Raw genomic sequence first — 144179 nt, forward strand, 5'->3', positions numbered from 1 at the left:
GGATATATGTTCTCATAAGAATGGAAAAAAAGGAAAATATTAATTATTTTATTTTTGTACTTTTTGTTTTTTAGGTTGTAAGTTCTAGTTTTTAAAACTCAATGGAACAGTTTGGGTTTATGGTGTATATTTTTTAATTGTCGATCTGTGGTTCTTTTGGATCTTGCCATCATTGTAAATTTTATGTTAGTATGTTTTGTGCTACTTGAATTTAATTGTTCTATTAGTGGCAACATTTGGATTTGTATGAGGTTTTTCTCCCTGCTATTTTGTGTAAAGAGCTTCAGGCCCCCTTCAAAACATGTTTCCATAATTCAAAAATATGGTATTTTGTTTTATTGATATTCATTATATTGTGTTGTTGTCTTTAGCTCCATGATTTTGTAAGGGTCCATTACCCTTCTATCACTTGTTATCAATCAAATTCATTTAAAAAATAAATAAATATTACAATTTTTTTCTAAAATTACATCTTAAAGTTAAAAAAATTGAATTCCATTTCTACTTTTATCATAAATGAATACTAGAAAATGCACTTGGTGTGCAATGGATATGTTGAAATGGGGCAGAAGATCAATTATGAAAAAATTTGGTGTGTTTTTTTTGTATAAGTTAATGTAATACATGAGTTTAATTGGTATATCATTAAGAATATGATGGTATTTGTATAAAGATGCAATAATTTCAAGTCAAATATACATCCACTTACCAAATTCTAATAAAGACTATTAAAAAGCTTTTAATTGGGTAGATTATAAAGTTTATTACCAACAAGGTCATGCGATATTTCTAATAATGTGAGAGGGAGAAAGAACCTACAAGTAGAGGCATAAAGAGAGGGGGATTGGGAGAGGGTTGGAGATGAAAAAGAGAGGATAAAATATTGAGATGGAGATGGAGAAAGTGAATAGAAAGATAGAGAGGAGAGAAATGATATAAATAAAGAGATGATAGAGAAATAGATAGAGATGGAAAGAAAATATAAATAGATGGAGGGGTGAACCTACAATAATGGGTTACACTTTTTTGAAGGGATAAATTCCTCCAAAAAAGTGAACCTACTTATTTTTAGATGTGGGATTTTGATAGAGACTCCCTGAATACTTTTGATAGAAAGTATATAACTTTCTATTGGAAGTCCTTATTTGCCTACTTTTGATCAAAATTAAGCAAACTAGGTACTTTTGATCAAAAGTACCTAGTTACTTTTGATTGAATGTAGCCAAGTGCTTGTGATTAAAAGTACCTGGGGTTAAAATCCAAGATTTTAACCTCACAACCCATCATTTTCACTACCTACATTGGTAGTTTTAATTGTAAGCACAATGGAGAGGCATACAAATCATAGACCATCCTTCCAAATTGGTTTTTAAAATTTTTTTTGGTTTTGTAAAGTTTTTTATTAGGAAAATAAGTTTTTAAGGGACCCTGAAACCCTTTACATCCTAATTTTGAGAGGGATCTTTAACTTGAAAAAGATGAAACTCCACAAAGAGATATTCAAAATATATCAATAGGAAAAAGCTAGCCAAGGGCCAACAAAGAGAAAAAATCTATAAGATGGGAAATACGCAACATTGGTTCAATATAGTAGCCCAAAAGGGTAGACTAGATCCCCATTAGACCCACCAAAGCATGGATAAAGGAGGGACTACCCCTTAATCCCCCAACATCACAAGAATCATTAAGCATGGAATGATCATCCTCTTGAGAGTTCAAATGCTTGGACCAACTGATACCACGAGAAAGAAAAATATTTTCCACACCCATCCAAATTCTAGAACCAAATAAGTCCAAATGGGAGAAATCATCTCTCCCCACCCAACCATCCAACATCATATCCTTCCACCACAACCAACTCAGATAGATGATGGGGATGAACTGAATATGAGGATATATCCACTTTTGAACCTTCTCACCTTCCTAATAAGGAACAATTAGAGGAAATGTCTAACCACTAATAGCTTCAACCACACAAAAAAAACCACCTAAATGTTATAAATAATAATCCACCAAGATAACTAAGAGGCAAGGTGGGGGGGGGGGGGGTGGTGAATCAGTTATCCAATTAAAACATTTATCAACCTTAATTAACCTTAACCATGTAACCAAAATAAATAACAACCACAACAAGATACACATACACAGTTATACTAGATTTGTTAACTAGAGAAACCCTTGATCAGAGGGAAAACCTTGGTGGGAATGATGCCCACAAATATATATTGATATATATTCCTTGTTGGAGGATAGACCCTATTAGGAGTCTATAAACACATTCAGTATGTAAGAGTCCCTATTAGGAGACTTTGAATCCCTACTAGGAGACTCCAACCCTGTTAGGAGTTGTCCCAACCCTATAGTTGTAGAAGGTAGGAGGACCCACTATCTAAACAACTTCTAGGGCAAGACCACTGAACTTCATTGTCCAACTGATCTCTCAATTATTCCTTACAAAATAATTGTTCGTACTATGATTTAACCTCTTTTCTCTATCTTGTCAACTGGACCAATCACTATCAAAGCTTGTAGACTAGGTTAGGAACCTTTGATCTAAATATCAAACCTCAGATCTTAGAATAAAACCTCGGCAAAGAAGTTCTCTTCAACTTTGGTCTGCTCTACATATCCTTGCATATCAACTTGTTTCTCTTCTATTTCGCTATTTGTGCTTCGTGCAATAATTCATACAGAACAAAGGAAAATGTCCTTCCTTTATACTAAATCCATAAAATAATTCTTTGAGTTAGCTATTACACCTTCTCAATTAATTATTATAAGACCTCATTAAGAACACGTTATACTTAGTGATGACATTAATTTTTTTCCTTGTAACTTAAATAAATTTATGTACGTGTAATATTATGATGATAAAGCTTAGCCACATCATCTCCAAAATGTCTTCTACACATCTTTAACCTTACTTCTCAAAATAAGAACTGTGCTAAGAGATATAACAAGTTTACCAGAACTTTCTTCTGTAAACTCTATCTCAGAATAGTCTTCACCAAAACTTGCATAACTTCTTCCAAACTTTATATTTTATGCTTTTGAGGTTAGCTACATATATTAGAAACTTATTATTATCTCCCTTTAACCTTGCTAGTGAAAAAACTCAATCATCTATCTATGCCAACTTGATCTTTACTATTGTTCTTCTATCAGATATCCCAGAAAACTGCTACATTGACATCAATGAAAAACATAGTTAGGAATGTAACATATCATCATAGTAGTACTCCCTCATAGTAATATCATCAAAATTCATACTTCCAACCAATATTCCAACATGTGTACATGAAAATTATCCTTTGAGGGAGAGAGCAATACATGAAAAACATTGATTGATGTCAATGGGGCAAGATTTGGGAGAGAATATAGATGCTTATGTATGGGGGAGATTAACACACTCCTTATGAATGTTGATTACTATATGGTTGTGATTTTAACATGAAAATATCTATACATGTTTGAGACTAAGATCTATGATTACATTCTTGAGCAACATTAATGGGGAGTAAATTAAGATGAGGAGATATATTTGGTATTCATGAAACTTCAATGTTTTTCATCTATATTTTCATCTCTCTTCATATGACCAACTTCATTACATATGAAACATCTACCTTTCAATTCATGTCTAACTTCCTTAGGTGATTCAACTTGCTTAGGTTCACCAACTTGCTCTATTTTCTTTGGTTCATCAAGTTTCTCAAACAAATCAACTAGTTCAACTTCTTTAGATATGCTTGATATGATCTTAATTTGATTAGTTTATTAAGGATTAGGGGTTTCAACAAATAGATCTAGTTCTTTTCTAACTTCATTTTTCTTGTCATATTTCTCAATTGGATATCCAAGGCTTGTCTTATCATAATAGGGTCTCTGATAAAATATCTTCTCACCAATTTTCTCACTACTAGAATGAAGCTTCTCTAAATGTTGTTTAGCTTGTGTCAATTATCCTTTCAAAATAGTATTGTACTTTTCTAACTAGTCATGTTCTAACTTAATAGAGTTTAATTCAGATTTTACTTGAGTCAACTAAAATGTAAGGTCTACATTCTAAGTTTTCAAATTTGGTTAATTCCTACTGTCATCTTGCTTAAGACTTAAGTTCAACAATTTTTAACTCATCTTTCAAGATCTCATTTTATTTCTTGAGGATTTATACTTCATCATTTCTATTAATATGCTCAATTAATTCCTTTGTAGATTTTAGATCATCAATCTTGTCTTTTAGTTTGCCAATGTAGACTTTTGCATCTTCATACTTATATTTTAGGTTATCTCTTTCTTTTGTAAGAAGATCAATTTTCTCAAGAGCTTCTTCAATATTTTATTTTGAATTTTTCATATTCATAGGGATCTTACTCAAGTTGTCAAGCCTCTTCTGAGTAACTATACTCTAATACCAATTTTTATAAATAGATAATACTGAGAGGGGGGTGAATCAATATTCTACAAACTTTTTCACACAACTAAATATTTTTAATTACATTATAACTTGCATATGAAAGTAAACCAATAATTTTGAAAAGTAAATATAAACATACATAGAGAGAACTCATAACACCATTATTTGTTAACTAGGGAAACCTTGGCCAAGGGAAAACCCTGGTAGGGATGATACCCACAAGATGATGCACTAAAAAAAAGAATCTTATTAAGGATATTGAACTTTCAAGGAGTCTATCAAATACATATAGTTTCTCGAGTCTTTGTTAGAGGACTAGGCTTTGTTAAAAGCCTCAACCCTATTAGGAGTTGGTAGATCAAATACAACATATGGAAGAAGAGCCCACTTTTCTAACATGCAATATACAATTAAAGTTCTTCACAAGAATAGATATACATACAATACTATCTCACTATTGACTTTGCACTTGTTCTAATCATACATCAGACCACACATCATATAAAGCTTGCATTTACTTCCTTCACAATAGTTCACATGTATCACATTTTCTTGATTACATCATATCAATTTCCTTCACATCACATATATCTTTAGTTGCACAAGATATGATCTATGCTTATACCTTGCAAATTACTAAAACTCTTGATCAGTCAGCCTTGATTTTTTCACACGCTTGACTGATTATAAAATAAATTTGGGGTTAACATCTAGGATATCAACCCATCATGGTTAAGTAATTATTTTATTACAAAAATAATTTCTTAGGTCATACACTTCAATTTAGTATCATTCTCTATTTTTTTCTATTAATTACATGTACTATTAATCCTTTTATAGCTTATGCCATACTTCCCACATCATCATGATACTATCAACTATCAATCCTCAACTACACATAAGATAACTCAAAGTATGTCATTTGTACATACCATATTTGTCTCTATACTACTACAAACTTTCTAACACTTAGATAATTTTCTAACTCTAATTACATGAAATACCAAAATGGATATGTTGCCATAAATGACAACACTCATACATCTACCTATCCATATTGCCAATAGATCTCTGATAGAATAGTTCATCAATTTTCTCACTACTATAATAAAGCTTCTCTAACTATTTCTTAGCTTGAGTTAACTCTCCTTTCACAATGGTATTTTACTTCTCTAATTTTGCATGCTCTATTTTGATAAATTCTAATTTAGATGTCACTTTTGTTAGATGAGATATTAGATCTGCATTCTCAAATTTTAGATTTGAATCAAACTTTCCACCATCCTTCTTTAGACTCAACTTTAATACAACAATCTTTAATTCATGTTTTAAAATATCATTTTCTTTCTTAAGGGTTTCTTCATCACCACTATCTCTAGTCTGATCTTTTGATTCTTTTCTAGATTTTAGATAATCAATCTTATCTTTTAGTTTGCCAATGTAATCCTTTTCATCTTCATACCTTTCTTTCAGGTTGTCTCTTTCTTCTGTAAGTAGATAATTTTTTTTGAAGGGCTTCTTCAATATTCCTCTTCAACTATTCCATATCCATATGGATCTTACATGAGTTGTTAAGCCTCTTGTGGGTAACTATAATACCATTTGTTAGAAATAGATAATACTAAGCAGGTTGGGGTGAATCAATATTCTAAAAATGTTTTCCTACAACTAGATATTATTAACTACTTTGCAATATGCACATGAAAGTAAAACATGACATTGAATAGTAAATAAATAAAAACACAAAGAGAACTAATAACATTGGATAATTTGTTAACCAGGGAAACCATATCCAAGTGAAAACCCCGTTGGGAATGGTATCCACAAGATAATCCACTAAAAAAAGAATCATGTGAAGGATATTGATCCTATTAGGAATCTATGAATTACATACAATATTTTGGTCCTTGTTAGAGGACTAGGCCCTATTAAAATCCTCAACCCTATGAGGAGTTTCTTTAACCCTGTTAGGAGTTGGTAGTACAATTACAACTATATGACAGAAGAGCCCACTGCCCAAACATGCAATATGCAATACAATGCTTTAAAAAAAACAAGATAGATACAATAACATCTTTTTGTTGACTGTTGTACTTTATGTATCTCTAATCTTACATTAGAAATGACATCATAGATCTCTTACATAAGTTTTCATGTCACATACTAAGTTTTCGTATACACCATAAACTTTGCATTCACATTACATACTTTTCAAGTAGTTATTTTTTTACTTATACTCTTTTCTTTTACAAAACTCTATTCAGATGGCTTGATGCTTTCACACATTTGGCTATATACAAAATTAGCCCATTATAACTTAGGGTAAACATCTATGATGTTGTTGATAAATAAATAAATAAATATTTTGTGGTGGAAATAATTCCTTAACTTTTTATTAACCCTTTTCTAATATACTTTGTTCTACTCTTTCTCTTCCTTTACTAGCATTTTACTTGTAACTTCATTTGTATTAACCATACCAATCTATACACTTAGGTATGTCATCATGGAAATCTAGTCTACTTATCCTTAACTGTACATATGCTAGTTATCACTATATACATCACAATACTAAAGTTAACTTTAAATTGATATCAAATCTATCTAACAGTTAGACAATTTTCTATCTCTAATCATGGATTTCTAGCTATAAGTTTTTCTTTCTATTCTAGAATAGTATGTTTCCATAAATTAAAACTTAGATATTTTTTTGTCTTTGATCATGGATTTCTAGTTGTAAATTTTTCTTCGTATTCTAGAATACCATGTTTCCATAAATGATAACTCTTACTCATCTTACTTATCCATATTGCCAATAGAAGACACTAAAGGACTGCTTAACAATGGAAATTCTAGTGAAAGTGATGCATCCATAGCAGACATATTAGATAAGAACAACATTTTGAGTGAATAAGATAGGGGATTAAAGAGACAACATAAAATCCAATCAGCAAGACTATATGAAGTAACTGAATAGAAAAAAAAATTGAAGAAGTTAAAATCATGGTAGAGGAAGACAAGAGACAAATGACTACCAAACTTGATGAAATAACATCTAACATGCAAAAAATCACAAACAATTAGCTAGACATGATGAATAAACTGGTACTTACAAATCAACAACTAAATAGGAAGGGCATGGAGATTGCAAATTTGAGATCACAAAATGATCAACTAAGGAATGAGTTAAGATCTAAAAAGGAACTCATTTAAAGGATTAACAAACCCAATGAAGCTATAAGGTACTTTGAAGAACTAATGAGATCACCAAGAACACCTATTAATACCTCTAGAATAGGATATACCAAGCACTGGTCATCTACTAAAGAAGGAGAATCATCAAAGAGTACAGACCAAAGAAATGCAAAGCCAAAGAGAAAAATTACATGATATCATTGTGGCAGGTTGGGACACACCACAAACATTTTCTAAAGTAAGATTAGTAAGAAAAACCCTAAACCAAAATTTAATGGATATTGTTTTAATTGCAAGAAGCAAGGATACCAATTAAATGAATGTAGGTCAAATGTTGGCAATACACCAGTTGCACCTAGATTTGAAGTATAATTTTACAACTGTCAAAAATATGGTCATAGAGATCAAAGAATCAAATCCAAGACAAAATCCAACTAGACATCCAAGAAGCAAGGGCATGCACCTGAAAAAGGTAACTCTAATATTTGGGATTATAATACATATTACAATTATCATTATTGTGTTGAATATGGGCACATTGCAAAAAATTGTATTAGGACATATTTTAGAGGAAAATATAAGAGTTGGATTAATGGAAGCTTAGTTTTCTATAGTTGTCACAAGATTGGGCATGCAAGAAAGAACTGTAGAACCTAAACATGAGCACTAAGAAATGAACAGAGCAAAGGAAAAGACAAAGTTGATGTAGAAAAAACAAGGAATGAGATGAATCAAACCTAGAGAAAGAAGATAAAAGTTGGAAGCAGTGGAACCAGTGAAGTTGAAATCACCCAATCCAATGGATTAGGTGATCACACAACCTCAAACTAAGATAAGAAGGTATGTAAGGAACTATATATTTGAACTCCATATCATACACTAATTTCTAACCTAAGATGTGCTAAATTCCATATCAGCATAAGATAGGATGCATTAGGACAAGTATTAAGGAAATAATGGAGCAAAAATCTTATTACACCACTAATGTTGAACATTAGTATTGATGTCTAGAGTGACCAATTATTTCAGCATAGGCCAAAAAATATGTGTTGACCGAGTAGTGGTTTCAATTGAGTTCATATAAAACAATTAAGCCAATTGCAATGCACCTTCCCAGGTACAAAATATTTATTGAACAACTATTTTGACCATTTAAAGGTATATAGAAAATTTTATAGCTTATTTTTTCTCACTCAATGATGAGAGAACTTACCCAAAAAATAGGTGATTAACTAGAGTGATTTGTGCAAAGAAGTGTGAATATCTACTAGCATGCCATTGCCTAATTTAGTGAAGGATGAGAACAAAATTGTCACTAACAAAGGGTTAGTCTATGACCTAAATTTTCTTCATGATTTGAAAATTGAATAGATAAAGATAGTTTTGAGCCAAATTCATGAAACATTATTATGGTTGGAGAATGGATCCATAAATATTACAAAGGAGATCATCCATCAAGTCACATGGTATCCTACCCTAGTACGATGATGTTTATTTTCTTGTTGAAATTGATTTTACCTATGTGCAAGCTATAATATCAAGGGTAGAATAGTTAGGGACATTTCCCTATGAAGTAAACATTGATGAAGCATCTACAATCATCATAACATTGCTAGCAGAAGAGGTAGATGTGAAAGCCAAAACATTTGGTAACTATGAAGAATCCAAGGCAAATATTACTATTGGTTTGAAGACTGCCACCTTAGAAAGGGACAAAAAGAAAATGATGGAGGATATTGAGAATAATTTTGTTCAAGGCAAGGAGAAGAATTCACCACTTTATATAATAGAAGGTCAAGGTGAGGACCAATTCTGTGATGAAGAAGAAAGTGAGGGTGGTGAAGAAGTTGCAAAAAAGAAGGGAAAGGATATAGTAGTGGCCGAGAAAAAGGAAAAGAAACAAAACCGTATTACTATTTTCAAGCCAACTGTAAATGAGATCTTGAAGAAGCCTACTCCTCCTAACACTATACTAAGGACAAGAGCCACTATGACTATAGCTTTGGTTGAGCCACCTAGGAAGAAAGAATAAGTAAACATGGAAAGATCAAGAAAAAGAAAGAAGATACAATCAAGGATTGAACTGAGTCAATCCAATAAGAAGCCAAAGAGGAGGATAGTATTGTAGGAGGAAGAATATGAAGAAAATATTGATTATAATGATGTCAAACAATTCAAGTTGGTTGTACATAAGAATCCAACCAATGTGGATAGAATTTTCCAGAATATCAAATGCAGTGTAGGTTTGTCAGGGTTCAAATTTATTATGATAAATTGACTAAAAATAATAAAGAAAAAATAGAAGAAGCCATATTATAAATGATGGTAAATTTCATGATGACCCTAATAGAAATTGGAAATCTCATACCTGAGGAACTATATAATAAAGTCAATGAATGATGGCAATCTATGATAATTACACAAAGAAAAATAAGAGAATGGACTCTAGCCAAAGTAATGCTTAAACTGATATAGGAACATATTTTTTCACAAATATAGGAAATTCTCTATATTGAAAGATAAAATTGAAGACATTTTTCAATAGAGCACTTTAATTTGGAGAGTGATTTTTGGATTGTTGTCGGATAAAGACTCAAAAAAGGATGAAGGGACATTAGGCCAGATAGAGCTTGATAATGAAAAATATTTTGATGAGCCTAATAGCTTGCAATAGGAAATAAGGAAGAATGTTAAGGAGAGTGAACAATGGGATGTTGTCATTGTTGAGTACATACCAAAAGATAATCAACAAAATGTTAATGTTTTGATAGAAGAAGAGCTTAGAATTGAAGCATTTACAAAGGTAACCTCTTATTCACATCTCTCATGCATCCATCCTATTCTTATTCAAATTCAAGATTATCCAAAGGGAGATGGTATGTTAACTATGATTATTATATCAGATAGTTTCATAATGCCTACTTTCACAATTGAAATGAAGTCAAAGGAAGGCACTCCAATAATTACTATTCAAAATCCTCAATCCAAGGCCACAATAGTTATTGATGAAGAAAGAGGAAAATATAGCATGCAAGTACAAGAAGATCAGCCTTTTTTTATTACCTTAAGACCTCATAATGTGGGGATAGAGGAGGTTGAGTAAACAAGGACCGAGAAAAAAAATGAACCTAAAGAACAAGAGATCATTCAAGAATTGGTACAATTTTCAAGCATAGATAAACCTATAAAATTTGGAGAAAAATAGGATGATACACCTAGACATCAAGTAATTGTTACCCAATTTGAGAAAGTTTCATTAAATATTTCCAACAACCATATTCAGGATGAACATAGATTGAGCATTGATGTCTCTACATTGCAACTAGCATTTCTGAGTTGCAACACTCCTAAGAAGAGGTCATTGAAGAAGAAAAAATCTCCTAGTAAACCTATTACATTGGATGAAGTGATAATTCTTCCTAAATATGATCCTAAAAACATTGCATTTGAGAAAATATAAATCTTGCAAGATCTATTGACAGGGAATTCCAAGCAGGGAGAGATAAGAAGGGAACATAAACAAGATAGATACTACATGAAATTAAGGATTATTTTTTATGCCTTTGATATTGAAGATATTCAAGAGGATGTGCCAATAACAAATTAGTTAATTCATATTGTTGAAAAAGGTCAAAAGTGATGATATAAAGACTAATGAAAAATTGATGAAATGGTCTAAAAAGATGTTTGAAAGAAAAGTTTTGGAGAAAGTTTCAATAGAGATAGAAATAAAATAAGTTGAACTTTCTACTCTTGTAAATAACTTAGAAAGATTTTTACAAAATTTTAATTCTTTATATAAGAAGCTATGTGATGTAGAATTCTTTACACAAGACAATCAACAATTGATTGATAAACTTCAAGAAGAGTATAATTTATCAGGACATTCATTGAGAAAAGATGCAAGTTCCACCTCTACTCAATTTCAAAAATTAAATTATACTCAAGGGATATTAGCCAAATTGATGGATAAATATGGTTAGATAAGATAAAATTTGATCTCTATTCAATCAATTCTCATACCTCATGTGGAGGTCATGCAAAGTGAACTATAGACTACAAAAGATTTAGTGTAGAGAGATCCTCATCTTTCCATTGGAGACAGTTTGATTTATCTAGCTGTTGAGCTAGAAATAAAAATTCATGTTTTAGAATCTATCAGATCTAGCTATGACAATGTTCTATCCATGATCCTCCAATTTCATAAACCCTTTTTTGATAAGTATAATTTGACCCCAACACCCCAGTAGATATAAGTGCTAAAACAAGGGGGAAATGTCATGGATTAATGAAGAGGGAAATTGATTGAATTCAAAACTAATGAACTCATACAAAAGCCATCCAAAGCAAGGTATGACATCAAAATTTTGATATAATGTGATATATTTATTTTCATGTACATAGGTTTATAAAGTTAAGTCTTTTTGAAGACTGAGTCATAGCCATAGGAGGAGTACTTATTTTGTAATTTTGGATGTATTGCTAAGTCATGACAAAGTATTTTTTCCACTAAGGGGGAGATTTTTGATCTATAAGCCATGTTGTCTATTAGTATCAAACACTTAGTCATTTCCTAGGTAGTGTTGGTTAGTCATCACTACAGTCGAGCCATACACTAAAGGTTGAGTGTTGTAAAATAGACTTGTTCATATTTTAGTTCGATTCAAGAAAGTATTTGGTTGTTGAGTACTCTAGTATGAATCGAGTGAAAACCTAGATCGAGTAATACAAAAGTTAGTGGATGTCAAGCTAATAAGATATAGTTCATGTTGGGCTACATAGTATGTGCCAACAATTCACAAATTAAGGGATAGCATGAGTTTTAGTTATGATCAAGCACAAAGGTATATAAGTGTTGAGAAAACAATATTTGTTTATATATGTTTGGAATGGAAAAAACAACAAGGTAAACCATTTTGGCCAACTTCTACACATGTTTACATGACCAAGGAGTAACTTGAGGAGTCAATTACATGTTTTTTCAAAAATCATTGATTCCTATGCTAGGTGATTAGCCAATCAAAAAAATGGAAGGACTAAGTAGAAAAAGGGATGAATCAAATCATTTATCTTGATGTAGAAGGGTTTTCAATTAGTTTTCTAAGGAGGACCTAAACCCTAGATCATATTATGCAAGGAGAGAAGAAGAGAGTGAAGGAGGTTATGTTTGTTTGTTAAAAGCAAAGAGACTAGATAGAGTAGCTAATTAGAGGAGTAAAGGATAGAACAAAGTATATTTGATAAGGATATCAAACCATAATTTGAAAGAGGAGGTATGTTATCTAGCATCAGAGTGCTAAATGAAGGTTCAAGTATTGATACATTCTAGCAAGTGAATCAAGGTAATTTTTTTAATAAAGTGGTCTTAATAGACCTATTAAAACCTCCTAATAGAGTGCTTACTTAATTGTAGGTTTTAAATAGTTTAATGAAGGTAGACTGAATAAATCTTGTAAGCTCTTAGCAGGTTAGACCCTGTTGGTGTTTTAAAAAGTACTAAAACTACTAAGCGACAAAAAGCTTAATACCAGAATGACAGTACATACACAATCTAAAGACTAGCCTATTCTTATCACCAATTGCATATGTAAGGTATTTGGACCCAACTTCAACAAAACCACAAATGCTTTTCTACTCTTTTGGCTCTGCAAAACCAGGTGGGTATACCCAGGGATGGTTCAAATATGAAACGACTATATGAGGATTATTCTTAGTTTCATTCTAATTCTCATTTCAAAATCCTCAAATATATATAATTCTTACTAATCTTTCCAAACACATCCCATAAACAGATATGGCCAAGAAGTCTTCTATAGATCTGCAGATGTTTTCAACAACAATGGCTAACTGAAGCTAAAAAGATTTCATGCAGACAAGTGCTAGCCAACTTTGAAGATCTACAGAAAATAAAAGTAAAATTTGATTTGATGATGTATTTGAACAACCATTTTTAAGATACTTCTCTTTTAGCTGAAATAACTTGATCAGTGCCTAATCCATTGGGGTTTCAGAGTCTATAGCAAAATTTAAGATCTAATTTGTTGCCTTACAACAAATTGTATCAGCAGTTCTTATCAAAATTTATCATTCAAAATCATTTTCAATACTTAAGAAATCTTATCACATTCATCAAAGCTTTTACTTAATCCATTGAATTAACAACAATGATAGATGGATTTACAACCTAACTAGATTGCCTTCAATTGCACAAGCTTTTACTCATACAACATCAAGATAGCTAAGTGTTGAGCAGGAGACAAAATTTAGAAAGAATTAATATGGGGATAGTTCATAGTTTGTATTCATTTCCTTTAAAAATGGTACATCTTTTACAATAAACTCAGAATAGCCTTTAGAAATAAACACAATTCATTCTATCTTCATGTATTCTCAGAAAAAACTTGACAGAGAAACACATTACAAACTTGTCTTCAAAATTTGGACCAAAAACTAGACTAAGCACAATATTTAGAAGAAAAGAATTCGGACCCTTCTTTAGCCTTGGGATCTCACTTAAATAGTGTGAGATGCAACAAGCTTCAGGCTAAACAAATGACAGGTGTCCTTCTAAAGACAAGAACAAAATAACAGAAAGGTTAATTACAACAAACAATTCTTGGTGGGTCCCTTTCTGTTATGCTTCTTATTTGTTGAGATACAAATAAAAACAATCTGATCTTACAATCAATCTTCATCCTCGGAGTAAGTAGCCATGAGGTTTGAAAGTGATGTGTTATCTTCATTTATCTGTAAATTTACTTCAGCCTGGGGAGTTTTTGTGTCCTCAGTATTAACTTCGGGGGTGATTGTTACTTTTTCACCTTCTTCCTCATCATCTTCTGAGATTTGTTCTAGAAACTAACTTTTCCATTTACTAAAAACATCATCCTCTGGCCAATCAAAACTTAGAGCTTCTCTTTGTATCTTTATTAAAGAATTTGCACTTTCTTCTAAATCATCAAATTCTTTCTTCATAGCAGTATAAAAAAACTGTATTTTTACTAGCTCTTCACTTGTATTTGCCCAGAACCAGTGGCCAGCCTCACTCATAATGTTTATTATTCTTTCATTGAATAACTCATCTATCTCCCTATTCCATTTTTCCTTTACCTTTAATGTATCAACAGATTCTAAAGCACAAGAAAATAGGATGAATTTTTCAGCAATATATTTAGAAAAACAGAGTGTTAATCTTCTTTGTAAAGAATCTCTTTTATCACCAAAATTCTCTAGCTTATTTAACAAATCAAAAATCTTCTCAACTTGGTGATAGGCATTTGGACTGCAGATATACATATGATTGTAATATCATTATTTCTCTCCCTCCATTTCTATGCCAGGGAAGTCGGTCTATCCTTTTCTTTATTCAACTCATCCAAAAAGGTTATAATTCTTGTCAACTGATCATAAAAAGTTGACCATTGTATTTTATCCCTCAAATATATTACACCCTGCTTTAACTTTTCTTCATATTGATTTCTCAATTTTATCTGCAACTCATGCAACTTTATTTTTTCTTCTTCAAATTCCTCTACAGTATAGAATTGTGGCCTTTTAGGGGTGTCAGGTATTTCAATGATAGGGGTTGATCCAACAAATGACTGTGGAGGGTACATAATTCTAGGCACACTAGATTCTCCCACCTTTCTTTTCCCAAGTATCTTCTCCAATTGAGATACCCTGTTTTCTAGCTCAATTCTCTTTTTTACTTCTTGATTGTAGGCATCCACCACTATTTCATACTTATTCTGCAAATCAGTCATTTCCTTTTCTTCTCTCTCTGTAGTGGCCAAGGCAAATTTAGAATAGTCTACATTCATGTAGGCTGCCTGTACATTTGAAGTATCAGTGATCCTCCTCACAATGATATTCCCTGTTAGTCCTGAATCATCAGGCTGTAATGGAGTAGTCCTGGATCCTCTTCTTAATGACCACATAACAAGGGCAGCTTGATCATTACTGAATGCTATCCCTAAGAATTCCTTTTTATCTAGATCCTGCAATCCTTAATTATTTGATACAGAATTAAAAATTAATGCATCAGCAATATCCCAATTGGGAAATAATAAAATATTTGCATTCTTCACCATCTGTCTACCCTCGTCAGGGGTTATATTTTGGAATTCTTGTATCATCTATTCTTTTATTTGATTTTGAATGGAGGCTTCATCCATTTCTGGATGTTTTTCTTTCATATCCCTACACCTTTGTTCAAAAATGTGCATGTTTGCCCTCCATGCAAACTGATGAAAAGCCCTAGATTTAACAAAACTGTTATCAGACAAAAATTATTGACTGGCCTACTCCAAAACAGGGTCTAATTCCCTTCCTCTGAAATCTGCTACAGTCAATTCAAAACTTGGCACAGGAGGCTCCTGGGGGTTCCCTTCATCAATTTTTGCTTGAGTGACAAAAACTCCTCCTTGCGACCCCATTTGTTCGATTTGCTCATTGGTGAGCTGCTCTTCCTCAATTCTCATTGGAGTTTGGGAAGGTGAGTAACCTTCATCATGGGATTCTTCTTCCCTTATTATTTTTCTTCTTTTGGGAGAAAGTTCAGGGGGTCTTTCTTCAAGGACAGTACTAGTAGATTCAATTACCTATTTTTCTTTGTTTACCATGGGCATCTGCTCTCAAATAACAGTATATCCTGTCCTCTTTTGGACAACCAGTGGACCTACTCCTATGTTAGGGGTGAAACCCAATTTCCTCATAACTTCTCTGGCTTTATCTGGAAAAGAATCAATAAAATGTTGTTTCTTTTCATTCATTACCTCCATTATTTCTGAAAATGTACTCATGAGTTTATTTATCCTATCCACATTATTTGCAGCATTATTAAGAGGACTGTAATCTTTGTCAAAACAATTAATGAATTCTAAAAATTTTGAATAGACTCTCCATTTTTCTTTCTTTGTTTCCTGTTCTTGGATAGAATATTCATTCCTTATTATATCTTCAGGGAAATAAAATTCATGCTAACTTGGACGAAGCTTGATTATATGTCTAAGAGCAGAATTAAAGAAGTCTTCTGTGTCACAAAAACAAGCATGAGATACTGCCATCTTATACCGATCCAAAAATTTGTAGAGGAAGATCCACCCTTCTTTAGTGATTACAAACTGATGAGCTATAGTGCAAGTAGGAAAAATTGATCCTGTTCCTCTTTTGTGCAAAAAGGTTTCCTCCACTCCTCCCAACTGCCATAAAAATTCAGCTACCCCTACCTTTAAAGGTACCTGATAGGGTAGTACATGGGGTGTCCCTTTGAAACCATAGACCCTAATGACAGTTGAGACTGGATATGGGATGATATCTCCCCAATTATGTGACACTTTTAAACTGTGGGGTCTGTCCATAGGCCTAACAAGATGCATTAGTGCTTTAGGAATTTTGGGATTATCACTCAATATGAGGCATCTTAGTTTAGAAGCAAAATGCCTATCAAATCTGACAAAACTAGAATTTTTTGCCTCCCAAGTCATGTTTGCACTCCACAATTGAACTGGTAGTGCCTCCCCCTCTTGTTCCCTATTTAAAACCATTTCTTTAGCGAAAAATGTAGCCCCCTTAAAAAGAAACATATGCATCAATAGGGAATACTGACCCCAAACCTTTTCCACCTTTCCCTTTGCAATCCCCACCAATCCATTGTGAATCTCATTAGCTAGGTAAGATGCAAAATCAAAAATTATTTCTACACCGAAAGAAGAGATTTGGGTGATCATATACATGAAGCTCACTGGAATAAAATCTTCTTCGCCCTCTTCGAAGACTCTGCACAAGGTCATGTATATTTCTACTGCCCTGGCATTAAAGCATGATTTCTTGAAAGGTTCTTTAGAAGATGATGTTATTGCTGGTAGATTTCCAATCTTACCTATGTGGGCTTTCAATGCACCTTGTCTAACTATATCCCTTTTGGACATATATTATTTTTCTAACTCTATCAAATTAATGGGCACATGATACATGGTGAGAGGTCCCAGACTAAAAACCTTCCTAATTTCTTTTGGACTGATGGTAATTAAAACCTCACCATCCATTCTTCTCACTACCTTAGTGGCTGGATCATAGCTTTTCGCTACAATTTCAAGCAGGTCATAATCCATAAATACACTGGGAACAACAAGCTTTCCAAGGTCAAAATTCCATATATTGGCATGAGGGGCATATAATTTCCTCTCTGCAAACCATTTTTTGAACAGACTCAAACTAGTTTGAGAAGTCTGAGCATCCTAAACCCAATTACCCTTATCATAAATTCCATCAGCTACCCTTAGCCTAGGGTTCAATGAGGTTAACCTCTTAACTTGTGATGTCTCTACAGTAGACTCAGGAAGCAACTCAAGCAAATCATCATGCACATTCCTATCCAAATAATTTACTGCACCTAAAAATCCCTTCTTTGGAGGCATCTTGGACTTATTTTTCACAGAACTGGAAATCCTACGAGGATTATGGTAGTATTACTTACTTGAATTTTGTCTTTGTTTTCCTCTGTATTTTCACAAACTTTTCGTGAACAGACAACTTCAGAATTTCTACCAGGCTTTGGCACACTTTCCTTCAGTAATTGCTTCTGCACAAGGATGGCTTCAAATCTTTGCTCGCGTGAGATGAAACTGATGAAAACTCTCTGTATTATACTCTATTTTTTCTCACGGATGATGCTTTCATGTCTAATTAATACAAGGAGTGACACTACATTTTGTGTTTAAAACTGCGCCGTCGATCTTTAAGGATCCTACGATCATGTGATACGAAAAGAACAACTAGGAGTTGCATTTGACATGTCAGTCACTTTACCCAATGAAAAATTACCATGTATATCATTCTTTCCTTGATGGTGCTTGTATCTAGACCCATTGACATTTGAGGACACATGTCAGCATGTCGCTACTTCGTTATGCATAAAAAACAAGCATCTTGCCATAGCGAAGCAGCGACAACCGTCGATCTTATTCGGAATCAATCAAATGATATGCCACTAGGTTTGCTCAGAAAGAAGGCAGTGGGCCCTATTTGCTATGTCTCTATAATTATCTCCCTTGCAACTCTTCATAGCGAGAAAGCGATAGCCGTTGATCACATACTCAATCAAGGGTGAGGAAATTGTGCAAGGTCTTCTAATTCATACTCACTATGTCACATGGCTTAAAGAATGTGCAATTTTGCATAGCGAGGTAGTGAGGACCGTTGATTCCATTCCAAGCTGACGTTCAGGATCTCTTTGCTTATTCGAACAGAAAGGCATTAATGAAAACAAAGATCTCTGCATAGCTGGCGCCTATCAAAAATTTATTGTAGTCCTAAGTATCATTCCACGTCACCAAAGGTTGCCGCCGAACTTTCTTTTTTACGGGGCCTCGCTACTTTGCTAACGGTGAAGTATCTAATTTTTTCGATAGCGAGGTAGCGAGCTCCGGTGTTTTGAAGAATTTCGTACCAGAAAATGCAAGGGGCAGAAGATAATAATTGCTGTTACTTAAACTGCTTCTGACAATGGCATTTATGACTTGTCACGCCACTTGGTGAAGTCGAGGCACCAGCAAAATGTAACGTCACCACCCCTTCAGACTTTATGGGACCTCGCTATTTTGCTAACGGTGAAGTGTCTAATTTTTTTGATAGCGAGGTGGTGAAGTGTCAAAAAAATCATCATTCCAGCTCCATTTTCAGATATTTTACTGGGTCCCCTTTCCTGTTTGGATGGTAGTTGCAACATGTACCTGCACAATAAATCATTCAGAAAACCAATATCTGACCACTGTATCTTCACTTTGGGATCCTGCCTTGTAAAAAACTCAGCACTTGCTACCTTGCATGGCTTAAAAAGCGTGCAATTTTTCATAGTGAGGTAACGATAGCGATAGATCTGCTTGGATCTGACGGTTAGAACGATTTAGAAAAAGGGAATCTCAGGGAAACAGAAAATTTAGAATGGACAGAATATTCTTCTCATTTGAAAATTTAAAAGTTTTGTGCCCAACAGTTAATGAACAAATAGAACGTAGGGTTTTCATGAGTTTTTTCTTATGGATGGATTACCTAGAAAACCTATGTTTCAAAATAAATTTCTAACTTTTCTATAATTTAACAAAAACTTATGTTGCACAAAAAGTCAGACCAACAGTGGCTCTGTCTGGGGATGATAGACTACTTAAGTCTATGCAAGAATTTTAGAATCTATGGGAGAGAAGACCACACATTTGGCAAGATGATAACTTCTTCAGAGAGCACAAAGCAACACACAAAAAACAAGGAACCAGACTGCACAAAGATACTTACAAGGATTTACAGAGAAAGAAAAATGACAGGAACCCTAAAACTACTGTTCATGGAAGAAAATAAGTATTTTTCAAGAAAAATACCTCTTCAAGAACTGTCCATGAATTGGTAATTCAAGAATATTTTTAGATATATCTTTGATTATATAAGAATCTTCACCCCAAGTATTCTCAATGAGGTATGGGCCTAACCAAATAGGATCAAATTTGCCATGTTTTCCTTTATCTTCAACTCTGACATTCCACATCAAGAGTAGGTCTCCATTTTCAAATTTTTTGCTTACAGTTCTTTTGTCATAAAGTGTTTTGACTTGCAATTGCAACTTTTGGTTCCTCAAAGATGCTTCTCTTCTGGTTTTGGTCAATCCTACCAATTCATCCATTCTTTCTTGCATTTCATCTGTAGTATCTTCATCATATAACTAGATGTAATTGTATAGTCCCATCAAGTTGTTCTGAGGCATTCTGGCTTGAATTCCATACACTAAATCAAATGGAGCTACACCAATTGCTTTCTTTATAGTTACTCTGTCAGCCCATATTGCTAACTATAACTTGGAATCCCATGCCTTTTTATTATCATCCAAGGTTCTCTTAATGACCTTCAATAGGCTCTTATTTGTGGACTTAGCTTGTCCATTCCCTTGTGGATGATATGGAGCAGATGATGATCTTGTCATTCCATATTTTTCACAAAATTTGATGAACTCCTCAGATCTGAAACACATAGCATTATCTGTGACAATTCTCTGTGGACATCCGAACCTAGAAATAATATTATTCAACAAGAAATTATTTACCACTTTACTTGTCGCATTTCTTGTGGGGATAGCCTCCACCCACTTTGTAAAGTAGTCAGTAGCAACCAGAATCCAAGAATAGCCAGTGCTAGACTTGGGGAAAATCTCTCCTATGAAGTCCAAACCCCATTGTTTAAAAGGTGCTTGAGTTTCAACTGGTCTCAATGGAGTATTTCCTGAGAATTTAAGCTTTCCAGCAAACCTCTGACAAGGATCACATTTTCTAACCATAACTTGAGCATCCTTGAACAGAGAAGGCCACCAGAATCTAGCCCTCATTATCTTATGTGCAGTAGTTTTGGGCATGTAGTGTCCTCCACATACTCCAGCATGCATTTATTTCAAAACCTCTGTTGCCTTTTCTTTATCCACACATTTCAATAGGATTCCCTCAAAATTTCTCCACCATAAGTTATTTTGGACAATTATGTACCTGATGGCTTGCAATTTAGTATTCCTTTTTTCATTTTCAGGTAGATGAGGAGGAGCTTCCATATGTTGCAAATAATACATGACATTGGTGTACCAATCACAGTGGTCCATGTCACATAAGTCAGTTCTGAGATCATCATTTACCAGATTTATCTGATTTTCCTCTAGATTAGTTTGAGCCATGAGTTTGGCCAAACCTTGACCTCTTACTAGTTTTGTTATTTGTATATCAATGTTAAATTCCTAGATTCTATTGATCCATCTACATCTCCTACTTGACACTTCCTGCTGAGAGAATATATCCTTGATTGCAGCACTAGGTACAAAAGAGACAACAACAGCATCCACCAAATAACTTCTGAAAGCTTTTACAGCCTTTACCAAAGCATATGCTTGCTTTTCATTTATTTCATACTTCAGTTCAGTAGGCTGCAGGGACTTGCTAAAAAAGGCAATAGGCTGCTCATATCCTTCTTGATTTTTCTGTAATAAGACTACAGCTACAGTATGGAATGATGCAAAAGAGAAAATATGCATGAGCTTTGCATAATCTGGGGTCCTCAATACTGGAGCATTCTTTATTGCAGTTTTTATATCTTGGAATGCTTGTGAGGGTTCACCATTCCAATCTATAACAGCTCCTTTTTTGAGCATCTTTGAGATGGGTCTACTGATTTCAGCAAAATTTGTAACAAATCTCCTCAGAAAATTGACCTGGCCAAAAAAGGACTGAATTCCTTTCACATTTTTTGGTTTGGGCACTTTGTCAATAGCTACTACCCTCTCAGGATCTATTTTTACCCCATCCTTAGACACTATGTGTCCTAATAACTTTCCTTCTATGACCCCGAATGTGCATTTCTTTGGGTTTAAAGATACCCCATATTCCAGGGCTTTTACAAAGATTTTTTCCAAGTGTTTGCAGTGATCTTCAGCCTTGTTAGAATATGTTGTAAGATCATCCTGGTACACAACCATAAATTTGTCAATATACTCATGAAATGCTACATCCATGGCTCTTTGGAAAGTAGCTCCTGCATTAATCAAGCCAAAAGGCATCCTTACATACACATATGTTCCCCAAGGGGTTGTGAAGGTTGTCTTGAACTATTCACTTTCCTTTACTAGAACTTGATTATATCCAGAAAAACCGTCCATCATTGACATCAATTCAGAGCCAGTCACTTGTTGTAACATGGCTTCCATATTGGGTAAGCCATAATTGTCTTTCAGAGATGCAATGTTTAAATTTCTAAAATCAACACAAAGCCTAATATCTCCATTCTTCTTCCTAACAAGAACTAGGTTTGAAACCCAAGTGGAATGCCTGATTGGTTTGATTATTCCACCATCTCTCAGTTTTGCCAGTTCCTCTTGCATTTTTGGGGCAAGGGTAGGATTGATTGATCTCTGTTTTTGCCTAAACAGTTTTACATTTTCCTTCAATGGTATGACATGCTAGAAAAGATCCTCCCTGTAAGCCTTAAGGTCATCATATGACCAAGCAAAAACATGTCTGTATTTTCTAATTAGGTCAATCAATGTTTTCTTGATTTCAACAGGCAAATGTTGACCAATATAAACCCTTTTAGGAACTTCATCAATACCCAAGTTTATTTCTTCTAACTCCTCGGGTTTGGGGTCATCTACTCCGAATTTCACTCTGTCTTGATTATCAAAAATATTTTCCAAGACTACTAACCCCTTTGGCATCTTATTTGTTTTTAATTGTATTATTTCTTGACCAAAAATGGTTTCCTTCCCATTTATGGTTTCAATCGTTCCACTACAATCCATCTCCTGATTGTGATACTTGTCTTCATTTAACAAAAAATTTGTAATATCCCTATCATCTTCAAAAACCTACCAATTTTCAATGTTGTCAGGTATGGAAGGCCTGTTTTGCACCTCAATCTGGGAGATTCCTGCAAATGATATTTCTTTTGGCTTGATGGCTACATTTGCCAACAGATCAGCCATCTTATTTTGTGTTCTATCTCTCCATGCGATCCCAAATGCATCAAAGAATTCTATCTGATCCCAGACTACATTTCTATATTGTTTCAGTCTCCTATTTTTTGATGAATAGGTTCCTTTGATCTGAGAAATAATTAGTTCAGAATCCCCTATGACATATAATTTCTTAATCTTATGATGTATAGCAACTTTGAGCCCTAGCAGCAATGCTTCATACTCTACAATATTATTAGTGCAGGCAAATTTCAAGGTGAATGAATACCTAAAAGTATTATTTTCAGGGGACACGAAAACTATACCTGCCCCTACACCCTCTTTAGAACTAGCCCCATCAAAGAACATTTTCCATAATTTTGGTGAATTCATGCAACATTCAATCTCATTTTCGATGATAGCAGGTAAATTTTCAACTTCCTAAATAATTAAGTCAGCCCTGAAAGCATTAATCCTAGTATCTAGGAAACAAGTGGTATCTTTGTCAATTTCTTCACCTAAGATGTGGTTAACCCTTGGTTCCCTGTTTACCCTGACAGCTTTGTCCTCTATATGGAAAGTGGCATAAGTTAGATCACATTGTAGGCTTCCCCCCATGGCAACACTCCATTTTCTAGAGAGTAACATTCCGTAATGTGGAGGTATATCTACCACAAGGACAGACATGGTTAATTCTACTTCAGGATACGCAGCCAATCTGAATGGAAGGGCATTTATAGTACCTATGACTGGGACTTCTCTAGCATCCATCCCTCTACATCTGCCTTGCTTGGTATCTACCTTCAATCCTAAGGCTTCCATTACCTTGAAAGGCATTATAGTGTTGGAAGCTCCTGAGTCTATCATGCAATTTTTTAGGGTTTTCCCTTTTATGATTAGACTAAGGAAAAAAGGATCAATATCTTCTATGAATGCCATTGAGGAATCATCTAGGAACATTTGAGGAATCTGGGATATGATACCACTGTCCTCTATTACTAATGGGGTCTGTTGGGGCATAGTTTGGTCAACAATAATATTATTATTTGCTATTCCACCCAACCATGACAATGCCTTATTTTTATGTTCTTCAATTCTAAAAAGTTCAGACAGGGGCACTTTTACAGTAATTTGAGATAACATGGATATCATATCAACAGGTTCAACCATAGTAGGTTTTACAATAGTACCTGGAGTCAGAGTCTTTTGAGCAGTAGGCACCACATTTTTCTTTACAACATCTGGTTCTGATTTCTTTGGTTGCATAACTAGTTTTGTTGCTTCATTTACCTAAAATTGAACCTTCTTCTTTGGTTCCCATTTCTTACCCTTGTTCTCCTTGATTTTAGGCACATCTACATGGACTTTTTTGTCTTGATCATTTATCTTATGAGTGATGTCCTTGATGAAGACACTAGATGGCTTTCCTGCATCATTTCTTATTGCTCTATTTCTCAAATTATAATTGCTATGAACTTGTGAAATCATTTCGGCTGTAATTCTGTCAATTTCCTCCTTGGAGGGCATTCTTAGACTTGTGAGACCCACATCAGAAAATGTACTGCATACCTTATCTGCATCATACCCTTCATCATCTGAGAGTACTTGCTGATGATGTAGCTGGTAAGCAATTCTTTGGCTAGTGACATCATTTTCAGGCTCTTCTAAATCAGAGTCTATCAAATCATCATACATGCTCACCATATTGTAGCTTATATCATCATGGCTCTTATCTTCAATTTCTTCTTCAGCTTTCACTTCTTGGGCTTGGGAAAATGACTGAACAACAGCACAATAATCAGCAGAATGAGGTGATTGGCATATAATGCACCATGGTACATCATCATTCATATTTACAATGTTCCTTTGCAGAGGGTCTGGAGTACCCTTGTCCTTCACATTTTGGGTCTGGTTAGGAACTGGTTTACCATCTTTCCACTGAGTGGTATAGGGGTAATTTTGCATCCTAGGCTATCTATTGAAGTTGTTGTTATTTACAGGGGGTCTTTCAGCAATATTTGGCTGATTGAAACTAGTGGGATTCATCTTCTTAAGCATTTCTAAAACCTAGCCTATAGTAGGTTCTTCGGGCTTTTTTCCTATAGGAGTTTTTTCACCCTCCCTTTTATTATTGTTTCTAGCATTAAAAAGCTTAGGATCATCCCTTCTACCTAGTTTTCCATATGCCTTTCTATTATTCTCTATATTTACAGCAACTCGATAGGCATCTCTCAAAGTCTTAGGATCTTTATCCCTCAATTGATAAGCCATTTTGCTATCAAAAGCATTGAAATAAGTTGTAAGATAGACATCTTCATTTAACCTCATAAATTGAAAAAGTTTGTACATACCCTTTTGGAATCTCACATTGAAATCAAATGTGGACTCATTTAGATTCTTCTTGATATTATTGAATTCGTTCAACATGAATCCTACATTGGTATTGTCTCCATATTTCTCTTTAAACAACTTTTCCATATCACTCCATTAGTTAATACTGTCATCAGGCAACCTCCTGAACCAATCCCTTGCATCCTCTGTTAATGAATGCACAAACAATTTCATTACCATGTCTTCATGTTCAACTTCATAATCATTCAACATGTCAATAAAAATCCTCAAATGTTCTTCACCAGTAACAGCATTATTCCCAAAAAACTTAACCACTTTATCCCTTAAATCAAAAGATATGGGATGGGGGGCACCAGGAATACCAGCAAATGATATCTATTTGTACTTTTCTAGATATATAGGTTTCTTCTGGAAACTAGGAACATTTGAGGTGCTAGCTATATTAGCTTGACTCAGGGGAGCAGCTTGGGACTGTTGTGGTGGGACAAATGGGACTTGGGTGCCAACATTTGAGGATGGGGTAGGGGTAGATTGGGGCATTCCATGAGTTGAAATTGTGGGAGCACTAACTGGTATAGTATTTATAGGTGGGATAGACAGATTGGGCCATGAAGCTAATGCAAAATTAGACTTTATGAATTGGATTTTCTTTCTAGTTTTTGCAGCTTAAGCTTCATTCTCGACCTTCTCAAGCTCTTTTGCAAGATCTTCCCTCTCTTTTTGAGCCTTCTCAAGATCTAGATCTAACTTCGTCATGGAGGGTTGTATAGGTTTGCTTGGTATAGCTTGAGGCTCATTTATTTGGTATAGCATTGACTCCTAATAGGGTCTATCCTTTCATAAGATTTTTTTTAATTAGTACCTCATCTTATGGGTATCATTCCCATCATAGTTTACCCTCTGATGAAGGGTTTCTCTAATTAACATATCTAGTGTTATTTTGCATGGCTATCTTTCTATGATTTTTGCATATACTATTTGCATATTTTGGAATTAATAAAGATATTGAGAATTTTTTTAAGCACATAATTGATTCAACCTATCTCCCGTTCTCAATTATCTTGGTAGAATTTACTTTCTAACAATTGGTTTAGAGAATCAGGTCCTTGAAGGAAGAATTTAACAGCTTGAGGAGATCTTTGGATTTTTAGTTCAAAAAAGAAAGTCTGAAGTTTGATGGAATTAACTATGATAGTTGGAAAGAGAAATATGAGAAGATAGATGATGGTTAGAATTTTTTTCTTGTTGGACTTGAAAAGAATTTAGTCATTTTTCATTTATTTGTTCTACAAGAGAAAGAAGGATAAAGCCTATGAAGGCATATAAGTCAAAGTTTACACAAGATTGCTTCTTTATTAATGAAGATGATGAACTTGATTTTGATATGGTAAACTTTCTAGAAAGTTTTGATGAAGATGATGAAGTAAAAGAGACAACCTTAGTGACTATTATTGAAAAAAAATTGATAAGGAAAATAGGTTTAGAAGGGCCCCTAAAACCCTTTACAAAATTGGAATGATATTCAATAAAAGCCTAGAAATATAGAAGGACGTCAAACAAAAATTCCAACAAAAAGGGCCATCAATAGAAGGACAATCAAAAATAACAAAAAAAAAACTAATAGAAAAAAGAGAACATTAATCCATATTCATAAGGAGACTCATGGCCTCCTTTTGCATTATGTCCATCTTCCCAGCAACCTCTTTGATCTCTATCAAAGTGTTGTAGTACTCTAAGACTTTCTTCTTCTTGTTAGCTCTTGTCTATTTCCTTGGGCCTTCAGTCTCTCCCCCAACACCACCTTCTTCTACAATGATCATTGCATTTTCCATTTTATTATCTTCTAGTCTACTAATAAGAGCTTTGATGTTTTCATTGGAAGCCTTCAAGATATGGTATCTTTGATTAGCTATGCCCCATAGAGTAAACTAAGTAGCTTCAACTTTTTTGGTAAGATCCAACACCTTAGCTTCCAAATCATAGAAGGCAACCAAGTTTACATCTTGGTTGGAATCAATTCTCTCCCCCTTCCTTGTTTCCTTCTTTCTTTCTAGCAAACTCATTCTTTCATTTTATCTCAACAATCTAGTGGAAATCTATTTTATGGACCTCAAATTGTCCATCGTGTTGTTCTTAGAATTGTTGAGAATATTGATGTTATTTTTCTTGCTAGAGCCACTCATGATTAACATTGAAATCTCAATGTGCTTCTAATGATCAACCTTCCCTTTTAGATCCTCATGAACTTGCAGGTTGATTTTTTTCTCTAACTCTCCCAAGTCAAATGCTTTCCATCTTCATATTTTCAAAGTAGTCTCTCTCCCTTTTAAAGAGGTAGTGATATAAACTATTTGTTCCTTCATCGTATCATCCATGGGGTTGATGGGGCTTTCATTCCCCTATTGCTCTTCCAAACCCATTTTATTGATTGGGATATGCTCCCTATCCTCTATAGTTCTAATTTCCTCCTCTTGAATGTGTTTCTTCTCCTTTTGTATCCATCTCTTCATCCACTTTTGTATCCATCTCCTCTCCTTCCTCTTCCTAATCCTCATCCTCAAAGGAGGACTCCCTCCTTTTCTTATTCAAGGGATGCTTGGGCTTTGATGAGATGATTTAATGTCTCAAATTTGATATAGTTTTATAATCTAATCATTACTCTTTTAACCCATGAAAAAACTTTTCCAAAGCACTTGTTTTAAATGTCTTAAGAATTTATACTACATACAACTAGAACCTATTAAACCTATGGATAGTGGTTATGATGTATCTTGCTTAAATATTATATATAAAGTGCAGTATTTCATATAAATGTTTTAAGCTATGTTTTAATATTTGAGTAAGAGTAGAAATATTGTTGTATATGTTCAGATGTTACTAATTTTTAGGAAATGTGGAAGTGGCACGAAGAGTAGTGGACAATTTGTTAAATAAGGAGTAATGGAGACTGCTCAATGCATGAGATGTAGGTCAATACCAAGTAATAAGCCATGTATGTAGAAGGTATTATTTCAAAAAAATGACTTGTTACCCTATCTACACCTGTTATTCTATTATTCAATCAATGTTTCAAGAGTCATGGTTGACATCTCGCCCTTTTTGTACTGATGATGTTTCTTATGAGTTTTATGTTATGTTTTGTGATAAGTTTCAATCTTCTATATATATGGAATGTTAGAGTTAATAAAGATATTTGAAAATTCTAAAGTTGTTCTCTATTCTCTAAAAATTTTTCAGACATATAACAGAAAGAGAAATTCTAATGAGAGTGATTTTGGATTACTAGTGGTGTTCTTAAGTTAGTTGAAGCCAACCAAGGGGGGCCACTTGGGAGGTGGAATAGATTTAGGTAGAGTAGATTTGTTTCTTGTAATTTTTTGTTTAAGATAGATTTATTGTATTAGTGCTACAACATAGTTACTATGAGAGTTCCTACAACACTTGTGGAAAATTGTCGTAGTGGATATTTGAATTATTAACTAGTTTAGAATTCTCTTTTTGTAGTTTCTACAGTTCCCTATTGATAGCCTAATTGTGTTTATTGTTCTATATCAGTAATATAGATTCCTTTCATGCATTTTACTTTCCTACAACATAGGTGTTAATACTCAAAGGAACTTAATGCACATATTATTCTGACCTATTTCAAGTCCTACATCCTTGGGTTGACAATTCTAATGTATTTTCATAATGGAATAGATGGTCCTCAAAATTGGATATAACACCCTTGTTAGTAGAATTGGAGTATGATTATCTTGATCTATTATGGAAACTTGCATTTTTGGCACTGTTGCTAGGGATGGTGTCAAACTAGGAACCTTCCTGATTCCTTTGTTTCTATATTAGTTTGTTACTTAGAAACCACAAAATTGAGAACTTGATTCACAAGTCACCAATTCAATTGCATGCATCAAAGAGGAAGACCACAAGATGAATATGGAAGATTTCTTCCATGATATCCCATTAATTTGAACAAAGACATTGAAGAAGAAGCTAAATTGCCTTTTTCGGATGAAATCCCTATTTTTCCTATAGAATCATCCTCAAGGGTAGAACCTTTGGATATAAGTGGCCTTCAACCTTTTGCTGAAATTTTGGATAGTATTCTTAGTAGTACTACTCCAAATCCACCAGTTGGTAACAATCTAGTGCCCAATATCCCTTTTCAATTGCAACCTCCTAATCATATACCTCCAGTAATGGCACAACCTACTTTTCCATTTCCTCTCCCAAGCCTTGTAACCAATGCTAATCTCAAAAATATACCTCCAAATGCTCTCCCAAATTTTTATGGCCTTGCAACTGAAGATCCTAATATTTTTTTGTTTGAATTTGACATACTCTATCATAGTTTTGACTACAACATTGATGCCCATAAGCTCAAATTATTTCTAGCAACATTGAAAGAGTTAGCTTTATGATGGTTCATGGGTTTAGGAGCCAATGCAATAGGTACTTGGGATGAAATGCAAACTCTTTTTTTGGATAAATACAAAGAGTATTGCAAAGAAAATGATTCAAGAGAAGATGATATTTTTTGAATATCACAAAAGGAAGAAAAAATATTGGAAGACTATGTTGCACATTTCTTGTATACACTATAGAAGAACCCTCAACATGTGTTGTTTGAGGATTCACAAAAGCTAGTCTTTTAAGAGGTGTGAATGATAGTTTTCTAGAAGCATTAGACTTGATGACTAGAGGAGATGTGTATCAATCTTCTTGGGATGACCTGAAAAAAATTTGTCTTAATTACTCAAGATCAACCATGAAGAAAGGGAAAGGACACTAGGCTACAACTATTAAAGGAATCAGTCAAGGTATTTCAAAGCTCAAGATATTTAATATGCTCTCAGATTTCAAGTAGGACATTATAAATGATATTGCCACACATCTTGACATAATGACTACAAAGAAGAAGCATGCAAAAGTTGAAGTACAACTAGTTGAATACTGCCCTCATTGCCAAAAGCAAAAGAAGGATTGCCAATACAAATTGGTCGCTAGCATGGAAAACCAGCATCTTCCAACTGAGTACATCAAGATAGATGGAGATGATGAGCAAGTTTTCTTTATTACTCAATGCTGACCATGGGTCCAATGTCAAGGTATGCCTCAGGAAATTCAAATCTATATGGTAATCAATAGCAAAATTGTAATACCCAAGGTCCCACACAATATAGTCAACCTAAATGGAATAATTCTAGGCAAAATAATCTGCAACAACCCTAGTAGCCTCAGAACTCCCAACCTTCCTAGCCCAACCAATAAAATAATCAATGGTAGAACTAGCAGAATCAATGGAAACCACCCCAAGGGAATTGGCAGCCCATAAACCAATGGTGATGACCTCAATAGTGACCTAACCAAAATCCTAGTACTCCACAACTACCACCCTCAATCTAAAAACCTACACTAATGCCACCACCTATGAATTCTAGATCTCAAAAATAGACCCAGTTACCTACACAACCTTAGCCAAATCCAAATAACCAATAGTTGCAACAACCCATGTACTTTGTTGATGCTCAACAATATCTTGCTTATGCCCTAAATGTTGCAAATATACATTTAAGATCTAGTACAACCATACCAATGCCTAAATTACCTCTTATAATAGAAATACTAGATACTCCTGCAACATCCAAACCTCCAATTTCTAAAGACCAAACTAATGTCACTATTTTAGCTCAATCCCAGCTAATGGTTAAACCTCCTTTTCCAAAGAAACTCGTACAAAGTAAACCTATCCAAATAGAAGAACAATTTTTTGATATTATTGATCAGTTAAAGAACATGCATGTACAAATACCCCTATTGCAAGCTATTAAAGATGTTCCCATCTATGGAAAAGCCATTAGAGAAGCTTGTATAAAGAAGCCTGGGAGGAAGAAAAAGAACCCAACTACAGTCCATGTTGTGGGACAATTGGCTAACATTATGTTAGAAAAATTGATCACTTCTAAATACTTTGATCCAAGTAGTCTAGTTGTGAATGTAATATAAATGGTTAGTCTATTAAAAATGCTTTAATTGATCTTAGTGCTGCTATAAATGTCATGAATAAGGATACTATGAAGAAGTTGAAAATAGAAGGATTAAGGGCTACTCCAAAAATTCTACAACTTGTAGATAGTTGTACTGTCACTCTTGATGGGATGATAGAAAACATAGTTGTAACCCTAGACTCTCTAGAGTATCCTATAGATTTCATGATTTTTTCTCCCAAAGTTAATTTATCTAGTTACCTTTTCATCCTAGGAAGACCATGGTTAGCTATAGCTGATGCAAATATAAGTTGTAGATTAAGAAATATGACCATATCTAATGGTCAAGCAACAAAGAAATTTTATTTATATCCTCCAGCCCAACCACAACCAAATTTAAGCACATCTGTTTAGCCAAATCTAGGGGATGAAGAAGAAGAGTTAAACTCTATAACATAGCTTATGATGTTACATAGAGAATCTTTCCTAAAGCTATAAGAAGAGGATTCAATAATTTAGAGTATCGTTACTAACACTTGTATGGTAGAAAAAGATGTATTTGATAGTTTTGTGTTAGAGTTAACCACATATGAGGAATGTAATGAAAATTGTATTTTGCTCAAAGAACCAGACATTATTCATCAACTCTTATCGTGTGAATTAGGTACAAGTCTAATCTTTGAAGCTTATATGATAGAGTCTACCACTACTATTGAACTATCAAAAGGTCATAATCTTCATGTCAATCCTAAATTATCTTCCATATAGATGAACCAGTTAATAGAGTTACTTCAAAAGCATGAAAAGGCTTTTGCATGGGACTATGGGGATATGAAAGGGTTGAGTCTTACATTATGTACTCATGGAATATACATCAATTAAGGGTGCCTACCACTCCATCAACCCTAGAGAAGGATTAATCTAGCCCTTAGAGAAATAGTTAAAATTGAATTGCAAAAATTGTTGGTGTTGGTTTTATTTATCCTATATCTGATAGTAGATGGGTGTAACCCCTGGTCATAGTGCCTAAAAAGGGAGGAAAATGGTAGATTTTTGTAGATTACAAAAAAATGAACAAGGCAACCAAAAAGGATCACTTTCCTTTACCATTCATAGATCAAGTTTTGGATACTCTAGCTAGATGTAGTGCCTCCCTCTAGGTCGCATTTTTGTTATATATATATATATATATATATATATATATATATATATATATATATATATATATATATATATATATATATGTTTATTAAATTGCAGTCGAAAAGTGTCATCATAAAATCTGATTCTCTTTTGAAAAAGCATTTTTAAGTGAAATGTTTTAATGGAGAAAATGATTATTGAAATCATTTTATAAAAAAATATAATATATACAAACTGGGGAGGGGCGAGCAGTCACATCCCACCTCGCCACTGGCGGTCACTGTCCACAATAGTGGATCCACCGGTAGCCTTTAAGGCTGCATGGCAGCCACTGCCGTGGCAATGTCATGGCAGGGCTCTGTAAGGACTGCACTGCAGGTTGCGACAGTCTATGGCATAATTAAATGTAGTACTGTCACATACTAATATATATTTAGTGTTTGCTTTAAAATATGTGGTTTGTGGAAATTGATTTTTATATTTCGGTATTTGTTATAATGTTTATAAAATGATATTATTATTATTAAAAGTTTATTATTAAATATATATATTTATGTATGTATGTATATATATATATATATATATATATATATATATGTATATAAGTATATATATGTGTGTGTGTTATTAATTATAAATAATTATTATATTTAAAATGATTTGAATTATTGGATCATTTTTTAAAATGAAAATTAAATTAAAATAGGATATTATTAATAACCATTTAAATAATGTTTATTCTATTGAGTTGTTTAAATTATGAAAATTATTAGTAGAGTTTCAATTAAGATACTATTAATTGATTTGGGGTCATATATGGGGATTTATATACTCCATTAATTAATTTAATTAAGCAAGAATTTAAATGGGAATAAATCATAGAGAGACTCCTTCCCTGATAAGAATCATTATAAAAATTATGTGATTATTAATTAAATTAATTAATTATAAAATTAATTAAATTTAATTGATAATTAAGTTATACAATGGAGTTAGATTGAAATGATTATCAATAATACGAATTTGTCAAGGAAATATTAGTATTCATTGAAAGAATGACGAATGTGGTCATTATTCATTTATTAATAAGATTTCCAATACGACTTGTTATTAAATATTAACAAGTCATCATTGAACTATTAATATTAGAAAATTGGATTGTGGATTGGCCGTTAACTTACAAATTATGACTAGTTATTAATTGGGTCATTGATATGGATATGTAATTATTAATTAAATTAATTAATTAGAGTTAATTAAATTTAATTAATAATTAAGTTATGTAATAAAGTTTTAATTGATATGATTCTTTAAATGAAGTTGTAGAGTATTTACATCAAAGTTGATAAGTCTTATTCTAATGACTTGAATAATGACTTTAGATATTTTTAGTGATGATTTAATCAAGAGACTTAAGTTTTAGTGATATTTAATGATATAGAGTCATGGATTGTGTGCGTTAGTAATTAATTTAATTATATGATTTAATTAAGATTAATTAATAAAGCATGGCGTTAAAGTAAGACTAGTTAATTTTGTTGTTATAATCTTCTTATTCGAAGGTTGATAACTGGCTTTCTTATAATTTAAAAGAATATGATCTTTTGGTTATGTTTGGAGAAGTTGAATTAATGATAAGAAGAGTTATTCAATTAGTAACATTGATCTTAGAAAAATAAAGAAAATGATTTTATTAAGTGTCAAATGATTTAATTAGTAAATATTTATCCTTCAGTTATTCTTAGAATGTAATTTTAAATAATGGAAGGATAATGTTATCGAGGGAACAAATGGGTTGACTTGTAGGTCAAATGATAAATCTTATATACTTGAAGTACTTGCAAATAGAAACTGAAACCTCCATACTCAATTCAATTATGTATATTTAACAAACCAAAACATGTTCTTGCATTGTGTTTTCTCTATGCTATTTGTTTTGGGTTTGGGTTGACTAGTGTTGACCAATTATAGGAAGTCTACTAGAGGCTCGACGATTATGATTGTGATGGCATGTTGATGTTATTTGATCTCGATCTTTCTAAACCCAACCATGGTAATGTGATCGTATGCTCTATGAGATGTTTGTATTTAGTGATTGTTATTGCTCATCAGTCTTCTTGAGTGAAGCTGAGTTATATGTATCTGAGACACTTGACTTAACCATTTTTGAGTCATCGATCAATTATCCTTGGATTACTTTCCAGTCACCATGATGGGACTGAAATGTTGATTTATTTCTTAATAATGTCATGTTGTGACATGTTTTGACTCAACCATTTTGGAGTCTTTGATCAATATGATTTTGAGATATACTTTGGTTATTGAGAACCAATGGATACTTTTAATTATTAGTGATACCTTCAGTTGCCAATAGAGAATTGTTGTGGTCATGATTATCTATGGATGCTTTTCAAATGCTCATGGAGATTTGATGCTTTTATTGTGGATATTTGATGATTCTTATTGTGGATTATCTTTTGGTATTTCTTTCTAGTCACTTGTATAGGATTGGGGTGATTTATGATTCCATGAGCTTAGGGTAGGTTATCTACTTGTAGTGTCAGGAAGTGGCTTGCAATGGGGGCCAAGGCCCTAAGTGGCTACCAGGGTAACTCATTGTAAGTTGTTTAAATAAGTGAAAACATTTACACTAAATGGGGATTAAATGAACCTAAAAAGATAATTGTTGATGTTCTCGCCCATGCCTCGAGTGCTTTTATAGACTAGGATGGGAGTAGAGAGAATGCTTGGTTGCGACCTTGCATTCCATAGTATGTCTTGTTAGTATGAGAGGACACTAGTGGCCGCATAAGGATCAATAGGGACCTTGGAGTCCTAAGCTAACTACCAGGGTAACTTCTACATGATTTATGCAATGAAACTTGCCTGCTTACAGAGTAGGTTTCCTACATTTCATTGTGTACCTCTGGGATTAGATGTTGGTTTGTGTTGGAACCTTCGATTTAGTATACTTTTAGGATTCCTGGACTTAGAGAGTATTTATGCTATGTGGTTTTGATAACCTTTTTGGGACTTGAGATTATCTCCTCAGCATGGTGGAGTGGACCACTTAGGTTCCACGCAGTCGGGTGGTAGAGATTTTTCACTCTTATCATTTGAGATCCATCCATAGACACCGTGGTTGGAGCATTCGTGGTTGGTATTTATCTTCATTCTATTCTTGGATCATTATGATAGATGATATACCTTATGATGGATGTATTTACTCGTATGTTTCTTATATTGATGATTTGCATATGTTGGATGATGCTATCTTATGCTTTATTTTGTGTGTTAGATATCTTTCTGCATATGATGTAGGATGTTTTAGGAGTGACATTCCTACTATGATAATATTGATGATCTCTTCAATGACTTGGGATATTACGCATGGAGGGATGGCTAGGGCCCATGATGGTCTAATGATGCTATTTACAATTGGGAAGAACTGTGCACTTAGTTAGTTATGTTTGATGATATGGTTATCTTTTATGATGAATGTTTATATCTTCTATGATGATGTATCATGTTTGGTTTGTGGTTTCATTTATGTTATTTCATCATGGATTAGAGTCAGTATGATGATGTAGTTTATTTACACAAATGTATATTCTTTTATGCCTTTCATACCCTATGGCATGTACAGTGGATGATTGAGCAATCAGAAATGTAATTTAAGAACATTGGACCTTTCATTATTATTTCATGTGGATGTAGTGTTAGATGGAATCATTAGTATTAGTTGATTTAGATGTAATTCAACTTTGAGGGATCCTTAAAGAATATAACCTGTTATGTGTGTTTATGTTTACTTTCAGTTGAATGATGTTATTGCTTTCGCTACTATGTTATGAATATTGTTACTTTCATGATTTTTTTAAAAAAAATGCTACCAAAATTAGTAAAACTTTAGGTTAATTCTTTGGATCCTTGGTGGGGCATTACACTAGAAAGAAGTATTTATTTTTTCTAGATGGGTACAGTGATTATAATCAAATAAGTATTTCTCCTAAAGACCAAGACAAAAAAACATTTACATATCCATGGGGTACTTTTGCATATATTTTTTTTCCATTTGGCTTGTGTAATGCTCCTACAACATTTCAATGAGTTGTTATATGCATTTTTGCTGATATATCACATGATTGTATGGAAATATATATGGATGATTCCACAACATTTGGAGTCACTTTTGAAGAAGCCATGATGAATCTTGAAAATGTTCTTATTCAATTTAAAGAACATAATCTGGCACTTAATAGTGAAAAAAAATGTATGCTCATGCAAGAAGGTGTGGTACTTGGTCATTTCATATCAGTTGCAACATTACAAGTGGATCTAGCTAAGATAGAGGTAATTCTTGTTGATATATGATTGAAAAGATCATTTGAGTAGAATATTGTTGAATAAATGTTTTCAATAATTGTTTTGTCACTGATGTCAAACCTGCTATATGTTGGTAAGACAATTGCTTATATGTTTCAAGCACTATCACTTGATTGATGAAGAGGATTTGATCAACAAGATATAAAAAAATTACCTAGAGGAAAGGTTGAGTTATGATTATGTATTAAAGTGCAAGAATTAGTTAAGACAATGATAACATAATGTATTGATAATCTACTTGGGGTTACAAAATGATTGGCTACACTTAAGAAATTTTAGATGAAAAAGGTTGGACAAAGTTCATTTGCTAAGCTTGACTAGGTTGAAAGAAAGTGCCGGGTAAAGTTAGTGCAAGGTGAGAAAAAAGTCAATTGGAGCTGAGTGAAAGCATTTTCTAGTGGATGTCGATCAAACTAATAGGTGTCAAGAAAGTTAGTAGATGGCAAGTGACTTTTAGTATGTGATGTGCACCAGTAAAATCCAATTGATGTCAAGTGATTATACAACAGATGTCGAATAACATAGTATGTGTCGAGCATCAGTAAATTGATAATGCTAAGATGATGCATTATGATAAAGATCATAGATTTGTCAAATTAAAGCCAACAAATTTATTTTATTGGAACTTTTGAATCAAGAGGAAGATAAGATTGATGAGCTAGAGGCATAGAATCTTATGTAAACCATTTTGGAGGTGAATTCAAATGGATTCTAGGAGAATTTTCTAAAGAAGACAAGATATGAGGTAGATACATTATATCCTACCTAATCCATTGAAAACCCTAATTTTTGAGATGGATAATGAGAGGGGAAAAGAGTTCTAATTCCCTATATGTAGGGATTTCTAGTCATGGAGCAAGGTTGGTGAAAGGTTAGAGAGTTTTTGGATGCAAAAATTTGACAAGGTGAAGAAAGAGGGTTTGCTTCATCAAGTGACCCAAGAGGAGAAGTCTCTAATGGTGAGCTAAGAAAGAAGGTTTAATGAAGTTGAATGGTTAAGGGTGAACAAGTTGTTAGAACTGCAAAGATTGGAAGCCAAGTAGAGATGAGGATTGAATAGTGATTTGTAATATGCAAGTAAGGTTGTAAGTTGTATCAAATCAAACTCTACTGTTACTCTCTAACAATTGTATTAGATTAGGGTAAAATTCTTTGGAGAAAGGTTGACTTAATAGTCATTGGAAAATCCTTTAATAGGGTGGCATTCCAAGTGAATGGTCTAAAATCCTCTAACAAGGCTCACTTTTAACAAGGTGATTGAAATCTCTTAATCAGGTCACATTTAACAGTGTGTGTTGTAAAATTTAATAGGGTTGGCCTTTAATAAAACATCACTGCACAAGAGTGAGAAAGGAATAGCATGTTACTGGTGGTTTTTCCCAAATTAGGTTTCCACATTAAATCATTGTGTCATGTGTACTGATGGATGTGTTATGTTTTATGCTTTACATTTCTGCATGTTAGTTTAATAGTAACATATTAGTTTTAGTTTACACAAAATGAATGCATGCATGGTTAAGAAAGTCTTATGGGTTCACTGAATTGTAAAAAAGTTTTATTTGGACATCTGGACCTTGAATAACTAATTCACCCCCCCTTGTCAGTTATTCTAAAGAATTCCAACAATTATAACATTGCCCATACCTACAAAACCAAAAGATGTAAGATCTTTTTTAGGTCATGCTGGCTATTATAGGTGTTTCATAAAAGATTTCAGCAAAATAGCTAGTCCTTTGTACACATTGCTGACTAAGGAAGCTAAATTCATTTGGACACCTGGATGCAATGAAGCCTTCTTGCAACTTAAGAAATTTCTCACTGTGACACTAGTTTTATAAGGACCAAATTGGTCAATTCCATTTCATATTCATACAAAAAAAAAACCTACCAATCTTGAGAATGCCATATACTATATTAGTAAAACTCTTCATGGACTTGTGTTGAATTACACAATAACAAAAAAAGAACTATTAGCTGTAGTATATGCATTGAACAAATTTAGGCATTATGTGACTAGCTATCCAATTTTTGTTCATATTGATCACTCAACTATAAGGTATTTAATGAACAAACTAGCTGTCACTTGTAGATTAGAAAGATGGCTCTTGCTATTACAAGAATTTGACATTAGTATCATTGATAAGCTAGGCTAATCCAATATAGTTGCAAATTATTTGTCTAGATTGACCATTGTTGATGAAGATCCAACTCTAATTGAAGACACATTTCTAGATGAGCACTTATTCCATATAGTAATGCATACACCATGGTATGCGAACATTGCAAATTATCTTGTTGCAAAAAATTTTCCCCCACACTTATTTTATAAAGAAAAGAGAAGACTAGCATAGAAAAGCTTTCAATTTTCCTAGATAGATAACAACCTCTTCTATGTAGGACCAGACCAAGTTATGAGGAGGTGTGTTAGGGAAGATGGGATATATGATATATTACATGCTTGTCATGATGAACCATGTGGAGGCCATTTTGTAGGGAAAAGAATAGCACTGAAGATACTTACAACATGATATTATTGGCCAACTCTACATAAGTATGCAATAACATATGCATCTAAGTGTGAAAAATGTCAAAGGATGGGTTGACCAACCAAAATTAATGAAATGCCACTCACTTCACAAGTTTTTGTCACCCCTTTTGATAAGTGGGGAATGGACTTCATAGGCCCAATTGATCCACCATCAAGTGGTAAAGCTTACATCCTAGTATGTACAAATTATGTCACCATATGGGTGGAAGTTAGCGCAATGAAAAATGCTAGAGATGAGAAAGTAGCTAAGTTCCTATATGAAAAAATATTCACTCGCTATGGAGTGCCTAGAGAACTTTTCATAGATCAAGGAGCTCAATTTACATCAAACTTAATCATTGAGGTTATGAAGGAATACAACATAAGGCATCATAAATCTAGTCCTTATCACCCTCAAGCAAATGGACAAGTAGAGGTTACCAATAGAGAACTTGAAGTCATTCTAACAAAAATAGTACACATACACAAGAAGGATTGGACAAGTAGACTAACTAAAGTTGTTTGGGTATACCGAACCACATGGAAGATAAAAAATAGATTCACTCCATTTGAGCTTGTCTATGATAAAGAAATAATATTGCCCATTTAATTTCCAACACAAGACACTACACACTGCTTTAGAGTTGAACATCAATCTTCTTGTAGCACAACAAGAGAGACTCTTCCATTTAAATTTGTTGTATGAAATACTAAAGACAGCTCTAGAAAGAACATAAATTATTCAATAGCAACATAAATAGTGGCATGATGAACATATTAGGAATAAAATATTTCAAGCAAGAGATTGGGCCCTTCTTCATGATTCTTGTTTCAAAGATAATCCAGGGAAATTATAGACTCAATGGTTAGCGCCTTATGAAATTCAGGATGTATTTAACAATGGCACAATGCAACTCACAACCATTGATCCTATTTAGTTTAAGTTACTTGTAAATGGCCATAGTCTACGTCTCTATCATAAGCCACTGACTAAAGCATAGTTCTATGTTAGAAATGCTTTAGAATAACTAAGAGGGGGGGTGAATCAATTATTTAAGGTCCAAATATTCTAATAAAACTTTTTCACCAAGTAAAGTGAGCCCATTAAACTATTCATGCATCCAAGCTTAAACTTTCCTACTTAGCAAGTTACTATAAAATCAACATGCCAAAATAACACATGAAGAATCAACATATAACACAGTGATTTACATGGAAACCCAATTTAGAAAAAACCACTAGTAACATGCTACTCAATTCTCACTCTTCTAAAGTGATGCCCTGTGAAAGGCTTGCCCTGTTAAAGGCTACAACACACTGTTAAATATGACTTGGTTAAAGGATTTAACCACCCTATTAGAAGTGGCCCTAGTTAGAGGACTTTAAAACATTTACTTGGAATGCCACAATGTTAAAGGATTTACAAATGCTTGTTAAACCAACCTAAGTCCATAGGATTTTACCCTAGCTGATACAATTGTTAGAGAGTAACAATAAGGGCTTTTGATCTAATACAACTCACAACATAACTTGTAGATTTCAAATCTTGATTTAACTTCACAATGTTTCCTGGCTTTTGGTCTCTACAACTCTAACAACTTTTCCTCCTTTCAAGCTTCATCTCCTTGAGTCTCTATGCTTGATGTACCAGTGCAATCTCTTCCATGGTCACCTATCAAAGAAAGATCTTTGTACTTTGTTCTTGCTTCTCTCTCAAGGCCTTCACCTTAACATTCTACCAATCACTTCAACAACCTGGTAACTCAACAACTCTTACTTCTTGACCTGTAAGTCCTTAAATAGAAGTCTAGAATACTTTTCCCACTCTTTAATCTTCCCACTTTTAATTTTGGTTCGAATGGATTAGGTAAAGATTCAATGAATCTACCCATAATTTTGTTCCTTCTAGAAACATCATGAAGAAATCTCCTATATTCACCCAAATGGTTTATCTAAAATTATGTGCCACTAGCTCATCATCCTTATCCTCCATCTAGTTCACAAAATTCAAGGTAACAAATTTGTCAGCTCAAATTTGGAAAATCTTTGACTTTTCAAATAAAGTAGCAACTCGACACTATTGAAATTTTGATGCTCAACACATATTGTGTTTTACTAATGCTTGGCACTTACTATGGATTCACTCATCATCAACTAAGTTTTTACTGATGCTCGACACCTATTACATGCTCAACACTTGAAGTTTCTCAGCTCCTTCTATTTCACTCAACACAGACTAGATTTTGCATTTTCTCAACACTTATTGATAATTTTCTTGGCATGTACTAGCTTGCTTGGCATCCACTAATGAGCTTAGTCAAGCTTTGCAGACAACTTTGTTACAACTTTTTCTTATAGAGTTTCTAGGTGTAGCCAACATCTGTATCTTCAAGTATATTATCAATACATCATTTTATCATTGTCTTAACTAATCCTTATACTTCATTATAAAACCATAATTCAACCTTTCCCTTAGGTGCTTTTGTTACATCTTATTGATTAATCATCTTCATCAATCAACTAAGTGATAGTACTTGGATCTCATAAGCAATTGTCATTCCAGCAAATAGTAGATTTGACATCAATAAAAAAATAATAATTGAAAACATTCTTTATCAACAATATCCCTCTTTGCAAACAATCTCTCTTCTTCAATAATGATCTTTTCAATTAGATCTCAACAATCTCCCTCTTTGGCATTAATGGAAAACTAAATTGATCAACCAAGTTATCAAAATTCTAACTAGGTTAAAATAGTAAATAAAATGCCAAAAAGAAAACTTTATCAAGAAATATTCATTCTATCAACAACATATACTAGCTTGTGACTTCCTTTGAATTCTATAACTCCCTCTTTCAAAGTATTAGGGATATCTCTTTTGTTGATACATTGTCTTCTCCTTTTTGTTCTATGCTCTCTCTAATTGATTCTGGTTTGCATAGTTTTCTCCCTCTTACATTTAGATCCTTTAAATTTGCTACTTCTCCCTCTACGCATTATTTCTCCTTCTGCATGCACTAATCAATTTCTACTATTTTGGTATCATATCTTTCTTTCTCTTTCTTTTGATTAGTTTAGCTACTTCTCCCTCTTTGATAACAATGCCAAAGATATACTATTTCAGCATCTTGCAATGCAAGTGTAGCATTTGCAGGAACTCCAATTTCTCCCTTTGTCACCTTTCTTATGACTTGTTTTAATTTTTATTACTTTGATTAATTCAAGCAAAAACCTAAAGTAAGTATCCTCTTTATCAATTTATAACATTTCAACAATCAACTCTTTTGATGTAGGGCAATCTTGTTGTTGCTTAAACAACCTTGGATAGGGGTATCACCCCTAACTTACCTCTAAGATATTCAAATGCATCTTTAGGCAATTCTTTCGTGAAGATGTCAGCAATTTGTTCCTTTGAGTTGACATTTTCCATCTTCACTTGCTTGTCTTCCACCAATTCTCTTACATAGTGATACTTAATTACAATGTGCTTTGTTTTGGCATGCATCACAGGATTCTTTGATATGTTGATGACACTTGTGTTATCACAATAGAGTATCATAGGTTTAGTTACCTCTTCTTTCATACCTTTCAATAGGTGCCTCATCCATATAATATTGGTGCATATTATAGTAGTAGCAACATACTCAGCTTCTGTTGTGGACTGTGAGGTACAACTTTGCTTTTTGCTAGTCCAAGTGACTAATCTTTTACCTAAGAAAATTGCTCATTTACTAGTTCTTTTTCTATCATCAATATTTCCTCCTCAATGTACATCATTGTAGGCTTTCAATTCAAACTTTTCAGTCCTCTTGTAGTATAATCCAAAATCATTAGTTCCTTTTAGGTACCTCAATATTATTTTTACTACCATAAGATGATTTTCTCTTGGATTTGCAAAAAATCTTGCCACTATTCTAATAGCTAATACAATGTCTAGTCTACTATGCACAACATATTGTATCTTTCCAATCATTGATCTGTACATGGTCTGATTTACCTCAATTGACTCATCATTCTTGGATAACTTATGTCATGTACCATTAATGCACTGACTAGTTTTGAATCTTCTAAGCCAAATGTCTTGAGTATCTCCTTGATATATTTTGATTGGGTCACAAATATTCCATGTTTTAGTTGATATACTTGCAATCCAATAAAATTTTTGGTTCCTATAAATATTGAAATCTCAAACTAATGTTTCATTTGATTAGCAAAATCTTTGCATAGGGTATCTTTTCCTCCAAATATTATATCACTAGAAAAGATTTCAAATGTAAAAATATCTTTACCTTTTTTCTTCCTTGATATACAGGTTGTTTTTGTCATTTGTTCTTTCAAATCCTATCTTCACAAGATATTTTTGTAGTCTCTAATACCATGCTCTAGGCACTTGGTGCTTTATGTAGTTTACAAACTATATCTTTGTTGTTGTCATCAACAAATCCCTCTGGTTGTTCTATGTAGACTTCCTCTTCCAGTATACCATTTAGAAAAGTAGACTTCACATCCATTTCGTAGACTTTAAAACCTGTGTAGGCAGCATATGCAAGTAGTATTCTTACTCCTTCCATCCTTGCAATAGGTAAAAATGTTTCCCCATAATCTAGTCCTTCTTCTTGTGCATAACCTTTGTAGACTAGTTTGGCCTTATTTCTTGTGATCTCACCATTCTCATCTAGCTTATTCCTAAATACCCATTTGGTACCAATCACATTCTTATTAGTTGGTCTTGGAACTAAAGTCCAGGTTTTGTTTTTCTCTATCTGATCAATCTCTTCTTCTGTAGCTTTATGCCAATTACTATCTTGCAATGCATCTATCACTATTTAAGATTCAATCTTGCTCAAAAAACATGATTCATTTCTTAGTCTATTCCTTTTCATTGGTTTGGTTTCCTTGTCACCAATGATTTGTTCTATAGGGTGATGTCTTCTCACATATTTGGATAACCTTGGCTCTTTCCTTGTTTTCATATTTGTTCTTTTAGCTTTAGAGTCACTATGCACATCTCTTTTAGGTATTTCATCATCTCTTTCATGTGTATTGATTTCAGAATTAGAATGTGCATTATCTTCATTCTACAACTTGGCTTTTGAATGTAGATCAACATTCACTGGTTGTGACTTGGTTGATATTAAAACTTGTTGTTGATTCCCAACTTGATTGGCAACTTCTTCTTCAGTAGGCATTCCTTCATAGAAGTATAGAAAGGATCTGTACTCATCTAGTTTCTTGGTTTCATCATCTTGAACTTCTGCATGCTCATCAAAATTTACATTTGCACTCTCCAAAATCTTGTTAATATTAGTATTCAAACACTCATATGCTTTACTTCTAGTGGAGTATCCAAGGAATATTCTTTAATCACTCTTTGCATCAAACTTGACATTTCTAGTCTCTTTAAGAATATAACATTTACAACCAAACACTTTGAAATGTTTTACATTGGGTGAATGACCATACCATAATTCAAAAGGTGTTGCATTTGTACCTTTCTTGGCTTGTACTCAATTCAAGGTGTAGATATTTGTACTTATAGCTTCTCTCTAGTACTTTAGAGCAACTTTTTTCTCCATCATTAATGTTCTAGCACCATCTATCACTAATCTATTCCTTCTTTCTACAATGCCATTTTGTTGGGGAGTTTTAGGTGCATGTTTGTCTCTTAATTCCTTTATCATTGCAAAATGTCTCAAATTCTTTTGATGTGAATTCTCCTCCTCTGTCTAATCTTAGGAACTTTAGACTCTTTCCTATTTCCTTCTCAACCCTATCCAAATACCACTTAAACATTTGAAATGCATCAAATTTCTACTTTAAGAACATGGCAGTCATCATCCTTGAGTATTCATCAACAAATAACATTATATATATGTCTCCTTTGTAGCTTTGTACTTCTATTGGGCCACATAAATCTGTATGGACTAACTCTAATACTTCTTTGGAAATGTGGGTTTTTCTTTTGAAACTTGACTTGGTCATCTTCCCTAGTTGGCACTATTTGCACATTGTATTTTTAGGCTTCTTCAATTTAGGCAAACATCTGACTTCTTCATTTTGTTGATGTTAATCAAATTATCAAAGTTGACATGACATAGGCTTTTGTGCCATAGCCACACATCATCAATTTTAACGACAAGATAGGATGCATCTTCCATATCTAGGTAAAACAAATTACTCCTAGTTTGTTCTCCTTTTCCTATCAGATTTCCATTAGTATCATAGATTTTGGCAGTTTTGTTTCCAAATTCTACTTTGCATCCTACATTGCCTAACTGTGACACACTCAACAGATTGTAGTTCAATCCTTCAACATAGTATGCTTATCACATGGAATTTTCTCTGTAAGTTTAATAGAACCTTTTCCTTTTATTAGACATGTAGCATCATTTCCAAATCTAACACTATTTCCGTCATACTGAGTAAAGGTAACGAACTTACTTTTGTCTCCTGTCATGTTATGTGAGTATCCACTATCTATGATCTAGCTGCCATTTTTATTCATACAAGTTACTAGTGTTGTTGCCTCATCTTCATTTGACTCATCCTTCATGGCTACATAGACTAACTCATCATCATTTTCATCAAAATCCTCTTCTTCAACAATATAACACTTTTTGTCTTTGTCTTTATAATCTCTGCTATTATCTTTTCTTATGTTGATCTTGTTCTTGTTGCCTTCTCTTTAGTTCTTTTTCTATGTGCATCTTGCAACAATATGTCTTATTCCATTGCAATTAAAACATATGATGGGCAGTGTTGGTCTGGTTTTTCACTACCCTTGTTTTGTTATATTTTGCAATGAAAAACCCTAAATGTGTGCCCTAAAATTTTGGGAATTAGGTCAAAACCCTAGGAAAGAAATTCACCATAGAAACCCTTACGCCTTGTCTTATTTTTCCCTAGCCTTTGAAAACCTTATAAAGTAATATTTCAAATACATTTTGGTGGGACATTCTTATGCTAAGGTTTATTCATGCAAAGATACCTTTATTCATCTATTTAATAAACCTTATAAAGTTTGCCTTAATTGCATTATTTTATTTGAAAAAAGTCCAAGTTGCAATTTCTTTCAAGCATTGTAGATCCTTTTGAGATTGAGGGTTGAGACTTGCCCGCAATATGGAGTTGCAAGGTCTTTAAATATTGCGAGCAAGCACCTTTTTGACACATAGCCCCTGCTGACATTCAAACCTCAGTGTGCCGCAAAAAGTTCTTAAGTTGTCAGAAGCAGTTAAACCTTTTGTAGAGTTGTCAGTGTTCCCTATGCAAGTTTTGAATTTCTTGCAATGTCATTGGTTGGCCTTTTAATGATATTAATATTTTGCAATTTAGATTTTTTGATTGTTCATTTAGCAAGCATCAAGGGTTGGTGCTTGTTCACAATATGAAAATGCACGAGTTTTAAGCAATGCGAGCAAGCCCCTTCATGACGCATGGCACAAAGTGACATCATGGGGCCACCTTTCTTAGAGGGTAATAACACCTTGTCATCTATGGAAAATTGTTAGGTGAGTTGGAATATAAAGGAAGCACCTCATTGGTCTATCCAATTCACTAAGTATACAGTCACAGAAGATTTTTGATCGTCATAGATTTGAATAAGATCTAGGGTTAGTGCTTACTTGCAATATGGACTTGTTCGACATTTAAATAATGTGGGCAAGCAGGAATAGTGGGACCAAGAATTAAAAGGAATGTTGAGTCATGCCATGCTAGAAAGGTTAGATGAAGTAAAGTGCACTCATTGGTGGTAGGTGACAAATATGCCAAGTTGGAAGTAGTGATGTCGTGGGCGCTAAAACTTTAAATGCTACAATCAGATTAGTTAGAGCACATTGATTAAAAGATAATATTCTATTGGTCAAGCTAGCTGAGTGGGCTGTCAAATAAAAGGTTTTAGACTCATCGTCGATCTGAGTAAGATCGACAAAGAGTGCTTTCCTGCAATAAGAAGATGCAAGGTTTTTAAATAATGCAGGCAAGCACCCTTTTGATGCATGGCTAGGGGCTCTAAAAATTTTAAAGGCATTTTACTTTTTGAAATAAAGCCATCCAATCTTTGAGAGATCGATGGGTCAAATTCAAATTTGAGATATAACACAAAACTAATGGTTATAGGAATTAATATGACTCAAAGTTTGCTTTGTGCAACCTCAATGCACTAGTATAATATGAAAATCACCATTATTGAAGTACACAATTGCAAATTTTCTCAAAGTGAAGAGATTTCAAGAGCTAGGGCATAGAATTTCTCAAGGGTTTCAATGAATTTACAGAGAAAATTGTAGAGAAAGAAGGGAAATTTTAGCGGGTAAGTAACCTGTAACCATAAGAAATCTAGAATTTGTTGTTGTACTAGTGTGAAATTTTAAAAATGCCTCCACGGAAGGAATTTTCTGGGCAAACTGATTATTTAAAGAGGGTTGTGCATGATGATTTCCTGGAACAATTTCCCTTATTAGTAAATGAAATAACTAAAGGAAGGGAACTCATTCCTAAGAACCCTAGGGTAGTTGTCGCTGAGGGTTTCTATGATAGGGGAAACTGGGTAAGAGATGCCTAGGTATCTATGGGAGGTTTGCAATTGTTCAAAAAATAGTTTGCACAAAGGAATTTAGATACCCCCATGAGCAATGTCTAGGAATTCAACATTGGAAGATTAACAGTCCCTACAATTTTCTTTGATAGTGATCTATTGACTGACCTAGCTAAGAAATATGATCCTATTATGGGGTGGATGAAGAATCATTCTGGAGTGCATCTTTTTAGGGTTTTCCCTGAGCTGCTTAGTGAAGTTTTTAATCTCAACCCTAACCATGTTGTGCATGAGATCATTGATATCAATGATTTGCAAGCAAGGTATTATGCACAAAGAATATACCTAAGGACAGGGCCATTACAGGAGCATGCTACTAAAATTGGAACCTTGTCTGTGATTACTGCTAGCACACCCGAGCCATTACTGAAAAGACATTTTAACCCTAGGGCTCAGGCATTATATATTTCTCTTTGTAAGATTTTTGGAATGGATGAAGCTGAGCAGATCCTAGGCTCAATTGTCCTCATAATAGCTCAAACTCTTCAATTTGGGATGGGCACTATTCTAGATTTTGCTACTTTTCTTGCAAAGGAGATTCACAATGGTTTGGTGGGGATAGCAAGGGGAAAAGTGGATAAACCTTTCTATTGGTATTCATTTCTTATGTATGTTTGTTTGTATAAGGGACTTGCCTTCTTTTCTAAGGGTATGGAGCTAGAAACAATTAGGAATGGAGAGAGGAATCCAATATAGTTGTGGAGCGTGGATATGACCTCAGAAGCTATAGATACTAGTTATGTGAGGTTTGATAGATATTTTGCATCAAAGCTTAGATTTCTTTTGAGAGGAGACAACCCTAGAATTCCACAAGCACTATTAGAATTGGTCAAAGCCAAGGACCATGCAAAAGGGCTTCTGGTTAGTCATAATTGGTGGGATATAATTCACTATAATGTTTCAACAGTAATAAGAGTATATGGCTTTTTGGGAAAGCCTCATGTGCTGCAATTTCATGTGCCTTTAAAGATAGGAATAGCTGAGCTGTTATGGCAAATAGGCACTATAGATGAGAGGGAATTGCCTAAGAAAGGCACATTTTTTCCAATTGTTACTGTGGCACATGATTTTTTCTTTGTAAGGAAAGGGTGGAAGTATTTGAATTTGTTCTTAGATAGATATAACATGGTAGAATATCATGCCAGGTTTATTGATCCTGAAGGATTCTATGACCTCTTAAGAAAGAGAATAAAAGCTTCCCGCATGGTGCAACAAGTTTACTATCCAGAGGATGTGATTAGAATTTTTTTTACTTTGCAAGAACAAGAATTGAGAAAGGAGAAATGGATAGTATTTAGCAAAACCCTAGAATTCATTAATGCTTTTAACCTCCATTATGATCCATTGAAAGAAAAGAAATACTGGGGAGCCAAGATGTAGGCATTAATGAATAATTTTGCTATGATAATACAAGCCATGAATGAGAAGAAGGATGCATATGCCAAGGCTTATCCAGACAAAGTTACAGAGGTGCAAAGGAGAATAAGCAGTAGAAATACGATGTCTTGGGGTCAATACACTTTGCAGAAAAGGGTAAAATATGTAATGATCTAGAATGTGCAACACGTTCCTCCTTAGCAGAGACCAAGGCTAGAAAGCCCACTTGCAACCAGTGCTCCAAAAAGACAAAAGTTAGAGAAAGGGTCTTCTTCTCAAATGCAGCAATATTCCCCAAGCCAATCTCCAATTAGAATTGATGATGAAACATCTCTAAGAGAATAACTTAGACAAATTGATGGAGAGGGAGATTTAATTGTTACCTCCATAGATTTGGATATTGGTGAGCCACAAGAACCACCTACACCTTCCTTGGATTTAACTGTTGCTGATTACCAAGGTAAGGAAATTGATCCAATAGTTGCCCAAGCCTCTAAGAGGTTTATTAATGATGAAAATTTTGTGAAGTCTAGGGCATTTGCACAATTTTTATGGAGGCTAAATATAGGAAATTTTGAGAAGACTTGTGAAAAGATAAAGGAAGAGAAACTTGATAAATTGGAGTTTTTGAATTATTTTTCTCAATTTACACCTGAGGCTGGAAGGCAATTAGTTAGACAGTCAAGAGTCCTTATTTTACTTGAATGGGATATAGTGAATGCCATAGTTTTTGATTCAGTAAGGAAACAAAAGGATGTCTAGCTTAAGACTAAGGAAGAGATATTACAAGTTCATAGGGGAGTCAAGTTTAGTGATGACCACCAAGCCCTTTTTATTTGGTCAATTGAAAAAATATCTCAAATGGAGAAACAATTGGGGAAAAGAAAAGTAGAAGAATCTAGTAGACCTAGGATTGTATACCCCCCCAAACCACCTATTGAACCTTTCAAGTCCACTCCAATTGTTGAGGTATCAAATACCCCTGAAAGGCCATAGTTCTACCCTGTAGAGGGTTTTGAAGAAGAAAAGAATAAGTTGTATGCATTGCATGTAGAACTAAATAATTAGTTTGAGGAGAAAATAAGGCAAGGTATAATATATTTAGTAGATAAGATTGAGTGGCCATCATTTTTTGACTTATTGACAAAGATTGCAGCTATTAAGGATGAATTCAAGAGAAATCAGGGTAGTTTTAGACCCCTTGTGCAGAAATGGATAGAAAGGAATAAAGATATCACTACTATGTGTATATCTATCATTCAACTACCATGTCATAAAATAGAATATATCTTTGATTTGCTAAATAAATTGCAAGGTTTTGATGACAAACAAGATTCTTTTCAAAAAAGATTAACTATTTTTTTTTCCAAGTATATTGCAAAGAAGTTTGATTTTTTTCCTTGTGCTTTAAAGACCATTGATAAAGTGAAGGAAAAGGAAGAATGGAAGAAAGATTTGGATGAGATCTTTTGTGAAAGGATGAATAAAGTCATTTGTTATGGTCCTAGACAAATGAGGATTTGGTAAAAGTATAGTTATTTTATAAAGATGTTAGGAAAAACCTTGCTAATATAGAGACAGTTGCAAATTCTTTAATAAGTGTACAAAGGGAGGTTCTAAATTTTGATTGTTCAAATGACACTACTTATAAAGAGTGGAAAGATAAATTCATGTCTATAGAGAAGATGTTAGAAGATGACAAGGTAGAAGATGATGCAAGTGTAACTATTACTTTAGCAGTTGATGATGAAGACAAAGAGAATCCCCAAGTTAAAGTAAACTTGTAGGTAACTGAAGAGGACACATCACTTTCAAGCCTCGTGTTCACTTATTCTAAGGAATCAGATTGATAGAAGCATCAAATCATTGTACTTTTCCAATTCTAAGGGATGTAACAAAAAGAGGCCCACAAAAGGAATGTTTGATGTATAAGTCTTTATGTTACTCACATTTTGTCATTTTGTGATAGGTGTATGTAAATATCTCTTGTAAAGGACACCTGCCAATTTCTCTTAGCCTGAAGCTTGTTGCATCTCACACTATATAAGTGAGATTCCAGGGCTAGAGAATAGTCCAATTTTCTAATGCTTAAGTGATATATTTAGTTTGTTTTTATTCCAATGTTTGGAGCAAGTTTTATGATGTATTATCTCTGTTAGTTCCTAAGAATGCATTAATATAGAATGATCTTTGTGTTTCTTCCTAAGGTCATTATGAGTTACTACAAATGTATACAATTTTCAAAGAAAATGAATACAAATTATGAGCTATCCCCATGTCAATTCTTTCTGAATTTTGTCTCCTTTTAGTTACTTAGTTATCTTGATATTGTATGAGTAAAGGCTTGTGCAATTGAATGCAATCCATTTAGGTTGTATATCTATTCACCACTACTATTAGTTCAATGGATTAAGTAAAAGCTTTGATGAATTTGATAAGGTTGCTACAGTAGTAGGAAGGATTTTTTTAATGATGAATTTTGATAAGAATTGTTGATAATATTTGTTGTAAGGAAACAAATTAAATCTATGGATTTGTAGTAGACTCTGAACCCTAATGAATTAGGCATTGGTCAAATTGATTCAGCTAGAAGAGAAATATGTCATAAATGGTTTTCAAATGTAGAATTATAATAAATTTTACTTTTATTTCCTGAAGATCTTCAAAGTTGGCTAGTACTTGTTTGCATGGAATTTTTTAGTTTCAGTTAGCCACTATTGTTGAGAACACGTGCAGATCTATAGAAGAATTTTGGCCAGATCTTTTATATGGGATGTGTTTATCAAATTGTCAAGAATTATGCATGTATTTGAGGATTTGAGATGAGAATCAGAATGAAACTAAAATAATTCTCATACAATGTTTCCCAGTCTTGAATCATCCTTGGGTATACCCACCCTAGTTTTGCAAAGCCTAAAGAGTAGAAAATCGCCCTTGGTTTTGTTGAAGTTGGGTCCAAATGGTTTGCACATATAATTGTTAATAGGAATTGGCTAATCCTTAGATTGTGTGAGTGATATCATTTTGGTATTGAGCATTTTGTTGATTCAATAGTTTTAAAACACCAACAGGTAGCTTACCTTTGAAGTTACCTTTGCCTCTATGAAATCTTCTAGCCAACAATGTTTCCAATTATTCCACATGTTCTTCATCTATGCTGCTATCACTCAATGCATACTTTGCCTTTTTCTTCTTCATCTTTGGTTTCACCTCCTTAGTATCTTTCAATGATAGCTTGGCCTTGAAAGAAGATTCAATATTCTCAGGTCTATAGTTATCAAATTTAGACAACTCAAATGTAGTGAATCTTCCTACTATACCTGCAAGAGTTAGCTTGTTTCCTAGTACACATCTTAACTCTTGTATGGTTGAAAATCTAATAGCATAGATGGGGAGCAAGGTTCTTAAAAAATTTCTATTAATAGTTTCATCATCTAAATGACCACCCAAACTTCTTATTGCACTTACTACTTCTTTCATTCTAGAGGCATATTGAGCACTATTCTCACCTTCCTCCATTTTCATGTCATCAAACTTTCCTCTAAGGCTTTCTCTTTTTGCTCTTTGAACATTCTGATCTCCTCCATAAATATTAGTCAAGGCTTTCCACATCTTGAATGCAGATTCACATCTCTTGATGTCATTAAATTTAGCATAGTTGAGGGAAAATACAATCTCCAGCATTGCTTGATTGTGATCTTTCTTTTTCTTCATATCTTCTACAATGGGTACAACTGGATCAACATGTTCCACTTCAATTGAGATTTGTGCATGGCCACTTATTGATCCAAGGTGTAGCTTCTTCAAACTTTTCCATGCAGTGAAGTTATCTCTGTTGAGCTTGGGAACTTCTCTCTTAGACATCTTGATCTTCCTACTTCTAGTACCTTTAAACCCAATCAATAGATGGCTCTAATACCAATTTTTAGAAATTCTTTAGAATAAGTGAGATGGGGGGGTGAATTAGTTATTCAAGGTCCAAATGTCCTAATAAAACTTTTTCACCAAGTAAAGTGAGCCCATTAAACTATTCATGCATCCAAGCTTAAACTTTCCTACTTAGCAAGTTAATGTAAAATCAACATGCAAGAATAACATATGGAGAATCAACACATAACACAGTGATTTACGTGGAAACACAATTTGGAAAAAACTACTAGTAACATGCTACTCAATTCTCACTCTTCTAAAGTGATGCCATGTGAAAGGCCTACCTTGTTAAAGGCTACAACACACTATTAAATGTGACCTAGTTAAAGGATTTAAACACCCTGTTAGAAGTGGGCCTAGTTAGAGGAATTTAGAACATTCACTTGGAATGCCACCTTGTTAAAGGATTTACAAATGGCTACTAAACCAACCTAAGTCCATAGGATTTTACCCTAGCTGATACAATTGTTAGAGAGTAACAATAAGGGCTTTTGATCTGATACAACTCACAACATAACTTGTAGATTTTACATCTCGATTTAGCTTCATAATTTTTCTTGGCTTTTAGTCTATGTTGCTCTGACAACTTGTCCTCCTTTTAAGCTTTGTTTCCTTGAGTCTCCATGCTTGATGTATTAGTGCAATCTCTTCTATGGTCACCTATCGAAGCAGAGACTCTATACTCTATTCTTGCTTCTCTCTTGATGCCTTCACCTTGACATCCTACCAACCACTTCAACAACCTAGCAATTCTTTCTTCTTGACCTGTAACTCCTTAAATAGAAGTCTGGAATACTTTTCCTCCTCTTAGTCTTCCCACTTTTAATTTTGGTTTGAATGGATTAGGTAAGATTCAATGAATCTACCCATAATCTTGTTCCTTCTAGAAAAATCATGAAGAAACCTCCTATATTTGCCCAAAAATGGTTTATCTAAAATTATGTGCCACTAGCTCATCATCCTTATCATCCATCTAGTTCACAAAAGTCAAGGTAACAAACTTGTCGGCTCAAATTTGGAAAATCTTTGACATTTCAAATAATGCAGCAACATGGCACTATTGAAATTTTGATGCTCGACACATACTATGTTTACTGATGCTCGACACTTACTGTGGATTCACTCGACATCAAAATTTTTTTTACTAATGCTTAGTACCTATTATGTGCTTAGCACTTGAAGTTTCTCGGCTCCTTCTATTTCACTCAGCACACGCTAGATTTTGCATTTTCTCGGCACTTACTAATAATCTACTCAACATGAACTAGCTTGCTCGGCATCCACTAATGAACTTAGTCAAGATTTGCAGATAGCTTTGTTACAACTTTTTCTTCTAGAGTTTCTAGGTGTAGCCAACATCTATATCTTCAAGTATATTATCAATACATCATTTTATCATTATCTTAACTAATCCTTATATTTCATTACAAAATCATAACTCAACCTTTCCCTTAGGTGCTTTTGTTACATCTTATTGATTAAATCCTCTTCATCAATCAACTAATTGATAGCACTTGGATATTATAAGCAATTGTCATTCCAGCAAATAGAAAGTTTGACATCAGTGACAAAATAATGATTGAAAACATTATTTTATCAACAATCTCCATCTTTGCAAATAATCTCTCTTCTTCAATAATGATCTTTTCAATTAGATCTCAACATTCTACAGCAATTTCAACCAACCAGTGCTCCATCTCTTCTGAACATTGTTCTTGCAGTAGAAGATGAAAATCTTCTTCTTGTAGCCACATAATGATAGAATTTTAGGAACTTTCATTATAAAATCTCATTTAAGTATGAGGCCTCATTATTCTATTCACTTTCCTCTTTCTTCATATCAACCCATCTCATTTCTTTATCTGCCATCCATCCACAAACTAGGTCACCCACACTCTATTTTTCTTGCTTTGAATAAACAAAACTATCAGCAATTTCTATGATCATGATCATTTTCCACCTCATCATCTTGTATGTAGATGTACAATTTCAAATTTTTATGTACAACAATTTCTTTTACTCTTTATTCATTTTTAAAATATAGTTTTTGATATTTATATCTAATACTGCATTATATATATGATATAAGCCTTAAACTAGTTTCCCCTTCCCATACCAAAAATTTTTAAGTGAGGACACTTGTTATATTTTAGTGGGGGGCCAAGAAAGTGTAGTAATTTTCAAATGTCACATCCATGATATCCTACTCATATCTACATCAAAGAATTTACTTTGGCGGTAGTTTGATAGTTTTCATTTCATTAATTTTTAAAATCACTTTATATCCATTGTACCTTTTATTGCAATATTTGGGAAAAGATCTCTTATACTTGGCATGATTGAAAGGACTAAGAGCTATTATGGAAAAAAATTTAGTTAAAGCCTCAATGTACTCCACCATTAATACATCATTATTCTACATGTCAAAAATGAAGGGGTCTTCATTATGAGAAGTGATAACGAAATATGATATTTTTATGGCATTTTTTTACAAATTAGTTTTGAAGCTGAGGGAAAAGAAAACTTGTAGAGGTAAGAGAGATAAAAATTATCAAAGTAGAAAGAGGGATAAAAATTATCAAATTAGCAAGAGTGGAATTTAGAAATTTCAAGGATGGGATGGAAGTTAAAGAGGAATGAGCCAGTCGTGCATAATATTTTACTTGCAGATATTGAAGGGTTGCGAGGATTCCATGCTTGTGGATGGCTCAATTATTTCTTACAATTAATAGAATTCAGTGAGGAAGTGGAAATGGAGTTCATGAAAACATTTGATGAAGGAGAAGCCTCAGTTTGGAGATTAAGAATGGTTTCTATTGAGGAAAGAATAGCAGATTCGTCGAGTTACCAGCAATTGGGGAACATTATCCAAATGAGCATGATGCTAGATCTGCAAGGGCATAGTTTACTCAACAAGGTGACCCTCAGTTGGATATTAAAAAACAAGGATGCAAGAGACTTTCTCTTCCACCTCCATATCTAGACCTAGCAACCTACATTATCGAATATTTAACCTGCAAAGGTCGGTTCTCAAATTTACATCCTCGTCATTTTAAATTGCTTAGCTGCATAATGCATAATATGCAAGACAATATTCCCAACTTTCTTTACAACATGTTATTTATTAGTGCTAAGGAAACTCAAAAAGGAAAGACAAATTTTATTTCCCATCATTCCCTTATTAAACTTTTAGTGGAAAGATCTCTTAAGGACTCTTCCCCTATTTCATGGGCAAAATTTATTGAAACCAAAACCTTACATCCACAAGTTAACCTTGCTCCTCAAAATTTAGAAAATGAGGAAGAAACCATAGAGCCAATTCAAAATCTAGCTAAGAAGGAAAAATAACCCTCTCTTGATAAGTTTGCTAGGGCCTAATTTAGAGGAGGATATGTCAATCTCTTCTAGGGGTAAAGACAAGGGTAAGGTCAATCCTAACGTAGAGAAGGAAATGCAAAATCCCTCTATTAAGGTAACAAAAAGAAAGAGGACTATTCATGTAGTAATTGATCCTACAGCATCTACTCCAGTCACACCTAAGCCAAAATGGACCCGTAAAGTGGTCGAAGGTGAAGAAGCTCCTGTATGTAGAAGCCCTTGCATGCATGGCTGAGTATCTCTAGCTTTTGTTGAAAAATCAAATGCCTCGATTTCAAAATCTAAAACAGAGTTAGTAGTTGAAAATGTCCCAAATGATTCTTGTCATGCCCAAATTTTATAGAGCAAAAAGCATACTAATAATTTTTTTTGTTAAAAATTAAATTACTCTAAGCTTGATATGTTGTGTTCACAGTGAAGGTGTAGGTTCTCTACACAACCTCCTAAGTTTAAAAATCTTGAGGTGGTATAAATCGTTAAATTTATATTCTCGTTATAAAATCGATATTGACATTTGTTTCAATATTACATAATTTTTACAATGTAAATATATTTAAAATTATGGGATAACAATTTGATGAGTACGAGTCTAATTAAATAGATGATTTCATAATCGAGTGCCAACCCTAAGAGTTATCACATCAAGACATACACATAATTATACTTAATTCGAATGGATTTATTTAAAATCTAAGTTAACTACATACTTAATACTAATAAGTCATAACTAACTAAATCTAACTTTACTTACCAACTAAATACATTCAAAGTTTTAAAAATCAAATCTAAATTAACAATTACATCCATGATATCTAAAATTTGAATGAATTGAAATCAAAACTAACTTTCATTATTTAAACTTTACTAACCTAAACTAAATCTACTAATTACATTTCAAAATTGGAAACCTTCCAAAACAAATATCAATTTAACTAGCATTGATCCTAAATTACATACTATCAATAATTTTAGTAATACTAACTTACATCTATACTTTTAAATTAAGACTAATTGATTTCTTATTATAACTATTAGCTTAACTAACACTATATTTACTACTAATCTTAAATTATTAAAAGAAACTAACTAACTTTAATACTTTATATATGCAACCATACTAACCTATTACCTAACATTAATAATATATAAGCAACTAAACTAAACTAATTTAAATTAAAACTTTTTTGAAATAACATACAACTAAACCAAAAAAACATATATAACAATTAAACTAGCTAACAAGCATGCTAACATATACTTAACTTATCCTAAATCTAACCTAGGATTCCTAACCACCCTAGCTACTTGTCCCCTACACCTCTCCCTAGGCCCCTGCGCAATTCAAAGCCACTCCAGTCATCACATCAAAAAAAAAGGTACATTGGCTGCTTGGAGGGGGAATTTAAAATAAGATTTCCTTTACAATTTTTGGTTAACATCAACCCAAACTCAACCTAAAGTCCTTAAATCATGTCATGTTACTAACATGGAAAACTGTAGAGGAGTGCGTGAGGAGAGACAAGGAGGAATAAGGAATAAAGAAAAGTGGTGACAACTAAGTTTCAAATTTTTGACAACTTGCAAAATTTACTCCAAATAAATACTTCTTCAATCCCAACTCTGCAAATGTCTGAGATGGGGGGGGTGGTCACATACATGAGGCAAAGATTTCATTGGAGATTTCATGGGTTAAAACAAAGTCAACACCCCTTCCCATTGCCAAAGGTTGGATGAACCTGCGCCTAGGCAATTAATGTAAAAGTTTTGTTGTTGGGTTACTTTTTGAAAAGACTATGTTTATTTGTTTGAAATAAATATTTTTGTCATAGAAATTACTTTGTCTCTTTTTTTTTGAATTATTTAGAACCTATAAAGGAATTATATCATGAAAAGAAAAGATACATACATACATACATACATACATACATACATACATACATACATACATACATACATACATACATACATACATACATACATACATACATACATACATACATACATACATACATACATATATATATATATATATATATATATATATATATATATATATATATATATATATATATTAGAGAATCTTTTTGAGGATATTCTCTGTTGTCTATTGAGAATTAAATTGGTCTCCCATACAAATCCCAGTGAGCAATTTGCTCCTAGGAGTGTTTTTTTTTTATCATATTTTTCGAAGTGTTTAATCTGCAATTGCAAATTTTTCTTTGACAAGGAATGCATATATATTTATTTTTTTCTAAGTAGATTTTAAGTCAAATGAATCAAGAACATGAACAATTATACTATTCATATTCTTTCTAGAGCTGAGCCATGATAATTACAATGAAGTTCCAATACAATACAATTTCTCTCAACCTAGTTTGATCTTAAAATTTATAAGATTTTATTTCATCATGTTATCAAATTTGAGGTACATCAAATGAATGCATATACAAAACTTAGAATGCTGTAACAAAAAAAAAGAGAAGTGTCTCCAAATCTACTATCAAGTAACTAAAGCAAAACTGATACAATGAACATCTCATATGCAAGAACTTTTTTTTTTTTCTTTATTTCTTTTTCTATTAATCAACTTGGTTCAAGGCTCCATCGGGAAAGAACCAGTAAGAAAACCCAATGTCTTTACCAATACATCAAAATTCAAATACATTTTACATAATATTACAATTCAAAAGAAATCTCTTCAAAATCCTTCATAAGTACTCCCTTCCAATACCTACAAAACTTCAAGGAAACACAAGGAGAAGACAAGAGCTGACTCGATGAATCGTCACAACATCAAGAACAATTCAAGCATGCACCCTAACCTAATTTTGCACAATGGGTCCAAACATAGAACCTGACTAGGGGGGAGGTGGATTTTCCCAATGGAAGACGTTAATCACCATGCCATAACATAGCCCTTTTGAGGCTAAAACTTCAAGAACTTCTATTCTTCTACAAGGCCCTTTTGATGCTAATACCACAAGAATTTTCATTCCTTTCCATATTCGAGAATTCACAATATCAAACAAGGCATGTGATGACAAGTAGGGGCCCATACACCCTACCCTCTTTCCCTCCTCTCACCATGAGAGGAGCCTCTACACCATTGAGGTCCAACTAAGGCCCTACCCCTGTACATGGCCACTTCTCCCCTATCTAAGGGTGAGTAATGCCAAAACAATCCCCATGAAATCCCCTCAAAAACAAATCATCAAGACAAGCATAAGAATGCATCAAGAACAAACAAAATCCATCCAAATCCATCCCAACACACAAGCAAGCAAAAACAAGAACAACTCAATACTTTATGCAAGATTCAAGCATGAACAACATGAAGAACAAAACCAAATGAGTGAAGAAATCCTACCTTCACCAAGAGTTATGGTAAAATGGTAAGTTGAGAAGAGATTTTCCCTTTCCTCCCTTCAATCTTCCACTTTCTCTAAAATTAGAGATTGGGTAACAACCCAAAAAATACTCCAAAATGCCTCTAAGTATCATCCCTTAACTCCACTAGACTTCTAGTAACCTCAAGATGGAGTTTGAGTCCAACTCAAGTAGATTACAATCAATTTTCGCAATCCATCAAAAATAGGGCTTTTGAGTGACCCCAAAAGTCAAACCAAGAGGCTAAGGGGGTGGGGAAGTACTCCCTACCCATACCCTTACCCCTAGGGTACTTAAATTTGATGTTTTTAAGCCTTAAGGACATAATAGGAACAACTAAAAGCTAGGAGAATAGTAAGACCAATAACAACCTTCAAAGAATTACAATACAAAGATAGCACAATTTAACAAGGGGTTTTAGTTCCATCTTTCCATTAGGTTTCCCGGCTGAATGTCTTGCACACTCATTGCACACATCAGTAGGTTCAAGAAATCACATGCATTATGTAATTTACATATTAGAAAAATCATATAAATTAAAACATCCATTTTTCTAATGATCAATTATTTATCTAATTCTACTCATATTTTTGACCATTAGAATTGCATAATCAAAGTGTTAGTTTTGCATTCATTTACTTTATCATCATACATGTTCATAAAGAATTAAATGATGAAATCAAATATCTAAAAGTAAAGCATCACTCATCATAAATATCATAATAATGTTCTGACGTATCGAGTCATGAGTATCAAAATAATAATGTATCATTGATGCTAGGATGGGTTGGGGCGAGGCCTCACATCTCTCCTATGCAAATAGAGCCTATGAAACATAGAAACACGTGAAGCTGAGTCTATAAAGGAGACACTGCAAGAGAATCAGGACACGTCCCAATCAAATCTTACTATCTTTCTAGAAGAAACACCTAGTAATGAGAAATTGCCATGCCATTAGTCTCTGAATATTCCAATGTCTCTCTAATCCCTTATAAATCTTCTTGGTACACCTAGTATTTCCAACAAGTTGCGAGAGACCAAAAGATGAAATCTAAAACTTGAGAATGTTTGTCATCAACAATTCAGTTAATATTGTTTGGCTTATACAATCATTTTTTTTTTAGAAAGCCTTGTGGAAACAAGAGCGAGACAAATGCAAAAAGCAATATTTGACAAAGATGAAGAAATTGAATCACTAAAGGAGCAACTAGAAAAATAGAAGCAACAAATGAATAAAGCATTGAAGCTAACTGATTAGGTTATAGCTTGTAGACCACCCCCAAGGGTGTATGTTATGTGCTTAAAAGAATAGTTTCTATTGTTCCAGTTGATGATGATGATGAGAAATATTGATTGTGAATTTAAGAATGCTCAAGATTTCTATGATCTGTATCAAACCTTGCTCTCATGGCAAAATAACTTGTTGTATGAGTTCTATTTACATAATTTTATAATCCCACAAGAAATAGAATGGAATCCCTTGCTCTACATAGGGGATGTTCACTTAAGGGCTCTAATATCATGGATAAAAAAACCAATTATGATAGACAATTGGATGCTTATAGAGACCTTGAAAAATATAAGCCACTTCCACTCTAGGCTGAATCCCATAAGCCTTATGATCTCTTGAGAGATTGGTTCAAATTGATTTATCGAAGGCCAAAACCAAAAATCAGAGAGAAGGTGTTTGAAGAAAGGGAGAAAGTTTACAGGGAGTATCAGACACTTCCTAATTTTACACAATAGAGAGCACTTGTAGGACTTAGAAATAGATGGAGCTAACTACCAGAGTCTTTTAAGAAGGCTAAACCACATAGCCCTATTAATTTTGAGGCAACATTGAATAGAGTTCCTAAATATATGCAATTAGGAAGGTGGATCAAAAAAGAACTATGGATGCCACTAACCTTCCAGCCTCCTACCCTTCTCTAGCCCATGTATGAAAGCAATATCACTAGGTTGGATCCATTAGTTGAAGAAAATTTGGGTGAGCATTAGAGATGATCCAAAGGATACTTCTACACTTTTAGAAGTGGGAAATAGGGGAAGAAAATAGTGGGAGATTTCAAATCAATGGCAAAGATGTGCAATGCTTGAGGACAAGCATTGACATAGTGGGGGGTAGATGATGAGATAAATTAATGTATCAAATTTGATATAGTTTTATAGTCTGATCTTTACTCTTTTAAGCCATGAGAATCCATTTCCAAAAAACTTGTTTTAAATTTCTTAAGAATTTATACTACATATAGCTAGAACCTATTAAACCTATGGGTAGTGGTTATGATGTACCTTTCTTAAATATTATATATAAACTACAGTATTTCATATAAATGTTTTAAGGTATGTTTTAAATAAATGAGTAAGAGTAGAAATTTTTTTTTATATGTTTAGGTGTTACTAGTTTACATGAAATGTGGGAGTGGTGCAAATAGTGGTAGACAATGTGTTAAATAAGGAGTAATGGAGACCAATCAATGCATGAGATGCAGGTCAGCACCGAGTAATAAGTCATGTATGCAAAAGGTGTTATTTTAGAAAACTAACTTGTTACCCTATCTGTAGACCACTATTCTATTATTCAATCAATGTTTCAAGATTCATGGTTGACATCTTGCCCTTTTTCTATTGATGATGTTTTCTTATGAGTTTTATGCTATGTTTTGTAATAAGTTCTAATCTTCTATAGATATGGAATGTCAAAGTTAGTACAGAGATTCAAAAATTCTAAAGTTGTTCTCTATTCTGTAAAAAATGTTGAGACATGTAATAGAAAGAGAAATTCTAATGAGAGAGTAATTTTGGATTACTTGTGGTGTTCTTAAGTTAGCTGAAGCCAACCAAGGGGGCCCACTTGGGAGATGGAATAGATTTAGGTAGAGTAGATTCATTTCTTGTAATTTTCTATTTTAGATAGATTTATTGTATTAGTCCTATAGCATAGTTACTATGAGATTTCCTACAACACTTGTGGAAAACTATCATAGTGGATATTTGAACTATTAACTAGTTTAGAATTCTCTTTTCTGTAGTTTCTACAATTTCCTATTGATAGTCTAATTGTGTTTACTATTCTATATCAGTAATATAGATTCCTTTCATGCATTTTACTTTCCTACAACATAGGTGTTAAGACTCAAAGGAACTTAGTGCACATATTGTGTTGACCCATTTCAAGTCCTACATTCTTGGGTTGAAAATTCAAATATATTTTCATAATGGAATAGATGGTCCTCAAAAATGAATATAGAACCCTTGTTAGCACAATAGGAGTATGATTATCTTGATCTCTTATGGAAACCTACAGGCTTGACTTTCTTCTTCTATCTTTTAGCGAAGCTCATCTTACTAAAAATGTCTAATTCCTCCATATCCATGTCCATTTCCTCATTATTAGCACTAGGCTCATCATCAAACTCACTTGGTAACTGAAATGTTTTCCTAGTGAAACTTTGGTAGACCCTTTTTGTAGCTAGGCTCTAGGAGCTTTTTTCTTGGATGTTTTCTTCTTGCTCTTAACTGGTTCAGAGTCCTCATCAAATTTAATACCTTCAGTATCCTCCTCCTTCGAGGATTCTTCATAATCTTTAGATTCATCACCTTTTCCCTCAACAAGCTTTGTCTTTATGAAATTTCCCATAGTATTGGCTTTTATATCCTCATATATAAGGATAATGAGGCGATTGTGAAGTGGGGAGTTGGTAATGTTGTATTATCTTACCTCGTTGATGTTATTTTTTAGTGAGGAGTAAAGATAAAAAGGAATAGAAATCTCAACAATGTGCCTAAAGTGATTAAACAAGACAAAATCATATGAATAAACCCTCAAAAACCTTCCATCAAGGGTGATTTAGGAAATAATAGCCCTAAGGATAATCATCTAGAATTTCTTCAAACAATTGGGCTCAAAGTAAGTAATACTTTTTTTCTTAACCAGTTTCTTCCTCTCCTTGGGCATCTTCAGGAAGGTGTCAACAATAGAGTTAGAGATCTTTCTATCTCTATAAAACTTCTTTACAACTATCTAAATGCTAGTGATCTTGGAAATATACTCCTCTATGATAGAGAACTTCCTTCCATTCAAAGTCAAGTAAACCTCATTTTAATTCTACATAAACAATTAGTTAACTTTTAAATTTCCCCTATGCAACCTGTGTTATTATGTAAAGTCCAACAATATAACTTGGGGATTATCCAACTATTATCACAATTATCAACCTTCTTAAATCTTAACCATATGAGAAATATAAGTAGAAACCACAACAAGACACTCATGCACAATAACACTAGAAATGTTAACTAGGGAAACCTTTGATTAGAGGGAAAACCCTAGTGGGGATGGTACCCACAAAATGATGTACTAATATAAATATTTGTTGTTAGAGTATGGACCCTATTAGGAGTCAATAAAAAAACTCAATACATATCAATCCTTATTAGGATATTTCAACCCTGTTAGAAATTGTAGAAGACAGATCGACCCACTGTCTAGAAAACTTTAGGGAAAAGACCAATGAACTCATTATCTAAATGATCTCTATATTATTCCTTGTAGAATAATAGAAATGAACTATACTTAAACTTCCTCTTTGTTTTTCCTATCAATTAGATTCCTCTTCTTCTTTTGATCTTGATACCAAGTCACCAACTTTGCATCCAATAATCTCTTGGATCACTTACTTGCATTTACCAAATACTCTACTCTTGTTTTCACTTTTCAATTGAAATTCACATCTAACATGTCTTACCAAAAGTAAAATATCCTTCCTTTATATCTTTTCCTCAAAATAGTTCTTTGAGTCGGCCTTGAGGCTTTCCCAATTAATTATAATAGGACCACGTTAAGATAATTATTTATTTTGCAATTACACAACACTATCAACTCACAATATTTAAAACTTATCACATGTGGGACTGTAGACCTTGTGCAAATGTTGTCATCACCATTAGGTTTTCCTCTATCATAGTGTAACTTCACATATCAAGATTCTATCATTGTTAGGAGATATAATCCAACCATCAAAAATTGCTTCTAAAGAACTATGTTTGCATAATACTCTTTTTAAATCAAACATATCTTCTTCATGTATTCAACTTAATTCATGTGTGCATAAACTTATTATTAGGATACAATGTAGAAAATTTCCTTAATCACGCTTCACTTCATCAGAAAACCTCTATCTATACAAATTTGATCTTTGTCTGCTACTCTGTCAATCTTCACAGAAACCATATTATGTTGTCATCAATGAAAAACACAATCATGAATGCAACATGTCAATCATACTACCAATATCCACATTCTCTGGTAATTCTTAGGATAGTCCCCAAAGGAATACCATCAACAGTCATGCTAAGAATCTCCCACTTTAGCATTGATGGCAAAATAGATGAAAAAATAGTTAAGCTCCAAGAATACCAAAACAATACTCTATTGTTGCTACTACTTTTCTCATATTTTCAAATCCTCTTCATCAATCAAATTTAAAAAACTCTGGAACATTGTTGTGTTCTACATCTCTTTCTTTGAGATTCAAAATCAATTCTTCACACACCAAATAAATCTCAACTTATTCCTCATTCAATGTGTCTCCCCATTGAAATCATATAGATAGTAAATCTTAATCTCTATCCAATGAAATCTCTCTCCCATAGATATTTAGGAGATGCTTTTCCACACTCTCCCCCATTCATACTTAGGAGATTTTTTTCATGCATTTTTCTCTTCCCCATTGACATCAATAAAAAAGGCTTCAACATGTCAATCATCTTCTCTAAGTCTTCAAACAACTTGAATGTCAAGAGACATTGTTCAAGACTAATTACCAAGAGTCCTTGATGACTCTACTCATCTTAGGTAATCCCTCATATAGGAGGCATTAACATTCAATCCAGTCAAATAATAGTGCTCTATACCACTAGACTGATGCAATCTCTACACCATCTACTAAGAAGTAGGTAAGGGTATAAATCTAAGCATGCCTCTCAAGTACTCAAATGCATCTTTATACAAAGGATTTGTAAAGATATCTACAATATGATCTTTTGTACTTACATATTCTAATTTGATTTTTTTTTTACAACTTTACCTCTCAAAACATGATACTTAATAGATATTGTGTGTTAAAATGTTGATATGCTTCTATGAGTCATTATATCTAATATTTCTCAAAAATGAGGTCTCAAATGACCACTCATAGCTCTCTATTCATGAAGTGCAAGGGTTTGTAATGACAACCCTTAGTTTGACCTAGTTTTTTCCCATGCTAGTACCCCATAAAATGAGAGATTAAAAGATCAAAATATGCATGAAAATGAAGATGCAAGCTAATCTAAATGATAAAAATGCAAAGCAATGCAAGAAAGGAAATCTAATCTATGAAAGGAAATAATAATGCAAGATTATCTATAAAGCTAGTATGACTCTAAGCTAATATGAAAATACAAGGATGAAGCATGATGATGGAAGCCATAGATGCATGAGAGAAGAAGACAAGAAGATAGAAGTTGCAATGAAGCTCCAATGTCCAAACCCTAAGGCTCAAATCCTAATGCCCAAAATCATTTTTCAAAATCACTCTCCAAACTTGCAACATAAAAATAATATAGAAAGTAACATCTATTATTCTTATGAAATGAGAAGGAAAGGGCTCCTTATATAGTTAATTGTGAATGTGGGAGGATTCTCACAACCAATATAGGATAATAAGGCATGATTTATGTGAGACAAAATTCTACCAATTAGAAAAGATGAGTGTTTGACAAGAAAGTGGAAAGAGGAAATTAAGGAATCCCACTTAGAAATATGTGAATTTAAGTGTAGATAAAAAAGTATTTATTTATTTATTTTTATTTAATTTATTTACTTTTTTCATTGTAAAGAGAGATTTAAGTGGGAATTTTATTTAATTAAAAGGGAGAAAGTTCTTTTAATTAAATCAGAGCTATTTTATTTAATTAAAAGAGAATTTTTCTTTTAATTAAATAAGACATAGTATAATGATCCAACCTTAAGAAATATTGAAATATTTAAATTAATTGTAATTTGATCAAGGAAAATGATTTGAATTTATTTAATAAAATATTACAATGCATTGATTCAGGAAACTAATAAATTGAAGAATGGGGGCCCATAGTCTAGGGGACCATTTTAGGGTGCATATATTTGCCCCTCTTTGAGTAATGTGTGATCATTTCATGAATAAATTTAGTCAAAGAATGCAATTGAAGCGTGAGTTCAATTTGGGATAAAAACAACACATATGTGTGGTCAACTTAGGAACACATCAAGACAAGGAATACAAATTTTGATAATAATTTTGTCTTGATAAAGACAAGGCTCTCCTAGTTAGAACAAAGATTTATAAAGTTGAATCAAGGATTGAAGTTTGATAGGTACTGCCCCCTCATGATCAAAATTGAAATGAGATAGAAGAGAAATAAAAAATTGATAAATTTGATCAAATTGAACTAAAGATAAGGTTCTTGATGTAAGATGAAATATATAAGAATCATAGAACCAAGGTAGATCATCAAGCATGAAAGATTATGCCCCAAATTTGAATTAGAAGAAAATAAGTGGGTTGAAAGAAAATGGAAGATACAAGTTTCAAAGAGGTGGAAATAAATGAAAAGAATAAATATAATTTTCCTCAAGAAAGAGAATGCTATAAAATCAATCAACTATTTAAGATAGAAAATGTTGATTGAGATAACAAAAAAAAGATAAGGAAATGAAGATCAAGACATGACCACAGTTGATTAAAAGTCCAATAGAAAGATGAAGGAAAACCCTCTCAAACCCATAATGTAGCCTAAAAATGCAAAGTAACATGAAGTCTAAAAATGCAAGCTACATGAAAATGCAAAGGTTTACTTAAAATAGAGAAACTGTAACATAGGATTTTGTGTTCATCAGTCATTACAGAATGCAAAGGAACTTTTTTTTTATTGAGCCATTATTAATGGACATCAAAAAATTTCACAATCATCACTAGTCACAAGAACAACTATGAAGATATGAATGTGATAGATATTAGATTGGAATGTGTAAAGATTCTAACATAAGCATCAAGGACATAAAGGGCAAGATGACTCTAATGTTAGCTTACCCAATTTAATGTAGCAAAACCATGCTCACATCAAGGCATAGATATTGGGATGACCATAAGAATGGTTGTGCAAAAATAGTCAACGATAATGCCTCAAATCTCCTAAGTGCTTCAAGTGGAAAACAAGAGACACTCTAGAGTTTTAAGACTACACCCACAAGTAGAAAGCAAAGAAAAATATACCCTAGGTCCTCTAGCTATGCATACTAGAGAGACTTATTAAACAAGGACACTCAATGAAAATTAATAACATTTAGTACAAAAAGAAAATATCATGACATAGCTCAAGAACTAAGTGTCGAGTTTAAAATTTAAGCGTGTTAACTAATATTGAGTTATGAGGATAAGGATCGAATACTTGCAAGTAGGTGAGATCACATGACAAAACTAAGTAAGACCAAACCAATAAGTGTTAAAAGAATACTCAATGTCAAGGGTTGTATTCAAAAATATAGTTGGGGTGGTGTTGAAAAATATCCTTTGTGGGTATCCTAAAGACTAACACATCCAAGAGACCAAAGCCAACACCGTTATGCCCCCTAGACAAATACAAAGACTAATTCCAAACCAAGGCAACAAGGATAAGGAATGAAGGAGAAAGGCTAAGTTTCAAGGACACACACCAAGAAATAGGGGTGCAAAGGCCTCAAGTAGTGCATTTTTCCAAGTTTTTACCTCTTGGATCTTATTGCAAATTTTTTTTAATTTTTTCTAGTTTTGGAATATACAAAATTTTTTGGAGATACATCAAATTTCCTATTGCTTGGTTTTCACTAAGATGATAATTTTTTAGGAAATTTTCCAATTTTTAGAATTTTTGACAATATATTATTTTTTTGATTTTTTGAAATATATAATTTTTTTAGGATCAATAAATATATACAAAGGATTCCTCCAGACAGAATTGGCATCAAACTCCCAAGCAAGATCACATCATGTAGCACCAATATCTAGCAAGGTGGAGGACAAGAGGGCTTAACATGCTAGCAGAAGAGATGAAAGATGAGAGAATTAAGGAAAATGAAGAGAAGAAATCCTCAAGGGAAAACTCCTCAAGAGTACCCAAGCTAGGGAAAATTTGTCATGTAAAGCACATTTGGACAAGAAATGAAAGGCCAATATAAGATAAGACATGGAAGATTAATGCAAAAGTGGGAAAGGATGTAGTCCAAAGGATTAGAAATTTCAAGAGGCTTCATAGCATCATGTTTTACTCTTTTTTATTAGATGAAGACCAAGTGAGAAAAGGCTATCAAAAGACTAGAATGAGTGGAGAAAAATAGATATAAAGGCTAAACATGAAAGGAATGAAAGAAAAATTATCATAAGATAGCTCACAAGATAGCCAAATGTTTGTGTATAGGTCAACATCATCAAGATCAAAGAGAGACAACAAAATGGATGAAAGGTGTAGAAGAACTATGCATGATGCTTCATTGCCAGGTTTTCATCATGGTGCTTATCCTAGACACCACAAGGGAGTGGTTTTCACTATAGAATAAATTTATTTCTCTTTGATTTTGCTACTAATGTACCTATTTCCATGTTTTCACCAAGGCACACTTTACATTTTTTCTTTTTCTTTTTCTCATTTTTTTCTATTTTTTTCTTTGAATTTTTTTGGAAGAAGGCAAGATTTTTAGATAATGCTCCTTGAAATGATAAACCATGATATGCCAAGGATTCAAATTGATATGCTCAAAGATGCTGATAGGAATAGGAATATGAAAGAAATAAATGGAGGATAATGTTTTATGTAAAGTGAGTGAGGTTGGAAGATAGGAGAAATAGGAAAATGAGGAAAAATTATAGAAGGTAGAAGGATTGTGAAAGGGTAGATGGAAAGGAAGGCAAGATCAACATCAAAACACACCTTGAAGGGTGGCAAGAGGATGAATGAAACATAAATGAAGGAATATTGTGAATGGATAGAAGAGGTTGTGATTTAGGCATATGGGATGGAAGAATTCTTTTAGAAGAAGATGTGAAAGTCTTTGGAAGCTTAAATGCCAACTGCATTGGTTGCTCAACATTAGAATCTTTCAAGAGAGACTTTGGGATCCATATAGCCATAGGATTTTCATTTCTTTTTTATGACTTAGAGAGAATATCTTCAATGATGGATTTTGAACCCATTATTTTTTGTAGTTCTCATTTTAGATATCTCTTTTGACCTTATGCTCCTATGTCAATTAGAGGAGACATGTTGTCTTGTATTTCTTCTTTTTCTTGTATTGAACATTCAAGATACTTCCAAAAAACTTGGGACTTGTGGAAGGAGGATATGACTAGTTTAGATGGGTGGGTGGATGGAAAGAATTCAAGGATATGCATCTATGTTGATTGTGAGGAAAGATAAGAGATGGAGGGATGTAAGGACCCAGTATGGATGATGAATTAGGAGAGTTAGGAGGGTAGATGAAGGGAAATAAGGACCCAAGATGGAAGGAAGATATGAAGTCCTTTGTATTTGTGGAGGAAGTAAAAGGATGGATGTGGAAGATGAGAGAGGATAATTAATAAGTTCATCAAAATATATATGGCAACCAAGGATATCAACATCTTTAGAGTGAGCATTAGGATTTTCAATAAGATAATGATCATCTTGAATAGGAGAAACTTCTTTGATAGGATTTTTTTGGAGGTTGAAAAGACTTAGAAAGAGTAGAAAGTGGAAGTGAATATGGAATGGTAGAACAAGAAAATAGAATACTTTGATCTTGACAAGGATCTTTGGATAGATTAAGCATAGAATATATCTCTTGATTTTGAATAGGCTTGACATTAGAAGTAACAACACCATTTTCAATAACCTTAATGGAAGTGTCATCTTTGGAAAGCATAAATGTAGTGAGGTTATTTTGATTATCAATAAGATCTGTGGTGTAAGTATTAGCTTAATATTTCTTAGGAGAAGACTTAAGACATGGTGGAATGAATGAGAAAGGGTGTGTGGGATAAAAAGAACCATTAAATATATAAGAGACATCATGAAAAGGATTGGATGACATGGAGGGTTCTTGATCTTGATCTTTCTTGACATTTTTATCTTTATCCTTTTGAGAGTCCTCTTGACATGGAGCCACTTCTAAGGATAAGGAATAATATGAGATTTTCATGATAGTATCTTGAGGAGATAGTGAATTAATAGTTGAAGTGAGAATAGTAGACATAGCATCACATGAAGGTTGAGAATCTTTAGTCTTAGTATCATGAAAAAGGTTTGCAGCCAAATGTGTATTAGCTAGAATTTCTTTTAAAGGTAGCCCTTGAGGATACAGATAATTAGTGTAGAAAGAATTAGGCTCTTTTTTTCATGGAGGTATGTTGGATAGCTTTGAAGTTTTAGGAAGTTCATGAGTGTTAGAGGAAGTGGAGATATCAAGGCAACTATCACTTGACATATGTTCATCAACATGATCTTGCTCAAGAGAAGTATCCTCATCATATAAGTCTTTAGGTTTTTCAACGTCAAAAATTCCATCATCAATAAGATCTTGAATTTTACATTTCAATTTAATAAAATCTTCAATTTTATGACCTTTATTTCTATGGTAACCACAATAGTGATCATCTCTCCACCATAGAGGTTTTACCTCAGGTTCATAAGGTCTATATTTGTATGGTAAAGTAATTATCTTTTTTGTAACTAAGGTCTCAAGGACTATCTCATATGAAAATCCTAAAGGAGTAAAAGTTCTTTCAAAAGTATGTCTAGGACCATTTTTGTCATTTTCATCTTGGTCAAAGATAGGTCCATCATGAAATATTAGCATATGCTCAAAGGAGTTATTACTCACTTTCTCTCTCAAGAGGTTTTTGGATCTAGAAGATGAAGAAAATTGATGTCTTGGAGTAGAAGAAATAGATCTTAAAGAAGATGATTCATGTAATGACATAATCTTCTCTTCTAATAATTTTTCAAATTAAAATTGCATTCCCATTATGTGCTTAGTGAGATAAAGGTAAGTAGGATAATTTATCTCTTCTATCTCCAACAAGGCATGTATCTCCAACTCTAGGAGTCTAAATTTCTCTTCCTTTGTAGCTTTTTCATTTAGGAAGGCTTTCTTTTCATGCTCTATTCTCTTAAGTCTTTCACTCATGTATCTTGAAGGTGTATTGAGGGGTAAACTTGGTCTTGAATGTCTAAAAAATTTATTGGTGTATGTTGCATTCACATAAGTCCCATGAGGTTCATCATATTGGTTTTCATGTTGTGATTGTTCTTCTTGATAGGCTTGCCCCTTATCTCTTTCAACCTTTTGTGTGCATCTAGGTATCTAGTTGAGGTAAGGGGTGAGACTGGTCAATTTTCACAAAAGGAACTGCCAAAAAATGGCATCTCAATGTTTTTGAAATATGTCATCAAGGATTTTATCCATTTCTTCCCTCTCTCATCAAATAATTGTATAAGTCATATCCATATCTAAGTGATAAGGTGCTAAGGGTGTACTCAACTCACTAAGGTTACTCTTGAGATCAAACCAAAAATTTGAGTTGTTCCTACATGATTGATCAAATATGGGTTCTTTTCCATGACATCTTTGGAAATTTTGAACTAAGGTTAATTGGTTAGAGACTACTTGAGCTCTCTTTCCTTGATCTACTTGATATCTTGTTATAACCATCATGAAAGAAAAGGTACTAGTTGATAAGAAATTTTAGTACCAAACTAGGATAGTAAAATCACTCACTTGTCCAAAAGAGAGATGATAAGATAGAATTTTTTCAATAGGCATAAACCAACAATATCATAGAGGTTCCCACAACTTTGGGTGAATAACCTAGCACATATGGATTATGAGGAGGATTTACCCAAATTATAAATAATTTAAATTAAATTTGAATGGAAGTGAATGGACAAGAGATTAATAAGACACTCCAAGTGTGTTATCAAAGAATCCAAAGGTTTATCTTCTCAACAAGGATGGTTTCTAACTCAATAACTCCAAGAAAGGTCACTTGTAAAATCAAATATTACTAATTCAAGAGGTCAAAATGCAATAATACAAGGTGAAAACAAATTTCCAACAATAGATTAAGTGACCTAATTTAACCCGTATCAACCAAAGAGGAGTAGAAATGATAAAATAACAAATCAAGAGAGGTTTCAACTCACGAACTCAATTTTCTCATTCATTTTAACTGACCAACTAGATGCATCAATATATTTTTATCATAAATCATGCACGCAAGACAAAAATAATAGAGTTCAAGAAAATGTCTACAAGCAATGGGAAAGGGACAAAGCAACCTTGTGCATAAACAAGAATAGTGTCTTAGTATGAATCTAATCCCTACAACCACTACTGTGTATGTTCTCAAAATGTTTTTTGATCATGTACAAAGTTGTAGAAAAGAAAAATTGGGCTGCACATGGTTCTTAGTAATGGTCAACTCTTGCAATCTCAAGTGGAAGAAATTTAATCCTAGCACATTAGGGTTTAGACACATTCTGATAATTTAATCAATCAAAGGTGCTAAGAAATTCTAGCAGCCCAACAAAAGACTACAACCATGGAGATTTCTTCCACAAGGACATTTATATAGTGGGTGTTGCTACCATAGTGGAAGTGGCTGCTACCACAATGGAAGTGACTCCTACCACTTGAGGTTTCATCCATGTGGTTTATGTTAGAAAGGCCAAGATTTTTGTTGCACCAAAAGATTGACCTAGTAATGCCTGATACAACCAATAGTCTTATATAACCATAGGACATGGTTAATCCATGTCACAAAACCTATGAGGGATGTTGGACCACTACCAACAATATCCCTCCCTGCATCACTCACTATGGCCTATAGGATTTAAACCTATGACCAAGCTCTATACCAATTGTTAGAATTAATAGTCCACCAAAATAATAAAGAGTGGGGTGAATTAGTTATCCAATTAAAACAATTATCAACCTTAATTAATCTTAACCATTCAATCAAATTAAAATGGAAACCATAACAAGATACACATACACATTTACACTAGATTTGTTAACTAGGGAAACCCTTGATCAGAGGGAAAACCCCGGTGGGAATGACACCCACAAGATGATGTATTAATATAAATATTCCTTGTTAGAGGATGGACCCTATTAGGAGTCTATTACAACATTTAGTACATATGAGTCCCAGTTAGGATACTTTAAATCCCTGTTAGGAGATTCCAACACTGTTAGGAATTGTAGAAGGTAGAAGGACCCATTGTCTAAATAGCTTCTGGTGCAAGACCACTAAACTCATTGTCCAACTGATCTCTCAACTATTACTTATAGAATAATTATTTTTACTAATATTTAACCTCTTTCCTCTATCCTATCAATCAAACCAATCATTGTCAAACCTTGTAGTCTAGGTCACAAACCTCATATCCAAATATCAAAACTTGGATCTCATAATAAAACATCAGCAATGAAGTTTTCTCCAACTTCGCTCTGCTCTGCTTATGTTCATATTCCACTCTTCATGCTTATATCAATCATTAATACATTCCCTACATTATAAAGGAAAATTTCCTTCATTTATACCAAATCCATAAACTAATTCCCTGAGTTGGCTATTACACCTTCTCAATTAATTATTATAGGACCTCATTAAGAAAACATTACACTTAATGACAACATTAATCTTATGCCTTGTAACTTGAATAAATTTTTGTACGTGAGACATCATGACAAGTGAGCTTAGCTGTGTCATCTCAAGAATTTCTTCTACACATCTTTAACTTTGGCTTCTCAAAATATCAATTTTTCTAAGAGATATAAAAAGCTTACCAAAACATACTACTATAAACTCTATCTCAAAATAGACTTCACCAAAACAAAACCACATTTACATGCTCATGGGGTACTATTTCAAAATTAATATCTTATGCTTCCAAGGTTAGCTACATATACTAGACACTTAGTAGTATCTCCCATTAACCTCACTTAGTGAAAAATGTTCAACAATCTATCCATAGCAACTTAATCATTTCACTATTCTTCTATCAGATACCATAGAAAACTACTATGTTGACATTAATGACAAACATAGTCATGAATATAACATATCATCATGTTAATGATCTAATTATGTTTCCACAATACTCCCCCATAGAAGTATCATCAGCATCCATGCTTCTAACAATCTCCCCCTTTGGCATTGATGGCAAAATAGATGAAAAACATCTACTTCCAAGAATACCAACAATTAGAAACTACTTTCATTTATTTTTAAATCCTCTTCATCAATCATTTTCCCCCATTGATATACCTCAATCTGCTCTATATCAAACTATTTTTCATACTAAAATCTCTCTCCCATTGACATCAATGTCAAAGAATTTATCAATTATTAATCTTTGTAATAATTGTCTCTTACTCAAGTGTCCAAAGATACTATTCTAAACAACATCCATCAAGAGTCCTACATGACTCTATCCATCACAAATACTCCCCCATACCAAAAGCATAATCATTTAGTCTAGACAAACAATAATACTCTATATCATTGGACTAATGCACTCTTGCATCATCTACTCTAATGTAGGTAGGGGCATAACCCCTAACATACCTCACAAATACTCAAAAGTTTCTTTGGGAAGACGCTTGGTGAAAATATTTGCAATCTTCTCTTTGGTGCTTAATTACATACTCCAATATGATTTTCTTTTATGCACCTTTCTCTCTCAACATGTGATATTTGATAGAAATGTGCTAAGTCTTAGAATGAAACACTGGATTCTTAGACATATTCATTGTGCTTGTGTTATCACAATGTATGACAACATGTTTACTAAATTCTATCCTTATATCTCTTAACGTCTATCATCTAAACAACTTGATTACAATTGTTTACTACTACCACATATTCTACTTCTACTATACTCTGTGAGATATAATCATGCTTCTTGCTTAACCAAGAAACCAATCTTCCTCCAAGAAAGAAAGCTCCACTACTAGTGGTATTTCAATCATCCATACTACCTACCCAATCAGCATTAGTATAAACATATAAAGTGAAATCATTAGATCTATCATACCACAATCTGAACTCTGGTGTTCCTTTTAGATATTTAAATATCCTTTTAACTACTACATAATGTTCTTCTCTAGGATTAGCTTGAAATCTTGAAACTATTCCAATTTCATTTGCTATATCCATCCTTGTCTGAGTCAAATATTGCAATCTTCCAATCATAGATGTGTACTTCTTCTACTCAACAATAGGTGTCATGTCCTTTGTAGATAACTTGTGTCTAGTTATCATAGGTGTTCCAACTAGTTTACATGTTTCCAAACCAAAACTTTTCCATAGATCTTTTAGATACTTACTTTGAGAAATAAAGATTCCTTCTTTATCCTACACAATTTGTAATCCTAGGAAGCATTTCATTTCTCCTATCATAATCATTTCTAATTCATTCTTTATTTCTTTTACAAACTTTTCACTTTCATCATCATCTCCTCCAAATATAATATCATCAAAAAATATTACCAAAATCATCAATCCATCGTCTATTTCTTTCTAGTATAGATTATTGTCTACCATACCTTTGCTAAATCCAAGTTTTGTCAAATGCTTGTCCAACCTTACATACCAAGTTCTGGGTGCTTGCTTTAAGCCATACAATTCTTTCTTTAATCTTCATACCATTTCCTTGCCATTTGTTAAATGAAAACCTTGAGGTTGTTCTATGTATACCTCTTCTTCAAGTTCTCCATTAAGAAATGTTGACTTGACATCCATCTAATGCACTTTGAATTTCTTATGTGCTACATAGGCTAAGAATAACCTTAATACTTCAATTCTTGCCATAGGAGAATAGGTTTTTTCATAGCCCATTCCTTCTTGTTGTGAGTGACCCTTACATACCAATCTTTCTTTGTTCCTTACAACTTCACCTTGTTCATTTATCTTGTTCTTGAATACCCATTTTTTTCCTATCACATTCTTGTCTACTAGTCTAGTGACCAATTCCCATGTCTCATTCTTCACTATTTGATCCAATTCTTCTTTCATATCTTGCTTCCAATAGTCATCTTTACATGCCTTATCTACATTTTTTTTTCTTCCACTTGAGATATTAGACATAGTTCTTCATTGATTCTACTTGTTATCATCACACCTTTATCTCTGCTACCAATGATCTAATCTGGTAAATGATTCTTTTTCATATTCTTACCAGAATTAGGAGTTGTTATCTCAACTCTTAGCTCTATTCTAGGCTCCAAAATTTGTTCCTACCTTATCTCTCCTTCATTCTACAAATCATTGTTAGTCTCAAAGAATACTTCATCATTCTTTGGTTTAGTAACAACAAAATTCTCATCATTAGGCTTGTAGTCAACTATTCTTTCTTGTGTCTTCAATTTCTCATCAACTCTTACATTTGCACTTTCAATAATAGTCTTAGTTCTCAAATTATAACATCTATAAGCTTTTCTTTTTAATAAATAACTAAGAAATGTACCTTCATCACTTCTAGCATCAAATTTAAAAACATCATCTATTTTGATATAACATTTGCTACTAAAAATTATGAAATACTTAACTATAGGTGAGTGTCCAAACTATAGTTCATAAGGGGTCTTGTTTGTGTCTTTCCTAACTTGCACTCTGTTCATAATGTAGACTACTTTATTCATAGCTTGTCTCCAAAATATCTTGGATACATCATTCTTAGCTAACATAGCTCTTGCTACTTCTATTACTAACTTGTTTCTTCTTTCTGCAATTCCATTTTGTTTAGGTGTTCTAGGAGCTAAAAATTGTCCTTTCATTCCATTAGCTTCACAAAATATATTAAAATTATTTGAAGTAAACTCTCCTCCTCTATCTAATCTTAAACATTTAATCTTCATACTTGATTCAATCTCAATTCTATTATTGAGTATCTTGAACTTAAGGAGATCAAATTTCTACAATCCATGATAGTTATGGTGCTTAGTTTCTAGATTAGGTTGTGTTAAGATTTTTTCCATCAACATTTTGAATCACACTACATGATCCATCATCAGGATGAGAGAGAAAGAGATGTAAAAATATGGATACATCTCTTTCTCTCTCATCCTGATGATGGATCACGTAGTGTTATTCAAAACATTGATGGCAAAAATTTTAACACAACCTAATCCAAAAACTAAGCACCATAACTATCTTGAACTCGTCAAATGCCTTATCATTCTAGAAAAGTCATCAACAATAATCATGAAGTACCTTTCACCATAGAATCCTTTAGCCTTTATAGGACCACTAAAATCTATGTGTACAATTTCCAACTTCTCTATAGTAGTGAACTTCTTGCTGGGAAAAGAAGCTCTGTTATGATTTTCCAATACACAATCCTTGCAAATTGTGTTAGTAGGCTTCACAATCTTAGGAAAATATCTAACTACAAATAGATTAGTAGTTTTTACAATATGTTCAAAGTTTATATGACAAAATCTCTTATGCCATAACCAACTATCATCTACCTTTGAAACCAAATATGTCATTTTAGTGGGATTCAACTAAAATACATTACCTGTAGATCTGGTTCCTATTCCAATTACCTTCACATCTTTGCCTCTGATCATACATGTTTTCTCTGTGAACTATAACTGATAACATTTATCTACTAGTTGTCCAACACTCAAAAGATTGTGTTTCAAACCATCAACAAAATATACATCCTTAATGTTAGTCTTACTATCAAGAGTTATAGATCCAATACCTTTAACATGGCAAGCTACATTATTTCCAACTTTGGCAATGCCTCCATCATAACTTTTGAAGTCAAAAAACTTGTTCATATAACCAGTCATATGATGTGAACAACCAATGTCAATTATCCAGTCAGATTTTGTTTCAACCTATGATACCAAAGCCATTTTTCCATACTTTCTTCTTTAATAACTACAAATCCTATTTCATCATCACTAGCACTTACTGCTTGTTCATCAAAATCATCTTCTTCATTGGCATACCAATAATCTTTATCTCTTCTAGGTTTAAAATTTCCTTTATACCATTTCTCTCTTTTAGAAAACTTAGATGCAGAATGATGAAACCGATTACAAGTCCAACATTTAAATATTTTTGTACCATCTTTTTCCCTTATTACCAGAAGGGCTACTCCTTCTCTCTTTATATCCTCATTAGATCTACTATTGCTAGAAAAATCTCCTCTAGTACTTGTGCTCTTTAATAGATTAGGTCGAATGTTTAGGACATCGAAAGTTGTCTTTGTTTTGGATAATTTTCTAGACTATCTAAGTTCATTCTCAACTTCTTCAAGTCTCCCAAGTAATATTTCCTTGGTGAAATCTTTGGTACAAGAGATCAACAACTGTATCATTTGAACTACTTGCTTAAATGGTGGTGTTAAATTCTTCAATATCTTCTAGATCACCTCATCATCTTCCTTGGTTCCTCCTTGAGTACTAGTACAAGCAGTAATTTCTAATATTATACCTACATATGTTCTTATAGATTCATCTTCCATCAATTTAGCATCTTGAAATGTAGAAATTCAACTTTGTGGCCTTAATTTCTTAGAATATTCATCACCTTCAAAACTATTTTCCAAAGCTTTTCAAATCTTATGAGAAGAATTAAGTGTTTTTACCTGGTTGTACTCAATTTCAAGAAGTGTATACAATAGTGCTTCTCTAGCTCTCACGTCGCACATGAGAAAACCTCTCTCATCCTTGGTACAAATTTAAAATGCACTTTCAACAATAATTGTCCTTTTAGATTTTGTCAAAATCCAACATCCTGGACCCATACACAACAGATGTGTCTTCATCTTTTCCTTCCAACTATCATAATTTATTCCATCAAACTTCAAACTATTCTTTCTAAATATGTTTGTCATGGATCTCCCAAAGTTGTTAAACCTTATCTTCAAGGACCTACTGCTCTAATACCAATTGTTTGAAATAATAGTCCACCGAGATAATTGGGGGGGATAATTTGGGGGGGAGGGGTGAATTAGTTATCTAATTAAAGCATTTATCAACCTTAATTAATTTTAACCATGCAACCAAAGTCTACAATAACCATAAAAAGAAGCACATACACAATTACACCAAATTTTTTAACTAGGAAAACCCTTGATTAGAGGGAAAACCCTGGTGGGAATGATGCCCACAAAGATATATATATATATATATATATATATATATATATATATATATATCTTGTTAGAAGATGGACCCTATTAGGAGTCTATAAACACATTTAGTCCCTATTAAGAGACTTTGAATCCCTGTCAGGAGATTCCAAACCTATTAGGAGTTGTGCCAACCATGTTAGAAGTTGTAGAAGGCAGAAGGACCCATTGTCCAAACAACTATTCCTTGGGGGAAAGACCATTGAACTTCATTGTCTAATTGATCTCTCAACTATTCCTTGAAGAATAATTTTTCATATTGTGCTTTAACCTCTTTCCTCTATCCTTTCAACTAGAACAATCACTATCAAACCTTTTAGACTAGGTTAGAGACCTTGTATCTAAATATCAAACCTCGGATCTTAGAATAAAACCTTGACAATGAAGTTCTCTTCAACTTCTCTCTACTTTTCTAAACCTCACACATCAACTTGTTTCTCTTTAATTATTCTCTTCATACTTCATGCAATCATTCATACATAACAAAGGAAAATGGCCTTCCTTTATACCAAATCCATATAACAATTCCTTGAGTTAGCTATTACATCTTCTTAATTAATTATTAAAGGATCTCATTAAGAACACTTTATACTTAGTGATAACATTAATTTGTCACCTTGTAACTTGAATAACTTTCTATACGCATAATATTATGAAGAGTGATTTTATCCATGTCATCTCCAACATGTATTCTACATGCCTTTAACCTTGCTTCTTAGAATAACAACTCTGCTAAGAGTTACAACAAGTTTACCAAAACATGCTTTTGTAAACTTTATCTTCAAACAGTCTTCACCAAAACTTGTTAAACTTCTTCCAGACTTGATATATTATTCTTTTGAGGTCAACTACATATACTAGACACTTAGTAGTATCTCCCTTTAACCTTTCTATTGAAAATACTCAATAATATGTTTGTGCCAACTTGATTTTTACTGCTATTCTTCTGTCAAATACTACACAAAAATGCTATGTTGACATCAATGAAAAACATAGTCATGAATGTAATATATCATCATGATAATGATCTAATCATGTTTCTATAATACTCCCCCATAGAAGCATCATCAATTTTCATGCTTCCAACACTAAATAGATGATTCCTCCTTCTCAATAAGGATTAAGTGCTAAAGAAATAGTAGTAGCAAACAACCCTAAAACTTGAGATCATCTATAAGGGGCCAACAAGGCCAAAGGAAAAGCTTTACCTCAATAGAAAAAGTTGACGTTGGAAGTTTATTGGGAAATTGAGATACTGAGAGGGGTAGGGGTGGGGTGAATTGAGATCTATACAAATTTTATCCTTCAAAATAATTAAATTGTATTCACCATATTAACCATCTCATATCTAGTTTATGCATAACATAACTATAAATATCAAATGTTGAAATAAAAATAACTATGTATCACATCCATAAAATCTAAACACATAACACAAATATTTTGGTAACCTAGAAACTCTCCAAGGTGAAGGTAAAAATGGGGTGGGGATCACACCCACAAATCTTCACTACTACAATAGCAAAGTTATCCTTGACCACTTTTGATTATCTACCCCATGAGAGATCTTTCTTGTTAAGAGCTTTACAAGACTATTAGATCTACCTTGATTAAAGGATTTAACATTTACAATGAAGCAAGGACTCTATTAAGATATCTACTATTAAGAGATTTACCCTGATTCAATCTATCAAAATTGATTGGGTACTTGATCCTTCAACCTACACTTACAATGCTAATTGTGGATCTCCTCCCAATAACTAATCTAATCTCTTATCTAACATATCTTTATTTTTTCCTTCACTACTTCATTAGCTCATTATCTTTTTTGCTTCACAACTTTTACTTGCAACCTCCAAAACCCAACTCCTTCACACAATACTTCTCTTCCTTGCTCTTTTTATGCATACATACTTCACATCTCTCATCTCCTCTATATGAAATATAGTTTGGATCTACCTAGTTAAAGACATCTATAGAGTCTTCTAGATGTTTCCCTTTTTGCCCCTTTATCTGATTAGTTTTCCTCCCTTCATATGGATTGATGATCTATGTCAAAACACATAACAACCATCGTAACAAACACTACATTCGTTAAATGTTTTTTACATGTCACCTCTGAAGTGGTTTATCTCAAATTTTGTACCCTTTCAATCTTTTTTATTCACTCTACATTACTTGACACACACTATTTTTGATGCTTAGTTGTAGCTATTCTTCCTACTACTATGTGACCTTAACTGACTCGACTTCTTTTGTATGACTCGACATCTATGTGATCTATCTTCTTGACATTTACTAAACTCAACTTATATGGAAGCACTTGGTAACCAAAGACTTTCTCACCTCCTATGAAGCTCATCTTATACATGATTATTTACAAGTCTTTACATTATTTGACCTATATAGAGTAACTCAATCATAGTGATGATCGACTGACTCTTCCTTATATATGACTAAGTGTTTGACATTAATAGACAAAAAAACTTAGAGAGACCAAAAATATCCCCCTTTTACATTAGTGGAAAAAACACTTTGTCATGATTACATCATTACAACTCAAAAATAATAGTACTCCCCCTAAGCCTATGACTCAAACTTTATTTTACAATACATGTGTTACTTGACTTAAAATAGCTTGATTAATCATTTTTGTCCATTCTATCATCACATCCCTCTTGATTATTTCTTTGCTTATCTATCCCTCTCTTTTTTGTCACTTATGTCTGTTACTAGGCCTAAATGGATGGAATCAAACCATGTCTATCAATGAATGTTTGATGAGTTTGAATGATCATGGTAAGAACATGATCCCATGTAGTTCTTACTAATTCAAAAACATAATTTTTATCTCTAGATTTGTAGCTAAGTCAATTAAGTTGTTAGCAATAGAAAGATTATGATATATTTGAACTAGATCCTTTTCTGAAGTCAACTCTCATTGCATAACCTCCAAGTGAGGTATCCAAATTGACTGGATAGAGATAAGCTTGGCCCACATTTTTTTATTTTCTGTATGTAGCTCAATCAACCTCCCTTGTACAAACAATAATCTATTGTAATGAATTGAGCTTGATCCAACTAATTGGGAGATATAAATTCTTGATAATTTCATATCATCTTAAATCCTTTGAATGTTTTCCTAAAACTCATTTATAAATCTTGGCATGTCACAAAGAATATCGTACAATTTTTTAATTTTCTAAACAAGTTCATCAATATTCTATACAAGTCTCATCAATTCAACTTTTCTTACTACAATCAAAGTGGAAGATTTCTACAATACTTTATTTTCAAACTTTTTCCTAGACCAGGCCACTAGTTTTTCATTTTATTCAATATCCTTAGTGTTGAGTTTTTTAACTATTTACACTAACTAACAGATAATGGGGACCTATTCATCAATTTTATGTATCAAAGGCATAAAAAAAAATATCATTAATGTCATGAAACACTTTCCTTTTTTGCTTCTCTCTCCTCATCTCTTCTTTTCTTTTCTTTCTTGTGAGAATGTCTTGTAAGATGCCAGTCTACTCAAATTTGAGATCCTTTAAATCATGATCTTGTAGCTCAATAACTTCATCCAAGGTAACAATAGTACCTGGTGAATTTTCCTTCTTCTTCTTTCATTCACCCTTCTTTGGAGTCTTGTTGCTTGACACAACTAGAGTTAATGTAGATGAGGGGGTTTCACCGCTCAGTCTAACTTGTATTTAAGTGTAAGATACAATAATAGTAGCACTCAACATGAGTTTAGCCAAAAGGTCTTGCACCTGTTGTGTAGAATTTTTTAATGCTAGGATTTGAGTGTTAGTTGGTATACTCAAGTCAATTTTTGAATCTACATTATCTTTTTATTTCTCCTCTTCTTTCTATAGAGTCTCCTTGTTTCCATCATCCATAGGTCCTAAAACTAGTGGCCCTTCTTTTCCTATATTAGATTGGCCTACATTAAATTCATTATCTTTCTTTTGTTTTTCTACCTCCTTTCCTAGTGTTGGGACTCAAAATTGAAGCACTTATTTTGAGTACCATTATGAAAACCAAGTCTAAATAAGCCCCTACAAGTGCTTTTCATGCATGTGTACCCAACCATCATTTTGAGGTCTATGATGTATTTCATGTGTTTATACCTTTCATTCAATATATGTATGCATCCTATGATGATAAGTTGTCATTCCAAACCATTTCATGAAGTCTCATTTTGAGCACTATTTAAATTAGCATTTTTATGTTAGTGTCAAATAGTGATAGGAAGCCTAGTTTGCATTTGTATATCTTGTACTCAGTAAAGTTTCATCACTTGCCACTTTGGGAATGTTTAATATGCATATCAAAGAACATATTTTTCACATTTCAAGTCATTTCTATATGTTTTGACCATGTTTTGAATCCCTCAAAGTTAGTTAGTTATTATTCTCATGTTGATTCATATTGCTCAAAATTCTAGGAAGCTCTATTTGACTAGTTATAACTTTGACCTAATTGACCAAAATGTAAAGTTTCTTTTTGAGTTACATTCTAAGGGTCAGAGACATGCTACATTCTAGATTTGAGCCTATGAGGAACATATTAGACTAGTTTTCAAACGTGATTCCAAATGCAATTACTAAAGTTTCATTGATAGCTAAAAGTGTAGATTGATCAGTAGCCCTATTCCTAATGTTATAACTTTGAAACTGTAATAGATGGGACCAAATGGATTGTACCACTATGTTCTATACTAAAAATAATTTAAGTGTGCTATTTTTTAGGTTTTGATGAATCCATCTACACACTTTCCCAGGTCCATTCCATTTGCAAAAATCATTATTTTGCTAGTGTATCTAGATATGTAATTTTAAGTACCCAAATTTACATGCTTTCTAGATCTTCCCTATTATTTTTCATGATCCCAAATGAAACACTTACACTCCCCATGTGGTAGTAAAGCAATGCCCCAGATTTCATGCCCCAAAGTGTCCTTTTGACCTATTTTCAAAGCCAAAACCAAGTGCATTTTATTGTTTCCTAACATGTTTGGTTGCAGGCGGTTTGAAGTAGGCAATTTTGGTAGTCAATATCTTTTGATCAGGATGTCATCATAAAGTAAAATTTGATAGGGTGAAAGTGTGTGGACTAGATAATAACAATGCAAAGTTTTGGGGCCTGATCAAATGAATTGGCTAGTTTTTAAAGCTAGCTTAGAGTCCTCTTGGTACAAAGTGGACAGTGTTAAAAAATAAATGAAGTTTGAATTATAAATGATGCATCTATGATCAAGTTTTAATCTAATTAGTGTCAATTGTTCAAGTTATCAGTTTGAAATTTCAAGTGTTTGAGTTTGAATTTTTTTTTAGCTAGGCCCACTTTTAGACCAAACTAATCTTCATCAGACTGATAGGACATTGGGGATTAAGGAAGCTCAAAATGGATTATAATGATAATGATCAACATAAATGTATTGAGAGGTTAATGGTTTTGATAAACAAATCATTTTTACTCTGTGTTTTTGTTCACAAAAGTTATAAGGGTTTCTTGGTGAATGTTTGTGATGATAGTTGCTATAATTCACCAAGTGATGACTTAATTAAAATATTTTATTATGGGGTTTGTCATTAATTAAATAGATGAATATTTATTTGAGATTTCTCCATTTAATAAGTGTCTCGTTCACTAAGACTCATGTAGACACATAGGTTGACAAAAAAGGGCACTACTTTTAAGAGAAAAGTACACCAAATGTTTCGACATGTGCAAATATGTAAATCATAAGATGATGTTTTAATCCATCATTGTACATGTATGAGCATGTTGGGATGTTTTTTATTCCTCAGTGGTGATATCAGTGTTAGAAATAGATAATACTGGTGGGGGGGTGTGAATCAGTATTTTTAATATTTTTGCCCACAACTAAATATTATTAATTACTTTTCCACATGCATAACAAAGAGAACCAATAATGCTAAATAGTATAAAAAACCATAAATAAAGAGAACTCATAACACCATATTTTGTTAACTAGGGAAACCCTAGCCAAGGGAAAACCTCAATGGGGATGAAACCCACAAGATGACTCACCATATAAAGTATCTAGTTAATGATATTGATCCTATTAGGATTCTATGAAGAATGTATAGTGTCTTGAGTCCCTATTAGGAGAGTAGGCTTTGTTAGAAGCCTCAACCCTATTAGGAGTTGCTTCAACCCTATTATGAGTTGGTAGATCATATACAAATATGTGCAAGAAGAGCCCACTGCCCTAACATGCAACTATACAATTGAGTTCTTCAAGATAATAGATATACATAAAACACTAGATCACTTGTTGTACTTTACAATTCCTTTGATTGTTAGTTCTTCATACAAGAGGTAACTGTGCATATATCAATTTGCATCATATCTTGCATCACATAACATTACTTCACATCACATAGTATCTCATCACATTTCATTACAGCTTCGCAATTGAAGTTCTTTTACTTATATCAAACATATTAATAAATTCTTCCTTAGTTAGCCCACATATCACCCTTAGAGTCAACTCATCAAGATTTGATAATTAAAACAATTCTTCAAGTTGTTAAACATAGTTTATTGACATGCCCTATATTTATGCATTGTGAAATAACTACATCAATATTTCCTTCATAACTTGAACTAGGTTGCTCGTACAAAGATGCACACTGGTATGCATCATCAAGATGACATCATTCATATAGGGTTAACTACACAAGAGAATATTCCAAGGGAATATTTTGCTATCAACAAATCTTGTCATGTTGTTGTAACATTGTCCAATACTTAGACAATTTTCCTTCACAAATAATCATAACTAAATTGCAAACCATATGTTTCCATAAATGACAACCACATATCTCACCTTATTTGATTGATTGGTCATATTGCCAATAATATCCCCTTTGGCATTTATGGAAACATTTTGGGAAAATTGGCTAAGGCTCAAACATGTTGTCATACCAATTAAAGTAAATAATCATAATAAAGTAAAAACATTGTATTCATGTTTTGAAAAAGATTACATCCCTTATAACTCTAATTACAAAGCTTTCTTAAATAAAATCTTACTTTTATATGTCAAAGTACAACTATATAACTTATAATTACAATTTTTCTTATTTCTCCCCCTTTGACATCAATGAAAAAGGTGTCAACAAAATGAAAAACTTGTCAAAATCTAAAAGTTGCATCAAAATTGGAAAAAAAATCACTGAAGTTAGTCTTCAACTATGCAAGGTGTTTCTTCCAACTATATTTTAGTGCATTAGACACACTGATTAGTGCACATAGAGCATACGTGGCTAACTCTGTTGCACTCAAATCTATAGCCACAAACTTTTCATATGAGGTCTTAGCTGCCAAGCATGCCTCCAACAAATTTTTTAACAATGTAATATATGGGGATAAATGGTCCCTCAAAAGAGTAAATCTTTTTAGATATTTCTCCTTTTATACTTGTATATCTCAGATGCTATCATGAATCGCTTGCATTATATGCTCAAAGGTTTCTAACTTCTAATTCTATTTCAGAAAGTTATCAGTGAATGTCTAAAGTTCAGTTATCTTTTCTTTGATTTTTTCATCAAAACTATGAAGGTGAAGGTATGCCATGTTGCACTTAGCATTTATCTACTTCCCTTCCTCCATACTCTGCCTTAATGCATACATTTAATGTTTCTATATCATTTCTTATATTTGTACACATATTCTTAAGAATTTTACCATCATACTCAGTCTATGCTTGAACTGTAGCCACATTGGTAAGTGTTGTAAGCTTATTATCAAAGGTTTTACAAAAAATTGTTTCTCTCTATTGAATGTTTGCAAGTGTATCAATAGAACTTACTATCTTCTCTAATCTGTCCAAAATTGAGGTTGAAGTCTTCTCAATAGACTTGACTAATTTTTTCTTTTTAAGGAATTTACTTAAAGAAAATATAAGATTTTGTGCCTCATCTTCTTCATCTGACAGTACTGCTATTGTAGTGACCACTACTACTTGTGTAGGTGGTGTAGATGATTTTACTACTTATGTTGCTAAAGGTGCACTTATAGTAGCTACCTTAGTTAAAGTTTCAAATTTATTTACAGAAGGTGCATCTTCTTCCTTTTGCTCATGTTGGTGTCTTAAAACTACTAAGCAACAAAATGCTTAATTCCAAGATGACTGTACTCACACAATCTAAAGACTAGCCAATTCTTATCAACAATTGCATGTGTAAAGCATTTGGGCCCAACTTCAACAAAACCAAGGGTGGTTTTCTACTCTTCTGGCTCTGCAAAACTAGGGTGGGTATACCCAAGGATGATTCAAGACTATGAAAACTATATGAAGATTATTTTTAGTTCCATTCTGATTTTCATCTCAAATCCTCAAATACATACACAATTCTTGATAACTTGATAAACACATCCCATATAACAGATATGGCCAAAAATTCTTCTATAGATCTGCAGGTGTTCTCAGCAAAGGTGGCTAACTGAAGCTAAAATATTCCATGTAGACAAGTACTAGCCAACTTTTAAGATCTACACGAAGTAAAAGTAAATTGATTTAATTCTGCATTTTTGACAACCATTTGTGACATATTTCTCTTTCAGCTGGATCAAATTTGATCAGTGCCTAATCCATTGGGGCTTAGAGTCTACTACAAATTTCTAGATCTAATTTGTTGCCTTACAAAAAATTTCATCAACAATTCTTATCAGAACTCATCATTCAAAATCATTTCCCTTACTACAACAATCTTATCATATTCATTAGAGCTTTTACTTAATCCATTGAATTAACAACAATGATAAACAGATATACAACCTAACTGGATTGCATTCAATTGCACAAGCCTTTGCTTATACAACATCAAGATAACCAAATAATAGAAAGGAGACAAAGTTCAGAAAGAAAAGATATGGGGACAGTTCATAATTTGTATTCATTTTCCTTGAAAATTGTATACAATTTACAGTAAACTTAGAATGACCTTCAAAAAGAAACACATATCATTCTATATTCATGTATTCTCAAGATTTGACAAAGAAAATACACCATCAATTTTTACTCAATACAATGGACCAAAAATGGACTAAGCATATCACTTAGAAAAATAGAATTCGGACCCTCACACTACCTTGAAAACTCGCTTATATAGGTGTGAGTTGCAACAAGCAAAGGGAAAATGTGACTGACAGGTGCCTTTACAAGAGGAAAATGCATACATCTATCAAAAAGAAAATGACTAATAGGAAGTTATGCCAATCACACATTCTCTTGTAGGCTTCTATCTATCACCTCCTTTCATTGATTTTGCTCCAACGATGATTCTGTCATATATGTAACTGCTAAGCTTCTCCCTGACAAAATCTATTCTGATGATTGCACTCTATCCTCAACCCGTGGATTTTGTCAAGATAACTTCTTTTTGAAATTCATCTTTACTTCCCACTCTTCACTAATCATGCCAGGCTTCAGAAATAGTTGAAAAATTACTTAGTGTGCAACCCTTGAGTATGGAGACAATGTGGCTATCAAATATAACAAAATGGGTAACTTCTAATTCCCAACCATGTCTGCTTACTTAAACACCTTTTGACCAAAATTTGCCATCCACTGACACAAAAAAGGTGCATGCTAACAAAAAGCGAGAATGACCATACCCATGAGTATGAAATCTTCTTCACCTTCCTCAAAAACTATGCATAGGATCCCACACATTTATGTTACCCTAGCATCAGGCTATGATATCTTGAAAATTTGTTTAAAGGATGATGTTACTGCTGAGAGGGTTGTTATCTTACTAGGTTCATTCATTATCCTTCTCAAAACCTTGGTTACTTGACTATGAAATCTTACCATAGTTTCAAAGAGATGAAACTTTAAGAAAACACTCAGGATTACTAGTTTTCCTCTATCAAAAATCTATATACTTCTACACAAGACAAAAAAAATTTTTTGTGCAAACTAGTTTGAACTAGTATGCAGGATATTACAATCCCAGGCCCAAGTATTTTTACCTAGTAATCCCTCTGCTATCCATAACCCAGGATCTAATGAACTCTTTAGAACCATCATTTGATTAAACCATACAAGACTGAAAAATTTTTGGAAACTATGGCATGAGAACTTACTTGGAGTTTTTTTCTCTTTGTAATTTTGCAATTTATCTTTGAACCAATTGCTTCACACTTGTGCTAGATTTATCTCAATCCTTGCAGTAATTATTTTTGTTCAGAAAAGATTTCAAAATCTTTATTCGTGCAAGGTGAAACTGGGAAAATCTTGCCTGTTATATTTTGTTATTAACTTCACATGCAAAACTTTTCACATCTTATTAATGTCTAGAGTGCCACCACCTTCAGCATTTAAAACTACATCATCGATTCTTTGAAATCATACGATCAAGGAATAAAAACTAGGCTGACTTAATATTCATTTTAGCACGCTGGCAATCAAACCAATAAACTACCTCCACCTGTATCTTTCTTTCAAAGTTGGCATTTCAAACTAGGCCCACAGATGACAAGGACACATTTCATCGACTCGTTAACTCACTATACTTATCTTCTATAGCGAGCTAACTTTAGCCATTGATCTTTGCTTTGATCATATGGTAGATACTTGAAACAACTTTTAAGAACATAATGGTGGGTCCCTTGCTTGTTAACTCACTATACTTATCCATCACACATCTGTTCATAGCGAGTTAATGAGCACTGTCGATCAATACTTGATCTTGCAGACAGTAATGTACTACAATAGTGGTGGGCCATCACTCACTAACTTGCTATGCCTAACTTTCAAGCATTTTTTCATAGCGAGCTAACAATGGCCTTTGATCTTGGTTCGATCTAGTGATCAAAATTCCTTGTGTGCTTCGTACATGGTGAGTGGGTCCATATACAATTGTTGCTGAGATGGATAAACATGTTGGTGCACACATGTACTCTTTTTTATCTATTAATGACATCACACATTCTTGGCCTTTCCGCATTTGTGATTTTTAGGCGGGTCATCACATCGCTACCAAAAAAACATTAAAAATTTGGCTAGCGACCTCCTAGTAGACAGATGCCAAGACATAAAGCTCCACTTGCAAAAATAAAAGCAAAGTTTGCACAAGATTTTCCTTGGGATCCTCAAAATCACTTCTTATTATAAAAGAATGATGTGTTTTCCAATGATCGATTCCTCGCTAAGTCGCTACCAGGAAAGTGGTGTTTATTTCGACTAGGGATTATAGCGACCTTTGACGAATTCTCAATTTCAGTGACAGAAAACAAAACACACACTGACTGAAAATCCCACCAATAAATGCTGGTGTCAGAGAAGGTGGTTGTGCACATTTATAATGTGGTGTGGGAACTTCCGCGGTCATATCAGTCTTTTGAGAGAACACTACCCTTTTACAAAATTTGGGCATTCGCTACATTGCCACCAGCAAGTCGCATGAATTTTTTTGATAGTGACTTAGTGAATGCCGAAAAAACTTGGACGCCAATGACACCATTCACAGTTTTCTTCACATGCGGCTATTCTCAAAAATGACAAGCTTGGGATACAGTATGTGCCAAAATTTACCTCATGTTAACACAATTCTCGACGCTTGATTTCTCTTTTCATTATCACGAACATGTGTCATTGACTCGTTAACTCGCTATACTTATCTTTCGAGAATTTTCTCATAGTGAGTTAACAATGACCATAGATTCAAAAAGATCTGATGGTGGGGTGAAACTAACTCAACATGGGTAGGAAAAGAAAAATTTCTTATCCTCGTATTTTAAAAATTTTTGCACCAGGAAAGAATTAAAAGGAATAGGATATAGGGTTTTAACAAAAAAATTTCAAAGGCGAGAAATCCTATTCACCATTAATGGAGACAATCTGAATTTTCTATTTCGGACAACAAAAATTTATTATGCAAAAATTTAGAACAATAGCTCCTATTCTTTTTAATCATTAGATGTGCTGATGTAATCAACAATATTGCCAACAATGCTAGAGCCAAAATCTTTAAATGGATCTTCAGTTCTATCCACTATTACATTAGTGTTATATTCACTGCCAATGGTAATGTGTGGTGAATCACTTGGAATTGAAGTTTTAGTTGGTTGCTCAAAACTGTGAGGTGGACTGACTATTACCATAGTAGGGCTTGTCTCCTCTATTTGCACACTCTTCTTAGTCTACTTAGGCATAGTAGACATGTATGTAACTATAGTCTTTTGAGTTTCCATATTTACTTCATAATTTCCTCCCATAAGAAGAATGGATCTCTTCTTATTCCTCAACAATGGTGCTATTCCTTTTAGAATTTCCATTATCTCTTTCTCATTATTTACTATACATAACTATTTCACCATATTTATCCTTATTTGCTTATCTTCCTCAATTACTCTACTTTTCCTATTTCTTAGTCTATTGTTCAAATCTTTAAGTATTTGACCTCTTATGCTATCAAACCTTTTATCTTTTAGAATCATATTTCTAAGTACAAAATTTTCTAGTTTTCTCCTATCCATATTATTGTACAAATCATAATACTTATTTAATTGCTCAAAATTATTATCATTAATAATTTTCATGTTAAGATTTTCTACCTTTGGTTTCCATGCTTTTCTTCCTACTAAAATCTTCACTTCCTAATCTGCTAATTCTACTAGTCTATCACCATTTCTTCTTTAGATTTAGAGGAACTAATTTGCAAGGTTCTTCTCCTCTTACTTGGTCCACTTGTAGTTTTCTTGAATCTCTTCTCAAGAGGGGGTTTGGTTTTCTCGAGCCTTGTGGACTTCCTTGGAGCTGACACTTCCTCTATTTTCTTTGGATGCCTCAGAGGTTGTTGTTGCACAACTATTGCATATGGGATTATAGGTGCTTGTGCACTTGTTTGTGTAATTGTGATCTCTTTAGTAGGTCCAACCATTGCAATAGGTGTAGGGGTCAATAGTTCAGATTGACCACTAGCCTTCATTTCAAGGCTATCCCTTTCACCTTTTCAAATTCCATTCTTAACATCCCTAATTCCTTTAAGATAGAATCAATTACTTTTTCTACCTTCTTCTTGGAGTACATGACTATTTGATTTGTTTTGACTTCTCTCATCTTCTTAGTATATGTCCCCCATCTAGAGAATTTAGAATAAACTTCAGAGTGTAGAATTATTTTCATATATCCTTCAATCAGTTCATCACTCATTTCATAACCCATAGGTTGAATGAACTTTACTTGAGGAACTACTACCTCCATGCATCTAAAATCTATTTCTACCATAAAACATAGTTCATCCTTATATTTTTCTACCAGCACAGGAGGTATCCTATACCTTTGCTTCATTTCAGCTTGGAATGATTTAATCATTCTATCAATATCATTATCCCTGATTGCTTCTAATTTAGATCTGTAAGCACGAGTGATAGTTTGTATTGTGCACTCACTTCCATCCCAATCTAAAATACCAAGAAACTTCTTTGCTACATAGAAGAATATATGAGTCAATAGGGATTCAAACCTAAAGAATGCACTCCTAGATTTCTTGATTTTTGATATGTTATCCAACAACTAAGTTTGGATAATATCACATAGATTAATCTTTTCACCCTTTTCTGCATCACATAATCTGCATGAAGAAATCTCCCAGGGACTAAATCTATTCTAGATCCATGGTTGAACTTATGTCCCAAATTTTTATTGATAAGTCTCACTCCATCATCTTGAATGGTGTTGATCTTCATGTTTCTGCCATCAAAACTTGTGTTGATATTTGTTTCAACTAATCTGTGCACATTCTTTATGTTGATGGGATTGCATCCTTCATTGCTCAAACATGTGACCTTGTGAATTAGGTCATTATTGATCCATATAATAGAATCTCCCAACCATAGAAGGTCATCATAAACTCTGCTCATAATGATTCTTGTCCATTCATGGTTATCAAAGTCTGTGTAGAACATGTGCTTTAACTAGGTTAAGTTGTCCTAGTTATGCATATTCTGGTTTCAATGACAAATCGTTGTTGTACATTTTCTCCAATTCCTTATGAATCTTAGTACCTCCTATGCTTTCTATTTTATAGTTAATATAACCTCTTATGTCCTCAACATGAAGAACATTTTTGATACTTGTAAAAATGCTCTAATGGGGTCATCAAGCAGAGAAACAAGTGGGTGTTTCTTGAAGTTATATCCAAGTCTATTACTGATATTAAACACTTCTTGTCTTCCCATTTCTAAAAATATGCTCATCAAATTTGAAAAATACCTTAATTTCACATTTTATGGTTTTCAGCAATCTCACGTATCTCTAAACTTCTTCAACAGTTTGAATCTCTCTTCAATCTTGCACTTCAAATTTTGCACAAGAAAATGATGTTCATAAATCAATATGCACCCTTTAAATCTTTCACAATTTTTACTTTGCATTAAATGCATATTTGCCACCAGTTTAATATATTGTCTCTGTATAAAAAAGAGGTTATTCTTCTTACATGTCCTTATACTGATCATATTAAGCAATGCACAATTTACTGTAGACTCCTCTCAATGTCTAGTATATACTATTAATTGCACAACTTGTGATATTCTCTCCAACATTAGTTATTATTAACTAACACATTGTTTTACCAAAAATGCCTAATGCAGGTAAGATGGGTCACAGACAATAAGTGACTTTACTATCTTATCAAGTACATTAGGATGTGATTCTTCCTAAATTTTATGAGAACTTCCATTTTCTTTTTCCTTCACAAATGTTTCCTTAAATTATTTTGTCAATTCCTTCATTTCTTCTATTGTTCCTTCTATAGTTTTGATTCATGTTAAGGTTTCTTCTGTCCATTCTACAAAACTTTGTTGTGCGTCCAAAGTTATTACATAATTGACATATAGGTACATTCCTTCTTTGTTCATTATTCTAGTTGTCAGGTGCTCTAAAATTCCTTGTGATGTGTCCAAGATTGTTGCATCTATAACAAACATTTTTTCTTCTTTCTCCACGTTTATTGTTATGAGATCTTCTTATGTTGCCTGCACAATTAGTGTTCCTCAACATTCTACTATTTTCATTATCATCATCAAATTTTGGTTTCTTATAATATACTACATGATGTCCATATCCATGACAATTATGATAATAAAAATTTGAAATAGGTTTAAAGGACTTACCTTTGTAATCGTCTCTAGTATGTTCAAGTTCATTACACCTAGCATGAGATTTCTTTCTTCTGATATCCTCATCTTGATTAGATTCTTTAGATTTCTCAAATTGAGTAAAATTCTCTTTAGATCCTTTTTTACTTCAAGAGTATTAGTTTCTTTTCTCTCAATAAATTTCTTAGCGGATTGTCCAAGGAGGAATACAAGTCTAGTCTTGTCATAACTAGGTCTTTAAATAGATATTTGTTCTTCAATATTTTCACTACAAGTATATAATTTATCAAGTTTCTTTTTGGTTTACACCAATTCATCTTTCACAATAGTGTTGTATTTCTCTAATTTTGCATACTCCAACTTGATAGATTCTAATTTAGATGTTACTTTGCTTAACTCGGATCTTAGATCTGTATATTTAGCTTTTATTTTAGTCATTCTTTCCTCCATTTTTCTTAAGACTTATCTTGAGTTCAACTATTTTCAACTCATGTTTTAAGATCTCATTTTCTTTCTTTATATCTTCAATATCATCATCATTGGTTTGCTCACTAGGTTTTTTTCACTTCAAGCCATCTATCTTGTCCTTTAGTTCACCAATGTAAGATTTTTCATCTTTATATTTGTCTTTTAGGCCATCTCTTTCATCAATAAGGAGATCAATTTGTTTAAGATCTTCTTCAAGATACTTCTCCAACTATTTCATATCCATAGGGGTCTTATTCAAGCTGTTAAGCCTCTTCTGACTAACTAGGCTCTGATACCAATTGTTAGAAATAGATAATACTGAGGGGTGGGTGATTCAGTATTTTCAATCTTTTTGCCCACAACTGAATATTATTAATTACTTTGCCACATGCATAAGAAAGAGAACAAATAATTCTAAATAGTATAAACAACCATACATAAAGAGAACTCATAACACTGTATTTTGCTAACTAGGGAAACCTTGGCCAAGGGAAAACCCCAAAGGGGATGAAACCCACAAGATGATTCACTATATAAAGAATCTAGTTAAGGATATTGACCCTATTAGGTGTCTATGAAGAATGTATATTGTCTCAAGTTCTTGTTAGGAGACTACGCTTTGTTAGAAGCCTCAACCCTATTAAGAGTTGTTTTAACCCTGTTAGGACTTGGTAGATCATATACAAATGTGTGCAAGAAGAGCCCACTACCCTAACATGCAACTATATAATTGAGTTCTTCAAGAGAATAGATATACATACAACACTAGAACACTCATTGTACTTCATAATTCCTTTGATTTCCAGTTCTTCATATAAGCAGTAACTATACATATATCAATTTGCATCATATCTTACATCACATAACATTACCTCACATCACATAGTATCTCATCACATTGCATTGAAACTTTGAAATTGAATTTATTTTACTTATATCAAACATATTAATAAATTCTTCCTTGGTTAGCTCATATGTCATCCTTAGAGTCAGCTCATCAAGATTTGATAATTAAAGTAATTCTTCAAGTTGTTCGACATAGTTTACTAACATGCTCCGTTCTACACTATGAAATAATCACATTATTATTTCCTCCATAACTTGAACTAAGTTTCTCGTATAGACATGAGCACTAGTATGCATCATTAGGATGAGGTCATGCATCTAGGGTTAACTACACAAGAGAATATTCCAAGGGAATATTTTGCTATCAACAAATCTTGTCATCTTGCTATAACATTATCCAAAACTTAGATAATTTTCCTTCACAAATAATCATAACTAAATTGCAAAACATATGTTGCCATAAATGACAACCACATATCTCACCCTATTTGATTGATTGATCATATTTTCAATAAATAGTATGGATTTTTTCATCTAATCTTGAAGAGCACAAACTAAATTACTTTCAATATTATCAAAAGGAAATTTATAAGTCCATTCTATGTAGTGCCCAAAAATTATTTATAAAGCTTTCAAGGCTAGGAGGGGGATCATGTTTTCATTTGAAGTAGTAGAGATGTTTCCTAGATGCATGAATATGGGTGTTATTCCCAGATTCCTATATACTCTTGATTGACTATTGCTATTTTCTTAAAACTTGCCATACTTGTTGATTCCTTGGATTGCCTTTTAGAGGACATTTCTCTTGATTTGAAGGTGCCACACTCTTTTCCTTGTTGAAAAGAATTGGTGAGTTTATGCAATAACACCACCATTCATCTAAGATTAGTGAAGAAATGACCATTACTTAGCAAAGCAAACTAACATACAAGTGAGATATGGAGAAACACAAATCAGTGGAAGCATTGGACACCAATTCTTGTAGAAAATGGCTTGAAAAGGAAGCAAGGGGTATGGCAACAATCTTTAAAACCTGCCAATCAACTCATAAAAAAAAGTGGCAAATTTGTGACTGTTAGGATAAACTACGAACAAAAATAAAAACTACATGCAAATATAACCAATAACAGAAAAATAATAGATCACACAAAAATGAACACAAGGCACCAAGATTTAACATGGTTCACCCAATCCCTGGGCTACGTCCACCAAATAGCAAGTCTGATCTTATTACAATCCAATGATTACAACCTAATTACAATTTGTAATCCCTTACAGCTCAATACCGTTGCAAGAACCAATTTTGCATCACAAAATTATGAAAAATACCCAACCTTAAGCCCTTTTATACAAGTATTAAACCACTTTAGGGTTATAACATGTCGGCCATATGTCGGCCATAATATGTCGGCTACTTATGAAGTATGTACAATACTTTCCTAATCAGTCACCACATTCTAACAGTGATGAACTAGCAAACTATGAAGTGTTAATCCTTGTTAAAAACCCATGAATCTAGTCATATAGCCCTTCATTGATGTTAAGTCTTAAAATAATATAAGAATCATCTAGATCAAGTGCAAGTTTAGCTGAAAGCTTTCCATTCTACTCACAAGGAAAATACTTGATTCATGTTTCAGATGCATTTGGGTAGATGGGACTTCAACACATTTGCAACATGATGGTTTTGGCCTAGTGTAGCTTGGTAGAATTTACCACCTTTAACATTTGTGCTCTATGGGGAATCTATGATGATGCTCAACTTCATTTTCACATTTGTGAGGAGAACTAATGGAATTATCTATGATTTTGATTCATGTTTGCTCATACACCCAACATACAAAGTAATCAATGCATGTGATTCTATTTTCCTAAAATAGAGTTGGAGTCCAAGTATAAATGCACAATCGACATGGTGAACAAGGTGTTGATGTTTGAAAACATTACCCATTTCCAATTATCCCCATGAGAACTTGACATATCTAGTGGCAGCTAACTCCCATTTTAAACATATCATTTTAGACACAGGGCCAACTATAAGGCATGGCCCTTCTTCTTCTTTAGGCTCTGCAAAACCTAGGCAGGTGGACCTACAGATTCTTTATATGGTACCAGTTTTCAAAGCATACACTAAATCTATTAAGAAGTAGATAAAACCATTATTTCTCCTAATGGTTCATGAAAAAACATAGATTCTACAATAGCCAGGTGCAAACTGATATTATTCATAAACTGAGTGAGGGTTTAAAACTTTTATGTCCACTTTAACATGAAGGGAAAAAGATTGATTTATATTGAGAAAAGATAGCATGTTCAATATGCAGCAAAAAATTTAATGATGCTATGAACGACCAGTTCCTTATCCATTAGGGCAATCCTACACTCCAAAATTATGCATCCTTGAACATCAATCAACATATGGCATACGTTAATACATTCATGTTCAATCTGTTCACCTTATGAATTAGACAACAATATCCAATATAACCCCATACTTTCTCACATCCTTCTTAGTTGAATCTGCAACCTTGTCTGAAACCACAAGCAATTATATGACTCCTTGAGTTAAAGGCAAGCAAACTTCAAACATACAACTGGGCAATTGCAAATAGGTTCAAGATCTTTGTTCTTGAACATATAACATTTCAAACTCAACAAGAAAGGAGATAGAATTATATTGAAATTCAAAACCTTCTGCACACTGTATTTATCTCCTTGAAATAAGTACATTAGGAATGCATAAAACAAGATACAAGATCACACTACTGTATCAAAACTATCTATGAAATCCATATATTGTTCATACAAGACATGCTGGGTATGTGGCTTTCACAGCCTGAGAAAAGCTCTAGGAACTAGAAAAATAGAAAACCGACCAACCTCTTTTTCTAGCCTTGGGATCTCACTTAAATACTGTGAGATGCAACAAGCTTCAGGCATAGAGAACTGACAAGTGTCCCTTACAAAAGATATCACAAGTTTGTAACAGAAGAAAGAAGAAAAATGATTAATAGAACATCATGTAGATCAAATATTCTCCTGTAAGCTCCTTTTCTGTTACCATTGTTTGATGATTTAGCTCTGTCACTGATTTGTTGTGTGCACAATTGCTAAGACCGCCCTATCAATGACAAAATCAACTCTGAAAAATACGCACCAACCTAGGCCCGTGGGTTTTGTCAAGATGACTACTGAATGAGAATCATCTTTACTTCCCACTCTTTACTGATCATGCCAAGCTTCAGAAATAATAGAATCATTACTTAGCATGTAGTACAGAAGCCGAAAAACAGTGTGGTTATTAAAAATAACAAAATAGGGATGCTCTAATCCCCTGCCACATCTGCTTCCTTAACCAACTTCTTGCCAAAATTTTCCATCTACTGACACAAAAAGGGGGGACACGCACAAAAAGTGAAGAAGACTATACCCAAGGGTATAAAATCTTCCTCACCCTCTTCCAAAACTATGCACAGGGTCTCAAATATTTCTGCTACCCTGGCATCAAACTAAGATGCTTTAAAAATTTGTTTAAAAGATGATGTTTCTGCTGAAAAGGTTGTTAGCTTACAAAGTATATTCCTTGTTCTTCTTACCACCTTGGTGACTTGACTATGACACCTAATTACTAGCTTTCCTCTCTCAAAAAACCATACACAGGCATACAAAGCTAACCATTTTCCTTTTCTGAACCATCCTCTAAAAATAAATAAATCATTTTTTAAAGTATCAGTGTCCCAGAACCAACTACTCTTAATGAACAATCCTTCCACTATCCATACCCTCAGACTTAGTGAAATCTTTAGAAACATCTTTTGAATAAATCACGAGGACTGAAAAATGCAGAGGCTATGGTATACAAACTTACCTGAAGCCTTTTCTTTTATCTCTATAACTTTTGCATTTTATCCTTGAGCCAACTACTTGACACTCATGCCAAATTTATCTCAATCCCAGCAGTAATTTTTTTCGTTCAGAGATGACTCATGAATTTCTACTCACACAAGTTGATATTGGGAAAATCTCACTTGTTACACCCTATTCTTTACTTTCACACACGAAGGTTTTCATGTCTCATTAATATGCATAATGATACCACCTTCAATAGTAAAATATTCACTGTCGATCTTGAAGATCTTATAAGTTGAAAATGTGAGCATCACGGCTTTGAAATCCATTAGGCAAGATAGTCCAGAATAACCCAATCATAATTAGCCATGTGTGCAATTTATCTTTTAGTGGGTGCTTCTTGCTTCTAAGAAATGCAAATGCGCAAGAACTGCAGACCTAAATTGAATCAATGACCTGAGTCTGCCCCACATGTCAGGCTTGCGCACTCCTGCACTTCTTATCTTACGAGCATGTTGATATAGTGGGCCAGCACCCTTCGTTGATCTAAAGAAGATCAACAGTTGATGAAAAAAATCCTGAATAACCATTGCACTGTTCCTTTATCACAAAACATGTGACACTTCAAAATGGCATGATTTGGTTAATTGCGATATGGGTCCACAATCCTTTTACCCGCATTATAAAATCATACGAAGATAAAACAATGTGTGCAAACGCTAGCCCTTGATGCTAGCTTAGATCGACGGTGATTCAAAATTTCAATAATAGGCGGCCCATCACAATGATCCTAACCAATGAGAAAATACCTTTTATTGTATGTGTTCTGACAATCCTGACCGCGACATTCAAAACTTCGATGCCCATGACATCGTTACTTCCTCGCATTTTGGTCCCATTGTGCTACATGTCGCAAAGTGGCACGCTTGCAATATTTATCTGCCTCTCATCTTGAAAATGCGGGTATGCCTCATTCGTCGATCTCACATAGATCGACGATGTTCATAAATTGTCCTCTTCGCTCGTACGAACATCTCCTTGTGTCTTCATAAGGGACAGATGTCACTCATGCACTTGCCCACATTTTGTAACTTCCTCACATTTTGAAAATGTGGGCCAGCACCCTCTGTCGATCTGAACAAGATCTTCAATCGTCGAGACTTGCATTGTAAGTTTGAAAAGCAACTTTTTGGATTTAAAAAATGTGTAAACCTTGATTACCTTAAACTTAAAATAGATTTAATCAAAACATTATTTCAAGTTTTCCTAAGGTTTAAAGAGGCATGCCTTGAGCAAGAAAATGAGAAGGGGCTAAAGGATTTCAAAGGACGTGGTGGATTTGTATAAAGTAATAGGTTCTTGACTGAATTCTACATATTAAATGGGGTAGAAAGCAGATTTAGGATTTGTTCAAAATAAGACTTTGTCATATAACTCAGAATGACAAATTACCATCATGGAAGGCTTAGGCAAACTGAATAAAAAGTGTCAGAGATATTGAACACCTTAAGGATCTCAAATGGACAACCGAGTGCACATTCAATTATGGGCATTCATAGGGCTTGACTTTCTCAAAATTTCAAATGGATGCTCAAAATGGGAATGCAATTTTGAGCGCCAACACAAGGATACCTTACTATTAAGTTAGAGAGCAATTAGTATTTGTGTCCCATGTTTCCAAGTCAGGCAATTTTCAAACCTTTTAAATACAAAAACATGCAAAAATAAATGTCTAAAAGGCTTCACCTTTTGAGATAGGAAGCTCAAATATGGTTCATAGTCAGATGGTGATTGCTTAATAAACTTTAGACCCAAGTACAAACAAGTTGGAGATGACATAGCAACAGACCCAAAAATGAGCACATGACATGTGGATACCCAATGACCAATGGCAAGATGACATCTAGCATGCACTTTAAGGCTTGACATAGATTTCATTAAGGCTAACTAGACCAGGATTGACACATCATACCTTTTCATAGATAAGATGGAAAAAGATGAGTTAGCATACAAAAGAGCAATAGGTCACCACATAAGGCACCAAATGAGGTGGCAGAAAATGAGTTAGCATATGACAAAGTGACAGGTTGCCACATATTTGAGGAACTGAGGTGGCCATGATAACATGGTATGCACTTTGAGGTGGGTAACATGAAAGAAGAGGACATGTGTCAAAGTGTTGCATTCTTGAAAATTATTTAGCAATTGGTGAGTCAGCATGCAATAAAGCGATAGTGTGGTATGTGGTGGAGGTGATGATGTGGCATGTTTAAGATGGCAGAGGTGATGATGTGGCATGCTTTAGATGGAAGCACCAAATTGTGCCACATGGTAGAAATCAATGGTTCTCATAAAGTCACTATGGGAAGTTGCTCTAAGGCTAAGAAATGTGACAATGTGATGATCAATTAGAATTTGACACATGGTAGCATGTCAAAGGCAAGGAAGTAGTTTGTGAATGAATTAGAAGCTACTACATGGCACCTACATAACAAGGACTGTACAAAATGACCTAATTAGGTGGTGACACATGGTGAGGTTCACAGGTTACAATGACATGGCAGTGACTAGATAGAATGGACCAATCAACAGATGCCATGTGTTACATGGATGGTCAAATTAGGTTTGACCTAGATGAAAAATAGAGGGAAAAGTATACAGTTCAAAAAAAATTATTTTTTATTTTTGCTCTCTGAACATTAGACATTTAAATTGAAACTAATTTATTTCCTAAAGTTCAAACTTTGTGTTAAAAGATAAATATTTGATATATTGAAAGGGTCTTGAGTTAGTTCTTGAACCTAGTTTTCAAATGGTTATCCTAGGCATTTTTCTTAAGCAAGTATAGGCTTATCATATATCAATAGAAAGCTCTCAAAGTATACTTTCCAGATTTTCCATTAATTTCTAATATGTATCAGTGGGTAAAAATTATATTGGGTTTTTTTTGAGGTGCTTCTTATGCAACTACATTCTAGTATGGGTAGTTTAGAATCAATTTCTGAGAAAATTATGAAATGGGTTTATGCCAAATTTGGAGAGGTTCGTAGCAATGATATTTTTTTGTCTCCAAATTAGTTTGGTAGAGGTTTTGACAAATTGTGACATCAAAACTGATAGTTTATTAGAAAGGGGATTATCTCATCATTCTTGGAGATATTTGTTAGAGTTTGTTGGTAGAATGAAGGGATAAGTAGGAGATGATTTCCACAGCTAGTCAAATTGTGATGTGAATATCAGGATTTAACTGTGTGATTTTGAGTCAAACTTGATGACCCATGTTTCATGAGTAGTGATTCAACATGAATCCATCTCTCATGAGAATAAATGGAACACTTAGCACTCATTGGATCTAGGTGATGCTCACAGGGGTGAAGCACCGGGACTTCCCGGGAGGTCACCCATCCCAGTACTACTCCAGCCTGAGCGCGCTTAACTACGGAGTTTCCTCCACATTTAAACCCAAAGCTTGCAACCCCATTTGCAAAACCTTCACCAAGTGTTGTGCCTTATGAACCATTCATTAGAAAGCCCCTTAAGCTCATCAATTGATAAGTAGGAGATGATTTCCACAGCTAGTCAAATTGTGATGTGAATATCAGGATTTAACTGTGTGATTTTGAGTCAAACTTGATGACCCATGTTTCATGAGTAGTGATTCAACATGAATCCATCTCTCATGAGAATAAATGGAACACTTAGCACTCACCCCACCCCTGTGAGCATCACCTAGATCCAATGAGTGCTAAGTGTTCCATTTATTCTCATGAGAGATGGATTCATGTTGAATCACTACTCATGAAACATGGTTATCAAGTTTGACTCAAAATCACACAGTTAAATCCTGATATTCACATCACAATATGACTAGCTGTGGAAATCATCTCCTACTTATCAATTGATGAGCTTAAGGGGCTTTCTAATGAATGGTTCATAAGGCACAACACTTGGTGAAGGTTTTGCAAATGGGGTTGCAAGCTTTGGGTTTAACTGTGGAGGAAACTCCGTAGTTAAGCGCGCTCAGGGTGGAGTAGTACTGGGATGGGTGACCTCTCGGGAAGTCCCGGTGCTTCACCCCTGTAAGCATCACCTAGATCCAATGAGTGCTAAGTGTTCCATTTATTCTCATGAGAGATGGATTCATGTTGAATCACTAGTCATGAAACATGGGTCATCAAGTTTGACTCAAAATCACACAGTTAAATCCTGATATTCACATCACAGAATGAAGGGATTTGATTTGATTTTCAATTTTAGAAAGCTTATCATATATCAATAGAAAGCTCTCAAAGTATACTTTCCAGATTTTCCATTAATTTCTAATATGTATCAGTGGTTAAAAATTATATTGGGTTTTTTTTTGAGGTGCTTCTTATGCAACTACATTCTAGTATGGGTAGTTTAGAATCAATTTCTGGAAAAATTATGAAATGGGTTTATGCCAAATTTGGAGAGGTTCCTAGCAGTGATATTTTTTTGTCTCCAAATTAGTTTGGTAGAGGTTTTGGAAAATTGTGACATCAAAAATAATAGTTTATTAGAAAGGGGATTATCTCATCATTCTTGGAGATATTTGTTAGAGTTTGTTGGTAGAATGAAGGGATTTGATTTGATTTTCAATTTTAGAAAGAATAGAGAGGATTTGCAACAACATTGGAGGGAGATTCAAGTGGGAAAGTTTTTTTTCCAAATTAGATCCAAGATTCCTTCCTCATCTATATCTTTCTTTCTTCTTTCATTGTATAGGGTTGTTTCCCAAAGTTTTGTGCAAGTTCTCAGCTGGTTTCTGCCATTCTTTCAGCATTTCTCTTCTATATAAAAAAAAAAATGAAGTATAGAGTATAGTTCTAGTTTATTGTGTGTTTCATGAGTCTTTTATGAATATTTAATTTACTTGTTTCAAAGAAATGAATACAAAGAACACCAAATTACTTATTTTCATTTTGATTCTTGTCTCCTTTCTCTGTTATTTACAATATTTTGTGGTTTATGGACAAAGAACATAGATTCAGTTGCATCTCATTTCAAGTTGTATTTCTTGATCTAATTTTCCCTTGATTCAAAGAATTGTGTAAATGCTTGACACATTTTGATAGAGTTATGAGTTTCATAAAAAGGATCTTTGATAGGTATGAGGTTTAGTTTGAATGTTGATGTCTGATTTACAAAGTAAATGGATAGATCACTAATACCTTATGTATGTTATGATTTGTGGGATGGGATACCCAATGGATAGGGCATTGATAAACTACAAGATCAATATAATTTTTTATTTCATATGTGGGTTATGCTGATTCAAAATTGAATATCAATTATCCATTCCTTTCTATTTAGGAGCTAAAAGGATATCCTCACTCAGCTTGTGGACTCATAGATTTTGTAATTTGTGATTGCATACCTTTGTTATTGCATGAATATAGGATAAATAAAGGTTTAATTTTCTTTGAACTGGTGCCATATGAATGAATCTAAAGGTCTACCTACCTAGGTTTTGCACAGCCTGAAGTGAAGGAGTTCAGCCTTATGATTGGTCTAGGTTCTTGAAAAATTGTGTTCATCATAGGAGATAGCTTCTCTTAGATTCAATCTTGTCTTGGCTACTTGGTAGTTGTAATCTCTATTGAATCAAGAGCTAACATCTAGTTCCTCAACTTCTATTACCAAATTTTTGGTTAGTAAGGCATGTTGGAGTTTTTGCTCAATATGATTTATTTGTTCATTAAATTAGTCCTTTATTTGTTGTATTACAGGAGTATTTGGTGTAGTATCATGAATAGGAGATATATTTCCCTACAGGCTTGACACACCTGAATCTTCTCCATCACTATGATCATCTTCAATTGTTATAGTGTCTACTCCCTTCTTCTTTTTATCTTTTCCTATTGTTAGTCTGAAAATTATTTTCCACAATAATTCAATTTTTTATACAATAACCTCAACTCTATTTTTTAAAATCATGATTATTCTAAATTTAGGAACAAATCTTGCAAGAGTTTTCCTTAGGGCAAAATTTACCCAAGATCAAAGAACTCAAGCACAAGCACAATAGTAGACCAAAAAGAGTATGATCAGAATATCGATATGTATTTGATTCAACGTAAAAGTGCACTAGGACTGCCTTTATATAAAGGCCTTTGGAATGCTTCTAGAATGCATAGAAATCAACATCATGGTAAGTCATATAGACACATGTCCACTAGATATAGGCTATCCTCCATTAAGCACAGAAGTAAGTATGATGATGTGAGGATAAGCCTACAAAGGTGTAGAACACAAAATAATGTTGTAGAAACTATGTACTAAATTAGGAGTATGAATAACTATGTTGTCAACATGACAACTTAGTTAATGATGCAAACTCCAATGTTGTAGATACCATGTGTTGAATTAGAATTGCTTACTTTTGTGTTGTCAACATGACAACTCATGAAAGTATGCAAACTCCTAAGTGTCTTACAAAATAAATAATAAAATAATGCATTAATCTAAGTAAACTTAAGTAAAGTGTAAATAGTAAATACGCAATTACACCAACACCACCCCTTAAGTGAAACTTAGGGAAATTCCCTTAAGATCATGAAAACTAGGATGAATTGCATAATGGGCCCCACCTACTAGGCCATGTTAGGTACCCATGTACATAATGAAATACAATCTCTCATAAAGCAAAGACAGAGGGAAAACCCCTCCCCCAAAAGGAGAGATGAAAAGAAAAGATACATGGATGGATGGAGTAATCAAGACCCCCCCATTATGACATACATCAAGTATATACAATAGTGAAGAATGAGAAGAACAAGACCTCATAAAAGGTAAAAGTCCCCCCCATAAGAAAGAAGAGGAAGAGAGACAATGTAGTCCCCCCCCAAATGAAGAATGTTGGTCAGTGAAAGCTCTCCAAGGTAGAAGCTAGTCCAAGAGTGTTGAAAGATGTTCCTCCCCTTTGGAAGAAACAATGGAAAAAGTACAATCCTGAAGATGTATGGTGGCCCTAGAACCTAATCAAGTGTCCCTATGTCAATATTGATGGTTGTCCCTTCCAATAGTGCTGAAAAGAACGAATGTAGATCTGGAAAGGATGTCTGTAGAACCTATCCCAATGAACCATCTATCTCCTCTACTAATATAGAGACCTCCTAAAACTATTGTACATAAGGATCTATAATCACAGCAACCTGTAAAGATTAATCATGTAGAAAATGAACATGAGGGTCAGAGTGAGACCTCACAACAACTATAGAAGGATCATCTTCATCAAAGAGAAGATATAAATCATCAAGGATGTCTCCCAAGTCTATTATGAGTGACTCCACAAACAAACCTGAATGCCTGCAAAGAAGTCATCTATTTTTGTTGGAGCTGGAAGACAAGGTGCACCCTATTGTGCTGGACCTATCACTATAGCAATGTATGCATGTGGACTATGTTGATGTCATGACCTCTCACTACAACTATCAATAGAACCCCATGTATCTAAATCTATTGAAGTACTCGCTAGTGTTACTATTAGTTTCCACAATGTATGTAGTGTAGAGAGGATTAAAGGATAAGTTGGGTGAACTTTCCTCAAGTGTACATCCTTCTCACAAAAATCTCATGAGTCTCAGAATCCAAAATTTTTTATGCCTTAACACCATCTTCATAACCAATGAAAGTACACAGCCTTGGTGGTGGTGCCTTACATCCCCTGGAAGATATGTTTGCCCATGCTAGACAATCAAAGACTCTAAAGTGACTCACAACTAGTTTTCTATCGCACTATGCCTCAAAAGGAGTCTTCCCATCTAAGGCATTATGAGGAGACCTATTAAGTATGTGAGTGGCACTACTAATTTCTTTGACTTCAAGTGTAGATCAAGAGACTTGGCTTTAATCATGCAACTTGCCATGGACTTAAGAGTGTGTATCCTTAGTGTTGCACCATCTATCTTGTGCGGACTAAATGTTGGATAATTCTAAAGATCAATTCCCTTAAGTTTGCAAAAGTCTTTAAGCCTTCTGTCCACATATTTTCCTTCATTGTCTATCCATAGAAGCTTGATGGTTTCCCTTGATTTCTGTTCAACATGAATCTTAAAGGCTTGAAGCTTATCAACCACTTCATTCTTGTGATGAAGGAAGTAGACCCATGTGAAGTGTGAAAATTCATCAACAAAAGTAAGGATGTAGTGGCCTTGGCTGACTGATGTCACTACAAAAAGGACCTGCTAGTACCATGTGAACCAACTGAAGAACAACTAGTGCTCTTGAAGACTTCCCTTTATCATACTCCTCCTCAAAATGCATATCCACTGAACATGTTGAACACTCACCCTTAGAAAATTTGATGTTAGGTAGACCTTTGACCATGTGTTTTGAACAAATTTGTTGAAGATAGTGGAAGGCAAGATGACTATACCACTTGTGCCATAGTTTGATTTGTGAATTATATTGAGTTAACAAGGCATGTGAAGGAGACTTAGGCACAAAATGGGAGAAGGAATAAAGCCTCTTGACATGATTGCCTTTCCCTACTGCAACCAAGGAATCATCTTTAAGACTACACATCATCACTAAATATGGAAAGAACTCAACTTTGTTGCCATCTCTAAGGTGAGTGATTTGGTAAATTGAGAGGAGATTAGAACTAAGGTTTGGAACATAGAGAAAAACTTTGAATTCCCCATTTTCCAATTCTACATGTCCTTTTCCTTCAACTTCCATTTTAGTATCATCTCCCACAAAGATGTGCGGTACATGTGATTGCTTCAATGAAGAAAAGTCTCCCTTTGAAGAACCCATATGATAGGAGGCACTTGATTCAAGAATCCATTTCAATGAAGAACTTGTATTTTCCATAAATTCTTGACCTTTTCCCTTTGGAGTGGGTGGAGTTGAATCCTTGGAAGAACCTGGCACTTGAATTTTGTTCTTCTTGAGTAGGTTTTCCAACTCATCAATTCTCTTAGTCTTGCAATGATGCTCATCATGATTCAATTTCTTGCAATATGCACAAAAAGGTTTATCCTTCTTTTCATTACTTCCCTTATTGTTGGAAGAAGAATTGCCTTGTTGTAAGGAGGATTTTTTGTCTCAAATTGTGATTTTAGCTTCCACTACTTTTTCTAGTTGCTGCTTCTTCCTCCTTGACTTGATTATTTCTCATCACTTGCCACCAATTGTTTGTTCTTTGATGACATGAGAAGTCCCAAATCTATCAAGTGAGATTGGTCAAGAATCAACATTTCTACAAATGCATCAAATGTGGGCTTTTGGAAGCACTTCCCATTGTTAATCTGTGAGTATTATAACTCAAAACAAAGGAAGCATAATTTGAAGTTAGCCTCTTTAGGATGTGATGAATCAAATTTTCATCATTCATGGGATTTCCACAATCTTTAAGTAGTTCCCTATACTCATTGGCTTTATTGATATAATCTTGACTTGTGTCAAAGTTCTTTGGATCCAATAGAAGTAGATCATCCTCAATCTAGAATCCCTTTTCTTCATCCACCTTACCATACAATGGTTCAAGTTTGTCCCATGCAGTTTTGGCTTCCTTGAAATTGGAAATGTAGAAGAAGAGATCTCTATGTACACAATTCCTAATAATTCCTAAAGCTTGTTGGTCTTGTTTTTTCCAATCAATGAGTGTTGTAGCATTAGTGGGTTTGGGAATTGTACCATCAACATAAAGACTTAGACCTTTTTCCATTAATCTACTCCATGCAATATCTTTCCATGTAGAATAATTACATGAAGTTATAAGTGAATATTTAGGTGAACCCATGATGCAAAAAATGAAAAGAGCACACAAGAACACAATACAGACCCCTTCTTTTCACTCAATCAAAAGACCCCCAAAAAAAGATTTCTTTGGCACTTTATATGTAGTGCATGTACAATAGGTCACTTGTCAAAATGTACAAAGTGGACTTCTAATTTTTTCTATTTAAATTTTCCTTTTGAGGATCAAATCTATCACTAAGAACTATAGCTTAGATGTACAACAATTTTGAAAAGTAATCAAAGCATTACAATATAGAAAAGGCCCTAATGCTGAAAGTGATATTTTTGTTTACACAACCCTATAATCTAAATATAGATCTAGAAAGTAGACAAAAAATAATGCACTTTCAACAAAAATAGAACCTAAAAATTTCTCCATATGAGCCTATATGGAGCGTTGGAAGTTGCAAAATGCAAGATTGAATAGGTACAATTTCCAAAAAATGCAATTTCTGACAAATCCTTGTACCAAAACTAGAAAAAAACACCACCACTAAAAGGTTCAATAAATTCTACCCAAAATATAAAAAAATTGCACCTAATTTTGAGTTTGAATGACTGAGTTATGGCCTCTCAAAGTCAATTTGCCAAATCAAAACTACATCTAGAGAGGAGTCTAGGCAAAAAACTATGAGCTTAAATTTGATTATCAAATGACCATTTTTCTAGTTCAAAAGTTCTTGGTAATGAGTGTTAGATGACCATCAAATTTATTCCCCTAAAATGCTAACATCAACAAAAAAAGTCCCCTATGTTGACATAGCAGTACGGATTGGACTATACTGAGTCATATAGACATGACACATGGCACGGTATGGTATGCTGATTTGTCTGTCAAGCTATCAGTTACATGGTGTATAGCAAGGTACACATGGCTTGTGATGTGGCTCCTTATTGGAAAGCTACTATGTTGGTAGTACAATGTCCACATGGCACGTACATGTGTCAGAGCCGACATGGCTTGCAATTTTATTGAGGTGGAGGGCAAGGAATTGACTAGTCTCATGGGTCCACATGTTGGGGTCAAAGGACTTCTTCGGTTGACAAGTACAAATGTATGTAGGGAAGACCACATGGTATGGCCAAGACACTAGAAGGAAGCTACCAATAGGGGAGTATTTCATAATGTCGAGGAGTAGCAACTGTGGGAGGTCTTAAAATCATGCTAAAATGTTAATTTGAGGGCACCAGATGTATTATTGCCAGCTACTATGAATTGGATTAATATCCCATATACATTATGCACACAATGTTGGGATGTTTAAAAGAGAAAGCTTCCAATATCAAGGCAAAGAGCCTATCATGCTATGTGATGTGAGTTTGGTGATGGGTAAGTTTGTCGATGCTCGCTAAATCTTGAGAGTTATGCACTGGCTTAAATGAGAATATTCTATGGAATATTTTGTGCAAGGTTGGGGTGTCACTACCTAGTGCCTGTGCAAAAAAAAAATTCTCTATATGCCTAACTGGGATAAAAAAATTCAAAAAAATACTCCAAAAATGCAGAGAGGAACTAAAATAACAGATTTAAAAATTAAAATTGTAGATCTAAAAGATCATACCTAAACTTGCAAATCGGACCTCTAGGTGCCAATTTGGAAAAAAAAAATTGCCTCACAATCGACTTTGGCCTAGGGTAGGCAAATTTATAGTTGATTTTCATTGAATCGACATTTCAGATGTAATGACAAGGTTTTTTCTGGCTTTAGATGCTCCCAATAATTGTGATACTCTGGACTTGGGCTATTCTGCTGAAGCAACAATGGTCTCAAATGGCTATGTGAAGAGAAATTCTCCAAGCTCTAATACCATGTAAGAATTTGCATTAGGGAAAAATTCACCCAATATCAAAGAACTCAAGCACAAGCACAATAGTAGACTAGAAAGAGTATAATCAAAATATCAATATGTATTCAATTCAATGTAAAAGTACACTAGGACTACTTTTATATAAATGCCTCTAGAAAGCTTCTAGAATGCATAGAAATTAGCATCATGATAAGTCATACAACTAGGTACATGTCCACCAGATACGGTTTATCCTCCATTAAGCATAGGAGTAAATGTGATGATGTGAGGATAAGCCTACAAAGGTGTAGCACACAAAATAATATTGTAGACACCATGTGCTAAATTAGGAGTTTGAATAACTATGTTGTCAACATGAGAACTTAGTTAATAATGCAAACTCCAATGTTGTAGACACCATGTGCTGAATTAGAGTTGCTTACTTCTGTGTTGTCAACATGAAAACTTATGAAAGTATGCAAACTCGTAAGTGTCTCACAAAATAAATAATAAAATAATGCATTAACCTAAGTAAACTTAAGTAAAGTGTAAATAGTAAATACATATTTACACCAACAAATCTATTCCTATATTTCTCCAAAAATGTTTTATTTTTATTTGTTAGCTCAAACGTGATTTTGGCTAATGTGCCTTCTCTTATTTCCTTTTTGGTTACAATTACCTATTTTCACTTTCCATCAATTCTACAATACAAATCACTAGGAATATTGCATCCTATCTCTAAAGGTGTTAATTTGAACTTAGCCATCATGTCTGATGTGGCTTCCTCTACTATTGATTTGTCTATGGTAGTCATTTAATCATAATTTAAGAATCTAAAGTTTGATAATCCTGTAAATTTTTTGACATTATCACATACATCATCAATAGTTTTAGGCTTTATATGTTTAATGGTTTACTAGTGACCAGGTTTATAAGGTTTAGTTCTCTCTACATCTTCCACTTCAACATCCTTTTGCTTTGTCAACTTTCTTCTCTTTGGCTAACCTTTAGTGGTTTGCATTTTCCTCTTAACTACACTTGTGTTACTTGAATCTTTACTTAGTTTTGTAATCTTTATTGCACCTTTATTTTTTTGTGGCTCAATATTAACTATTGTCGCTTCCCAAGATCTTGGTCCTGATGGTGTATGAGGAGAGAGGGCCTTTGATGTTACCTTCTTTACATCCTTTCTCACCTTATGCGCAATGATTTTTACTATTTTGGCCTTTTTTTTGATGGGGTGACAAGTGCTAGAGATTTTCCCTTCTTCTCTGCACTCTTGTCCTCTTCCTTTGCAACACTATCATTGTCTTGATCTTCTCCAAGGCCTTATGTTAGCAATAAAGGTTCTTTGCCTTTAGTTTGTGTACCTAGTTTACTTCTAGGTCTTTAATCATTTTATTTCTCTTCTTATCAGTTTAAGAAATTTTAATATCTATATTTATTTTATATTTTTCATCTTCATATTTTTCAAAGGGCTTGACCTTTGTATTTTATTGAGTAATGCAATAATGGCTACACTGACATCATCAATCTCAATTTCTTAACCAAAAGGTTTAAGTCAAGATATCCTCAACTTGACTGACTGTACATAAGTGTAATCAATATCAACTAGAAAACACATCATTATAATTATTTTTGACTAAAGATGCTAGAATCCTTATTTGATTTCTTATTTTCTATTTGAATTCTTCAAAATATCCATTTAGAACATTCTCAATTTTATCCCAAATTTGCATTGTATTCACTGATTGTCCTAGTAGCAAGTTTTCCTTTCTCCCATACAAAATTTCCAATAGTAGGAAAATAACTCTGAGTATAAAAGACAATATGCATGATCAATGATCCAAACTTACATATTGAATTATTTTCTTTCCTCATTGATACCAAGTTCTCTACCAGTTACAACCTTTGTATCTCATCAAGATCATAATCATGATCTATTATCACAATTTTCCATGCCTAATCAATAGCCATACATGACACACTATTTAGTTGGCTTGATTGATAAAATTTATGAGAGATCTCTCTCTCTCATTAAAAACTCAATTAATGGGGTAGTGATGGTTGAAATATGTGTGCCTCATCCATTCCACTATGCTTTTGTGTTTGCATCAATTTCTTATTTTCTATGGCAACATGTTATCTTGTTGATCCAATTATTATAGATTGCTACATTGTCTAGTAGCAACATGAATCATCTTCTTTGTAATCTTGATCATCTCATTCACTAGTCATAACTCCATATCATGATTTCAGCTCAACATGGGCTTGATCCATTCACTTTTGAAATTTCATAAAAATTCTAGGGCACTCATTAACCCTTTTCTCTAAACAATCTTAAAATCATCCTTCAATATTCCTTCATTACATAATTTATGATATGCCACACAAATTTCATAATCACCAACTTCAACAATTTTACACATATAACAACTACGTACATCATGAATCATAAAAAACTTAGGTGGTATCAATGTTAACACACCCATTGAATATCCTTTCATAGAAATTTCATGTATAGCACACTATTTAGTGGAAGAGAAGTGTCCATTTGCACCAATTGAACATTTCTTACCTCTTCTCCTTGATTCTTCACCGCTAATGATGATGTCATTTTCACATTTAGGGCTTTTGAAATTATGCTTTTTGAACAACTCGACACAACTAACAATCAACACTTGATCACACTTACAACAAATCCACTCTTAATCACCTTTAAAATTTCTTCAGAATTTTCTTAAATTGCTATGTGCTCTCAAAATCTAAATGCAAGGTGTGTAAAATACCTTTAAATTCTTAATATATACCACATTTTGGGGATTCCATAAATGGTGTGTCTTTAATTTGGTGGAATCCAACTATATCAGTCATCATTAAACTTTTAAACTCAATTTGCATTATACACCTCAATCAATACCATCTAACTCAGCCTATACATCAATTTTATTGGTGTGAGTACTCAGTCCATATTTTTATGCTCAATCAATACAAACAATTTTACCAATTCTCAACACCCAAAATGTAAACAATTCTATTGCACTATCATTTTCATAAATATGTTCTAATGCATCTTTTCTCATGCATATATGAACTTTGGCACATTTTATGTTAAGAACTAATGTAAAATATGTCATTAAATATACAATTCCTTACATACCTTTCTTGATTAGTTTGACGTAATGTGATCATCTTCTCCATTGGATTGGGTGATATTAACTTCATTTGTTTCACTACTTCCACCTTCCTCCTTTTTCTTCTAGGTTTGATTCATATCCTTGTGTTAGAGTTTTAGGTGACTCTACAACACCGCCAGGATCAAATGAAAGACCAAGATAACTTCCACAAGAGATTGGCAAGAAAATTGCATGAAGATGCAAGAATGCTATTATTGATAATGGACTTGACTAACATCCAATGGATTGATTTAAAATGTACATATTAGGCCTCCTTATATAGGAGAGGTGATATGAGACAATGATAAGGAGAAGATAAGCTATCACCCACACAAGGTGGAATCACATGTCCACCAAAGGTGGATCATCCTTCATTATGCAATGAAGTATGTGTGATGATGAGGATGATAATGTGATAAGTACACTAAAGGTCGATTGAGATGAAAACTATGAGCACCTAGAGTGGAATTATCCTACACCATGTGTTTAATTGAGGTGAAAACTCCTAAGTGTCTCAATCATAAACTACTATGCAATGCATTATCCTAAGTAAGCTTAAGTAAGTGTAATTAGTGAATATGTAATTACACCAACACCCTCCCTTAAGTGCAACTTAGGGGAATGCACTTAAAATCACAATTCAAGATGGGTCCTAGCTACTAGGCCATTTTAGGTACCCATGTATAATATGCAATGGAATACATGAAATGTAATCTCTTATAAAGTAGAGAAAGAGAGAGAACCTCAAAGGAAAAACTCTCCTCCAAAAAGAGACATGAAAACTAGATGCATGGATGGATGGAGTACTCAAGACCCCCCAAAAATTTCATACATCACGTATATACAAAGAATGATTCCCCCCTATGAAGGAAATAAGGAGACATGATATCCCCCCCATAATGAAGAAGCTCCAATGTAGATGAAGAGTAGCTAAAAGAAAAATATAGTCCAATGCCTACAAGAAACATGTCTCTCCTTAGGAAGAGATAAATACATCAAATGATGAAGAATCCACTCCATGTAAAAATTAAGGAAGGAGGAATAAGTTCTCCATGTATGCATCTCTAAAGATTGAATAGGTGTCTCCAAGCTCAATGATAATGTCACACCATCAAGCTAACCTATGAGATGTGAAAAAACAAGAGAACAGGAAGAGTTGGGAAATCCAATCTCCAAAGAAGGTGAATAAGTATCTTGAAGAGAAAATTCCCTCAGATGTATTAACCAAATCTGCATTATGGGACTCATCTGAAAGAGCATCCAGGAATTCATCCCACACTACAAGATCTGAAGCATAAATATCATCTTGTTGAATGGTAGAACTCATGTTTGAAGAAGCTAGAGGTGGAGGAGTAGGAAGTTCAACACTTTTCTCAAGAACAAAATGATTCAAGTATCCAATGTTCTCCTCACATGAAATATTCACCCTTAAAAAAGGGTTAGGTACATTGTGAATATCATCATCATTATCAACAAAATGTGCAAAAGAATACAAGCATGATGTATGATCAACAACTCCCATAGCTATGACATCTCTAGTCTCCATGTCCCTAATATAGACATAATATGGAGTGAACTCAACAATTTTACCTTGTGCCCCATGAGTAATTTGGTAAATGGAAAGGAGATTAGTGGTCAAGGATGGTACACAAAGAACATCATTAAAATGTACCCTCTCCCAAAGGAATAGAACCTTTCCCACAAACCTTCATGTATGTATTATTACCCATCAATATACGTGGATAAGTACAAGGTTCAATAGAAGAAAACATATCCATATAATGTGATGTACCTAAATCAAGAAGCCATTTACCTTGCTCAGGATGTGTGGAAGCAATGATTGCTTGTCATTTACCTTTGGATGATGATGTCGATGTAGATGTAGAAGTTGTCTAATGTGTAGAAGAAGGAGCAGACACTAATGAGGATAGCTAGATATTGTTCTTTTGAATAATATCAGTGAGCTCATCAATATTCTTATGGAAACATTTATGCTCATCATGTCCTATCTTTTTGCAATAAGCACATTTATCTCTCTTTATTCTAGTTGTTTCCTCTCTTGAAGAGAACTTGGATTCAATATTATGTTTTGAAGGAGAGTCATCACCTTTTTCATGTTTCTTAGATACTTGTGTTGTTTTTTTCCTTTCCTTTGGGAGCCTTTGGAGAGGAGTTATTTGCAATCAATGCTTGATACCTGGAAGGCTTCAATTAACCCATGTGTGCTAACTTTTCTTGTCCCCTTCTGATCTGAGCTACAAATTCATCAAGAGAAGGCTTTTTGTATGCACTACCAAGAGCATCCATAGTAGCACAGAATGTGGAAACAGAGATCGAATATTTAGGACCTAGCTTGGAAAGAATAGATAATATCAATTGCTCATCATCTTTAGTAATACTACAATTAGAAAGCTCCACTCTAATAGAATTAAACTTAAATAAAAAGTCTTGAATATTGTCAAAATCACACAGACTTAGACGTATAACCTCATTCTCCAATTTGAATTTTCTTATTTATCAAGTTTACCAAAGATCCCCTCTAATATTGTCCAGGCATCATGAGGATGTTTGCAGGATGCAATATGATATAGAAAACTATGAAAGATGGCAGATCTAAGAGACCCAAGTGCTTTATCCCTTCAATCAAACCATTTTCTCCTTTCTACAACACCTTGAGCTAGTCCTAGATCTTGTCCAAGAATCATTCTAAGCAATTGAATACTCATTAAATAATTAAAAACTGCTTGTTTCCATTCATGATAGTTATATGGAGTGAGTAATGGAACTTTTGAAAAATCCATAATGAAACTAAATGATGACTAAAATTAATTGATAACTCTTTCAAATTACTGATTCAATTAAGAAAATTGAAACCCAAGTATTCACCAAGTGCAATTATAGCCAAAAAAGAACTATTTCTAAAAGTGATATGTCCACTCCAAATCACTAAAATATAATTACATGTCTAGAAAGTAGAGGAAAAATCATGCACTTTCAAAAAAATTGCACCTAAAAATGTTACCAGATGAGGCCAAACAAAGTCTTGAATGTTGCAAAAAATGGGATTTGCAATTTTCAAAAACATTCAGAGACAGAGATCCAAAATAACCTACACCACTATGTAGATTGTGAAATTCTACCCCAAAACAAAAAATATATTGCTTGGAAAAAGAAGTCTATATGGGGGAGATATCGTTGTTTGGAAATTGCCTCTAAAATTATTTTTTCTAAATTGTTGTCACCACACCTCCAAAAATCAAATGGTTATAGATTTTGCCTCCGATGTTTGATTTAAATGAAACAAAATTCGATTTATGGATTTTTGGACCTCCTCTATATGATGCCAACCTCTTATTTACACTAGCAAGCTCTAATTTTCACTTACAATAGAAGGTCACAAAATATGAATCCCAAAATCTCCTACAAATTGTGATGTCCAAATTGCCAATGTTGTACCAACAATAAGTCAAGCAAAAATTGCACTTCTTGAGAAGAGGTCTTCACACCATGAGAGCTTTGATACTAGGTGAGAGTTTTAGGTGACTCTACAACACCCCTAAAATCAAATGAAAGACCAAGATAACTTTCACAAGAGATTTTCAAGATAATTTCATGAAGATGCAAGAATGCTATTATTTATAATGGACTTGATTTCCAACCAATGGATTAATTTAAAATGTACATAATAGGCCTCCTTATATAGGAGAGGTGATAAGAGACAATGATAAGGAGAAGATAAGCTATCACCCATATAAGGTGGAATCACATGTCCACCAAAGCTATATCATCCCCCATTATGCAATGAAGTATGTGTGATGATGAGGATGATAATGTGATAAGTACACTAAAAGTGGATTGAGATAACAACTATTACCACCTAGAGTGGAATTCTCCTACACCATGTGTTTAATTGAGGTGCAAACTCTTAAGTGTCTCAATCACAAACTAGTATGCAATGCATTATCCTAAGTAAGCTTAAGTGTAATTAGTGAATTTTTAATTACACCAACACCTTGTTTGTTCAACATCCATTTTTCCTTTACAATTGATTTTTTCATTGTTTGGTACTAGTGATAAGGCCCTACAGTTCTTGCTCACATGTCCAACCTTGTGACAACTAAAAGAAATTTTCTTGGGTGCATTATCATGCCTTCCAATTTTCTAGTTGGACTTTGCATGTGATCTACATTCATGTTCTCTATGTCCATACTTTTGAAAATTGTAATAGTATCCCTCAAATTTAGGTGTAAAAGGTGTATTTCATATCCTTGGTCTGCATTCATGTATTTGGTGCCCTTACTTCTTGCAATTAAAAAAGTTACCAGTAAACTTAGGTTTAGGGTTTTGCGTACCATTCTTGCTTCTACAAATATTTTTAGTATGTCCAAGTTTACCACAATGAAAAAATGTAAGTTTTCATTTTGATTTTGCATTCCTTAGCTCTCCACTCTTGGATGATTCTCCTTCTTCAGTTGATGAATATTTATTTATATGCCCAAGTCTAGAGGTTTTACTACATGACCTAAGTGACCTCACCAATTCTTCAAAATATCTTATTTCTTCAGTGGGATTGTTCACCTTATCTACAATTTCTTTATTAGATCTTAAATCATTCCTCAGTTGGTCATTCTTTGATCTTAGATTTTCTTTCTCCATGTCTTTCCTATTTAGTTCCTAATTTTCAAGTATCAGTTGATTCATCATGTCTAGCTAAATTTTTGTAAGTTTCACTTGAGTTTCCATCATCAGTCAATCCTTGTGTATCAACTTCTTGATACAGTGTGTCATTCTATTGAATGGCCATATCCCTTCTCTTTCTTAGGGATTTCCTCAGTTCCTCTCTTTTTGCTTCAAGTTATTGTAGCATGAGTTACATGTCAATCATTTTATTGTCAAAAATCTTTCCCAATTTGTAAGCCTCCATCTCCAACATCTAAACTCTTAAGCTATTAAAATTCTTTGAAGATAACTATGCTCTAATAGAAATTGTTGGAAGTTTATTGGGAAACTAAGATATTGGGGGTAAGGGGAGGGGGGTAAATCAAGATCTATAAAACTTTTATCCTTCAAAAAAAATTGATTGTATTCACCATATTAACCATCTCATATCTAGCTTATGCATAACATAATTTGAAATATCAAATGCTGAAACAAATCTATGTATCACATCCATAAAATGTAAACACATAACACATATTTTATTTTTCTAAAATTATATCTTAAAGTTAAAACAACTAAACTATATTTATAATTTTATCATAAATGAATACTAGAAAATGCACCTTGGTGTGTAACAGATATGTTCAAATGGTGTACGAGATCAATTATGAAAAAAATTGGAGCATATTTTTTTTATAAGTTTATGTAATACATGAGTTTAATGGGTATGCCATTAAGAATATGATGGTGTTTGTATAAAGATGCAATAACTTCAAGTCAAATATGTGTCCACTTACCAAATTCTAATAATTTCTTTTAAAAACCTTTAAATTGGGAAGATTATAAAGTTTATTAACAACAATTTCATGCAATATTTCCAATAGTGTGAGAGGGAGAAAGAACCTACAGAAAGAGGCATAAAGAGAGGGGGGCTGGAAGAGGGTTGGAGATGAAAAATAGAGGATTAACATATAGAGATGGAGATGGAGAAAGTGAATAGAAAGATAGAGAGGAGAATAATGATATAAATAAAGAGATGATAGAGGAAGAGATAGAGATGGAACAAAAAGATAAATAGATGGAGGGGTGAACCCACAGTAGTGGGTTACACATTTTTGGAGTAAGAAATTCCTCTAAAAAAGAGAACTTGATTATTTTTAGCCATGGCATTTTGATAGAAACTCCCTAAATACTTTTGATAGATAGTATAGGACTTTTCATTGAGAGTCCTTATTTTCCTACTTTCGACCAAAAGTAAGTGGACTAGATACTTTTGATTGAAATTACCTAGTTACTTTTGATTGAATGTAGCCAAGTACTTTTGATTAAAATTACCTAGGGTTAAAATCCAAGATTTGAACCCCACAACCCATCATTTTCACTATCTACATTTTTTGTTTCAATCAAAAGTGCAGTTGGAGAGGCATACGACTCATAGACCATCTTTTTAGGTTGTTTTTTAAAATATTCTTTTGGTTTTGGAAATTTTTTATTAGGAAAATATTTTTTGAAGGGGTCTTGAAACCCTTTACATCATAATTTTGAGAGGGCTTTGCAACTCGACATAGATGAAACTTTGCAAAGAATTATTCAAACACATATATAGTAAAAGGCTAGCCAGGGGACTTAGCATGAATGATGATGGTATTCCATTAGGGGAGTATCCTAAGCATTTTTAGAGCATGTGGAAGATTGTTAAGATGATTGACATGTTGCATTCATGACTATATTTTTCATTGATATCAACATATCTATGTTTTTATGAAGACTAACAAAGTAGAAAATAGATAACGAGGTTGTAAAGATGGAGTATTTAAGATAAGGTGAAGAATAGTTAATGATGTGTTCTATATTATGTCCTAATGATGTTGTTAAATGTGCATGAAGAAAGTCAAAGATATACAAAAGATATGGTTGATTTATAGAGAGTAGTATACAAAAAGAGTTCTTAAGAAGCAATTTCTAATAAATGGATTGTATCTCCTAATAGAGATAGAATCATGATATGCAATGTTAGATAGTGATATTAGAAAACCTGATGATGATGTTAGCAAGTGTGAAAGTTCTAATGTGACACGTGTGAGAAGCTGTAAAGACTATGAGCCGATAGTGTTGTGTAATTGTAATATAATTAATTATCTTAATGTGGTCCTATTATAATTAATTGTGAAAGCCTCAAGGATAACTCAAGGAATTTTTTTGAGGACACAATATAAAGTAAGGTTATTTCCATTTTGGTAAAGTATAGATTGTGATGTATCATGTGTAATAACCCCATCTTTTTGGCATCTTAGTGGAGTTCTTAGCCTTTATGTTCTCCAAAGGCTAAGTGGAGAAATAAGGAGAAATTAATTAAATTAATTTCTTATAAAGTCATTAAATAAATTAAAATTAAAATGTGACTTTATATTTAATTAATTTAATTTTCTAGAAGCACAACTAGTTATTGTATTGGAAAGGGGAAAGCTTCTAGAGAGTGCATTTTCTAGAAGTGCAACTAATTATTGTCTTGGAAAGGGGGAAGGTTCTAGAGAGTGCAATTAAATAATATTTTATTTATTTCTAGAAGGGTGAAGGAAAAGAGTAAATAGGGAGGGTAGCCTCATTTTTGAGCATTGAATATGTTGTCATCTAGTCTTTTAGATAGCTTGTGGAGCCAAAGGATTCTGCAGTTGTTATATTGATCATTGGGAACAAACACTCCTATTGATTTGCATAACTAAGGTAGTGAAATATCTTTCAAAGGGTTGCAACTGTTGGAGAAGACAAATTAGTCTTTTCATTGTGCCAAATTTGTGGCCTGGGGCCAAATTTGTGGAGTACAAAATACATTGAAATTTGCTACAGTGATTTTCTATAGGAAAAATTTATATTTTTGGAGCAATTCTAGGTTTTTATATACTATATTTTGCATTGTTTGAGAGTAGATATTTAGGGCATTGGTAGGGTTGGTAAAAAATTTTGTAATCTAATTTATATCAAAATTTATTTTCCTAATATCTTATTGATGTAGATGTATATTTTCTTATTTGTAATTAGTGTTATTAAAACAATTGCATCTTCATTGTTAGTTGTTTGGTGTGTTCTTTATAAGAATATTTATTAAAGTTTGGCATTTAGAAAGCAATTAGAATTTACATATGCAATATATTTCTTGCTTGCAAAGTGTTTGACAAAATTTCAAACAAGTGAACTATAGAGGGCATTGTGTTTGACAAAGTTATAACCTATTATGGGTATTACATTGGTATCAAAGATAAATCCTACCATCTTGAGTGTTTAGCAATCACATGTAGCCACCTAGGGTTGGCTCTCATATGTTTTCCACTCATACACAAGATATGTTTGATAGGCAGCCAGACACCATGGATGATAGGAAAGAGCATAGTCCACCAAGAGACAATAGGAATGAGGATCAAGAAAAAGGGAATTTTTTAGAGCAATGGTTACAAGACAAGAGTAGATGGCTCAGGATTTGTAAGCACTCACAACCATGGTTGAGCACATGAACCCACAAGACAGATGGAATTAGGAACAAGGGGATAATAGGAGTACAATGGGATCACATAGAGCTCATAGAACTCTTTCTTGAATAGCAGATAGGCCACACATCCTACCTTTGTTAGAGAGGAACCAATGTAGGAGCTAGTAGAGGAAGCTAAGGATGGGACATTTTTAGATATCCTTATAGCTACTAATAATGAATGGAAATTACTAACACTATAGGTATGGGAGAGAATGAATTTTTAGAGTTTTGTGAACCAAAGAAGAGAACACCATTATGAAATTAGACAAAATAGGAGACCTTATGGCAAGGATAATGAATTAAAGCAGGCTACAGGGAAGCTTTCCTTGACTACACTTGATGGGAGTAGCATAATGACAGTGTAAGCTTGGATTCACAAGCTTGATACCTTCTTAGCATTGAGACCTATGAAAGGAGTGGAGGCAATAAAATATGCCATGCTACATTTAGATGGAGATGCACATGATTGGTGGTACCATGGGATGGTTACCCTTTAGCATAATCAAGTGACTTCATATTAGGACTTCATGGACAGGATGGTAGAGAGGTTTGATAAGAAGGATCTATAAGTATACTTTGAGGAGTTGGCACAATTGAGATAGATAGGTAGCTTGGAGTATTTCATTAGTGATTTTCAGAGGCTATCCATTATGGTACTAGATATATTAGATAGGAGATTGGATTTTTTGTTCATGGAGGGATTATCTGAACGACTAAAGGGTTGGGTAAAAGCCTTTGATCCATTCAATATGCAAGAAGCAATTAGAAAGGCTAGAAGTATGGAATAACTAGCCCCAATAAATAAATTTTATTCAAAGGAAGCATCATCTAGCAAAGACAAACCATTCTTCAAGAAACTTGAAAAGAATGAAATAAAGGCTGAAAATAAAGATAAATCATTTTCTCCTTTGGATAGAGAGACATTGAATGATTTAAGGAAGAAAAAAAAAAAAAATTATTACAAAGGACCCTATGACATGAACCATGACTATCCCTTGAGGCCAAAGGGGAAAGCAAATAGGGTTATGTGGGCATATTATGAGGATTTTGATTCTAAAAATTCAGACTAGCAATCTTAAAATGAGGAATCAATTGAAGAAAATGAAGGCACTGATGATATAGGTGATGACAAGACTAAGGGTAGACTTAAGGAGGACCATCTCACTAGTGTACAACAAGAGGGATCATTCAAGATAAGCGAGGTATTGGCTAGTCAATGAGTTATTTATTTTTTTGATACAAGTGCTACTCACAATTTTACTTATTCTAGATTGATTGAGAGGCATGGGATATAGAAAAAGAAATTTGAGGGTTTAAGAGTGAGGTTAATTGATCACTACATCCTCAAATGTGACCAGAAGATTATAGATCTACCCCTAAAGATCAACAATTTTGATTTTAAAGTAGATTTTTATGTTGTTAACATGGGTGATATAGATTTGGTCTTGGGTATGACTTGGTTACATGACATAGGGGAGTTCACTCTCAATATGAGAGATATGGAGATGAAGTTTCAATCAGAGGGGAAGACCCATATACTTAAGGCCATTTGTGGTAGTGGGTTTAGGATGATGTCTTACAGATGCATGGAGAGCTTGTTGAGACATGACCGAGTTGAGTGGGCAGCCTATTGCACTTTAATGCCATCATAGGGGTAGAAAAAATTAGAATATCACCCAAACATATAGGAATTGAGAATCAAGCACTATAAATTTTTCATTGAAATACCACCAAATAGAGATATTTAGCATATTGTTGAGTTAGAGGAGGGTGCTAAACCCATCATGATCATACCCTAGAGGCATCCAAAGAGATTGAAATATGAGATCAAGAAAACCATCAAGGAACTACTCGCTATGGTGCACATTAGACCAAGCAAGTCACCTTTTCCTTCTTCTATGGTTTTGATGAAGAAGAAGGATGAAACTCTTAGGATGTGCATAGATTACAAGGTTCTGAACAAGAAGACTATAAAAAAAAAAGGTATCCCACCCCATGGATTGATGAGTTATTAGATGAGCTACATGAAGCATTTTTCTTCCCTAAAATTGATTTGAGATCAGGCTATCATCAGATCCTAGTCAAAGAATAGGATATAGAGAAGATGACATTTAGATGTCATTGTGGCCATTTTGAGTTTTTAGTTATGCCATTTGGGCTAACTAATGCTCTAGCTACTTTTCAGTCCACAATAAACAAGGTTTTTCAGCATCATTTGAGGAAATTTGTGTTATTCTTCTTTGATGACATTCTAGTGTATAGTAGGACAAGGGATGAGCATGTAAGGCACTTAGACACTGTGTTGAGCATTCTAAGTAGGGAGTCCTTGTATGCAAAGGAGTCCAAATGTGATTTGAGATTATCAAAGTTATTATATCTGGGTCACATTATCAGTGCTCAGGGAGCACTCATGGATCCTAAAAATATTCATGTTATTATTGAGTGGCCTACTCTAGTGACCCTAACATAGTTGAGAGGATTTTTGGGGTTATGTGGGTCCTACAAGAGGTTTGTTAGTGGATATTCTAGCCATGTAGCACCCTTGACAAAACTTATGAGAAAGGGGGATTTCTTATGGACTATTGAGGCATAGGAGTGTTTTGATAAATTCAAGGAGTTGATGACTTTTTGTCCAGTGCTAGCATTGCCAAATTTTAGCAAACCTTTTGAGTTGCACTATGATGCATCTAGCAAAGGTGTTGGAGTAGTGCTTGTGCAAGAAAAGAACCTGATTACTTATGAGAGTAGGAAGCCTAGGGGGCCTAAGAGGAGATTCAACATTTATGATAAGGAAATGCTAGTGATAATGCATACTTTGGCCAAATTCAGGCAGTATTTAGTGGCTAACGAATTCAACATAAATACTGACCATAATAGTCTAAAAAAATTCCTGGGGTAGCAAGATCTTAACAATAGGCAATAGAAAAAGGGTAAGTAAATTATAGGCATGTGATTTTGATATTACCTATTTCAAGGGGACATAGAATGTAGTATTAGATTCCTTGTCATGAAGACCCCACTTGAGCTTGATGATAGATATAAGGATTAGAGACACTTGATCCTTGTAGAGTATGCAAAGGATACATGGGCATTGGGATTTATATATGGATTGATCTAGAATAGTGATTTCACCCTTGTGAATGGGATCATTATTTATAAAGGACACGTTTATTTGGTGCTAGGGTCCAAGGTAAAGAGGATGGTGTTTAGAGTTTATCATGACTCACCTATGGTAGGACATCCAATTTTTACAAAACCTACTAGCAGATTTGTGAGTATTTTTCATTGAAAGGGATCAAAGATGAGGTATTGCAATATGTTAGAGAGTGTTATACTTGCCAAAAGAATAAATAGAAGCACTCTTACCCAACTAGCTTACTTAAGACACTTCTAATTTGTAACAAGAAGTGGGAGTTTTTATCCAAAAACATCATCATATGACTGTTGAGAGCCCATAGTAGAGACTGTATGTATGCTGTTGTTAGTTGGCTTCCAAATTTTTCTCACTTCTTCCCAATCAACACTACATAAACTGCTACACAGGTGGCAGATTTATTCTTTAGAAAGGTATTTAGGTCGCATGGTTTACCTCAGAGCATTGTTAGCAATAGAGATAAAAAATTTATGAGTAACTTCTAGAAAGAGTTGTTCAGATTATGCGAGACAAAACTCACTCTGAGTACTAGCTACCACCCTTAGACAGATGGTAAGACAGTGATAGTGAACAAATGGGTGGAATGATACCTCAAGAATTACATAGCAAGGCAACAAAAGGTTTGGGTTAAGTGGATATATCTATGTGAATATTGTTATAATTCCACTTATCACATGTCTATCTAGATGTCACCATTCATGGCATTATATGGATATGAGACACCCAGTTTCATGGATTTATTATTATCAAATAGTAGAGTTCCCAATGGTGGAGACTTATTATAGGAGAGTTAGGACATTGTGAAGGCTCTTAAGGATAATATCACCGAGGCATAGAATCAATAGAAGCAATATGTTGATCAGAAGAGGACTAAACTAACTTTTGAGGTAGGTGATATGGTATATTTGATGGTGCAACCTTACTATTAGTCCACTCTCAAGAAGAGTGGTGCCAAAAAACTTAAGCTACATTATTATGGTCCTTTTAGGGTGATTACAAGAGTTGGAGAGATGGCTTACAAGTTGGATTTACCAGTAGAGAGTAGATTCCATAATATTTTTCATGTGTCATGTCTCAAAAAGGCATTAGGACACTAGATTGTTCCTTTTACAGTGCTTCCACCCTTGGAAAATGAAGGGAAATTAGTTTTAGTACCAGAGGCTATCATTGAGTTCAAGGAGAGGAATTTGAGGAGACATACTATTAGGGAGTACTTGGTGAAGTGGAAGGACCTACCAGTAGAGGATGCCACTTAGGAGAATGAAGAAATTTTGTAGCATACAGAGTTGAGATTGCTTGGGGACAAGAAATTTCATTAGGGGTAGACTATAATGTCACCATCTTTTTAGCATATTAGTGGAGTTCTTAGCCTTTATGTTCTCTAAAGGATAAGTGGAGAAATAAAGAGAAATTGATTAAATTAAATTCTTATAAATTCATTAAATAAATTAAAATTAAAAGGTGACTTTATAGTTAATTAATTTAATTTTCTAGAAGCATAAATAATTATTGTATTGGAAAGGGGGGGAGCTTCTAGAGAGTGCATTTTTTAGAAGTGCAACTAATTATTTCTTTGGAAAGAGGGAAGCTTATAGAGAGCACAATTAAATAATATTTTATTTCCTTCTAGAAAGGTGAAGGAAAAGAATAAATAGGGAGGGCAGCCTCATTATTGAGCATCAAATGTGTTGCCACCTATTCTTCTGGATAGCTTGTGGAGCCAAGGGTTTCTACAGTTGTTATACTGATCATTGGGAATGAACACTCCCATTCATTTGCATAACTGAGGTGGTGAAATATCTTCCAAAGGGTTGTGACTATTGGAGAAGACAAATTAGTCTTTTTACTGTGCCAAATTTGTGGCCTAGGGGCAGATTTGTGGAGTATAGAATAAGTTGGAATTTGCTATAGAAAAATTCATATTTTTGGAGCAATTCCAAGTTTTTATCTACTACATTTTGCATTGTTTGAGAGTAGATATTTAGGGCATTGGTAGGGTTTATAAAATCTATTGTAATCTGATTTATATCAGAGTTCTATATCAAAATTTATTGTCCTAATGACTTATTGATGTAGATGCATACTTTCCTATTTGTAATTAGTGTTATTAAAATAATTACATCTTCATTTTTAGTTGTTTGGTGTGTTCTTTGCAAGCATGTTTAGTAAAGTTTGGCATTTAGAAAGCAATCAGAATTTACAGTTGTAATATTTCTCTTGCTTGCAAAGTCTTTGATGAAATGTCAAACAAGTGAATTAGAGAGGAATTTGTGTTTAACAAAGTTATAACCTATTAGGATTATTACATCATGTATGTGGTGTGAACAAGAGCAGAGTATTTGATAAATACAAGTAAGTGTTCCAAGGGATTATTGGATGCGAAGTTTGTGATTTGGTACCAATATCAAAAGGTAGAGAATTCTAGTTGACAACACAATGAAAGAGGAAGTACAGTTATAGATCATTTTTATTATTCTACAAGGAATAATATAGATATCAATTGGATGGTGTTCTTTCCCTTGAATCTTTTTGGACAGTGGGTCCATCTTCCTTCTACAACTCCTAATAGGGTTGGTACAACTCTTTATAGGGTGGAATCTCCTAACAGGGATTCAAAGTCTCCTAACAAAGACACATATGTACTGAATGTATTTCGTTAGATCCTTAAAAGTTCATTCTCTAACAAGGAAAATGTATATTAGTACAACATTTTGTGGGTACCATCCCCACTAGGATTTTCCCTCTAATCAAGGGTTTCCCTAGTTAACATATCTAGTGTTATTGTGTATGAGTATCTTGTTATGGTTATTGATTAGATTTCTCATATAGTTAAGGATTAATAAGGTTGATAATTGTTATAATAGTTGTATAACTGATGCACCCCAACCCCCTCTTAGTTATATTGGTAGACTTTACTCTCTAACACAAGAAAGAGACAAAAGCTATAAGATGGGAAATAAAAAATATCGGCTACATATAGAAGCCCAAAAGGGAAGACTGGCTCCCCACATGATCTACTAAAGAATGAGTAAAGAGGGACTACTCCCTAATCCACCAACATCATAAGAGTCATAAAGCATGAACTAATCCTCCTCCTGAGAGTTTAAATGCTTGGACCAACTAATACCACAAGAAGGAAAAGGCTTTTCTACACCCATCCAAATTATAAAACCAACTGAAACCAAATAGGGGAAAACATTTCACTATTGACATTTCATTCAAGTTGTTTATTAGTGACACACACACTTATTAAGATGATTAGTAGTTACTAAGATTATAGTATAGTTAATAGTGTTAACCAAGTAATTTAGGCTCTACCAATTTCTATAGTTGCTACCAAGTTCAAGGAATAATATTCAGTTCACACCAAGCAGCATCTACTAGGTTGTGATTATCAGTATAAAATGAGCTTCACAGTGTTTATCAAGTTTCTCAATGCAAACTAAGTTCTCTAGTGCTTACTAAGTTAGTAGCTTCAACAATGTGAATCTAGTGTTGACCAAGCTATGCAGTGTCAACCAGGTGATTCAATTTATATAAAGCTCATAGTGATAGTGTTGACTAAGCTATGAAGTGTGAAACAAGTGATTCAGTTTATATGTCAAGTTTCACAATATTCAATGAGTCACTAGTATAGATTGAGTTTAGACTACTTGGAAGTGATTAGTATGATCCAAGCTTCTACATCTACTAGGTGCATGACAATGTTGAGCATTAATAATGGTTGTTGAGTGTCAAAACCTCACCGAGTTTGTCTTCAAAACCCAAGTACTAGTAGTTGAATTGACTTTGTGTATTTTGGTGAAACTTGTAGTGTAGCTAAATTTGATGAATTGTAAATTGGATTGATATGTATATAATGAATTGTATCACATCCAAATGATGATGAAGATGTAATGAAAATTAAGAAGACACTAAGAGTAAAAATAGCAAAGTAAAAGGCTACAACAATATAAGGAGCAACAAAGATTTATCTATCATAGCAAGGTGATTATTACACTCAAAGGGATCTCATTTAGAAAATCAAGGTTGTAGATTAGAGATCAGCCACTAGTTCATCCTAACAGATGGAACAGTTAAATCCTTTCACAAGGTAGACTTAATAGTCTTTTGTAAATCTCTTTATCCAGTGCATACTTCACTGTATATTTGAAAATCTTTTTGCAAGATGGACCTATAAATCCTTATTGTTCCTGATAGGGGAGATCATCAAAATTGATTATTGTAAGCCTTAATAGGACAACTTTATACTGCAATACTAAAGCTAGTGGGTATTATCCCCACCCTAGTTTTACTTTCTATTTGGAAGGTTTGTGGGTCACCATATTGCGTTATGAATGTTTTACTACTTTTAGTTGTTCATGTATGCAATTAGATCAGAATACACATGAAGGATTAATTGGTGAATTAAGATTAAGTTTTATTGGTTACTGATTCACCCCTCCCCTCTTACTAACCTAGCCTATCTTACATTTCCAAGAATTGTTATCAGAGCTTGTGGTTCTCAAACAAGAAGTTTAATAGTGTAAGGAAACTCAGGTGTAGAAATAGCTTCCTACACTAATCTCTTAAGAAAAGTATGGTGCAAATCCTATTAAAATCTTTTACACTTACAGATTCAATATCATGTAAACAATAATATTTCAGCCAACAAAGCATAAAGAAAATAGATAGAGATAGAAACACATAACACAAAGATTTTTCGATGGGGAAAAACCTTTCGGTAAAACAACCCCACCCCTCCAGAACCTGCACAATCTATTATCTTCAACACAAGGTTACAATACACTTGCAATGCAAGTTCAATAGTGACAACAAAAGACACCAATAGCAACTCACAGTACCAACAATACACTTTCTCACATCCCCCTCTTCACAACGCTAAAAATTCTTATAACATGTGCTTCACTTTTAGGGCTACTCCCAAAGGTAACCATATTAGGGTTTTACCATTCTTCAAGAAAATAGGAACCACAAAAAAAATTGCCACTATTAGGGTAGAGTGTGCAATACTCAAATTTATTAGTTGCCACATGTCTTCACCTATCATTAAATCTTCCTAACATAGCTGTTACGTGTCATAGGAATCCGTCATAACCATTTTAGCAATGATCTCCTTATACACAATTCAAGATGCCGACACATCAACATTATTTGCAAGAAATACATTTTACAAAATAAATAATAAGAATAGGAATTATCCAAGGTTGAGACACCTTATACCTAACAAATAGCTTGAGAAAAGATCAGAGGTAATCAAAGTATTCAAACTTGATAAGGTTATTTACAATGAAAAGCTAGATTTTGAATTGGCTATTGGGAAACTTAAAAAAGAAAAAGAGAACCTCTCTCAATCCCTAAAGAGAAGAAAAGATCTATAGTATAGATGAATGAAAAACTCTACACTAAATAATGAATTGAAGATATCTATTCATAAAATAATTTAGATGAAGCTAATGAAGCAATCAAAGAACTTATTAGAAAAGAATGGTACACTTCAAGAAGAAGTAACAAAGCTGAAAAGTGAACAAGAAATTTAGTAGGTAAGATTGTGTAAAGTCATGGAAGAGAAAAATAAAATAAAAGAAGGGATAGAAGGAAAGAACAATCAAATTCAGCATATATCCCTTCAACAAGAAGACTTCATTAATTGGTTTAGTAATGTAAATGAAGAAATCATGAATCTAATATTATAGAATGAAAGATTACAGAATGATCTAAAAACTAAAAAAGAAAACCAATGAGAGGATGATGAAATCTCAAGAAGACATGAATCAATTGAATGAGCAAAGACAATATAGATAGAAAGGCTAAGTAGGAATTAGATATACAAAAGAAGGTGAATCATCTAAGCAAGGAGCTCAAAAGAATCAAAGACATACTTCCAATCACTATGGTAAGCTAGGTCATACATCAAACAAATTTTGGAGTAATGGTAAAGCCAAATTCAATGGAAAATACTACAATTGTAATCAGCATGGTCATAGAGCTAATAAATGCAAAGAGAAATTGAAATTTGAAGGTAATTGTTACAAATGCAAGAAGCATGGCACAAATCTCTTGAATGCAAAATTAAGATATTGAACCCAACAAAATATATTGTAAAAGCTATATTTGGTTGGGACTACAACACTTGGTGTAGATGACACTACTATGGAGAATTTGGACATATTGAAATGAATTGTGTAAAATATCACATGAGGACAAGAGAAATCACTAAGTGATATTTTATTTGTACAAAACTTGGACTCTTGCCAAGAACTGTATGAACATTGGAAGAATTGAAGATGAAAAGATAGCCAAGGCTAATAACAATAGAAAAAAGATGAGACAATAGTGGATTCCAAAATCTTTTGAGAATAAAAGTCTGAGCAATGAAGCAAATGTCACTCAAGAATTGGGTGACTCAAACATTTCTACTTGATCTCCCAAGGATAACTAGAACTAAGATTATGATGCAAACATCCTACAAAAAATTTAGTTAGCTAGAAGGAAAGATCCATATCAGCATTCAAGATGAAAAGGGATCACCAAATATTTAAAAAAATTCTGGACCTTAATGAGCTAGGTCAGGTTGCAAGACTCTGTCAAGCAAGGTTGGGAGTAACTAAGTCATTATTTGGACACTAAGTCATGGATGGCTCTACCAAGCATTTAATTAAAACTAAGTGGAAGATAGTATGTGATTGAGAAAGTAAACATACCAAGTATTTATTGTGATGGGAAAGTGAAATTCGTTAAAAAGGGAGAAATTAAATTCATTTGTCACTAAGAACTTTTAAGAGCTTATGTGAAGAGCAATTTCAGTGCATCCAAGTGATCTGTGTGAATTGTTGTTGATTTTTTCCATGTTTTTAGAAATGCTACCAAGAAATTCCATCCTCCAATAGCAAAAACACAAAGGGGTCTAAGATATTGGTTCAAGGAGTTGAATGGAAGGTACCTGATTTCAAGTTGAGTTCGGCAATTGTGGGAACACTTGATCCTACTAGGGCACAATCATAGATTCCATCTAATGTACTTCTAGTTAAAAATATTTGCTCAAATTTTCATTTTACAATTCAAGATATAGGAACCTTGGAAAGGATGAAATATTGGAAAAATTATGTGTGAATGGTGTGTTAAAACTCGAGCATTAGCACCTAGAAACCAAGGATTTAACCCACATTCCTCACATGCCCCAAGAATTTTAGACAAAATGGATAAGATTTATCCTTAGCCATGTACATAAAAGGAAGCTATGATTGGAGTAGCCTATCTTGATAACAAAGAAAATGATTCATCAAATCATGAGGCTCCCAATTTTGGCCAAGGAAAAGACTATTGAAACCCTAAGATGTGTAGAACTAGAGAAGAAAACTCTTGTTGAATGGGACTGAAGAGGTATGAAGATCAGCTATGTAGTGTACATGGAGCTAAAGTTTTGAATTCATATAATTTCCCACAAGATATATAGCTCTAGTTGACTAAACAATGTATCATGTGAAGCAGTGGATCTTGCTTATAAGGTGGTGAAGAACAACATGTCCTTCAACCTTGCCAAGTTGATGTTGAACCAATTCAACAAAAACATAGAGAGCATCAAGTCATCAAAGAATAATTTTTGTTATTTTAGTTCACTTTGAACATGTTTATTTTTCCTTGTGTAAAAGTTTTTCCCCTCAAAAGGAACAATTGTATGGAGAAAGGATGTGCCTATTCTTTATCAAATGAATGAGTACATAGTACAAATGGGAGAAAATTATGTCAATATCATGGACAATTATTTTGATTCCTTCAAAGAAAAAATGAATAACAGATTCAAGATTCCAAAGAAACTTGCAGAATACTACAAGGGTGATTTTTTTAATTTAGATTGTGACAAAGTGTATATACAAGCAGTCAGACCTAGAATAGTATGGGTCAAGCCTCTAGGCTTTGAGGTCAATATTGATGACACTAGAGACATTATTGAGGCATTATTGATTGAACTTGTGGATCCAAAGGCCACATATTTTGGCACATATGATGAAGCCAAGGCCATAATAGAACTAGAAATAAAGCTTCCATAGGCAGTCGGTAAAGGGAAGAAAAGAATAGCAAAATTGAAACAAACTAATTCTACTCTCCTATTAACAAAAGGTAAAGGAGATGATGTGATTGATGATGATGTAGAAGATAAATAAAAATTAGAAGAAGAGCTAGTCAAGAAGAAAGGTAAGGTTATCATAACAAAACCTACAAAGTCATCTACTATAGTTTTTACAAGAAGAACATCTAGAGAGAAACTAAAATTGGGTGAAGAAGAATAGGATGTGATTTTTAAATAGCCTCCACCCACATTTCAAGAGAAACTAAAAGAGATTGATTCTAGAGCTGACATGGAAAATTTTAAGTCATTGAGATATGAAACTAGAAATGAAGAAGAGAAGAAGCAAGTTGAAGAAGCAAGAAATCAAAGATAAACTCTCCAAGATACATGAAGGTTTGAAGGAAAGTGCAACTAGCTATTAGTTGACCCAAGCTACAGTTCTTCTCACTATACAAAGATCAGATTTTTAACTGATATGCAAGCAAAATTACTAAGGGAAGAAGCTAGGACAAGGTCTACACTTGTAGACATACAAGGCATGCTTCTTCCAAACATGGATGCATTACAAAAATGTATTGCACATGCCAAAAATCTCATCCATGATAACAACTTCTCCATAACTAATCACATGATGGAATTATTAGTAGAAATTCAAATGACATTGCATGCAACTAAGGTGTTGCAAGAAAATTGGGACAAGATACTGTCACTAATTTTAAAGGTACATTCTAACTTCTTGTCACATTTTGGAATAATTGTATAGCATACACCTTTTTCATTTATGTTAAAAAGGGGGAGAATATGTAATATGAGATATGAGATATAAAGGGGGAGGATATATAAGGAGAATATGTGATGATACAATAAAAAGGGCAAAAGATGAGAAGGTGTATATAATGTGTAAAGTAAATTGAATATATATGTATGGGGGAGCATCATGATATTATACATATACATGTATAGATATTCAGATAAAACATCTCTTACAGAAGCAATTTCGAAAAATCTTTAAAATAGAGTATCGTACTGTGTTGTTTACACAAGATGGAGACTAAAGATTGTTTTGAACTTTTTAAGAATTTAGTTTTGATTTATAAGTGTTTTTGTCACTAATGCCAAAGGGGAGATTGTTGAAATTTCAATAAAGTTTTTTTATTAGTGACACATACACTTATTCAGATGATTAGTAGCTATTGAACTTATAGTATAGTTAATAGTGTTAACGAAGTAATTCAAGCTCTACCAAGTTCTATAGTTGCTATCAAATTCAAGGAATAATATTTAGTTCACACCGAGTAGCATCTACTAGGTTAGTGATTATTAGTACAAATTAAGCTTCATAGTGTTTACCAAGTTTCTCAATGCAAACTGAGTTCTCTAGTGCTTACCAAGTTTGTAGCTTTAGTAATGCGAATCTAGTGTTGATTGAGATATGTAGTATCAACCAAGTGATTCAGTCTATACCAAGCTCATTGTGTTAGTGTTGATTGAGCAATGCAATGTGAATCAACTGATTCATTTTATATGTTTAGTTTCAAAGTATTCACTAAGTCACCAATGCAAACTAAGTTTAGACTACTTGGAAGTGATTAGTATGAGATGAGCTTCTATGTGTAGTGAGTGCATGATGATGTCGAGCATTGACAATGGTTGCCAAGTGTCAAAACCTCACTCAGTTTGTCTTCAAAATTGAGTACTAGCAATTGAGTCAACTTTGTGTATTTTAAAACTTGTATTGTAGCCAACTTTGATGAATTGTAAATTATATTGATAAATATGTAATGAATTGTATCATATCCAAATGATGATGAAGATGTAATAAAAATTAAGAAGAAAATAAGAGTAGAAAGTGCGAAGTAAAAAGTCTACAACAATACAAGGAGTAGCAAAGCTTTATCTATCACAACAAGGTGATTATTACACTCAAAGGGATCTCATTTAAAAAATTAAGGTTGCAGATTAGAGATCAGCCACTAGTTCATCCTAATAGGTGGAATAGTTAAATCCTTTCACAAGGTAGAATTAATAGTCTCTTGTAAATCTCTTTACCAAGTGCATACTTCACTGTATGTTTGTAAATCCTTTTGCAAGGTGGACCGAGTAGTCCTTATTGCTCCTAATTGGGAAAATCATCAAAAGTGATCATTGTAAGCCTTAACAAACCAAATTTATACTACAGCACTAAAGCTTGTGGGTATCATCTCCACCCCAATTTTACTTTCTATTTTGAAGGTTTCTGGGTCACCATATTGTATTATAAATGTTTTAATGCTTTCAATTTTTCATGTATGCAATTAGATCAGAATATACATGGAGGATTAATTGGTGAACTAAGATTAAGTTTTACTAGTTACTGATTTACCCCTCCCCTCTTCATAACCAAGCTATCTTATATTTAAATATTATCTCCACCTAACCATCCAACACGAAACCCTTCCACCACAACTAACTCAGATAGATGATGGGGATGAAATGAATCTAAGGATAAATCCACTTCTAAATCTTCTCACCTTCCCAAAAAGGAATAAGGAGAGGACATGTTCAACCACTAAAGCTTCACCTACACAAAAAATCACTAACTCAATAGATGATTCCTCCTTCTCAATAATATTTAAGTGCTATAGAAAGAGTAGTAGAAAACAACCCTCAAACTTGAGATCCTCCATAAATGGCAAAAAAGGCCAAAGGAAAAGCTTCACCTCAATACAAGCCCCCATTGGAAGAAGTCAATGTTGGAAGTTTATTGGTAAATTGAGATACTGAGAGGGGTGGGGGCAAATTAGGATCTATAAAACTTTTATCATTCAAAACAACTTGATTGTATTCACCATATTAACCCCCTCATATCTAGCTTATGCAAAACATAACTTCAAATATCAAATACTAAAATAAATATAACTATGTATCACATCCATAAAATGTAAATACATAACACAAAGATTTTAGTAACCTAGAAACCCTCCAAGATGAAGGTAAAATTGGGGTGAGGATGACACCCACAAATATTAATTACTATAGTAACAAAGTTAGCTCATTAGGACTACAAATTTGATCACTTCTAATGATTTACCCTATGAGGGGTCTATCCTATTAAGATCTTTACAAGACTATTGGGTCTACATTGATTAAAAGATATAGCACTTACAATGATGTAAGGACTCTATTAAGATATTTACAAAGGCCTATTAGGACCACTTTGTTAAGAGATTTACCCTAATTTAATTTGTGAAAATAGATTTAGTACCTGATCCTTTGGTCTGCACTTACAATATTGATTACAGATCTTAATCTTCCAATCTCTAATTTGATCTCTTATCTGATATATCTTTATTTTTTCTTCACTGCTTCATTAAGTTGCTAACTTTATTGCTTCACAACTTTCACTCGTAGCCTCCAAAACCTAAATCCTTCACATAATACTTTGCTTCCTTTCTCTTCTTATGCATACACACTTCAAATCTCTTGTCTTCTCTATATGAAATAGGGTTTGGATCTTCCTATTTAAAGACATTAGTAGAGTCTTCCAAATGTTTCCCCTTTTTCCTCTTCATCTAATTAGTTGTCCTTCCTTCATAGGGACCAATGACCCACATCAAAATGTGTAACAACCCTTGTAATTGTCTCTACAATCATTGATGCTCAGCCATATCTATTCTTCCCATTATTTCTTAGCCTTAACTAACTTGGGTCCTTTTGTATGACTTAGCATCTATGTGCTCTATCTACTTAAAATTTACTAAACTCAACTTATATGGAAATACTTCATGACCAAGGACTTGTTCGACTCCTACAAAGCTTGAGTTATAATTATTTACAACTCTTTACATGACTCATCGTATATAGAGTAACTAAATCATAGTGATGACTAACTAAATCTTCCATATATATGACTAAGTTTTTGACACTAATAGACAACCAAAATTAAAGAGACCAACAACTAAGAAAAATAAAAATTCCTCCAAATGACAACTAAGTAAAAAAGTCAGACTCTAGAAATCAAAACCTCTTTTGAAATCAAAACTAGATAGGAACCAAGGAGGGCCCTTTAAGACTAACATCCTCTTGATACCAAAATTTAAGAATCCACTTGCCAAAAAAATGAGAGCACTTCCAAAATAACATAACCTTGAAAAAACTTGGAGTAAAAAATCTAGAATAGTTGAGAATCAAAGGAATCATTAAAAAAATAGCACTAGATCTACACAAAATGGTAGCAAGAGGCCCAACCAAAATAGGGCATCTTCCAAACACCAAGATCGATCTTAGGCTGACCAAATAAGGAGAGGAATATCAACCAATAATGATGATAAATCTTGAAGAAAAGTCTAAGAGCTCAAATCCATAACTCTTGGGACAACTGCAAAGCTCCCAAAGCCATATTTCCCTACAAACAAACAACCCCTAGAATAAAAGGGGGCACAACAAGGCTACCTCCAAAACAAAAAAAAGGGGGCTAGGTTATACCCATAAAAGAAAAGGGCCCTAGAGGAGGGCATCTCCTTCTAAGATAAGCAACCCCCAATGCTACAAAAGAAAAAAACCATAAATAGAATAGGGCCGATAAGATCCCAATTGAAACCAAGGTCAAGCCATAGAAAAGTTGCCACCAAAAAGACCCCCCCACTAACTAGCTCAAAATTCATTCACTCCTCTCCACCCACATCCACTCCATTTTTGCCAGATCTCAAGCTTAATGAGGAAAAAAGAGCTCATCCACCTCCAACTTATGTAGATGGTGAACCCAATGACAACCACTCATATCATAGTAGAATCTAAGAACCCTAATGAGACCCTCATTATCTTCATCATCTTCTTCATTTGAATATGCATCTCTATCCCTTGTGATGTTTGTTGTCCTTACACTTACATTCAAATTTTGCCCTCTTCATGCTCTCCCCCTCTCCATCTCTTTAAGTTAATACTACAAATTTTCCAAAATTTTGAGCTATTTCCAATGTGAGAAATATAGATGGGATTTTTTGGTTATGTAAAGTTATTATGTACATTTATTTTTATGTATTTTTTAATTATTTTTAATGTATCTATGTCTATATAGACATATTCATTATGTGTACACGTGCATATAATGTGTATATACACATATATTATGTATATAAACATATATTGTGTATACACACATATTGTATATATACACATATAATATATATACACATATTATATGTACATATACATCTATATATGTATGTGTGTGTATATATTTTCTCTTTTTAAATGTATGCCCATATATATATATATATATATATATATATCCATATTTGATGTATGCATATGTTTATATACATTTTTAATGTATATATATTTAAATTTTATGATATTGCACATGTATATATGTTTATATTTATGTGTGTGTGTGTGTGTGCATGCGCGTGTGCGTGTGCGTGTGCGTGTGCGTGTGCGTGTGCGTGTGTGTGTGTGTGTGCGCGCACACATGTACACACATATTGAATGCACATATACATACACGTGTGTACACACATGCATGTATGTATGTATAGACATGGATGTATGTACATACATGTGTATGTATATATACATCCATATATATGCATGTACCATAATCCTACCTCTAACATTGAAATAACTATAACAAATAACTTGACCCTAGGTCCCTTAACCATTATCCAAACCCTAGAACCTAACCATGTAATACTAGATACATATTGTGAACCCTTTCCCTATGCAAAATCCTATCCTTAAACCCTAATCATAACTCTTTATTTACCTAAACCCCAATATACCAACCCTAATAATAATGCTAAACAAGTTATCCCTAACAATAATTTGGATGAAGATTCTAATCCTAATCCTAACATTAATCGTACTTCTAACCTATGTCCTAACTCTAATGAATAATTCTAAGCATTTCCCTAACTATTACCCAAACTTGAATCGTTTCCATGATGTAGAACCTAGAACCTATGTATGTTGTAATTAGTTAGATACACATGGTTTAAATACACATGGACATATAGATTCAAATTGATATCTATCTATGTTTAATTTTAAACACTCACATAGAAATATCTTATTAGAATCATAAGTTACCATAAGAATGATGAAAATATGCACACTAGTTCACTATATCTCTATCTATCATCTCCTAGGTCAATATGTGAGATATTCATCTATCAAATTAGATACTCCCTTTAAGTTTTCCTATATGTTTCCTTTTAAATGTATTCATGTATGAACTAGAGACCATGGCAAGTAGTTTAGAAAGTCATGATGGAATGATGTTCAATTTTGAACATGCACATGTCATCCTAAATTATAACAAAAAAATTTCATATAGACCTTTATAAATACACATATGAAGTATAATATATAGATCATGACTTGGGTTACCACATGATATATTGATTTTTGAAACTTTAGAGAATCCCATTAAGACTTCCTAGCTAGGAACCTACTTTACATGTTTGTGTGATAAACCATGCGACCTATCTAAGACAATTATGAGCTATATTTTAGATGTTTCATTTTATACTCTCTCCTTAAGCCATAATTTTAGGATCTCTTTCAACATTTTCATAGATTTCAATTTTTGATTATAGATTCTCCCCTTAATGAAGATCCTATTTATCAAGTTCCTTTTAAACACATATTTATGAATTAAATACAAGGAGCATATAGAAAATTATAAAAATTATGACCAGATAGAATGATTTTTTATTTCATATATTTTCCCCCTAATCTAGTATTTTAGGGTCCTTTTCAACATTATGATATATTGATGTTTTCTTTTAGGCTTCCCCCTTAATTGATCCTATTAGGAACCTTATAAACATGCATCCCTTTAAGATAATTGATGTGACAACCAATATTGCTCAAAAACCCTAAGCTCTCTAGGGTCTTTGAAGGTTTTCCACCTAATCAAATAGGGCTTCTTTCACACCCTATACCTCTAAGGATTATACCAAAGAGATCCCACTTCTTCAATTGGTGAACATCAACATGTTAGTACAAGATTTCTCAAACTTCCGCAAACACACAAATAGCCCCAATTCTCCTTAGACCTTTACATTTGTTCAAATGAATACCTAGGCAAGCCTTAGGTTATTCATCAACATAATATACCCAAAAAAAATCAAAACCCTATTTGAATTGTAATCCACATGTCAATTTGTACTTAGTTGCTTGGAAAAATGTTATACAAGAATTACCCCTCAAAATGCACTAAAATTGAGATATTTTTAAAAATCCCTTAACAATTTCCATAAAAAAATCACCTTTTTAGACACATTTTTTGGAGTACTTGAAGATGTTGTGACTCTTAAACACCCAACTTGTTTGTGCAACCGAAGCACAATTTTTGGCTTAATTTGAGGGTTTCTAGGATTTTGGTGTTGTTCAAGTTTTCAACCTCCTAAAAGTCCTTTACAAGACTCCTCCTCTAGATTTAATTTATCCCTCACCATCTACTTATTCACCATTTTCTTGGATTGAAGAATCAGACCTTTCAATCCACTCCAATTTCTCTTTTTTCAGATTTGTGATCCCTAACCAAACATTGTTTGCTTGCTAAGGACATCACACTAAAAATGCTTGATGTTCTTCCCATGGGCTCTCCTTTTCTTTACATAATTTACAAGGATTCTAGTTCCAAATCCCAAGAGGCCATACATTTCATACGATGGGAACTAGCCCTAACACTCCATTTTGTGTTGGCTGCCCAGTTCATAATAGCAACCTGCTAACCTTCAAGATAATTTATTTGAACACATAAAACTCTTTCAAATAACCCATAAACTAAAAAATAAATGAATTAATACCTCTACTAACACTTCCAACTTATAAAACCCTAAGTATGATCCATAAAAAGCATGAAAAAACACTCAAAACAAGAAACTTCTGTAATAATGAAAAATGTTGATTACATTTCGTACAATATCATTTCTCCTTCTTCCAACCTCTTGAAATGGTTGATTTTGACCTTATATATTCTTGAAATTTATATTTCCAATTAATTTAAGTGGTTTAAGGGCTCCCATTAAGAAGTCTCTCTTTTTGCATAAAAGTTGCAAAAGTTGTCAATGACAACTTTGCAAGAAATGAGCAATTTTTGCAATTTTGCAAATTTTCTAACCAAACTTACTCTACTTGTTACCAAACTTTCCAAAAATCCTAAGATAGATCCAAAACACCTAATAAGGACCCTAAAACACTTGATTACTCTATCTGGCCCTCAAAACCCAAAAATTCTCTATGGAGCCAAATGGGCACTTTTTGAGCAATTAGGAGCAACATTGCATTGTGGGACTCTTCAAACCTATATAGCTTAACCTTATGACCAATTTGACTCTATTATAACTCTAGTGAGGTGTCTAGAATCACTACAAGCCAAAAAAACCAAAGATGCCCTAGGTCTACCCTTTAGCATACCTAGATGCTCCTGCACCATACTCCCCCCATCAAAAAACTAAGTCCCATCAAATCGCTATTGGAAATATAGAAGGAGTAACTAAGAGGGGGGCTGAATTAGCTACCACTAAAATAAATCCTAGATCCCTTAGATTTCAACAATAAAATCTATACTGAGAAAACTAATTTTTGTTGTTACTCGATAAACACACTAAAAAATGTTGTAACTCGATAAATGCAGAGTGTGAATTACTTTTAGTAGATCTTAAAATAATAATAGTAATTAATTTGCAAGCATAAAATAAATAACATGAGCACATGAGACACTAGGATTTAACGTGAAAACCCAATATGGTAAAAACCACCAATGTAACTAGTTACTATTTTTCACCCTTTTGAAGTGAGCCATGTTAGGAACCAACCCTGTTAAAGGTTACAAAACACACTATTAGGTGTGACCTTGTTAGAGGATTTAATCACCCTGTTAGGGGTGGCCTTGCAAGATGTCTTAAGACAATTCAATGGAATTGTCACCTTGTTAGAGTATTTACAACTAGTTGTTAAACCAATTCTGTTAAGAGATTTTATATCACTGCTACAATGGTTAGAGAGTAACAATGAAATGACCTGATTGTGATACAATTGAATTGTTGAATCTAGATCTCTTTTCTACTTAAACTTGATCCTTCCTAATTGAATATTACTTTTCTACTCCACAAGGATACTTGCTTATCCTTCAAGTTTGCTCTCACTCTTTCCTTCTTAATGCAATCAACATACTTGCATACACACACTAGAAATCTCAACTTGACCTTTCATTTATACCTTCTAGATTTTCAAGTCAGCCCAAATTCAAATTTCAATAACCAATATTCATCATCATAGTCGGCTAGAAATAATCCATAAAGTAATTAAGCTTCTCATGCCAAAAAAACAAAATCCTTTATTAG

The sequence above is a fragment of the Cupressus sempervirens genome, chromosome 3 (assembly GCF_028749045.1).
Source record: "Cupressus sempervirens isolate cs-2001-9-10 chromosome 3, ASM2874904v1, whole genome shotgun sequence".
Classification (NCBI taxonomy): Eukaryota; Viridiplantae; Streptophyta; class Pinopsida; order Cupressales; family Cupressaceae; genus Cupressus; species Cupressus sempervirens.